Source organism: Salmo salar, chromosome ssa10 (genome assembly GCF_905237065.1).
Source record: "Salmo salar chromosome ssa10, Ssal_v3.1, whole genome shotgun sequence".
NCBI classification, from domain to species: Eukaryota; Metazoa; Chordata; class Actinopteri; order Salmoniformes; family Salmonidae; genus Salmo; species Salmo salar.
In genome coordinates this window covers 79,742,349-79,882,978 of record NC_059451.1, presented here as the reverse complement: position 1 = coordinate 79,882,978, position 140,630 = coordinate 79,742,349, and the positions used below count along the sequence as shown (strand labels likewise).

At 42.7% G+C, this 140,630-nt stretch overlaps 3 protein-coding genes across 6 annotated transcripts; all 3 read left to right on the top strand.

Moving 5' to 3' along the window:
• Positions 1–48,963: 48,963 nt before the first annotated feature.
• On the top strand, positions 48,964–52,383 carry akr1d1 (aldo-keto reductase family 1 member D1). Its single transcript, NM_001146486.2, has 8 exons — positions 48,964–49,192; positions 49,630–49,797; positions 50,024–50,140; positions 50,324–50,401; positions 50,802–50,924; positions 51,035–51,310; positions 51,775–51,857; positions 51,944–52,383. Exons 1-8 carry the CDS (start codon positions 49,100–49,102, stop codon positions 51,984–51,986), a joined length of 981 nt encoding a protein of 326 aa, NP_001139958.1. The 5' UTR covers positions 48,964–49,099; the 3' UTR covers positions 51,987–52,383.
• An 11,610-nt stretch (positions 52,384–63,993) lies between these two features.
• Positions 63,994–84,884, top strand: LOC106560993 (sodium- and chloride-dependent GABA transporter 2). Its single transcript, XM_014124505.2, has 15 exons — positions 63,994–64,228; positions 70,008–70,208; positions 71,782–71,916; positions 73,122–73,262; positions 73,674–73,758; positions 74,100–74,232; positions 74,689–74,823; positions 76,199–76,302; positions 77,640–77,764; positions 77,949–78,061; positions 78,290–78,427; positions 79,223–79,325; positions 81,935–82,035; positions 82,320–82,490; positions 82,714–84,884. The coding sequence occupies exons 1-15, from the start codon at positions 64,222–64,224 to the stop codon at positions 82,876–82,878; spliced, it is 1,857 nt and encodes a 618-aa protein (XP_013979980.1). The 5' UTR covers positions 63,994–64,221; the 3' UTR covers positions 82,879–84,884.
• Positions 84,885–85,916: 1,032 nt separating this feature from the next.
• Positions 85,917–135,523, top strand: LOC106560994 (protein MON2 homolog). Of its 4 annotated transcripts, XM_014124506.2 has the most exons (35): positions 85,917–86,407; positions 101,645–101,708; positions 101,908–102,035; positions 103,532–103,663; positions 104,046–104,175; positions 104,745–104,842; positions 106,347–106,472; positions 109,522–109,716; positions 110,248–110,372; positions 110,530–110,669; positions 110,910–111,063; positions 111,898–112,088; positions 112,375–112,456; positions 114,191–114,372; positions 118,338–118,450; positions 118,583–118,687; positions 118,923–119,003; positions 119,173–119,337; positions 120,681–120,782; positions 121,550–121,552; positions 122,374–122,484; positions 122,805–122,980; positions 123,209–123,371; positions 123,596–123,889; positions 124,148–124,346; positions 124,851–125,506; positions 126,023–126,166; positions 128,528–128,545; positions 128,961–129,089; positions 130,140–130,330; positions 130,954–131,014; positions 131,117–131,240; positions 131,508–131,715; positions 134,275–134,357; positions 134,760–135,523. In XM_014124506.2, exons 1-35 carry the CDS (start codon positions 86,300–86,302, stop codon positions 134,921–134,923), a joined length of 5,145 nt encoding a protein of 1,714 aa, XP_013979981.1. In that variant the 5' UTR covers positions 85,917–86,299; the 3' UTR covers positions 134,924–135,523. The 4 variants fall into 4 exon arrangements, with proteins under 4 accessions (XP_013979981.1, XP_013979982.1, XP_013979983.1 ...); XM_014124507.2 differs by lacking the exon at positions 121,550–121,552; XM_014124508.2 differs by lacking the exon at positions 128,528–128,545.
• The last annotated feature ends 5,107 nt before the right edge of the window (positions 135,524–140,630 follow it).

Below are 140,630 nucleotides of genomic sequence, written 5' to 3'. Positions count from 1 at the left end.
CTGAACTCCAATATGGAGTGGTTCTGTGGTTATATAAAAATCGGTGGCCATAGCCAGACTTCAATACATCAAATCCTTAGAATTTTGTCGGTTAAGGCAATTTAAAAAAAATGTAATACATATTCCATATTTTGGAACATTTACGACCATCCTTCTCCGTAGACAGACTTGTGTAATTATTCGTCACCACGGTATTTGAGGTTGACAAAATTGCCCTTCAGGAAAATTATTGATTTAAATGAAGCATATGTTATTTGGTCTGTCTGTCTGGTTATTTCATCCTCTCAGACTGTGACAGACTTGGGGTTTCTTTTTCACCAAATGGTGAAACAAGGCACATTCCGATGTGGGAGAGATATAGGCCTATAAACCATTTCCTCTCTATTCGAACTGCCTATGCGTAGATACACAACTACACTGAATGCATGCATGTAGGCCTACCTACCCCACCGACAGCGTCTTTGCGTTTTGGTACACCAGAACCATATTATTTGTATTTATTTATTTATTTCACCTTTATTTAACCAGGTAGGCTAGTTGAGAACAAGTTCTCATTTACAACTGCGACCTTTAATGAATGCTGCGCTTGCCTTGCAGCATTGCATTGCGGAGGCAGTTGCAGTGGGTTCAGTGTTCTGTGTGGCGCATAAATTGGATGTATCCAACCTATGCATCAAATTGTATGCATAGATTTCACAGAAATATTATCAAAAGTTGAATGTTTTACTTTTGTTTCACACATAGGGTAAGTAATGGTAAAATGGGAGACTTTCAGAAAATGTGCTTTCCTTACAGAATCATCCAATTGTCTTAACCCCAACATGATACCATTCTAAATAGCTTAACAACTACTCAGTGGCGGTTCTAACCCGGTTCTCAGCGCTGCCCAGCACCATTCTGCACTAAATGTAAATTTTACTCAGACGTTTGGAACGACACAAATAATTAATCATAACATTTAAAACTATATAAATATAAAACATCTACACAAAAAATAAGTCTCATAGATATAAAAAAATAAGTAACAAAGACAAATAGAAACACATTTGTGATGATTTGGCACTCGAGCGTCAATACATTACCCATCCCCCAACACTGTCAACCAAGAGTCAAGACTAAACCAATTCATTTTGGGGGTGTGCAGACTGGTTTTATATTATTCTTAACGATTTCGCACAAACCAGAAAAAATGCAACAATATGTCTGTGAAACTATGTATTCACAATATTTGGAATGAATTGTGGTTCATTTGGTAGCATTTCGTAGTGTGACTGATTTGATTAATTGCATTAGTACTGTACAAAGGTAGAGGTTTGATAGATTCCCCCGCCCTCCATACCAGTGGGGAGACCTTAGGTCAACCTCGCCCCCCTCCCCATCTGTACTTCTGAGTGGGAGACCTTCCCAGTCAGTAGCCTGCCTAGCTCACAAACTAGAATCAGGGCGCCCACTCCGACAAGGTTAATTGACCCACAGTCCCACACGGTGACATGATATCATTGACGTGACGTGCAAATTGAGCGATAGAAAACCGATCGCGAAAAGGTCACCATTCTTATGTGCGGGCGCCCAATGCCGCCCGCGGCAAGATGTCGCCCTGGGTGGCTGCCAATGTCGCCTATACCTAAATCCGCCACTGAATCAACAACACCATACAAATAAAAAATGTATAAATATTAAACACAGAATGGATGACTCTTCAAACACAAATTGTCCTGACACCATTTTTTTCAGTTTATAACACCAAATTGGGACACCTTGATTGGCAAAGTGGGACACTTAATTCTTTATTGTAAAAAATGATAAATTAGAGAGTATATGAGTAATTTCAATATTTTTATGATAAACTTCAATTATTCATACTAATGAAATGTATTAAAATATTCTTTAGGTATTTTAATGGAACATTAAGAATGATCATTTATTATTACCATTATGATTATTATTATCATCATACTTGATTATAATTATATGATGTAGCCTGTATGTACTATGAATAAAATAAAATAAAATATTTTTTCTGCATTACAATGGCCTAGAGGAGTGTCCCAGTTTGACAGTAACAGGGTGTCCCAGTTTGACAGAAGGCGATTGGCATGCCAGGATACTGTCAAAATGTAAATATTCAAAAAAGGTGAGAGTAGTAAGAAAACCATTCACAGTCATTTTGATTTACAGTACATCCCATTACAAAATATGTTGTAATGAAACACAAAATATCCTTTTTTAGTTTTGTATAATCTTAACATCATTTACCTCAGAGTCATTACAGGGGATGCCAAGCCCAGAATGATGACGTCATACTAATTGAACCCATTTTTTATTGTCACATACACTACCAGTCATAAGTTTTAGAAAACAAACTCATTCAAGGGTTTTTCTTTATTTTTACATTGTAGAATCATAGTGAAGACATCAAAACTATGAAATAACACATATGGAATCATGTAGTAACAAAAAAAGTGTGAAACAAATCAAAATATATATTATATTTAAGATTCTTCAAATAGCCACCATTTGCCTTGATAACAGTTTTGCACACTCTTGGCTTTCTCTCAACCAGCTACACCTGGAATACTTTTCCAACAATCTTGAAGGAGTTCCCACATATGCGGAGTACTTGTTGACTGCTTTTCCTTCACATTGCGGTCTGACTCATCCCAAATAATCTCAATTGGGTTGAGGTTGGGGGATTGTGGAGGCCAGGTGTGTTGGTCAAATAGCCCTTACACAGCCTGGAGGTGTGTTTTGGGTCATTGTCCATTTAAAAAACAAATGAAGCCCAAACCAGATGGGATGGCATATCGCTGCAGAATGCTGTGGTAGAGATGCTGGTTAAGTGTGCCTTGAATTCTAAATAAATCACAGACAGTGTCAACAGCAAAGAACCCCCACACCATAACACCTCCTCCTCCATGCTTTACGGTGCGGAGATCATCCGTTCACCCACACCGCGTCACACAAAGACACGGTGGTTGGAATCAAAAATCTCCAATTTGGACTCCAGACCAAAGGACAAATTTCCACCGGTAAAATGTCCATTGCTCGTGTTTCTTGTCCCAAGCAAGTCTCTTCTTATTATTGGTGTCCTTCAGTAGTGTTTTTTTTGCAGCAATTTGACCACGAAGGCCTGATTCACACAGTCTCCTCTGAACAGTTGATGTTGAGATGTGTCTGTTACTTGAACTCTGTGAAGCATTTATTTGGGTTGCATAATCTGAGGCTGGTAACTCTAATAAAGTAACTCTGGCTGGATCTTCCATTCCTGTGGCGGTCCTCATGAGAGCCAGATTCATCATAGCGCTTGATGGTTATTGTGACTGCACAAATTTTCCATATTAACTGACTTCATGTCTTAAAGTAATGATGGACTGTCATTTCTCTTTGCTTATTTGAGCTGTTCTTGCCATAATATGGACTTGGTCTTTTACCAAATAGGGCTATCTTCTGTTAACCTGTTCATTGAAATGCATTCCAGGTGACTACATTATGAAACTGGTTGATAGTGCCAAGAGTGTGCAAAGCTGTCATCAAGGAAAAGGGTGGCTATTTGAAGAATCTCATATTAGAAAATATATTTGGATTTGTTTAACACTTTTTTGGTTACTACCTGATTCCATATGTGTTATTTCATAGTTTTGATGTCTTCACTATTATTCTACAATTAAGAAAATAGTAAAAAGAAAAGAAAAACCCTTGATTGAGTAGGTGTTCTATAACCTTTTGACCGGTAGTGTACTACCTCGCTAACACACAGACATTGATTGTTGGTTATGTTATTTTACACATTTAAAGATATCCATTACAAAACATAGGTGTCCCACTTAACCAATACTCACCCTATCCACTAAAACATGTGGATTATGTAATGCAAAAAGTTTGACTGCAAAATATATTACACGGGCACTGATAAAATGACGCTTTCGGTCTGATATATCATACCATTTAATGCATATGTTGAATATATTCGATGCATACATCACACAGAACGCACAGCAACTGCATCTGCAACACACGGAATGAATGCACTGCAACTACCTCTGCAATGCAATGCTGCAAGGCAAACCCAGTGATCAATTGGAAATTAAGGTACTTCTGGTGTATCAAAACACAATGATGTTGGCGGTCTAATCAAGGTGCTGATCGATAACAGCCAGGTGTTGCGCAAAAGTGGTTACCTCAATAGCATAGGCTGCCAATTGGCTTAAGGTAAATCATGCATTTTAAAGGGTTGGTTGATTTGTTTAAAAGCTAAAGATCATAGAATTTAATTGCGATAGAGGCTTTTTATGAGTCTGTGTTCATCACACATTTATGGATGTCTAATTATTTAATTTATCCCAAAATGCCTGTGGACAGCTTTCCATGGGCACTGTATTTAAAAATGCATAGTGACAACTGTACAAGTTTAGTAGAGGAGGAATAATGGTTCTGGCTAGGCCCCTTAGTTCCAGTGAAGGGAAATCTTAACCTACAGCATACAATGACATTCTAGACGATTCTGTGATTCCAACTTTGTGGCAGTTTGGGGAAGGCCCTTTCCTGTTTCAGCATGACAATACCCCCTTGCTCAAAGCGAGGTCCATACATAATTTATTTGTTGAGATGTATATAATAAATCATTTGATTTTTCCATTGTGTCAATGATGGCGGATTGACTTCCAAGTTTTTAGTATACTTTTTTTCAAGAGGAACGGTCAGAAGAGAATCGTCCAGCCCATTGGGTATCTCACTACACCCCCATATGCCATGTTTTGAAATATGCAGACAGATGGATTTAAAGTAATTCTACATTGTAATCCTTCTGACAAGCAACTTTCTAGCTCTGCCCACAACTTCCAGACTTTATAATGTTCCTAGAAACCATGGATTATGGAGTCATTATTAGTTTTGCAATTGAGCCATGACTCTGCCATTGTGCTACGGAATTAGTGAGTTTTGTTTCTTGTATAATAGATTCTATACATTAGTTTAAACTGGATTAAGCATCCATTTTCGTTAACTGTAATTTTGTTAGTTATGCTCCAACTTTCCGTCCATCTTGTGCCAACATCAGTTCTTTATACTAAGTCTTGGTCCCACTAGTTTAAAAAATGTTTGGTTGAAATTGTTAGTTGAATATGCTCTCTTCAAGGTTTTGTATGTCTTCCCTATCATATAAACATCATTTTCTGACTCAAATAAGATTCCCTCAAGGTTGCTCTGATGTCAAAATCGAAATTGTGTGATATGTGTCACGGCTGTCTAAAGGATCGGACCAAAGTGCAGCATGGTTGTAGTTCCACATATTTATTTATTCCGTGAAACGTTGCAAATACACAAATAACTTGAATAACAAAAACAACAAACCGTGACGCAGAGAGAAATAAACACTACTCAAAAGATAACAACCCACAAACACAAGTGGAAAAACCCCTACTTAAATATGATCTCCAATTAGAGACAATGAGGACCGGCTGCCTCTAATTGGAGATCATCCCAAAAAACCCAACATAGAAATAGAAACCTAGAATGACCACATAGAAATAGATAACATAGAAAAACACCCAAAAACACCACCTGTCACGCCCTGACCTACTCTACTATAGAAAATTACATCTTACAAGGGTCAGGACATGACAATATGTAACTTTTATGTTGCATGTATTTGAAACTATCTACATTGGTAAGTACAACATTACTTTTTAATTCTGTCATGGAAATACATATATTTACCGTTACCAAGTAATTTATGGTTTCTATGACTTTAGTTTTCCATGTGGAACAATTTCTGAAAAGCTATCCAAGGATTGTTCAATAAGGTTGTGTTTTTAGGGAGTGATATTTGTTCTTGTAGAATACATGTAATTTTTTCAATATTGTTATAGTGTTCTTAACAATGAAGTTGTTAATGTTCTTAGCTTTATCCTTTGAAAATAAACCCATGAAAAGATTCTGGGGATGAGCATTCCCATCTTCAGTATGTACACATTGTTCTTCTTGTGACGTGGGTTGGATCCAGGTGCAGAGACTAGACCAGACAAGGAATCAGTGGTTAAGGATAAATATAATACTTTACTGAGAAACGGTAGCCGCTGGATCACAGTACACTTGAAAAACCAACAAACACTAAGTCTCGAAAACTCACTCAGTTTTCGAGCCCGCACACAGTAAACAATTCACACTTCTGCAAAGGACAACAGAAAACACACCTTTTTTGACAGGGAAATCATAATGAGTAAATCGGACACACCTGAGTGTCGTTAATATCTCTAGGATGGTCTGTGCCGCCCCCTGATAACAGGTGGAACCATAACATTTATTTAGTGCGTTGAACTATATGTCGCAAGGAAAAGCTGTCATAACCGAGTATATTTTTTTAAATAATGTCTTTGGTGGGGTAATTGGTATTACCAAAAATAAATACTAAAACTTTGGCAGCCATACCATTTTAAAGAGGTTTATTCTACCTGTAAGATTTATGGGAAGATTATTACATTTAATTACATCTGCTTTGATATTGTTGAGAAATGGAATAAAATCATGATATATTTGATGTTTGTTGTCACTTATTAAGCATCCTAAGTATATAATATGTTGTGTGGTCCACTTAAAAGTTTGATGTAGATCATGAGCTATTATTTTTCTGATTTCCATCATTTTTTCCATGTTCATTGTATAACTTCAGATTTAAGAGTATTCTGAAAATATTTTTTAGCAAAGGGAGCATTGAGTTTTCAATATTGGTCAAGTTTAACAGGATATCATCTGCAAATAAGTTTAGTTTATATTAATGTTTACCCATACTGATTCCTGTTACTTTTGGGTCCTGTCTACTTCTTTCTGAAAGCGGTCCAATTGACAGTGCAAACAGGAAGGGGGAGAGGGGACATTCCTGTCTTGTGCCTATTTCTAAAGCAATTTCATCAGATAATGGTATTATTTGTGTATATTTTAACTTAATGACATTTATACAATATTTTTATTAAATGTATTACTTCAGCTGGAAAGTTGAAAGCTTACAAAGTTTTGAATAGAAAAAGGCCATTCAAGACAGTTGAAAGCCTTTTCGGCATCAACAACCATTATTGATAAAATTAGATCTTGTTTTTATGCATACTGTATTAAACTTAAACATGTTTTTGTATTTGTTTGTGTCTATTTTTAATAAACCATGTTTGATTGATATGTATGAAGTCTGGTAAGACTTTTGCCATTCTATTGCTTATAAGCTTTGTTATTATTTTCTTGTCATATTTTATGATACTTACATGTCTATAAACAGCAGGGGACTCTCCAGATTTTCCTGGTTTTAATATAACTGAAATAACTGTTTGATATATGGAACTAGGAATTACTGAATTGAGTGGCATGTGTGTTGTCATTTGTGTAAATAAAAGGGCTACTTTGTTCCAAATGTTCAATAGAATTATATGGGAAAGCCATCCATCCACTCCTTTTATATACATACAGTGCATTCTGAAAGTATTCAGACCCATTGACTTTTTCCACATTTTGTTATGTTACAGCCTTATTCAACTGAGGTAACTGAAGAACCAAGTAAAACATTTTAGCAGAAATGACATACAGTATGAAGGCGGTGGGCATTCCATAGAATGGGAGGATCATAGTATAAACACTGTACATAGTTGTTGTATACAGTACCAGTCAAAAGTTTGGACACACCTACTCATTCCAGGGTTTTTATTAATTTTTTTACTATTTTCTACATTGTAGCATAATAGTGAAAACATCAAAACTATGAAATAACACCCATGGAATCATGTACAGCAGTAACCAAAAAAAGTGTTAAACAAATCAAAGTCTATTTTCTATTTGAGATTCTTCAAAGTAGCCACCCTTTGCCTTGATAACAGCTTTGCACGCACTTGGCATTCTCTCAACCAGCTTCATGAGGTAGTCACCTGGAATGCATTTCAATTAACAGGTGTGCCTTGTTAAAAGTTCATTTGAGGAATTACTTTCCTTTTTAATACGTTTGAGCCAATCAGTTGTGTTGTGACAAGGTAGGGGTGGTATACAGAAGATAGCCCTATTTGGTAAAAAACCAAGTCCATATTATGGCAAGAACAGCTCAAATAAGCACAGAGAAAAAACAGTCCATCATTACTTTAATGAAGGTCAGTCAATATAAAAAATTTAAAGAACTTTGAAAGTTCATAAAAGTGCCGTCGCAAAAACCATCAAGCGCTATGATGAAACTGGCTTTCATGAGGACCACCACAGGAAAGGAAGACCCAGAGTTACCTCTGCTGCAGAGGATAAGTTCATTAGAGTTATCAGCCTCAGAAATTGCAGCCCAAATAAATGCTTCACAGAGTTCAAGTAACAGACACATCTCAACATCAACTGTTCAGAGGAGACTGCGTGAATCAGGCCTTCATGGTCAAAATTCTGCAAAGAAACCACTACTAAAGGACACCAATAAAAAGAAGAGTCTTTTTTTATTTTTGGGGGGGGTGGGTGGATCAGCTTTAATATTGCGGATAGATTGTTGCCTCCATCAATGTAATTGTCTGCATTAGAAGAAAAGACTTGCTTGGGCCAAGAAACAATGGACATTAGACCGGTGGAAATCTGTCCTTTGGTCTGATGAGCCCGAATTTGAGATTTTTGGTTCCAACTGCCGTGTCTTTGTGAGACGCAGAGTAGGTGAATGGATGATCTCTGCATGTGTGGTTCCCACCGTGAAGCATGGAGGAGGAGGTGGGATGTTGTGTGGGTGCTTGCTGGTGACACTGTTGGTGATTTATTTAGAATTCAAGGCACACTTAACCAGCATGGCTACCACAGCATCCTGCAGCGATACGCCATCCCATCTGGTTTGCGCTTAGTGGGTTATCATTTGTTTTTCAACAGGACAATGACCCAAAACACACCTCCAGGCTGTGTAAGGGCTATTTGACCAAGGATAGTGATGGAGTGCTGCATCCGATGACCTGGCCTCCACAAGCACCCGACCTCAACCCAATTGAGATGGTTTGGGTTTAGTTGGACCGCAGAGTGAAGGAAAAGCAGCCAACAAGTGCTTCAAGACTGTTGGAGAAGCATTCCTAGTGAAGCTGGTTGAAAGAATGCCAAGAATGTGCAAAGCTGTCATCAAGGCAAAGGGTGGCTACTTTGAAGAATATAAAATATATTTTGATTTGTTTAACACTTTTTGGGTTACTACATTATTCGTTATGTGTTATTTCATAGTTTTGATGTCTTCACAATTTTTCTACAATGTGGAAAACAGTCAAAATAAATAAAAACCCTTGAATGAGTAGGTGTGTCCAAACTTTCGACTGGTAATGTACCATATATATATATATACACTGTAGAGCATATGGGCTGAGCAGACGTTTAACAAAAAACACACAAAAAACATTTAAAAAAACATTAAGCAAAGTATGTCTTTATACCTGAGGCTCTATGGCTTTTTAGCTCAGACTCCTCTCCTAATGTACCAAAAAAAACTGTGGATACTTTATACATAAATTGAACATACATTTGAAGAAAGGCTGCCTCTTAAATATTGTGGTTAGTTTGTATTACCTTATCAATTAAAGTATTGTGGCTGGTGGGGTCTACTTGGGGTGAGTGGGTCCTACAAGAGACTAAAATGGGATGAGTGGAGGCCCCAAGCACACCTCAGAAAAGTGTCTGATGCTCTACCAGTCACCCCATCCCAATCCCCCGGATTCAGCCCCTCTCCATTCTCACCAATAACCACCATTAACTCTTAGTTGTAATGACAAACAAGGAATAATAATGATTCAACATCCTTTCCTAATCTGTCCAGAACTCTTATTCATTTTACCACGGGTTTACGCACATACACCCACTTACCCCCTCTCGCACACACACACACACATCCATAGAACAATTATTGACAATTGACTTACATGCTATATTTCCTCTTTTATATTGTCTTTTCAGTGTCCATGCATCTCATTGAAGAACAGTTACTTGGGGACAATAGAGTCCAGATTGTATTGTGGGGAGGGGGATATAATATTATCTCAATTTATGATAAGCTGGTCTTGGGCATCACTGTCTGTAGCACAGTGTGCTTGTCTGTTTTATCTGCTTCTGCCTCTCCTCAGGGCACTGGGCTCTCTTTCAACTGGAAAGGTTTCCTGCAGCCTGTTCAGGGCTTCGTCGGCACTTCGTTCTCTGTGTTCCTTTCCATACCCACACTACTGCCGGGAATCAGAGTGGGCACTTTATTAACCACTCATCAGGTTTCTCAAACTGTTCAGGGCACAATAAGACATCCCTTTGAAAGCTACATACACACACCGTGCACACACACACCGTGCACACACACACACACACACACACACACACACACACACACACACACACACACACACACACACACACACACACACACACACACACACACACACACACACACACACACACACACACACACAGTCTTCTACAGCTAACCTTGTGGGGACACACAATTCAGTCCCATTCAAAATCCTATTTTGCCTAATCCCTAACCCTAAACCTAACCCTAACCCATACTCTTGCCCTAACCCAAAAACCTAACCTTAACCCTAACCCTAAAACTAAACCTAATGCCTAACCCTAACATAATTCTAACCCTAAATCTAACCTTAACCCTAAACTCCCTAGAAATAGAATTTGACCTTGTGGGGACTAACAAAATGTCCCCAGTTGGTAAAATGTTTGTTTGTTTACTATTCTTGTAGGGACTTCTCGTCCCGGAAAGAATAGTTAAACATGACCACACAGTACACACACACACACACACACACACACACACACACACACACACACACACACCACCAAACAAAGGCCCTCTTCAAACTCAATCAGTCCTCTGGCTTTGGGCATGCATGGTGACAGAGCCAAGAGTAAACGATAATCTAATCAGAGCCATGTGTGTCCTCCCCTCACCCGGCCACCACCACCACATCACACAGCCCCTCTAGAAACACCTCCAAGTAGCCATGCATGGCTAATACTAGCAAACCGCTCTACTGTATGGGACTCTACTGTACTGCTACGGTTAGTTACAAAGTATCTCTGTACCCTTGCTGAAAGGAGGAGAGCTGCATTACAAGTTTCAACTAAGTGTCCTAGAAACTTTATTGTGAAAAAGACACCAGTTCTGTATTCACCTTGTAAAACAATTACATCTAAATAATTGTCTTAGGAACATTAGTGGCAAAATATAGAGACATGTTTACTGTTACACAATAAAAGTCGATCACGTTTCCGCAGACCACCTCATCATTCACATCACTTGGCTGTGGCATCAAAGGAAAGGAGAGCACAAACTCACTTCATCTTTAGAGAACAACCAGAAGGCAACACTTTTACTGCTGGTATATATCCTTGTCTTATCTCCTCTCTGGTTTAATGTGGAGGGGGGGGGACACGGGACCAGTGTACAGCTACGACCTTATAAGGGTGCCCTGTGATGAGGACTAGACTCAAACCTAAGCCCCAGGAAGATCTGAGGGCTACCCTTTCTCCAAACTGTCCACACCACTTTCACACACACACACCCTGCAGTCCTTTTGAAGCACAACCCGACTTGTCTTGTCCTCTCTATATCAGCCAGCGGTAGGCCACTAACATGTACTGTAGGCTATCTGGGCCTGACCGTGCCATAATTCATTACTACAGTATAACACTTACAGAGGATGAGATGTTATCCCTTTATTAAACTATTACACTTAAATAGACCCATTCATCACCAATTATTACATTTCTTTCACCCCATTAAACAAAAAACGTGTCTTACAGTAAATGCTGCCTGTATCCCACGTTTAACCAATAAGAATCATGAAGTAAGATGAAGATATTAGACATACTTTAATTTACCCTGTAAACAGCTGCAAGTATTTCTTATGAATAAAACCTTTTGGTTTTCAGAAGTAGCTATGGTATGAAGTCATAAGAAAACAGCAAATGAGAGGTCATTTGGGAATACATGAGAAATAAAACACATTTTGTTAAATCTTGATATGCCTGGCTTAAATTAGGTCAAATTAATGAACAATATCAATGATCCTCGTAAGTATTTATATAAACTGCATAAAAAGCACGACGACAATGTAAATTCTAAATAAATAAATGATACTGAATGGCTCATTGACAAATTACAAAACAACAACTTTCACTTCAGGAGTTTGAGTTCTCTGATAAATGTAAAAAGTGTGAGAATGTTTTGCCTGTATCTATATGGGAATATGTGTGCATTTATCTGGTATTCTCTTAATCATTTCACATAGTGCTGGCATAGTTGATATCTTTGCCATGATCTCTCTCTTTCAAATTAGTATTCTTGTGATTTTATTAAGCTGAGAGTAGGAGAGTAAAAGGGAATAAGTTAACCAGCTGTGTACTGTATGGTACACAGCAAATTGGACAGTTTTACCTAGTGTTGATTTTTCAGTGTAATATTTATAGTGTTGATTCAGGAGTTACATTAACTTAACACTCAGTGGTGTAAACTAACCTCAGTAGTGTTGTGTGTGATTGTGTCATTTTTACTCAGCCTAGAGTAAAACTCTCAAAACCATGCCCATCATTATCATATTTCCCAGCATGCTCTATTGCAAGTTGATTTTCAGAATTGTTTAAAGTTTCAATGTGTTTTTGCATGTACATTGATTGGTTGACAAATGTTATGCTACACAAAGATAAATAACAAACATAGATGGACCTATTGCACTCGTTACTGAGATGGCTGTTCCAGTTTGGATGATTTAGATAGTCTCACTAATCAATCTTCCCTACCATGGCAGTCATTTTGAATGCAGGTTGCGGGTGATTAAAAGTTCAAATTGTTCACCCTCTGAATGGCACACATAGACAATCCATGTCTCAATTGTCTCAAGGCTTAAAAATCCTTAATTAACCTCTCTCCTCCCCTTTATCTACACTGATTGAAGTGACATCACCTGGTCAGTCTACAGTATGTCATGCAATAAGCAGGTGTCCTTAATGTTTTGTACACTCAGTGTATGTTAATGTGTTGTCATAAAGAGATACATTTGAAATGTTAATAAGGCTGGTGGAAGCGTTCATAGAGGGTTCTAGGAAGAACCTTTCAAAGTTAAACGGGTTCTTGGTAGAGCCCTTAATAGAGGGTTCCATGAAGAACCCTACATAAAGGGTTCTACCTATGGGGACAAACTGAAGAACCCTAGATGGTTCTACTTAGCACAGTGTACCGTAGGTCTGAACAAATAGACCTTGCACAGCTGACAAGTTTATAAAACTAACACGTCATGCAGTCTTGCAATAAAAACATAAATATCTTAGATTTTCTCAGGCTGGTTTGATTCCTTTGACCTGTTTTCACTTTACTGGCTTAAACTGGATTAACATTGTCACTGTTCTTATTCCCCAGAAGATACACAAACCCTGTTACAAGAACCAGATCCACACAGGCTGCTGTATTATCTAACACTTTCTGTTTCTCTGTTTTCATTTGATACGCAGGGTCTTTAGTCAAAGCTACAGTGTATTACTACATAATTCATGTAAACCAGTCTAATCCAGTAGCGTCCGGGTATAGTCGGAGGAAATAGTTTTGGTACCCTGCTTCACAGTTCTATTGTGGAAAACTATTCAATCACAGAAAATGGACAGAGTATTTTAGCACATCTAACAAAATCTGACTTTCTCGTAGGATGAGAATAATTACTAGTATAGGCTAGTACTGGGAGTGTTATTGACGGACCCTTTGGTGAGTTTAGCGGAGCAGGAGTAGGAGTATACACGTCCTGGGTCTCAGAGCATCTGCTCTAACACTTTGCATGATGGGAGCATTCCTCATCATGGGCTGTGTGAGGGGGAGGAGAGATGGGAAGGGTCACAGGACTGATGACCTCAGACTTGACCTCTGGAAACATTTATTTAGGGTATAGGCTCTTTAGCTGCTCCTCAAAATAACCTTTCCAGGTTTCTCCCTGCAGTGGCAAACTCAGTGTCAGCCTGACACGGGAGAGACGCGAGGACAGATGGATGTTTTTTTTAACCTAGTTGAATGCATTGACTGTAAGTCACTCTGGATAAGAGCATCTAAAACCGCTAAAACTAAAACTGCTAAAACTAAAATGTAAAAGACAGAAACACTGTAAAACAGTTTGTCCACACACAATAACAGAGCAATTTACATGTTCGTGTAACCTCAGGCAAGAGGACTCTTCTGGGGCAAATTAGTGCTGTATGTCTATCTGAGTGAATGCTGCACAGTTCCTGAAGATGAGTCGGATGTCTGAGACAAACTTAGCGTGGCTCTTGTAGCATGGGCTCTGCCTGGACTCCAGCTTGCTCTTCACAATGGACAGATTTATAGGCGTCTTTATGGTATCCTGATTCTCTGGCATTATCTAAAGCAAAATACGGAGGTTATCACGATTTGAAAAACAAAAAAAAGTGTTTCTCTCAAATGTTTCTCATCATACACTGCAAAACCAAGTGTTTAGGATCTGATCACATAACTAAACACTTCTCTGCAACACGTTTTAAACACGTCAAGGCATTTAGAATTTAAATGAAAACACGTCACAGTGGTTAGATTGTAAACACCAGAACATGTTTATTCACTGTAACACTTTTTAAACACATGAACACGTTTATTCAGCACAAGGTGTTAAGGTTTTAAACACTAAACACTGAGGGTGCTGTTTTAACACTGTAGGGTGTACAGCTGTATTTGCATATTTCACAACATGCCTTTCGAGTGAATGTGAGAGATTCCCACACGACTGTGTTTGTTAACCACAAAGACATGGTTGTTGCAATCAATAACTTACATTCCTGAAGCCTTCACCAAGTGACTGCCTAAGTGAATGTGTTTCAATTAAAAGTAAACCCTTTATGACCACATATTATACATTTCATAAGGCATTTAGTTAGCCTCAACAGCGTGGTCGGACAATCCTGGCTCATGGGCCATATCAAACCTGCAAGTCACAATATGCTGGTTTGTGAAGTGATTTGCATTTATTATGGATACACAGCAGCTACTCTTCCTGGGGTCCTGCAACATTGATTAGTAGTAATTCCTATCAGAATCTAGCCAGAGGGAGGATATCCAAGAATTCACATTTTATCACCAACATCTTACACTACTATGGTGAAGGAGTTAAAGGTAACAAACAGGCAAAATCATGATTATCATGAAATGGGATGATATTTGAAGGAAACCAGATCAAAGTATGATGACCAAAGTATTAAAAATGTTGTTACGTTACAGCTTTATTGTAAAATTAACTAAATTATATTTCTTCCCTCATCAATCTACACACAATACCTCAAAATGACATAGCAAAAACAGGTTTTAGAAATTTTAGCAAATATATTAAAATTAAAACTGAAATAATACATTGACAGGAGTTTTCAGACCCTTTAAATACAGTGCCTTGCAAAATTATTCATCCCCCTTGGCGTTTTTCGTATTTTGTTGCATTACAACCTGTAATTTAAATTGATTTTTATTTGGTTTTTATGTAATGGACATACACAAAATAGTCCAAAATGGTGAACGGAAATGAAAACAATTACTTGTTTAAAACAATTCTAAAAAATGAAAAATGGAAAAGTAGTGCGTGCATATGTATTCACCCCCTTTGCTCTGAAGCCCCTAAATAAGATCTGGTGCAACCAATTACCTTCAGAAGCCACATCATTTGTTAAATAAAGTCCTCTTGTGTGCAATCTAAGTGTCACATGATCTGTCACATGATCCCAGTATATATACACACCTGTTCTGAAAGGCCCCAGAGTCTGCAACACCACTAAGCAAACGGCACCATGAAGACCAAGTAGCTCTCCAAACCGGTCAGGGACAAAGTGGGGAGAAGAACAGATCAGGGTTGTGTTATAAAAAAATCTCAGAAACTTTGAACATCCCACAGAGCACCATTAAATCCATTATTAAAAAATGTAAAGAATATGGCACCACAACAAACCTGACAAAAGAGGGCCGCCCACCAAAACTCACGGACCAGGCAAGGAGGGCATTAATCAGAGAGGCAACAAAGAGACCAAAGGTAACCCTGAAGGAGCTGCGAAGCTCCACAGTGGAGATGGGAGTATCTGTCCATAGGACCACTTTTCGACGTACACTCCACAGACCTGGGCTTTACCTAAGAGTGGCCAAAAAAAAGCCATTGCTTAAAGAAAAAAATAAGCAAACACATTTGGTGTTTGCCAAAAGGCATGTGGGAGACTCCCCAAACATATGGAAGAAGGTACTCTGGTCAGATGACACTAAAATTGAGCTTTTTAGCCATCAAGGAAAATGCTATGTCTGGCACAAACCCAAAACCTCTCATCACCCAAGAACCCTATCCCCACAGTGAAGCATGGTGGTGGCAGCACCATGCTATGGGGATGTTTTTCATCGGCAGGGACTGGGAAACTGATCAGAATTGAAGGAATGATGGATGGCACTAAATGCAGTGAAATTCTTGAGGGAAACCTGTTTCAGTCTTCCAGAGATTTGAGACTGGGACAGAGGTTCACCTTCCAGCAGGACGATGACCCTAAGAATACTGCTAAAGCAACACTCGAGTGGTTTAAGGAATAACATTTAAATGTCCTGGAATGGCCTAGTCCAAGCCCAGACCTCAATCCAATTAAGAATCTGTGGTATGACTTAAAGATTGCTGTATACCAGCGGAACCCATCCAATTTGAAGGAGCTGAAGCAGTTTCGCCTTGAAGAATGGGCAATAATCCCAGTGGCTAGATGTGCCAAGCTTATAGAGAGATACCCCAAGAGACTTGCAGCTATAATTTCTGCAAAAGGGGGCTCTACAAAGCATTGACCTTGGGGGGGTGAATAGTTATGCATGCTCAAGTTCTGTTTTTTTTGTGTTATTTCTTGTTTGTTTCACAATAAAAAATATTTTGCATCTTCAAAGTGGTATGCATGTTGTGTAAATCAAATGATACAAACCCTCCAAAAATATATTTTAATTCCAGGTTGTAAGGCAACAAAATAGGAAAAATGCCAAGGGGGGTGAATACCTTCGCAAGCCACTGTAGTACTTTGTTGAAGCACCTTTGGCAGCGATTACAGTCTTTTGGGGGGAGTTTCTCCCATTATTCTCTGTAGATCCTCTCAAGCTCTGTCAGGTTGGATGAGGAGCGCTGCAGCACAGCTATTTCAGGTCTCTCCAGAGATGTTCAATCGAGTTCAAGTCCAGCCTCTGGCTCGGCCGCTCAAGGACATTCAGAGACTTGTCCCGAATCCACTCTTGCATTGTCTTGGCTGTGTGCTTAGGGTCGTTGTCCTGTTGTAAGGTGTAAGGTGAACTTCGCCCCAGTCTGAGGTTCTGAGCACACTGGAGCAGGTTTTCATCAAGGATTTTCATCAAGGATCTCTCTGTCCTTTGCTCCGTTCATCTTTACATCAATCCTGACTAGTCTCCAAGTCCCTGCCACTGAAAATCATCCCCACAGCATAACACTGCCAAGTTAAAGTCTTGCTCCAATCTAAGTGGCTGTTCCTTGCGCACCTAGAACCTAACGCTTCATTATAGCCTAAATATTTATCCTTTAACTTTTTAAAAAGTTTTACCTTTTATATGTGGCATGCACACATGAATCCAAAATATAATTCCAGCATCCTCAAATGGCTTGACATTAACCAGATTTCCATTTATGCAGTAAAGTAGCCGACATGCACTGTAAACCCGAACAGTACTATTCAATAATTTGATTAAGTTCTGTAAACATAATATATGTCAAGACATTGTAGTACATAACTGTTTTAGGTTCCAATAACATGCACCTCACTTTTGATTAAATGTATCGGAGAGTTTGTGTAAACAAGACTTCTGATGATATATTGACAGGCATACATATCTGTCAAGTTTGACCTTGATTACGTCTGACATCATGTACGTCCATGTTCAAAGGCACACGTGGCATTTCAAAATCATTCCATCATTGCGGACTGTCCCCGCAACAGTGGATACTTTCTTAATGGTAAAAATATAATAATGATTATTAACTGTATCGTGCGTTTATGATTTGTCGAACACATCGGTCAAGCTAGCAATCTGGTTAACTGGCAAATGCCAGCAGGGCTAACGTTAGCTAGTTAACTAGCTGTCAGGTAGGTTAGCTGGCTAGACCTAGATAGCTAGACAGTATGATTTGAAAATGCCAGTGGTGGGGAAGACTGCTGAACAATTAATCAAAATGGCCACCGGACTCTTTACATTGACCCCCCCCCCATTTGTTTTGTACACTGCTGCTACTCACTGTTTATTATCTATGTGCAGTCATTTCACCTCTACCTACATGTACAAATTACCTCAACGAACCTGTACCCCCACAAACTGACTCGGTACTGCAGTTTAAGAAGAGTTTGACCAAATAAACTCAAGTAAAAAAAAAAGAAATGAACACAATACAATAATATTGTGTTCATTTTTTTTTTTTACTTGAGTTTATTTGGTCAAACTCTTCTTAAACTGCACTGTTGGTTATGGGCTTGTAAGTAAGCATTTCACGGTAAGGTCTACACTTGTTGTATTCGGCGCATGTGACAAATAAACTTTGATTTTAGAGTTCCATGAGGGTGACAAGGTGCTAGTTTTAATCCTCACCACAGAAAGTAAGTTCCTGGCAACATGACATGGGCCTACGAGGTGACAGAGAAGCTGGGACCCGTAAATTACCGCGTGCAGCAGCCTGGGAGACGGAAACCCCAACATATTTACCACGTGAACCTATTGAAGAGGTGGCACGTGAGGACAGCATTAGCTGTGTTGTCGTCAAAACCCGGGACATCGACTGGACCAGTGATGGTACCGAGCAATGAGGACCTCGGACCGGCCCAGAAGCAAGCACTCCTGGAGCTCATCCATCGAACATGGCGTGTTTTCCAAGAAGCTGGGCCAAACGACTCTCATTGAACACCACATCCACACCTGGCCCGGAGAAACAGTACAAAAGAGGCCATACCGGATCCCCGAGGTCCGAAGGAAGGCCGTGAAGCAGGAGCTGGAGGCTCTGCTGAGGATGGGAGTCATCAAGGAGTCCCACAGCACATGGTACAGCCCCATCGTGTTGGTGCCCAAACCGGACGGTAGTCTGCGTTTCTCTAATGACTTCCTGGGGGTGAATGACATCAGTTTGTTCGTACCTACCCCATGCCGAGGGTAGACATGCTCATCGACCGGTTGGGAAAGGTCCGGTACATCAGCACCCTGGACCTGACCAAGGGATATAGGCAGGTACCCTTGGCAGCCTCCTCCCGGGAAAGACGGCATTCTCGACACCGGATGGCTTATACCAATACCGGGTCCTCCCGTTCTGTCTCCATGGAACGACGCCCACGATCCAGCTTCTGGTGGACCGAGTCCTCCGACCCCACCAACAGTATGCAGCAGCCTATTTAGATGACATCATCATCCACAGCCAAGGTTGGGAAGAGCCCCTGAAATGCCTCCAGGCGGTACTGGATGTGCTCAGGCAAGCCGGGTTGACAGCGAAACCCAAGAAACGCAAGCTGGGGTTTGAGGAGGTGGAGTACCTGGGGTATTTGATTGGACAGGAGAACATCAAGCCCCAGGAGAGGAAGGTCCAGGCGGTTTGTGACTGGCCCATTCCCTGCACCGAGACACAAGTCAAGTCCTTCCTGGGGCTGGTGGGATAGTATAGCTGGTTTATCCCCAACTTTGCGGCTATAGCCTCCCCCCTTACCGATCTGACCAGGGCCCGTCTCCCAATAACAGTGAAGTGGTCAGATGAGGCCGAAGTGGCGTTCAGGTGCCTGAAGGAAGCCCTGTTCTCCTATCCGACTCTCGTGACTCCCAATTTCCATATACCGATGCTGTTGCAGACGGATGCCTGAGACACATACACGTTCCATGTACACGATGGGGAGGAACACCCCATCATGCACATAAGCCGGAAGTTGATACCCCAAGGAAATAATTACTCGATTGTCGAGAAAAAGTGTCTAGCAGTGAAGTGGGCGCTAGACACTCTTAAATATTACCTGTTGGGTATCCACTTCTCCCTGTCACAGACCAATGATCGAGTCATCAGGTGGTTCTTGTCACTTCAACACTTATCTTTTTCTGTTGTGCACAGTTCAGGGGCAAAGCATGGGAAGGCGGATGCTCTATCGAGAAGGGAGACGTACATCGCACTGACGACTGCCCCCTCCCCGACAGCTAAGGAGGGGGGGTGTACTGCGGACAAGCCACCAGGGGGAGACTCGTCAAGGCCTGGTGACAGAGCATACATCACACGGTGGTGGCTCCCTCTGCTGGACGTGCAAGGTCTCAACAGGTCCTCCGCCAGGACTAATTGGGGCTGATTGAGGCTTGTGAGTAAGCAAGAGGTTGATTGCTCACCAGCCGTACGGGGCCCATAAAGCTGCCAGGAGGGCAGCACATGGGAGGGTTGGTGGTAGTGAGAGGTTGCTAACGGACAGGTGGCCCTCACGACTTGCTAGAACTGAGGGGATCGGTGTTCTACCCCAGAGGAGACACTATTCCCCGAAGCCCAGAAGATGGTAACCTGGAAGAGAATGTTTTTTTCTTTATTGTTATAAACACTCTTGAAACTGAGGTATCACACTGTCCGTGTCTGATCTGTGTAAACGTCTTGATCAAACCCCCCTGGTCTGCCACAGTGCATTCAAGCAACCTTTCTTTGAATCTGTACTCTTCAGTCACCTTAGGGGACATTTAAAGAAGCACGAGATGGTGGCATGCTCATTTAATAGTTGTGATTACCACACAAATGTGTTCTTGTCATCTAATTCACACAAGAGTAGGACACACCAAGTGAGTTTTAGGTCAGATTTTAGTAATGACATTGTCAACAAACTGATAACGCCCCTGCCACTAGCTCAGATGACTTATATGAAGGATATCCCAGCCAGAGCACAGAAACAGATGATGCTTTAGACAATGACGACACTGGTGAATTGAGGAATCAGCTGAAACAAAATGTAGCTTTTTTATTTTGAAAAATGTAGCTTTATATTTATGATTTAGAAACCGCTAACCCACTTGAGACATCCAGAAAAATTCAAACTATCGGCAGTATACTGAGTCCTAGCCAATCTACCCAGTAAATATTGAACAGCCTTACACACTATACGGCTTGCCATACTGTGTAAAGTGACAGACCTCCAAAAGTATAGTTGCGCGGCTGTACTTGTACCATTATTACATGACATTTGTTCTCTTGAACAAGATGGCGTTTTTATTGAATCCATTGGTCAGAATGTCAAGGGAACCATCTTTTGTATTTCAGCTGACAATCTTGCTGCCCATGGACTGGGAGGGTTTCTAGAGTCTTATATACTTTGTTTGTAGATTCTGTATGGCCACCAACAAACAGTTTCAGTCCAATGAAGTCAGAGAAGGAGAGTTTAGCCTGAGAACTAAAGCCAACCATGACATTAATGTACAAAATGTTGTGCAAAGTGTTACTCTGAGCAGTCATTTCGTTGTGAAAGCAGATTGTGTCCTGCATGAGTCACTGCAGTATTTCCAATTTATCACTTTTCCACCAGATGTTATGGAAGTTATTGTGCTTATTGAGCTGTCTCTTTGCCTTAAAGAGATGATTTGCCTTAAGTACTTCACTTTCGATTATTTAAACAGGAAAATAGCATTGTTCTCATATCAGCACACAAACAAAGTTGATAGACCACAGCCCATTCCCAAGACATTCACATCTAAAGGGACAATAGGGAGTAATGGACATGAGAATGCCACTCTCCTCAGAATACTTCCATTGTTAATGGGCAGTGAAGTCCCAGAGGTTGATGGTTCATGGGCAGTTTTGATGGACTTGAAAGAAGTGGTAGACTTGGCATTGTGTCCAGTGTTTATAGATGAGACCATTGAGTATTTGCAGTGTAAAATTAGTGACCACAGACAATGGAGGTAAGCCTTCTAAGGTCATCGAAAGCCAAGTTAAACAGATCACCGACCATTTCGAATCCCACCGTACCTTCTCAGCTACGTAATCTGGCTTCTGAGCTGGTCATGGGTGCACCTCAGCCACGCTCAAGGTCCTAAACGATATCATAACCGCCATTGATAAGAGACAATACTGTGCAGGTGTATTCATCGACCTGGCCAATGCTTTCGAGTCTGTCTATCATCACATTCTTATCGGCAGATTCAACAGCCTTGGTTTTTCAAATGACTGCCTCGCCTGGTTCACCAACTAGTTCAGTGTGTCAAATCGGAGGGCCTGTTGTCCGGACCTCTGGCAGTCTCTATGGGGGTGACAAAGGGTTCAATCCTTGAGCCGACACTTTTCTCTGTATACATCAATGATGTCGCTCTTGCTGCTGGTGATTCTCTGATCCACCTCTACGCAGATGACACCATTCTGTATACTTCTGGCCCTTCTTTGGACACTGTGTTAACTAACCTCCAGACGAGCTTCAATGCCATACAACTCTCCTTCCGTGGCCTCCAACTGCTCTTAAATGCAAGTCAAACTAAATGCATGCTCTTCAACCGATCGCTGCACACACCTGCCCACCCGTCCAGCATCACTACTATGGACGGCTCTGACTTAGAATATGTGGACAACTACAAATACCTAGGTGTCTGGTTAGACTGTAATTTCTCCTTCCAGACTCACGTTAAGCATCTCCAATCCAAAATAAAATCTAGAATCGGCTTCCTATTTCGCAACAAAGCATCCTTCACTCATGCTGCCAAACATACCCTTGTAAAACTGACCATCCTACCGATCCTTGACTTCAGCGATGTCATTTACAAAATAGCCTACAACACTCTACTCAGCAAATTGGATGCTGTCTATCACAGTGCCGTCTGTTTTGTCACCAAAGCCTCTTATACTACCCACCACTGCGACCTGTATGCTCTCGTTGGCTGGCCCTTGCTTCATATTCGTCGCCAGACCCACTGGCTCCAGGTCATCTATAAGTCTTTGCTAGGTAAAGCCCCGCCTTGTCTCAGCTCACTGGTCACCATAGCAGCACCCACCTGTAGCACGCGCTCCAGCAGGTATATTTCACTGGTCACCCCCAAAGCCAATTCCTGCTTCGGCCGCCTTTCCTTCCAGTTCTCTGCTGCCAATGACTGGAACGAACTGCAAAAATCACTGAATCTGGAGACTCATATCTCCCTCACTAGCTTTAAGCACCAGCTGTCAGTGCAGATCACAGATCACTGCACCTGTACATAGCCCATCTGTAAATAACCCATCCAACTACCTCATCTCCATACTGTTATTTATTTTATTTATTTTGCATCCCAGTATCTCTACTTGCACATTCATCACTCCAGTGTTTTACTTGCTATATTGTAATTATTTCGCCACTATGGCCTATTTATTGCCTTACCCTTATCCTATTTCATTTGCACACACTGTATATAGACTTTTTTCTATTGTATTATTGACTGTAAGTTTGTTTATTCCATGTGTAGCTGTGTTGTTGTGTCGCACTGCTTTGCTTTATCTTGGCCAGGTCGCAGTTGTAAATGAGAACATTTTTTATATATTTTTATAAAAATTCTTAAAGCTATCTTCCCTGAGTATAGACTTCTCCCTAAATATCACTATGTCGAGCACTATCCCAACCTTAAGTGTTTTGGGCCCTTGGTGCACCTCTGGACCATGCGGTTTGAGGGCAAACATTGTTTCTTCAAAAGGGATGTACACGATACACAGAACTTTAAGAACATTTTGAAAGACATTGGCAACCAGACACCAGTACATGATGGCTTATCAATTTCCTTAAAGTCATTTTTCACAACACAGACCCAAACATCTAATGTTAACTCTTAGTTTCAACACTACCAGAAGTAGCTCAAGTACACATTGCGGGACAGATGACTAGCAACAGTCTAAACTACATCGAATGTCACTGTTAATGGCAAAGATTATGCCTCTGGCATGTTTGCTTCGGTTGGAGTCAGTGGGGAGCTGCCTTAGTTCTGCAAAATGGCTCAGATATATTTTCTCTGCAGTCACTGAGTCATGGTATGTAGAACATCTTCGTTCCTACGAGCTATCATCTACACAAGTTAGTCTGTCTGTCCAATTGCAATCTGAGCTCAATGACACTGTCACCTTTTTAGCTTAAATCATTGATGGCCAGCTGCTGTTGACCCCAAGAGGTTCGTTCGAGTGAGACAGAGTTGAACATGTTATACTGAGTCATTATTTGTTTAATGAAGCCATTATGTACCTAGTGTTAACATTTGTATTGTTTTGATATTCCAAGTGCAACCTCTCAATGTTGTATTCTTCCTCAGCAATGGCAGCTGAAGCTCCTCAAGCCATGATACTTCGTGTTGTTGATGCTAACCATACAAGGAAGAGAAACCTCAGCCCCCATCCAGCATCTGTTGATGACTTGATAAACATTTTGAAGGCAAAGTTTGAGTTTGACTACGACTTCCGCTTGCAGTATGAAGACCCTGACTTTGATGGACAACTTACCTGCTTGATGGACATTGAGAAGTTGCCACAAAAGGCAACAGTGCACCTTTTGGTGAAAGGAGGAGATACAAGTTCTACAGCTGACACAGAAATGATTTCAGATGTGTCTTCCCCAGGGCTTCTCAGTAGGTGGCCGCCAGACGTTTGTCACGTGCCTACTTCTGCATTAGAGGTAGAGTTGAAGCTTAGAGAAGGAAACGCTGCCTTTGAATGGAAAATATCTTTGGTTGTCTAGAGACCAAAAACATGTCATCCTAGAGAAAGTTGCTACTACTGTGTACAGTTTCAAGGCTTACCCAAATGACAGAGATAGGAAAGGCAGCTGAAGCTCGTGTTACGAAACCCCGCTGTCTGAAAGATGCAGGATCTGACACTGGGTGGAATGGATGGAAGAACAGCTTCAAATTCAAGATAGTCACCAACACTCCACCTGTAAAGGAGTTCCTTGATCTCTGGTCTGGTCTGCGCATGGAGTCACAGGTAAAACTCCAATGCTGTTTTTACACAAATTTGACCTGCTTTAATATATTAGTTATACTGAATTAAATGATACTGTTTTCTAAACTTGTGATAACTTCTAAATACTGTCCTTTGTTGTCTGTCTATTCCAAATGTAGGTGTATGCAGATTTCCTGCAAATTACAAACAAGAACCTGACAAACACCTTCTATGCTGAGATTTACCGTCACACCCCTCGGTTGATGACCTTGTATAGACAGAGGGCATCGAAGACTGGAAGAACTACTGATGCTTTGGTTGACATTCTGAGGTGCCATGATCTACAGGTAAGACAGCGGAGCACTGCACATTGCAATGGAATCAGATCTTGGTCTAATGCAAATATCAACTACTTACTATTAAACCTTGAGGGGAGATTTCCCAGACACAGATTAAGCCTAGTCCTGGACTAAAATCATTTTATATGGAGATTCTCCATTGAGCATGCTTTTTAGTCCAGGACTAGGCTTAATAAGTATTTAAAAAGGCACCTGAGAGGTGCAGTTAACTCTAATGAACTTATCCTCTGCAGTAGAGGTAACTCTGGGTCTTCCTTTCCTGTTGCGGTCCTCATGAGAGCCAGTTTCATCATAGAGCTTGATGTTTTTTGTGACTGCACTTAAAGAATCTTTCAAAGTTCTTGAAATTTTCCAGGTTGACTGACCTTCGTTAAAGGGCTCCCGAGTGGCACAGCAGTTTAAGGCACTGCATCTCAGTGCTAGAGGCATCACTACAGACCCTGGTTCAATCCCAGGCTGAATCACAACCGACTGTGATCAGGAGTCCCATAGGGCAGCGCACAATTGGCCCAGCATCGTCCAGGTTAAGGAAGGGTTTGGCCAGGGTAGGCCATCATTGTGAAATAAGAATTTGTTCTTAACTGACTTGCCTAGTTAAATAAATAAATGTCTTAACTACAGTCCATTATTTATTTATTTGAACTGTTCTTGCCATAATATGGACTTAGCCTTATTTGGTAAAAGACCATCTTCTGTGTACCACCCCTATCTTGTCACAACACAACTGATTGGCTTAAACGCATTGAAAGGAAAGAAATTCCACAAATCAACTTTTAACAAGGCACATCTGTTAATTGAAATGTATTCTAGGTGACTACCTCATGAAACTGGTTGAGAGAATGCCAAGAGTGTGCAAAGCTTTCATCAAGGCAAAGGGCGGCTACTTTAAAGAATCTCAAATATATTTTGATTTGTTTAACAGTTTTTTGGTTACTATATGATTCCATGTGTGTTATTTCATAGTTCTGATGTCTTCACTATAAATTGTACGATGTAAGAACTAGTAAAAAATGAATTCAAACCCTTGAATGAGTAGGTGTGTCTAAACTTTTGACTGATACTGTACATACTCTAGATACAGACACATTACAGAGACGTACTGCCAAATTCTCTAAAAAGACGGAGGCGGCTTACGGTAGAGGAATTAACATTCAATTGTCTGGAAACCCCTCTGGTGTTCATTCCTGCAGTCAGCATGCCAATTGCACGCTCCCTCAACTTGAGACATCTGTGACATTGTGTTTTGTGACACATTTTAGAGTGGCCTTTTATTGTCCCCAGCACAAGGTGCACCTGTGTAATGATCATGCTGTTTAATCAGCTTCTTGATATGGCACACCTGTCAAGTAGATGTATTATCTTGTCAAAGGATAAAATACTCACCAATTTGTGCACAAACTTAAGAGAAATAAGCTTTTGTAGCATGTGGAAAATTTCTGGGATCTTTTATTTCAGCTCATTAAACATGGGACCAGCACTTTACATGTTGCGTTTATATTTCTGTTCAGTGTGTATATCCTACACTTTCTCGTTCTGAACTTCTCAAGTGAGCAGGATGGGTGTGGCTTTGTGACAATGACCACACGAGCAGCTGCTTACCGATTTGACAGCCAACACCTCGAAAACACCAGCTATACGGGTGTCGGCTATCTTGTGTTTACGCTTGATCTGATTGAATCTAGGCCTCTATGTCAAGTGTCCCTGATCACTGCTACTTTTTAGTTGGTGTTATCCAATAATCACAATTATTGACTTTATTCCGTGCAACTTCTAGCAAAGTGCAGAAATGTATTCATGCCAATAAATCTGTGGCCAATCTCAGTCTTGGCCACAGACCTGGTGGTGAAGTAAGAAATTCAGGTTGTTGGCACCTAAGAGGTTGTGAGTTCAAATCCCAGAAGTGCATGTGTCCCATGTGTGCTAGCCAATATTGAGGTCAATTCCATTTAAGTTCCAGTCAATTTAGAAAGTAAACCCAATTCCGGTATTGAAAATAATTGAATTAGTTTTGGAATTTCTTCGTACTTCCTGGAACACTTCACATGTGAAAGCATGTTTTTGAAAGGTTCAATTCCATGTGTTATCATGATGGCGAATTAGAAAGCGTCATTGTACCCTGGGTTCCCCTTACAGGATATTGCAGTTAGTACCTGTGCATGTTGTTGTCCTTGTGTTAAAGGAAGATAAACTGTATTTCTCATATTATAAACAAGAATGATTGTATTGGTTCTTTAATTGTGTTGTGTAGTAGCAGAATAGTAAGCAACACCAATACATACCAGTTCTGTATGGGAGGGAAGCTGGTAGGGTCTGAGGGAAGTTGGGTCTTATTATCTGGATCAGGGTTCTTGTTCCGATTTGCAGACTTCATCTAAAGATTCAAGTCAACTGCTTACAAGCTGATCCGTTAAAACAAAATGTTATAAACTGATACGTGGAAACATTAAATTTAGCTATGGTGGTGCTCAAATATAAGGACCCCCTTGCATGATTCACTACTTCTAAAATAAGTTGAAATTAAAAAAAACATACCTTGTTGTTCATAGATGTATGTTTGATTTATAATGGCACAGGGCCACAAAAAAGAAAAAAAAACATGTTTTACATCAAAGTCAGAAATTGTCCTGGACTAAATTAATTAGGTTGGAGACAGGTGATTTTCATTTACTGTGTAATTTCTCTCACCTGTGGTGAGTTGCAGATTGGTAAAAAAAAAAAAAAAAGACATTCAACCAGTTTTGAAAAAAAAAAGAGAACATTCTGCTCCATTGTAAAGTGCAAGGGTGCTGGTATACTTATGTGCAAATGTATGTACCTGCTGCTGTTGTGAGGATAGCCAAGGCTTCCGTTTCTTGGCAGTGGTGCATTGTGGGAGAAGTGAGGCGTTGGGTTGAATGCGTATCACGACACCAGGCAATGCCCAAATGCAGACACAAGAGGTTGGAGTTTAAGATGTTCAATAAATCCAAAGGGAGTAGGCAAGAGAATGGTTGTGGACAGGCAAAAGGTCATAACCAGATCAGAGTCCAGGAGGAACAGAGTGGCAGGCAGGCTCGAGGTCAGGGCAGGTACAGAACAGGCAAGGGTCAAAACCAGGAGGACTAGAAAAAGGCAAAACAGGAAAACCGCTGGTAGGCTTGGACATACAAGACGAACTGGCATAGAGAGACAGGAAACACAGCGATAAATACACTGGGGAAAACAAGTGACACCTGGAGGGGGTGGAGACAATAACGAGGACAGATGAAACAGATCAGGGTACGACAATGTGTCCACGTGTTTGAGTACATAGATGGAGCTGCTTACGAGGCCCCTCAATGATTGGACAGCCTGTGAGTAAGAGAGACATTTGGAGACAGAGTCAGACAGAGCAATGCCATCAACAATCTTGTCTCTTCCAAAAAAAATGTTTGGGTCACGTACACAGATTAGCAGATGTTAAAGCAGGTGCAGCAAAATGCTTTTGTTTCTAGCTCCAGCAGTGTAGTAAATGTCTAACAGTACAATACTAATACACAAATAATCCCTAGTAAAATAGCAAAGAAAAAATGAGAAACAAGAGATTAAAAATGATCAGAATGAGCAATATCAGAACGAGGAATGTCAGAGTCCGGGATATCAATACGTGATGTGTATAGACAGTATGGACAATATATAAGTAGGAAAAAGGAATGTACAGCAGAAGTTATACATGATGAGCTATGTTGAGAATAAAGTATGTACATATAAGGTGAGCAATCAATTAGTAAAACATTTCAGAGATCAAATTATATTTCTACAGAATAATGTTGCAGGAATGCTAATCTTATCTGTTCCAAACTACAGAAATGATTTACGAACAATTAACATTATGGAAAAGTATTAAAATGACTAGTGTTCAATGACTATGTACATAGGACAGCAGTCTCTAAGGTGCAGGGTAGAGTACCGGGTGGTAGCCGGCTCGTGACAGTGACTATGACTATTTAACAGTCTGATGGCCTGGAGAAAGAAGCTGTATTTCATTCTCTCTGTCCCAGCTTTGATGCACCTGTACTGTCTCCACCTGCTAGATAGTAGCAGTGAGAACAGGCTGTGGCTCGGGTGGCTGAGGTCCTTGATGATCTTCTTGGCCTTCCTGTGACACTGGGAGCTGTAGATGTCCTGGAGGGCAGGCAGTGTACCCCCAGTGATGCGTTGGGCTTACCGCACCACCCTCTGGGAGAGCTCTGCGGGTGTAGGCGGTGCAGTTGCCGTACTAGGCGGAGATACTACCCGACAGAACACTCTCGAGCTGTTGCGCCTTCCTCACCACGTCGACCCCGTCGATGCGGATGGGGGCGTGTTCTCTTTGTTCTTTCCTGTAGTCCACAATCAGCTCCTTCATTTTGTCGATGTTGAGGGAGAGGTTATTTTAGTCTGTGGTGGTCTGTGGTAGTCTGTGGTGGTAACAGACAGATTAAATGGTATGTCGTCAATCTGTGACTGGTTATGTCTGGGATAGTAGCGGCTGGCTTTCACAACACAAAGTAGAACAGAAGACGGAACACAAACAGGCCACTTTTGAATGTTCCAGAACACTTTGCTTAAGCACTTTGTTTTGAAACAGTCTCATTTGTTTGGTCTAGGTCCAAGCCTGCAGGTGCAACAGTCAATGGGGAACAGTTTCACTAAGACATTGATCTAGAGTTCCCTTGTCTTTACTTTGGGGAAGGTGTGAGGAATTTTGAGTTCCACGGACAATATCACAAAAAGGGTTTTAACTGAAGACGAGACACACTGTTCTGTCAGAAATGTACTCATGAAATAATGAAACATTGCTCTGAAGTAAAATAGTTTACCACAACCATTCCCTCCTGACACACACACATATTTATATATATATATATATATATATATATATATATATATATATATATATATATATATATATATAAATACAAACCAGTGATAACACGTTATAAAGACAAACACAAGGCCTAGTGTATTAATGATCTATAAAGTGGCTCTGTTATAAAGAACAGTGCTTCAAGGCTCCACTTCAACAGCTTGTTCACATCAGCCATGTGGCACATCGGCCAGCAACTCCTGTCTGAAATCACCAGGCCAGTGGATTGTCCTCTTGATCTGCCTGTATTTCAGAGCTAGAATAAAACAGCCTCAGCCCCAGACTAAACACTGTAGACCAGACATATCTATCATCATCTCTGGAGGCTTTGGGTCTGTTCTGTATCACATGTGAGAAGCTGCAATTGGAGATTAAGTCCCTTTTTTATGTCCATGTTTTTTGTTAATAATTGTACGTTATGATTCAAACTGATCTTGACAGGTCAAGGTATAAATTGACCTGGATTTGAAGGTTCTCTGCTGCATTTGTGATGACATCATCCACTGTCAACGCATGTTAATTATCCCTGTCATTCAAACTGACACACACACACACACACACACACACACACACACACACACACACACACACACACACACACACACACACACACACACACACACACACACACACACACACACACACACACACACACACACACACACACACACACACATTCTCTTTCACCTGGGACAGATACCCAGGGTGCTGGTGGGACGGTTTGATGGTTTGCAGGGGGGCCATGAACCTCTGGCTCTGCTGGGGCATGGGGGGGACTCTGCGAGGGAGCCGCATTCTCTGGTACCAGGCACAGGGTAGGGGCTGGGACTACCAGTGGGGCTGCTGGGTTAGTTTCTCCACCTGCATCTGGAGCCGAGCCATGGTGTTGTGGTTGTGGGGGGCCAGGCAGGTCTGGGGCTAGGAGAGGCCTGGGGGCAGGCTGTTGGGGGAGCCTGAGGGGCCCTGCCCAGGATGTTGGAGTTGATGAGGGATGCCCTGGAAGCTGAGCAGCTGGTGACCTGAAGGAACAGGAAGCGAGAGAACTCTTTACCATAACAACCATAACAGAAGAGCTAATACACAGACCTAGAAGCTGTCTTTTATTTCAAGAACAGACTGTGTCATACCAAACACATCCACTACTAATTTATCAGTATACTACTACTACCACCAACACAACCACCACCAGTGCACACTGCAACTACTAATTTACTACCACCACAAGAACAACTACTACTACTATTGCTACCTGTCTGCACATCCCCCCCCCAACATAAAACACTCCAAGTGTAATTTCAAAATGAAATAGAATTGTACGATTTCAGTGTAGCCTCTCTCATTGTGCTTTATCACTTATCCAGATCGACATTTGAGGCCCAGAAACCTGAACGACACTGGAAACGCACGGTGCTCTGCGGTACAAACAAGGTATTGCATTCAGCCCGCAGGAGGTTTCTGATCTGAAACAAAATCTGCGATAGAAGGGATGTTATTAATACTTTTTTGAAACTGAGAAAACACAAGGCATGTGTTCTGCATTTCATATAGGCGTTTAGAACATGGGCTCCTGTCAGGCTTTAGGGATAGGGGAAGCCTGTAGGGCTAAAGGCTGAGGGAGAGTCCGGGAAGGGGGCCTGACCAAACATTTGCAGTACAGGAGAGCTGTGCGCCATTCTTTGCTGTTGCCCATTTTGTGAAGTTGATCACGTGACTTAGGTGTCTGGACAGAGCCAATATCCTCCTTCTGCTTCTTCAGACCGCTTTTGTGATCCTTAGTCAGGCTCTTCAGGGGATAGAAAATAAATGGAGAAGTCATAATCTGTGGGATTTCAACAATCCTTTCAGGGTAAAGTCATGACTGCAGTGCACATACCAATCAAAACATTTGCAGGCTGATCTCTGTACTCATAGGGGCCAGTTAATACATAGGAAATCATTGCCATTTTTACACATTTCAATTTTAAAACTTCTCAGTACTTGGTATTCAGACGTACCTTATGTAGGTGCGTGACAAGCTCTGAGGGTGTTGCTCCCTTGCGTACACTGAACAAATGTAATTAAATCCCAGTATACACACCCACTGCGTGGCCGACTAATTTAATCCTAAAGTTTTTGTTCAATTCGTTTTTCTGTTCATTTATGGAAAGCCATCCGTTTAAATACTGTGTACCTTAAATTTGAATTTGATCGGCACAAGACTAGAATGTAGCCTACAGAGAATGTGTTCAGAACACGGAGATTCAGGACAGATAGCCATCAAACCATACGCATATTTGTCTCCGTTTCAGAACCCATGGGTAGATTTAAAAACACTTTGATCTTACACATCATTTGTGTTTAGGGAAGTATTCACGAATCCTACCTAAAATAGGGTTGAAGAGCCTTTAGGCAAGAACAAAAACAACAGTGCTTAGATTCATTCCAAAAGTTGCCACATTCAGTTCGTCAATGGTAATGTTGGAAGTAGTGTACAATAGAATTATAATAGGGAGACTAGTAAAGCCATAAATAGTAGGATATAAATACCCTAATTTCGCTCACTGAATATTGTCGTGTATTGATGCGACGTATTGATTGATATAGGATGTCACCACATCAGTAAAGAATGCGAGGTCGTTACAACGACAGTCATGGAGTAAAGACATGTTGAAGTTTACTGGTTGATTCAATTCAGTATAATATCCTAACATAGGACAAGTTGTAAGTATAGGGTTGAACAATGGCGATGAGGATAATGTTGAAAACGACAGTTAAATCTGAAAAGTGAGTTAGATTGTCGACGGGACGGAAACCACCATGCCAAAGTTTAACTGCTACAGTGAGCCTGCTACACTAGGTCCACGCTGAACCAGGTGGTTGATGACGTTTGAGCTGTTTGCGGATGGTAAAGGATTAATACTATACAGTGACATTGATGCAGTTACAAAACAATGGAGGAGAGCTTTGCTTCTACTTCAAGCTGGGACAGATGTGCGGGACATTTTCTCCACATTCGCAGACACTGGAGAACAAACGGACTACGTCAGGGCTGTGGCTGATACGGTGACTGAGTTTATCAGGAAGTGTATAGGAGTTGTACCCACTGACTATTAACTCTTAGGGATCCCTTAAGCCCCACTCCCGCTCGAATCCCGTTAACGGGATTGATTTGACAACATCCAGTGAAATTGCAGTGCGCCAAATTCAAAACCAGAAATACTCATAATAAAAATTCATAAAACATACAAGTGTTAAACATCAAAATAAAACGTAACTTCTTGCTAATCCAGCCGCTGTGTCAGATTTCAAAAAGGCTTTACGGCGAAAACAGACCATGCGATTATCTGAGGACAGCACCCCACATACAAACACATGAAAATCAGATTTCAACCAGGGGGGTGCGCGACAAAAGACAGAAATAGCGATATAATTAATGCCTTACCTTTGAAGAGCTTCTTCTGTTGGCACACCAAAATGTCCCAGAAACATCACAAATGGTCCTTTTGTTCGATAATGTCCTTTTTTATGTCCCAAAAATGTCCATTTATTTGGCGCGTTTGATTCAGAAATACACCGGTTACAACTCGCCCAACATGCCTACAACGTTCCTAATCCAACCTATAAAATGTAAATAATCGATAACATTTAAGACGGGATATACTGTGTTCAATACCAGATAAAAACAACGTGAAGCGCGTTCTAGGTCATGCGCACCAAAAGACTTGAGTCCATCTGAGTGACACATGGAAAGAATAGGACTACTTCTTAATTTCTCAAAAGAAAAACATCAACCAATTTCTAAAGACTATTGATATCTAGTGGAAGCCATAGGAACTGTAACCAGGTTCCTATTAAAAAGGGCTTCCCATAGAAAACTAATGGAAAACACATTGACCTCAAAAAATGTTTTCCCTGGATGTATTGTGCTCGGGGTTTCGCCTGCCAAATCAGTTCTGTTATACTCACAGACATTATTCAAACAGTTTTAGAAACTTCAGAGTGTTTTCTATCCAAATCTACTAATAATATGCATATCCTAGCTTCTGGACCTGAGTAGCAGGCAGCTTACTTTGGGCACGCTTTTCATCCAGATGTGAAAATACTGCCCCCTAGCCCAGAGAGGGTTTACCTATCCTAACCAGAAACTGTGGATAGATTGCAGCATTCGCGCAAAACTGAATGCGCGAACCACCGTATTTAACCATGGCAAGGTGACTGGGAATATGGCAGAATACAAACAGTGTAGTTACTCCCTCCACAAGGCAATCAAACAGGCAATCGTCAGTATAGAGACAAAGTGGAGTCGCAATTCAACGGCTCAGACACGAGACGTATGCGGCAGCTTCTACAGACAATCATGGACTACAAAAGGAAAACCAGCCACGTCGCGGACTCCGACCTCTTGCTTCCGGACAAGCTAAACACCTTATTCGCCCACTTTGAGGATAATACAGTGCCACCGACGTGGCCCACTACCAAGGACTGTGGGCTCTCCTTCTCCGTGGCTGACGTGAGTAATACATTTAAACGTGTTAACCCTCGCAAGGCTGCCGGCCCAAACGACATCCCTAGACACGTCCTCAGAGCATGCGCAGACCAGTTGGCTGGTGTGTTTACGGACATATTCAATCTCTCCTTACCCCAGTCTGCTGTCTCCACATGCTTCAAGATGGCCCCCATTGTTCTTGTACCCAAGAAAGCAAAGGTAGCTGAACTAAACGACTATCACCCCATAGCACTCACTTCTGTCATCATGAAGTGCTATGAGGGACTAGTCAAGGATCATATCACCTCTACCTTACCTGTCACCCTAGACCCACTTCAATTTGCTTACCGCCCCAAAAGATCCAGACGATGCAATCACCATCACACTGCACTATCCCATCTGGACAAGAGGAATACCTATGTAAAAATGCTGTTCATTGACTATAGCTCAACATTCAGCACATCATTAAGCTTGAGGCCCTGGGTCTGAACCCCGCCCTGTGCCACTGGTTACTGGACTTCCTGAAGGTAGGAAAAAACACCCCCTCTTTGCTGATCCTTAACACTGGGGCCCCAAAAGGGTGCGTGCTCAGCCCCCCTCCTGTACTCCCTGTTCACCCATGACTGCATGGTCACACACGGCTCCAACACAATCATCAAGTTTGCAGACGGCACAACAGTAGTAGACCTGATTATCAACAATGACAAGACAGCCTACAAGGAGGAGGTGAGGGCTCTGGGAGTGTGATGCCAGGAAAATGACCTCTCACTCCAAGTCAACAAAACAAAGTAGCTGATTGTGGACTTCAGGAAACAGCAGAGGGAGCACGCCCCTATCCACATCGACGGGACAGCAGTGGAGAAGGTGGAAAACTTCAAGTTCATCGGCGTACACATCACTGACAAACTGAAATTGCCCACCCACGCAACAGCGCCTCTTCAACCTCAGGAGGCTGAAGAAATTTGGCTTGGCACGTAAAACACACAAACTTTTACAGATGCACAATTGAGAGCATTCTGTCGGGCTGTATCACCGCCTCGTACGGCAACTGCACCACCCACAATCACAGGGCTCTCCAGAGGGTGGTGCGGTCTACACAACGCATCACCAGGGGCAAACTACCTGCCCTCCAGGACACCTACAGCACCTGATGTCACAAGAAGGCCAAAATGATCCTCAAGGACAACAACCATCTGAGCCACTGCCTGTTCACCCCGCTATCATCCAGAAGGCTAGGTCAGTACAGGTGCATCAAAGCTGGGACCGAGAGACTGAAAAACAGCTTCTATCTCAAGGCCATCAGACTGTTAAATTATCATCACTAGCATATTAGAGGCTGCTGCCCTATATATATATATATATATATATATATATATACACTGCTCAAAAAAATAAAGGGAACACTTAAACAACACAATGTAACTCCAAGTCAATCACACTTCTGTGAAATCAAACTGTTCACTTAGGAAGCAACACTGATTGACAATACATTTCACATGCTGTTGTGCAAATGGAATAGACAACAGGTGGAAATTATAGGCAATTAGCAAGACACCCCCAATAAAGGAGTGGTTCTGCAGGTGGGGAGCACAGACCACTTCTCAGTTCCTATGCTTCCTGGCTGATGTTTTGGTCACTTTTGAATGCTGGCGGTGCTTTCACTCTAGTGGTAGCATGAGACGGAGTCTACAACCCACACAAGTGGCTCAGGTAGTGCAGCTCATCCAGGATGGCACATCAATGCGAGCTGTGGCAAGAAGGTTTGCTGTGTCTGTCAGCGTAGTGTCCAGAGCATGGAGGCGCTACCAGGAGACAGGCCAGTACATCAGGAGACGTGGAGGAGGCCGTAGGAGGGCAACAACCCAGCAGCAGGACCGCTACCTCCGCCTTTGTGCAAGGAGGAGCAGGAGGAGCCCTGCCAGAGCCCTGCAAAATGACCTCCAGCAGGCCACAAATGTGCATGTGTCTGCTCAAACGGTCAGAAACAGACTCCATGAGGGTGGTATGAGGGCCCGACGTCCACAGGTGGGGGTTGTGCTTACAGCCCAACACCGTGCAGGACGTTTGGCATTTGCCAGAGAACACCAAGATTGGCAAATTCGCCACTGGCACCCTGAGCTCTTCACAGATGAAAGCAGGTTCACACTGAGCACGTGACAGACGTGACAGAGTCTGGAGACGCCGTGGAGAACGTTCTGCTACCTGTAACATCCTCCAGCATGACTGGTTTGGCGGTGGGTCAGTCATGGTGTGGGGTGGCATTTCTTTGGGGGGCCGCACAGCCCTCCATGTGCTTGCCAGAGGTAGCCTGACTGCCATTAGGTACCGAGATGAGATCCTCAGACCCCTTATGAGACCATATGCTGGTGCGGTTGGCCCTGGGTTCCTCCTAATGCAAGACAATGCTAGACCTCATGTGGCTGGAGTGTGTCAGCAGTTCCTGCAAGAGGAAGGCATTGATGCTATGGACTGGCCCAGACCTGAATCCAATTGAGCACATCTGGGACATCATGTCTCGCTCCATCCACCAACGCCACGTTGCACCACAGACTGTCCAGGAGTTGGCGGATGCTTTAGTCCAGGTCTGGGAGGAGATCCCTCAGGAGACCATCCGCCACCTCATCAGGAGCATGCCCAGGCATTGTAGGGAGGTCATACAGGCACATGGAGGCCACACACTACTGAGCCTCATTTTGACTTGTTTTAAGGACATTACATCAAAGTTGGATCAGCCTGTAGTGTGGTTTTCCACTTTAATTTTGAGTGGGACTCCAAATCCAGACCTCCATGGGTTGATAAATTGGATTTCCATTGATTATTTTTGTGTGATTTTGTTGGCAGCACATTCAACTATGTAAAGAAAAAAGTATTTAATTAGATTATTTATTTTATTCAGATCTAGGATGTGTTGTTTAAGTGTTCCTTTTATTTTTTTAGCATTATATATATATATAGACTTGAAATCACTGGCCACTTTAATAAATGGAACACTAGTCACTTTACATATTTTGAATTACTCATCTAATATGTTTATACTGTATTCTATTCTACTGCATCTTAGTATATGCCGCTCTGACACTGCTCGTCTACATACAGTATTTATATATTCTTAATTCCATTCCTTTACTTAGATTTGTGTGTATTGGGTACATGTTGTGAAATTGTTAGATATTACTTGTTGGATATTACTTGTTAGATATTACTGCACTGTCGGAGCTAGAAACAAACATTTCGCTACACCCGCAATAACATCTGCTAAATACGTGTATGTGTGTCACAGAAGTTGTCATGGAGAGAAGACCAAGGCGCAGCGGGTATGTGGATACTCATGGTTTTAATTTCAAAAAGAGTAAAGTATTCACTGACAAAACAATAAAGATGACAACAGCAACAGTTTTACAGGCTATACAAACGCAGTGCAAAAAACAACTACCCACAATCCCAAAGAAAAACACACACACGTATATAGGACTTCCAATCAAAGGCAACTCAACACACCTGCCTTCATTTTGATGTCCCAATCACCAACACAAACATTCACACACACAAAACTGCCACGTCCTGACGCCAAAACGAATACAATAGCTCCATCTGCTGGTCAGGACGTGACAATGTGACCATTAACATCTGTTAAACATGTATAAGTGACCAATAACATCTGCTAAACACGTGTATGTGACCAATAACATCTGTTAAACACGTGTATGTGACCAATAAAATTTGATTTGATTGGGCTGCGTTAAATGCATACTTCGTGCCACAGGTGAACACAGCGTTCGCACAGCAACTGACACTGAAAACTGGTGAGACAGTTCAGCAATTTGTTACGCATCTCAGATTAGAGATGCCATACTGAGCACGTGTAATACAGAACATTTGCGCAGAAAACTATTAGAGGGGCTAACATTAGCGGGGTCACTTGAGATAGTAATGTGAAAGATTTGAAGTGCAAATGTCCAACATGCATGTGAGTACAGATGCTAAGGATAATGAGACTGTGCATTGTGTTTTCAAAAAGGAGGGGAAATATCACAAAAGGGGGCGGAGACAGAATGCAGACGGAAAAGACAAATCAGAGAAAGTGTCATTGTGGACATGCAGATAATCTTGCAAAAGACCCTCTTTGTCCAGCATGCGGGCAGACCTGCAAGAAATGTAAGGACCATTTTGCAAAAATGTGCAAGACCAAAAGTAACTCGAAACAGATTCAGATGTTGATTCAGAAGAGCAAAACCGAGACAATGCATTTGTGGTAAATGAGAACTGTAACTCAGACAGGGTCACGTTCTCAGTGGGAGGGGTCGATTTATTAATGTTAATTGATTCTGGGGCCACGTGTAACATAGCAGATGAGAGCACGTGGGAAATGCTGAAAGCCAAGGGAATCAGGTGCCGTTCATCACTGACGGATAAAAATGTATATGCATACTCATCAAGCCATTACCAGTGAAAGGGGTTTTCACATGCCAATAAAGATAGGCAAGTGCTGCACACAGCCTGAGTTCAATGTGATATGTGGATGCGTCCATGCCATAGGCTTTTTCATTTAGCAGACAAGATATGTAAGTTCCGTGCCATTATTTTATATTATATGTTTTTATAGTAAAAATAATATATTTGATCTGAATAAAATAGAAAGGATATTTTTTCCCATTCTGGAGTGAGTGCGCATATGAAGTGACTACGTTGAGCGTAAAACTGATCATTTGAAACAGGTTCTATCTGCTAGATTTACAGTTATTTGGGACTTTAGTTGTGAAAGATACAAACCTTACAATGTTATAAATCAAAACCTACAGTATATGGGCTGCATGATGCGACTAGGCTATTGATGAGAAAGTCACACAGAAAAAGCTTGTACTCTGTTCCTTGCCTCAGGCTGCACATGCTGTTCCCTCATCAAGTGATCATATTTTCACCCATCAAACTATTCTCAATTTAATATTTTCTTTACTAATATGTAAAATTGGTTTCCATTATCAAATGGGCAGAAACAGGAGCAGGGGGGAAAAGAAATGTCATCCTTATGCACTCGAATAGTGAATGGAGGTCCTTTCCCGCCAGCTCGTTCTTCAATCCTGCTACTTCGGTTCAAGCACTGTTTGAACCATGTTCCTGCAGCTATCAAGTGCTTCATTTGGGAAACCAAATGAAATCTGTTCGGGAACATCGATAATAACTTGTTTTCACAACAAAACATATTTAAACTGTTGGCAACCCCTATCTCTGCATGCTCCGGAAAGGAATGAAGGAAAGAGAGAGGATGGAAACGCATGGTGGTGAGATATTCCGTAGCTACGGGTAATGTGTCAGCCTATTCATTATGAAAATATAAAAAAATGCCCTACTATTACTAGGCTATTCAGTCAAATACAAATTGACTAAAATTGTAAGCCGCCCTGCACAATCAATGAACCATCACCTAGGCCTGTACGTTCTCTCCCAGACTCATGGATAGAAAGTTTAGAGCGTAGCATGAGGTAACCAGTCCATCCAGTATGCATAATAATACAGTCCACACTCAAAGGCGATGACTAGAATTTGTTTCGTTTTTGAGTATTGACCACGTGTCAAACTCATTCCACTGAGGGCCGAGAGTCTGCGGGTTTTCGATCCTCCCTTGTACATGATTGATGAATTAAGGTCACTAATTAGTAAAGAACTCCCCTCACCTGGTTGTCTAGGTCTAAATTGATAGGAAAAACAAAAAACCCTGCAGACTCTAGGCCCTCCATGGAACAAGTTTGACACCCCTTGGCTAGACCAATTATGTGCCAAAGACATCGTAAATCGGTGTTTTGTACAGTGCATTCAGAAAGTATTCAGACCCCTTGACTTTTTCCACATTTTGTTACGTTACAGCCTTATTTTAAATGTATTAAATAGTTATTTTTTCTCATCAATCTACACACAATTTTTTTTATTTTTTAAATGTATAAAAAAAACTGAAAAATCATATTTTACATAGGTATTCACACTCAGTACTTTGTTGAAGCACCTTTGGTAGTGATTACAGCCTTGCGTCTTCTTGGGTACGATGCTACAACCTTGGCACACCTGTATTTGCGTAGTTTCTCCCATTCTTCTCTGCAGATCCTCTCAAGCTCTCAGGTTAAATGGGGAGCATCGATGCACAGCTATTTTTAGGTCTCTCCAGAGATGTTCGATCGGGTTCAAGTCTAGGCTCTGGTTGGGCCACTGAAGGACATTCAGAGACTTGTCCAAAAGAGCCACTCCTGCATTGTCTTGGCTGTGTGCTTAGGGTCGTTGTCCTGTTGAAAGGTGAACCTTCGCTCCAGTCTGAGGTCCTGAGTGCTCTGGAGCAGGTTTTCATCAAGGATCTCTCTGTACTTTGCTCCGTTCATCTTTCCCTCGATCCTGACTAGTCTTTCAGTCCATGCTGCTGAAAAATATCCCCACAGCATGATGCTGCCACCACCATGATTTACCATAGGGATGGTGCCAGGTTTCTTCCAGGCGGGATGCTTGGCATTCATGCCAAAGAGTTCAATCTTGGTTTCATCAGACCAGAGAATCTTGTTTCTCATGGTCAGAGTACTTTAGGTGCCTTTTGGCAAACTTCAAGCAGGCTGTCACGTGTTTTTTTCTGACGAGTGGCTTCCGTCTGGCCACTCTACCATAAAGGCCTGATTGGTGGAGTGCTACAGAGATGTGCTACAGAGATGGCTGTCCTTCTGGAAGGTTCTCCCATCTCCACAGAGGAACTCTGGAGCTCTGTCAGAGTGACCATCGAGTTCTTTGCACTTCCCTGACCAAGGCCCTTCTCCCCCGATTGCTCAGTTTGGCCGGGCGTCCAGCTCTAGGAAGAAACTTGCTGGTTCCAAACTTCTTCCATTTAAGAATGATGGAGGCCACTGTGTTCTTTTTTTGGTACCCTTCCCCAGATCTCTGCCTCAATACAATCCTGTGTTGGAGCTCTGTGACAACTCCTTCGACCTCGTGGCTAGGTTTTTGCTGTGACATGCACTGTCAACTGTGGGACCTTCTATAGATAGGTTTGTGCCTTTCCAAATCATGTCTAATCAATTGAATTTACTACAGGTGGACACCAAGTTGTAGAAATATCTCAAGGATGATCAATGGGAACAGGATGCACCTGAGCTAAATTTCGAGTCTCATAGCAAAGGGTCTGAATACTTATGTAAATAAGGTATTTCTGTTTTCTAAAAACCTGTTTTTCCTTTGTCATTATGGGGTATTGTGTGTAGATTGATGAAGGGAAAAAAACAATTTAATCAATTTTAGAATAAGGGCTGTAAAGTAACAAAATTTGGAAAAAGTCAAGGCGCCTGAATACTTTCCGAATGCACTGTATATGTTTGTCTGCCATGTGTAATATGCAGTAGGCTATGTATTGTATAATGGCACAATCATTATTTAATTCAGGTTTTTTGGAGGCCTCCCAAGTGGCGCAGTGGTCTAAGGCACTGCATTGCATTGCTAGCTGTGCCACTAAAGATTCTGGGTTCAAGTCCAGGCTCTGTCACAGCCAGCTGTGACCGGGAGACCCATGGGGCGGGTTGGGTTGTGTTTCGGAGGACGCATGGCTCTTCATATTTGCCTCTCCTGAGGAGTTGCAGCGATGAGACAAGACTGTAACTACCAATTGGGGAGAAAAAGGAGTAAAAAAAATAATTACATAAAAAAAAAGGTTTTTGGGGGTGGCTTGGGTGGCTTGGGCCTAGCGAACTGATGATAGTTAACGAGTTGGGTACTACTATAAAAGGAGATTACCATTTCTCGAAGGTCACGTTTAACTGCCGGTCATGACTCATGTATTAAAAGTTATGAAATCTGGTTAATACTGATGGTCACTACCAATAGTGGCTAATAATATTTAACATAATACAAATTGTAAGACACAGGAAAGTTGGGCATATAATTAAAACATTCTGTCTTATGACTGGTTTTACATTCGTTTTCAGCAATCATAAGATAAAATATATTTACAATCCCCTTCTCCAAATGGATTTCTCATATACCTAGCTCTTATTGATAGCTGTTATCAATTTATAAATTACAGTGCATGGAGAATGGTGTTATTCCAATTGAGGAAAAAATTGAAAGTAGATGTTTTTCTACTTGGAACCGACAGGTTGCTATCTCAACTTTATTCTCTGGGGTAAAGGTGGTGGAATTATGAGAGAATTAAGTCAAGGTCAGAATACGCTTATCTGTAGATGCCTCTGCCATATCTCCATTTATTTTAGCTCCACCCCAAACACGTACCTGGCTGGCATAGGCGCTTCCCCATGCTTAAGTTCAAGGACAAAATGTGTGCAGAGAGAAAAGAGTGTAAAAAAGAAATGAGGTTCCATTTACATGCATGTATCTCAGGTCTGAATTCCCCCCAAATGAATACAAAGAAACCTGACATATCCTAACATTGACCTATATGGAAATATACAGAATCATCATCACGTTAGAGATGTGAATGTGTACCTCAAGATGTTTTATAAGAATCTCTCCTTTCCTGTTGAGCTCTAGAATCAAACTGCAGATGGACTTCTGCAAAACATGAAAGGCAATAGACATGATCAAGTTCCCCTTAGTGAACAGAATACGGAAGGAACTACCCAGACTGCCTAGAGCTGGTCGTCCGACCAAACTGAGCAATCGGGCAAGAAGGACCTTGGTCAGGGAGTTGAGACAAAAGTGGCCTGAATGCAAAGAGGTATGTCTGGAGGAAAACAGGCACAGCTCATCACCCATCTAACACCATCCCTAAGGTGAAGCATGGTGGTGGCAGCATCATCCTGTCGAGATGTTTTTCAGCGGCAGAGACTGGGAGACTAGACAGGATCGAGGGAAACATGAACAGAGCAAAGTACAGAGAGATCCTTGATGAAATGCTTGCTCCAGAGCACTCAGGACCTCAGACTGGGGTGAAGGTTCACCTTCCAACAGGACAACGACCCTAAGCACACAGCCAAGATAACGCAGGAGTGGCTTCGGGACAAGTCTCTGAATGTCCTTAAGTAACCCAGCCAGAGCCTGGACTTGAACCCGATCGAACATCTCTGGAGAGACCTGAAAACAGCTGTGCAGCGATGCTCCCCATCCAACCTGACAGAGCTTGAGGGGATCTGCAGAGAAGAATGGGAGAAACTCCCCAAATACAGGTGTGCCAAGCTTGTAGTATCATACCCAAAGAGACCTGAGGCTGTAATCGCTGCCAAAATAAATAATAAGGAATAAGTGTCCTAAGTGTCACCTAGGTGATTTAAGAAAGCTCAGGAAATATATATTTATATATATATTGTACACCTTTTTTGGGTTAGGCATAAAGCTATCTCCATACCAACATTCATTTTTTAAACTGGTATACCTTCATACAAGTCCCATGACACTGGTGTGGGTTGTAGAGCTAAACAGAGAACACCATCATGTTCATCGTGAGAATCTTCCCTTGCCAGTGGGGTCACATTAGTTTGTAGCCCAAACAGTTCAGACTCTACAAGCAGAAGTTGGCCCATCAAAGGTATCAATTTCATATGGGTAGGGCTTTGTAGAGAATTTTTATTTTACTAAGAACAAATTCTTATTTTCAATGACAGCCTAGCAACAGGGGATTAATTGCCTGTTCAGGGGCAGAATAACAGATTTGTACCTTGTCAGCTCAGGGATTTGAACTTGTAACCTTTCGGTTACTAGTCCGACACTCTAACCACTAGGCTACGCTGCCGCCCCAGAATAGCCGACACTACAGCCGTTTTCGTGAGAAGACTGATTTTCAGGATGTCTCATGGTCTGACAAACATCACAGCCTAAGATATCTCTAGCTTAAACTGTAGAATTTTGATGGAGATTTTTTCAATTATGTTACATAGATTGACGCACCGGTGCGTCAATAGACTCTAGTGGGTTTTAAAGTGCAGATTCGTTGTTTATAATACATCACAGATAAGGTCAGGGATGCCACAGTGGATTTTGCACTTCTACAGAACATGCAATTTTACACAACCAGATGCACTGTCTCACCTATCTATTGTTTGTAAACAAGAGCAGCTCATGTGATTTCGTTGTGCTGTCACCCAGGGAGTTTGTGTCTGCCATGGCCAAATTCGTAGAAGGCGATGGAATGGAGTCTTCTGAACGTCTAAATGACACACGGGACAGGTGTCCAGAAAATGTATGGTTCCTGGCCGCTCGTCGGTGTTCGTGTTCTCCTCCTGAACTGGCATACTCACTGCTTCATTCTGCACAATAATGATAGCGTCCTCAGACTCGTGTATCTCTGCATCTTCATCCATCGCTACTTCCCTTTTATTAAAACAACCCATAGAAAGAAGAACCCCTGTCTATTTATGTCACCTGGCAGCCAGCTATCCAAACATTCAGGTATTCCCCAAAATGTCCATTCAAAAGAATATTACTAGACGTCCTTAATTTCATTCACTTTTGCCCCCGGAACGCTCCAAATGTCTTCTTCGTTCAACATCGGTGTGCAGGTGAGATCCTTGTTGTCACATGCAATCAGCATCAGCACCAGCTCAGCACTGCCCATTTTAACTTCATAAAATGTCTATGTTTGCAGACACACAACAAATATATGAGCTATTTCTATGACTGTTTGCAGGTTATACACCCGAGCTGCACAACAGCATGTTTGAATGAAATTAATTCAATCCAGATGCCTATTCCCAGTGGTGTAAAGTACTTAAGTAAAAATACTTTAAAGTACTTCGTAAGTAGGTTTTTGGGGTATCTGTACTTTACTTTACTATTTACATTTTTGACAACTTTTACTTTTACTTCACTACATTCCTAAAAAGAATATTGTACTTTTTAGTTCATACATTTTCCCTGACAACCAAAAGTTTTAGTTACATTTTGAATGCTTAGCAGGACAGGAAAATGGTCAAATTCAAGCACTTATCAAGAGAACACGTGGTCATCCCTACCGCCTCTGTCCTGGTGGACTCACTAAACACAAATGCATCTTTTGTAAATAATGTCTGTGTGGGAGTGTGCCCCTGGCTGTCCATACATTTTAAAAACAAGAAAATGGTGCCTTTGCTTTGCTTAATAAGGAATTTTGAATGATTTATACTTTTACTTTTGATACTTAAATATATTTTAGCAATTACATTTACTTTTGATGCTTAAGTATATGTAAAACCAAATACTTTTATACTTTACTTTTTTTACTCAAGTAGTATTTTACCAGCTGACTTTCACTTTTACTTGAGTAACTTTCTATTAAGGTATCTATACTTTTACTCAGGTATGACAATTGGGTACTTTTTCCACCTCTGCCTATTCCACATACCACGCTGGGGGCAATAAAACAACGGAGCCCCATTCACTTTCAATGAAGGGAAGTGAAGTGTACAGGGGGACCAGTGTTGCCAACTATTTTTTAGTGAGATCCGCTATATTAGCTTCTTTATTTGTCGCTAGAAGTCGCTAGAGGATGTTTTGCCGTTGCTGCAACGACATCACAGCACCAATTTGCCTTGCTGCAGCACAGCTGCGGTCACCTACTGGATTGGCTGACAATGGCTGTTGATAGCTACTGTAGCACTACCTAGCTTGCTTGCTAGCTTGTTAGCACCCACATGAGGGCAAGGCTAGCGTGTCTAGGCTAGTGCCGCTTGTATATTTTTCCCAGCCTGCTCCTCGACATGCAAGCTGCGGTATCTCAGATGAGTGAGGTGAGGTGCAGTAAAGCACTGTGATGGGAGGGAAATGTGCGCTGTTTTAAATGTAATTCATTTAGGGGCTGTTCATTATGGGGAGGGTCTTTTGTTTTTATTTTGGTCATAGGGATGGTCCTGTGACAGCAATCCTATTAAAATACACATTCAGTTGTTGACCTCAATAATTCAAACAAAAATTATATTCATAATAATAATATTGACTGAATCTAAACCCTAAAGTGTAAAATGTTATTTTTAGTTCAACTAAATAATCAAAAGTGAACTACAAGCTTGGAACACGGTGACACGTAGCCTAGTGGTTAAGAGCATTAGGCCAGTAATCAAAAGGTTGCTGGTTCAAATCCCTGAGCAGACTAGGTGAAAGATCTGTTATTGTGCCCTTGAGCAAGGCACTTAACCCTAATTTCTCTTGTAAATCACTCTGGATAAGAGTGTCTGCTAAATTACTTAAATGTAGAAACATGTAACATCACCCCTACATTGACTCTATGGACAATGATGTCACATCCTTCATTCCTATGTAAAGACTCAATTTGAAGCTCTGGATATTAGCACAAATGATCCATTAGATTCACCGGATTCTCAAGTGGCAGCTTTAACAATGAAAATAAATGTCTTCAAAACGGAAGGCAGGGGAGGCATGGATTCTGGGTATGTAAGAAAAAAAAAAGTTTTACTATGGGAAATTTAGAAAATTGAGTATACCTTAAATGCTAAGGTGTCATATTCATTTTGTCTTTTTATCAAGTAGAATCCGCTGCACACTAATGAGGAAGGGAATCGTCTTTTGAGGTTGAGAACAGCTGATAATCAGAATACAAAAATGCGCATTAGATGATGCCTTCTTGGTATGGATGAGTAGAAGGCCTATCTTGATATTTGTTGCTTTCTGCAAAGGTTTTTAATAAACAGTACATTCTAAATAGTATGTAATCCTATTAGTGCACATTAGTATTTTTAGTACTAGGCAAGACAGATTTCAGACACGGCCTCGAGGTACTGCAGGCTGCCGTAGCAACTAAATTATCTTAACTTCTTCAGTATGCACATTTTTTATAACTAGTTTAAGGACATACATCTGGTGCAATACACACACGCACACACACGCACACACAGTACCAGTCAAAAGTTTGGGCACACCTACTTATTCAAGGGTTTTTCTTTATTTTTTACTATTTTCTAGAATAATAGTGAAGACATCAAATCAATGAAATAACACATATGGAAAAATGTAGTAACAAAAAAAGTGTCAAACAAATCAACATATATTTTATATTTGAGAATCTTCAAAGTAGCCACCCTTTGCCTTGATGACAGCTTTGCACATTCTTGCCATTCTTTCAACCAGCTTCACCTGGAATGCTTCTCCAACAGCCTTGAAGGAGTTCCCACATATGCTGAGCACTTATTGGCTGCTTTTCCTTCACTCTGTGTTCCAACTCATCCCAAATCATCTCAATTGGGTTGAGGTCGGGTGATTGTGGAGGCCAGGTCATCTGATGCAGCACACCATCACTCTCCTTCTTGGTAAAATAGCCCTTACACAGCCTGGAGGTGTGAGTGGTCATTGTCCTGTTGAAAAACAAATGATAGTCCCACTAAACGCAAACCAGATGGGATGGCGTATCACTGCAGAATGCTGTGGTAGCCATGCTGGTTAAGTGTGCCTTGAATTCTAAATACCACCGATAGTGTCACCAGCAAGCACCCCTGCACACTTAACACCTCCCCCATGCTTCACGGTGGGAACCACACATGTGGAGAACATCTGTTCATCTACTCTGCATCTCACAAAGACACGGCGGTTGGAACCAAAATCTCAAATTTGGACTCATCAAACCAAAGGACAGATTTCCACTGCTCTAATGTCCATTGCTCGTGTTTCTTGTCCCAGGCAAGTCTCTTCTTATTATTGTTGCCCTTTTATTTGCAGCAATTTGACCATAAAGGCCTGATTCACGCAGTCTCCTCTGAGCAGTTGATGTTGAGATGTGTGTTACTTGAACTCTGTGAAGCATTTATTTGTGCTGCAATTTCTGAGTCTGGTAACTCTGATGAACTTATCCTCTGCAGCAGAGGTAACTCTGGGTGTTCCTTTCCTGTGGTGGTCCTCATGAGGGCCAGTTTCATCACGGATTGACTGACCTTCACGTCTTAAAGTAATGATGGGCTGTCGATACTCTTTGCTTATTTGAACTGTTCTTGCCGTAATATGGACTTAGCCCTACTGGGTAAAAGACCATCTTCTGTACAACCCTCCTACCTTTTCACAACTGATTGGCTCAAACGCATTAAGAAGGAAAGAAATTCCATGAATTAACTTTTAACAAGGCATACCTGTTAATTGAAAAGCATTCCAGGTGACTACCTCATGAAGCTGGTTGAGAGAATGCCAAGAGCGTGCAAAGCTGTTATCAAGGCAAAGGTTGGTTACTTTGAATAATCTTTTTTTAACACTTTTTTGATTACTACATGATTCCAAATGTGTTATTTCATAGTTTTGATGTCTTCACTATTATTCTCCAATGTAGAAAATAGTACAAATAAAGAAAAAACTTTGAATATATCACTATAATGGGGGATCCTGCTTTCTGAAAACATTATCCTGTACTACCCTAGTCGGCCTTGAACTTTATGGCTTCAATGAGAGGGGGCAGTCCTTCTCCCCTGGGTTTTCTGGTCCATTTTGTACTGTGACACAGAGAGCAGAGCACTGTGCGCTGGATGGGTAATTTTGCACTCTGGATCAAAGGTAGCTCAGTAATACATTAGCCATTAAGTTTCCTACATAAAGAAGCCCTAGCCTCACTTCTCCCATAGTCCAGACAGACTCAGAGATGAACTTTACTGCTGAGAAACACAGTGTTCCCCTCAGTGATGGGAACCGGATTCCCCTAATTGGACTGGGGACTTATGGAGACCCACGAACGGTAAGGGAAACCTTTTTTTTTAAAAGAGCAGTTTGAACACCAGGTGCATGCGGGAAAAAAGATTTGCCAAAATGTACTCCAGCACAAAAACTTCACATTACATTGTTTGTGGAGTATTCAAGAATAGCAATGTTTGAATTTCACATTTTTCAAGAGTATACCTGACAGTCTGATTTGGATAACATAATTAGGATTCACGTTTAGCCTGGGGACGAGGTCCACCACCTGTAAACTAGAATGCGTTTTGAGAATCAAAGATCAAATGAGTCCATGTTCATATGAGCACAAGGTCCATGTTCACTGCTGTGATTGACTGGTTAAACATTAACTAGTAATGAACAAAGTAGGCCTACCTAATGTCTCTAAGTTTAAAATATAAATCAACTTGACTTATTTCTTTCATGTAAGTTCACTCTCTTAACTCTGTTTTTTGACAGACACCCAGAGGCACAGCGTTAAACTGTGTGAAGCATGCAATAGATGTGGGGTACAGACACTTTGATGGGGCTTTGGTGTATTTCAATGAGCACGAAGTAGGTCAAGCCATAAGAGATAAAATTGCGGATGGAACCGTCAAAAGAGAAGACATCTTTTACTGTGGAAAGGTGAAGTTGTTTTATTGCTGGTTGATTTACACAATTCAACATCCCTTAAAACTTTCTTTCACAGAACCATAGTAGGCCTATATTTTAAGGGTTGGTTACACTGGCACCGATGCCTAGTCCTTGATTTAGAACTAGAAGCATGCTCAATGGAGATTCCCATTTTAAAGTGCATTTTTGTCCAGGAATAGGTGATAATCTTTGTCCGGTAAACTTCTACCTGTCTCAGCTATGGAACACCTTCCACCCTCCAGAGCTCGTCAGGCCTGCCTTAGAGAGGACACTGAAGGCCCTGGAACTGGACTATGTGGATCTATACATCATCGAGATGCCCACTGCATTCAAGGTTAACCGATTATAACTACTGTAGTCTACAGTCGTCAGTTTGAAATTGCACCCACCACTTAAAAGCCAATGTAAAAGACCAATTCAAAAAAGTTTTAAAAGACCAATTCAAAAAACTAATTTTAAGTCAACTCAAAATGTTTCAGATGTGTCAGTCATTCTTATCACGGTATCTCAATTTCAGCCTGGTGCAGAGTTTTATCCTAAATATGAGGATGGGCGGTATATTTACCATGATACAGACCTATGTGCAACATGGGAGGTGAGTTCTGTCTTCCAGGCCCATAGCCAACTGCATCATCGTCTCATTATCAGAATCAATTGTGTTTAGAATAGCTAAAGGAATCTCAACTATCAGCATACTTATGGGGTGGTTATAATGAACAGTATAAGAAAGATAATCTATTACAGAGTATTAGAACAGCGTAGGCACTAGCCTATATACAAAACCCAGAGTAAATATTCTGGGCACAAATATCAATTCAATGGCCTTGGCTCTAATCTCTGTGTCAAGGACAATGGCATAAATAGGCGGTCAACCACTTTCCAAGGTTCTCCACAGTCTCTAGAATTTGTGTTGTGCTTTTCTCTGGGTTATGTCTCTCTCATTCTGGTAAATCAGTATGAATGGACATATTTTAAAGTCTCCTCTCTTCCAACAGGCTTTAGAGGCCTGCAAAGATGCAGGGCTGGTCAAATCTCTGGGAGTCTCCAACTTCAACAGGAGACAGCTGGAGCTCCTACTGAGAAAGCCTGGCCTCAAACACAGACCTGTGTCCAACCAGGTGGGGCATACTCTCCCTCAATGCTGAGATGCTAATGCAATTACATTTGGAAAACCTCATTTGAGAATTGTGCACATAACTAATAAGTGCTGTATATATTTTCAATACAGGTCGAGTGCCATCCATACTTCACTCAGCCCAAGCTGCTTGAGTACTGCCGTCAGAATAACATTGTGATCGTCGGCTACAGCCCCTTAGGCACTTCAAGGGATGCCTCCTGGGTGAACTTGAAATCCCCTCCTCTGTTGGAGGATGAGGTCCTGGTGTCCATAGCAAAGAAGTACAGAAAGAACAGTGCTCAGGTGGCCCTGCGATTCAATGTCCAGAGAGGAGTGGTGGTCATCCCCAAAAGCTTCAGCGCTCACAGGATCAAGGACAACTTTCAGGTTCAGCTGAATTTAACATAGTCAACAACCACTAATATACACTGAGTGTACAAAACATTAGGAACGCCTGCTCTTTCCATGACATGGACTGACCAGGTGAATCGATGCGAAAGCTATGGTCCTTAATCCTTTTTTAAATCCACTTTGGAGTCCCTTTGAACGGGGTATGGTAGTAGGTGCCACGCTCAAAAGTTTCCCTTGTGTATTAAGAATGGTCCACCACCCAATGGACATCCAGCCAACTTGACACAACTGTGGGAAGCATTGGAGTCAACATTGACCAGCATCCCTGTGGAACGCTTTCGACACCTTGTAGAGTCCATCCCCTGACGAATTGAGGCTGTTCTGATAGCAAAAGGGGGTGCAACTCAATATGAGGAAGCTGTTCCTAATGTTTTGTCCACTCAGTGTATACTGCATCGTGACCTATTTCAGTTATAACCCCTTTTTGTACTCTGTTATAGATATTTGACTTTTCACTCACTGAGGATGAAATGAAAGCAATTGAAGGACTGAACAAAGACATCCGTTTTGTGGAGCTTTTAATGTAAGTATTGCACTTTAGTAGCTGCAATATTGAGTCAGTTTTTATGTTTAGGTGTTGATACAGTGTGTTGTTTCTTTTTCCAACAGGTGGAGTGACCATCCTGAATACCCATTTCTGGATGAATATTAAGCCTGGCAATATAACTCCATGTATTCCTGTACCCTTGACAAATTCACTGAACATGTTTAATTTTTTTTGTGTGGAACCATACTGTAGTAGCCTACATTTCTTTGAGTTAATTCTGCCATTTTGTGAGGCAGTACCCCTCATCAAAAGACCACTAGAGGGCTCTACTTGACAATGTATGAAAACCAATGACCAGTTGACACGAAAAACTGTTTGAGAATCAATCCCTATTGCGCCTTAGTTGTATTTAACTCATTTAAAAAAAGTATAATAACCGGAGACTGCTGAAGTATCCCAAATATGCTGAAGTATTCTGATATGTAACACTAGTCTCATAACACTGTTAATACATCACTGCCACTAGTGTTTGTTATTCGACCAATAAATGCACTTCAAGCTGACTTCTAAGTGGGAACACTGGTCGAGTGTGACAAGTAGTTGGCAAGCGAGTAGAAACAGACTGCTACTCAGGCCAAGCTACCACCCTAACCAATCAATGTTTATCTGACACACTAACCTATAGGGGGTAATAGGGTAGAAACAACAATTCAATAGAAAATAATGTCCTGTTATGCTGAGTGTACAAAACATTAGGGACACCTGCTCTTTATATGACATAGACTGACCAGGTGAAGGCTATGATCCCTTACTGATGTCACTTGTTAAATCCACTTCAATCAGTGTAGATGAAGGGGAGGAGACAGGTTAAAGAAGGATTTTGAAGCCTTGAGACAATTGAGACATGGATTGCGTATGTGTGCCATTCATAAGGTGAATGGGCAAAACAAAATATGTTAGTGTCTTCGGTAGTAGGTGCCAGGTGCACTGGTTTGAGTGTGTCAAGAACTGCAACGCTGCTGGGTTTTTCACGCTCAACAGTTTCCCGTGTGTATGAAGAATCGTCCACCACCCAAAGGACATCCAGCCAATTTGACACAACTGTGGGAAGCATTGGAGTCAACACGAGCCAGCATCCCTGTGGGACGCTTTCGACACCTTGTAGAGTCCATACCCCCAACAAATTGAGGCTGTTCTGAGGGGCAAAAGAGGGTTCAACTCAATATTAGGAGGTTCTTCCTAATGTCTTGTACACTCAGTGTATATCTCTGTAATACATGTCCCCATACTTGACATAGTTTGACATATTCCTCAATGCCCAGCTGAGCCACTGGATTTCCAATTGTTTTAAATGTGTGGAGTACTCATGGTAATACTACATGCTTTTCAACCACTGACTTTACATCCATCAACCATTTAGATGTGTCATCATGGCCTCTTAGTGCAACGCATTGGTCCAATTAAGATAAAGCAGGGCACTATGGGAATATTTATGGACAAACCTTCCCACTGTGTCTCAGTCAGACCACAGTTCAGGCCCAAACGACCTGCCTTCACAACAGGAGACCTCGATCTGCATGCTTAAACCTCCTAATGAACAGCATGGTTGTTATGAACAAGACAGGCTGATTGTAACACGGAAAGACAGGGCAGAGTCTTCAGCCTGACAGACAGAGTGAGTCCTAATTAGCAGCCTATTCACTACTTTTGACCAGAGCCCTATTGGAGTCCTATGGGCCCTTGTCAAAATTAGTGCACTACATAGGGAATAGGTTGTCATTTGGGATGCATTCACACTCTGATCAGCAACCTGTGGCAGTACAGTGAAGAACAGCAGGAAACTGAAAGGAAATGTTGTTGACACCTTTTTCTCTTTGTGCTTTTTTAGACCGGTGGAAATCACCAAGTGTGACAATTATTCTGGACAAGGTCTTGACACATATTTTAAAGAATGGAATGTGCGGGCAAATTTAATTAAGCTTTACAGGCAAACAGCACTGAACGACTGAACTATGGTGACCTGAAGCAATTGTTTTGCTTTCATTTTGTACATCTAACATTGTCCTGACTCCCTTTATCATGTCTAAGTCGACCTTTAAAACAAAATTGTACTGATCATATACACTTGAGGTAGTGGATGGAGTATTTGATATTATCCCATTAAGCACAAAGTGGTTGAATCAACGTTTTTTCCACGTCAGTTCAAGCAAAATATTTAATGTGATACCGTTGAAAGGAATTTCAATATCTTTTTTTTAACCTAATTCCAATGACATGGTTCAAATATTTGTTGATTCCATGTTGAATTCACATTCGTTTACAACTCAATTAAAAGTAAATAAGTTATTAAACTGTTGAACTGACGTATGTGCCCAGTGGGATGGTCATTCTATTTGATCAATCTTGGCATACCCATGGTCAAACCAACAATCCTCTCAACTGTACTTATAGATGTATCCTGTTGGGATTATTAGTTCAAATCTGTACAGGAAATAGTGTCATATAATGGGAACCGACGGGAGGAAGTGACGCTGTATAGGATGGGGTTAGGGCATACAGGATTGAATGGTACAGGAATGTGTAATGGCGGTATGGTACAGGAAAAGGTTGAACATGTATTATTATTTTGTGGAATGTATGATGTAGTAAAGGAGAGGTTGTTCAGTTGTTCAGGTTGTTATTTTGGGTGGGGGTGATGGGAGTCGTGAGACTTGTAGGGAATTATTTTTGATTTGAATAGAAATTCAGGGTTAGCTAGGAGAATATACTGGTAGGTCGTGACTGGCTTCACACTCCAGTACAGTAGGTGGCGGTGTATGCATCTGTCAGTGGGTTGCAATCCGCCAATACAAACGTGAAGAAGCTCACTAGGTCCTTGTATAAGGACTGAGTCATGGTGACCCAGCACACAGTGAAATGAGAAGATGAAGGATCCAATGTCAAGCTACTACAAGAAGCAAGCATTAAGAGAACTCTGCCAAAGGTTACAACTACTGATGAAACATCATCCCACCCTTTTGGCAGGTTAAATGGGTTGTTGTATCAGGTAAACACAATTTCATAGACAATAGTATTGGTTATGTAAGTTGCTGTCCTTGCTGTCTTCTGTACAGAGCTATAGACTGTCTACTATTCAGTTCTGTCTGTTAGTCAGTTCTGTTGTAAATGATATACAGGTCAAGAATCTCTATGCACATATTATGAACTAGAAGCAGTTTGGTGGTAGAATGCAGTGTAAAGCACTGTGAGTGAACACTAGAATAGACGTAGTAAAGAAGTACAGTAAAATCTATTATGCAGATAGATCATTTGTTGATTCCACATAGATAGATAGCTATCTGACAAAGCCAATCTGTATCTCTAATTTACGGTCACTGCAAGACCCTGAATACAACAAGTACAACAAAGTCAAACAACTACAGGTTGTGGGAAAGCAAACTTCTATGTCTTTGACTAGAATAATAATACAATTTGAAAAAGAAAACAAAAATGGGGGTAGAAAGAAAGGAAAAAACACGCTGACCCCAAAAGAACCTGCAAAGCACAAAAGACCAAAACACATCAGCCTCAGAAAAGGCTTCTAGATTGTTAAGACCCACGACTTTCAAACAAATGCCCTGAACTGGGCCACTCTAGCCCCCTGCGGTGGGAAAATGTTGTGAATGGTGTGCTGGGCCTGTGAGGAAGGGATCCGGTCGGGGAATAAAGACTGTTTTCTGGGAGCTGAATCAGGGATGTGTTTGGGAGCAGGGGCTTCACTAAGCAGGAGTGATGTTTTAATTACAATCAGTCAGTGCAGACAGCTTAGAAATCTCACTTGACTGAAGGAATATGGGATGGGGTGGGATGGGGCTCTTTGGTGTGTGTGTGTGTGCGTGCGTGCGTGCGTGCGTGCGTGTGTGTGTGTGTGTGTGCCTGCGTGTGTGAGCGCACCCGCAGGCTACACATGTAGGATTTTATTTTGAGCCAGTTTTCTACAGCAGCAAAATAACCTGTAGCAACAGGGAATGTTAATTATTATGTGGATTATAATTAATGGACATTTTTGTCGGGGTTGATACATTTTTTGTAAGGGAAAATTAAGTCTGAAATTTAAAAGTGGAAATTACAAACTTCAGAATACTTTTTACACATGTTAACTACCTGCAACAGGGTGGTCAAATTAAGATCCAACATATGTACAGGCATGTCGGTGTGTGTCAGTCTGTACTGTATCTATACTGAACAAAAATATAAAAGCAACATGTAAAGTGTTGCTCCCATGTTTCATGAGCTGAAATTGAAGATCCCAGAAATGTTCCATACGCACAAAAAGCTTATTTCTCTAAAATGTTGTGCGCAAATTTGTTTACATCCCTGTTAGTAAGCATTTCTCTTTTGCCAAGATAATCCATCCACCTGACAGGTGTGGCATATCAATAAGCAAATTAAACAGCATGATCATTACACAGGTGCACCTTGTGCTGGGGACAATAAAAGACCACTCTAAAATGTGCAGTTTTGTCACACAACACAGATGCCACAGATGTCTCAAGTTTTGAGGGAGCGTGCAACTGGCACGCTGACTGTAGGAATGTCCAACAGAGCTGTTGCCGGATAAATTAATGTTCAGTGTAAGAACAAATTTACTGATCTACTTCACATATCCCCCAAAATATATTTTACTAACAAATTCCAAGAATCCTTAAATAATTTGATGGCAACTGGGAAAATCCTCAATCAACTGTTGAATAAGAAAAAGGCATCTACAACTATCCCATCTCAATGTATTGTTGTAAGTCGCTCTGGATAAGAGCGTCTGCTAAATGACGTAAATGTAAATGTAAATTGTTGAAAATAAGACCTATAGTGAACCTGATGTTATTCAATGTGAATTTAATAAATTTTTTGTGAATGTGTGTTACACTCTGTCAAAGAAAATTTAGAAAACTGATAGAAATCCCTTGGATTACATTAAGGGACATTTCCCTTCTCTGCTTCAGTTTGATCTTCCAGATGTAACGGGGGTGATGGAGGAAACTGGTAACTTAATGATATCAGCAGCAGGTCATGATGAGATTGATGCCTCTTTGGTGAAATCAGTGTCTTCCTCGCTTACTGAGCCTCTAACGTACAGTATATCTTCACCAAATCTATGCAAACTGGTATTGTTCCTAAAGATTCAAACATTTTCCAAAATGGTCCCCCTCTATAAATCTGGGGATCCAAGATCTTTTACAAATTATCGCCCAATATCTGTACTACCATGTTTTTCTAAAATCCCCCCAAAATTGGTGAATAAGAGAATGTTGAAACATTTAAATCACACTGTATTCTATATGAGCACCAATATGGTTTTCGTAAAAACTACTCCACAGATATGGCTCTTTTGCAACTTTACAGCCCTTACCAACTGTCATGTTTTCTCCCTCTCCGGCCTCAGGCTGCTGATTATCCCGCACACCTGTCGCCATCATCTCGCGCACCTGCGCCTCATGACACTCACCTGGACTCCATCACCTCCTTGATTATCTTCCCTATATCTGTCACTCACTTTGGCTCTTTCCTCAGGTGTTATTGACTCTGTTTCATGTAGGTGTGTTTGTGTTTCGTGTTCATTGTTGCTTTTATTTATTAAACCACTCACTCCCTGAACTTGCTTCCCGACTCTCAGCGCACATCGTTACACCAACAATGAACACACTCTTGGCATCTTTTTAGATTCATCCAAAGCATTTGACACCGTTGATCATGATATTACTTTCTAAATTGCATTATTATGTCGATTTAAGGCAGCCCTCCTCTGATTCAGACGGGTTGGGTTAAATGCGGAGGACACATTTCAGCATCACAATCAGTTGTACAACTGACCAGATATCTCCCTTTCCTTGATTACCATTTTCATGATTATTCATACAGTATAATTGGTTGTTTATGATAGAGAACAATTTGTTCATGCAAACGGCTGTGCATCTACCAGGGCCAAGATGTCCTGTGGTGTATCACAGGGTTGATAACGGGACCTTTGTTATTCCTAATCTATATCAATGACCTTGCTGCGATGTCTTCTACCGTACTTCCCGTTCTCTTTGCTAATGATACCAATTTGATTTGATCACATCATTTTGATTCACTAATTAATGAAGCCAACTCAGGTATGGCCAAATTGTCTGAATGCTTCCAGATAAACAAATGATCTTTAAATGTAAAAAGAAAATCCATCTTTATTGTATTCACTAGTAATAATGAGAAATATTGTAAATATATAAAAAGAGCCAGAATCTCGTTGTTGGGAATGTCTGTTGCAAAGTGATGAAATCTGTTGGTATCATCAGAAAGATTAGAGGTTTGGTTCATCAGGCTTGATTCCTATCTCTATACTGTAGCTTAGTTTACCCATATCTCATTTACTGTAATATTGTCTGGGCCAGTACATACGCCTCATACCCACACAATTACTCATCATAGGAAAGACATTTGCTAGACTAGCCACCTCTTCTAATTAACTGGCTCCATCTGCACCTTTGTTTAACTCAATATCTTGTCTATTTATGACATTAATGAACTCCAATTATGCACTTTCATCTACAAATACTCATGCCTCCCAGACAGTTTACCTTAACCCCTACAATGGATTGTTCCAGGTTCATTCTGAAATCCATCCATCTGTATATAACACGAGACACTGCAATAACCTTCACCTTCCTCACTGCCGCACTTCACGTAGTACATTTCCTAACAGACACCATACTCCGGAATTCTTATCTTCACATTGCCAAAACTACATCATCCCTCAATAAGAGGACTGGGTGTCAGCCTGATGAACCAAACTAGCCAATAATTCCCTCCATGTAGCCTAACTCTCTCACGCACACACACACACACATAATCAAACATGTTTTTTCTTATCTGGCTTTTTTACCTGCGGGATCATCTGAGACCAGCCAACTAGACAGCTGATGAAACTGAGTATTTCTGTCTGTAAAAAAAAAGCAGTTTTGTGGGGGAAAAACTCATTCTGATTGGCCGGGTCTGGCTCCCCAATGGGTGGGCCTGACAACCGAGTGGCTAGGCCTATTCCCTCCCAGGCCCACCCACAACTGCGCCCCTGCTCAGTCATGTGAAATCCATAGATTAGGGCCTAATTCATTTATTTCAATTGACTGATTTCTTTCTATGAACTGTAACTCAATAAATCTTTTAAATTGTTACATGTTGCGTTTCTATTTTTATTCAGTATATATAGTTAGACCTATTAGACGGAACACAATATTGAACGCAGTCCCATCTCTCTCACTACAGTCTCAGAAAAAAAAGGTTTACATTTGTTACTAAACGGGTACAACTGCTTGTCACTGAGGTGGTACCCTGTAAGGGCCTCCTTTGTACTTTTACTAATAGGTACATAATTGTACCCCAGATAGTAGCTTTCTCCACAGGTACATTTACATTCACATTTTAGTCATTTAGCAGATGCTCTTGTCCAGAGCGATTTACAGTTAGTGCATTCATCTTAAGATAGCTAGGTGGGACAACCACAAACAGTGCCTTCGGAAAGTATTCAGACTCACATTTTCTTACATTACAGCCTTATTCTAAAATGTATTAAATAAAATGTTTTCCTCATCAATCTACACAGAATACCCTATAATGACAAAGCAAAAAAGGTTTTTCAAAATGATTGCAAATGTATTAAAAAACAAAAACAGAAAAACCGTATTTACATAAGTATTCAGACCTTTTGCTATGAGACTCGAAATTGAGCTCAGGTGCATCCTGTTTCCATTGATCATCCTTGAGATGTTTCTACAACTTGATTGGAGTCCACCATTGGACATGATTTGGAAAAGCACACACCTGTCTATATAAGGTCCCACAGTTGACAATGCATGTCAGAGCAAAAACCAAGCCATGAGGTCGAAAGAATTGTCCATAGATCTCCGTGACAGGATTGTGTCGAGGCACAGATCTGGGAAAGGGTACCAAAATATTTCTGCAGCATTGAAGGTCCACAAGAACACAGTGGCCTCCATCATTCTTAAATGGAAGAAGTTTGGAACCACCAAGACTCTTCCTAGAGATGGCTGCCCGGCCAACCTGAGCAATCGGGGAAGAAGGGCCTTGGTCAGGGAGGTGACCAAGAACTCGATGGTCACTCTGACAAAGCTCCAGAGTTCCTCTGTGGAGATGGGAGAAACTTCCAGAAGGACAACCATTTCTGCAGCACCCCAACAATCAGGCATTTATGGTAGAGTGGCCAGACGGAAGCCACTCCTCAGTAAAAAGCACATGACAGCCCTCTTGGAGTTTGCCAAAAGACACCTAAAGACTCTCAGACCATGAGAAAGAAGGTTCTCTGGTCTGATGAAACCAAGATTGAACTCTTTGGCCTGAATGCCAAGCGTCACATCTGGAGGAAACCTGACACCATTCCTAAGGTGAAGCATGGGGGTGGCAGCATCATGCTGTGGGGATGTTTTTCAGCAGCAGGGACTGGGAGACTAGTCAGGATTGAGGGAAAGATGAAGGGAGCAAAGTACAGTGAGATCCTTGATGAAAACCTGATGAAACACTCCCATAGGCAGCGTGCCTTTTTGCCTTTATACAGTACAACCACAGTGACAAAAATGTACCTCTACCATAGACCAGTTAAACTGGTACAACACTTCCAATAAACAGTGGCCAAAATAACAATCTGAAAGCCACTCTCCCACTAAGCCACGCCTCCAATATCATTTCCCAGTGTGCCTTGCCTTTCGAGTGCATCGTAGAGTTACCACCCATGACTGTATTTGTCAGTGACGGAGACATTTTCTTTAATTTGTTCATGTTCAGTTCTGGGCATGTAGCATTTTATCATTAAAATGAAACTCTTTATGCCAATACATAAAATATTTCTTAAGGCCTAAATTTGAGGTCTAGATTTACGCTAATACAACAGCCTGAAATTCATGGGTTAAAGGGTACATCAGGACTGCAAGTAGGCTTGCTAAATTCACAGATTTTCAAAAAATCCTGCTTAAAGGCATTCCTGCTTATTCCCTCCTGTTTCCAAGACTTTTCCAAATCGGGATTTCTGGAAAACCTGGGATGTTTGTGTATGTTACAAGAAATGTGCAACCCTACCTGCAAGTCACATTATGCTGGTTTGCAAAGTGATTTGTAATTATTCCTGTTGTATTCCAGCCAGAGTTAGGATATTTCTAACAGTTGGAATGTTTATTCAGCCACAACCTGCCTTCACAAAGACTGTAAAGGTTTCAACTGGAACAACCATTTCAGTAAAGGGTGTAAAAAATCTAACTAACTGATTGGATTAGTTGAGAAATGTATATTTATCTTTGTGTAGCATAAGATTAATCAATCAATAACTCAATCAATGTATATGCAAAAACACATTCATTAATCAACCTGCAGTAGAGCATATTAGAGGTCGACCGATTATGATTTTGACCGCCGATACCGATACCGATTATTAGAGGGCCAAAAAATCCGATACCGAATAATCGGCCGATTTTTATTTATTTATTTGTAATAATGACAATTACAACAATACTGAATGAACACTTATTTTAACTTAATATAATACATCAATAAAATCAATTTAGCCTCAAATAAATAATGAAACATGTTCAATTTGGTTTAAATAATGCAAAAACAAAGTGTTGGAGAAGAAAGTAAAAGTGCAATATGTGCCATGTAAAAAAGCTAACATTTAAGTTCCTTGCTCAGAACATGAGAACATATGAAAGCTGGTGGTTCCTTTTAACATGAGTCTTCAATATTTCCAGGTAAGAACTTTTAGGTTGTAGTTATTATAGGAATTATAGGACTATTTCTCTCTATACGATTTGTATTTTATATACCTTTGACTATTGGATGTTCTTATAGGCACTTTAGTATTACCAGTGTAACAGTATAGCTTCCGTCCCTCTCCTTGCTCCTTCCTGGGCTCGAACCAGGAACACATCGACAACAGCCACCCTCGAAGCAGCGTTACCCATGCAGAGCAAGGGGAACAACTACTCCAAGTCTCAGAACGAGTGACGTTTGAAATGCTGTTAGCGCACACCCCGCTAACTAGCTAGCCATTTCACATCGGTTACACCAGCCTAATCTCAGGAATTGATAGGCTTGAAGTCATAAACAGCACAATGCTTGAAGCATTGTGAAGAGCTGCTGGCAATCGCACAAAAGTGCTGTTTGAATGAATGCTTACGAGCCCGCTGGTGCCTACAATCGCTCAGTCAGAGTGCTCTATCAAATCATAGACTTAATTATAACATAATAACACACAGAAATACGAGCCTTTGGTCATTGAAATAGTCGAATCCGGAAACTATCATTTCGAAAACAAAACATTTATTCTTTCAGTGAAATACGGAACCGTTCTCTATTTTATCTAACGGATGGCATCCCTAAGTCTAAATATTGCTGTTACATTGTACAACCTTCAATGTTATGTCATAATTAATTACGGCCTTTGTTAGGAATAAATGGATCACACAGTTCGCAATGAGCCAGGTGGCCCAAACTACTGCATATACCCTGACTGCTTGCACGGAACGCAAGAGAAGTGACACAATTTCCCTAGTTATAAGAAATTCATGTTAGCAGGCAATATTAACTAAATATGCATGTTTAAAAATATATACTTGTATATTAATTTTAAAGAAAGGCATTGATGTATATGGTTAGCTACATTGGTGCAACGACAGTGTTTTTTTTGCAAATGCACTTGTTAAATCATCACCCGTTTGTCGAAGTAGGCTGTGATTCAATGAAAAATTAACAGGCACCCCATCGATTATATGCAACGCAGGACACGCGTTGCATAATATCATCAACCGTGTGTAGTTAACTAGTGATTATGTTAAGATTGATTGTTTTTTATAAGATAAGTTTAATGCTAGCTAGCAACTTACCTTGGCTTCTTGCTGCCCTCACGTAACAGGTAGTCAGCCTGCCACGCAGACTCCTCGTGGAGTGCAATGTAAGGCAGGTGGTTGGAGCGTTGGACTAGTAACCGGAAGGTTGCAAAAACGAATCCCCGAGCTGACAAGGTAAAAATCTGTCGTTCTGCCCCAGTTAACCCACCGTTCCTAGGCCATCATTGAAAATAAGAATGTGTTCTTAACTGACTTGCCTAGTTAAATAAAGGTGTATAAAATCATTAAAAATAATAATAATAATAATAATAATAATAAAACATTTTTATTTATTTTTTTAAATCGGAAAATCGGTGTCCAAAAATACCGATTACCGATTGTTACGAAAACGTGAAATAGGCCCTAATTAATCAGCCATTCCGATTAATCGGTCGACCTCTAGAGCATATATGATATTATGATGATAATAATAATTATAGTAAAATGTTGCCTTTTTTCGGGTACCACCACAGTGACTGTCACGATCGCCGAAATGAGTAGACCAAGGCGCAGCGTGCATAGAGTTCCACATGTTTATTAGATGAAACTCACAGAAAACAATAAAGGGCAAAACAAAACGTGACGCTAATGTAGTGCTCGCAGGCAACTAGACATAGACAAGATCCCACAACAAACAGGTGGGAAAAGGCTGTCTAAATATGGTCCCCAATCAGAGACAACGATAGACAACTGTCTCTGATTGGGAACCATACCAGGCCAACATAGAAATACAAAAACTAGAGTACCTACCCTAGTCACACCCTGACCTAACCAAAATAGAGAATAAAAAGTCTCTCTAAGGTCAGGGCGTGACAGTGACAAAGCCATTAGTTCCCTTGAGGTGGCAAGAAAAATCATAATTGTACTTTATGTTGGGTATTCTTAAGTATATTGAGGATACACTAAATTTGTTTGTACCCTTGGAAACAGAAATGTACCTTCCCATTGTACCCATTTTTTGTAAGTGAGTGTGATTGTACCTTTATATTCAAAATATGGGGTACAAACATTTACCATTATACTCTGTATGTACTCTAAAAGGTATCGAACAGTACCATGTGAGATCATTATGTGTATCTCTTAAGGTACATTATGTGTATTTTGATATTTTTGTACCCCAGGGAACGATACTGTACCCTCAATTCTAAGAGTGTATAGGCCCGAAAGAGAGACCCTGTGAGAATGTGTGTCGAAGGTTATGCAATCGGCCCACCACACTGAGACGGCACAGACCTCTAGTGTGCTGCATGGAGCGTGTGTGTGTGTGTGTGTGTGTGTGTGTGTGTGTGTGAAAGAGTGAGGGGGTTTCTGAATGGGACTAGAGGGGGGTAGAAGAGGGTGCAGAGCAAAGTAAACGAGAAGCTCATTGAAGGCTGAACTAAAGTTTGGAGTTACCGAGATCCCCCGCCCCTCTATGCACGTTATATAGTAAAACCTAGACACCAACAGGCCAATATCTGGCTAACCATTCGAACCATCAGACTGTCTTTACTATGAAAGGTGAGTACCACTGGGTGAAGAAAATGCTTTCTTTCCCATGCATCTGTGCTGATGAAAGCATTAGGCACAATTACAGTGACATACTTCCTGCTTTATTTTAGGTTGGCATGAGTTTGGCTCTTCTAAAAATATGTTTTTTGAATGGTTAAGTTTAATGAATATTCTGTGAGTATTGTGGAATCCTAGATGTTGGCTCTGCTTCATGCTTGGTTTGTCTTTATGAAGATATCTCACTGGTTTGGTGATGCTTCCTTATCAGGGCATTTGGTGACAAATTATTTGGCATTTTTCTGATTGTATAATGTTGAAAACTGCAGCTGACGTTGGGAATAGTCTAGATTTTGCTCTATCGAGTGGATCTATTGTCCATGGAACGTGTCCAGTCTTTAAGATATTCAAGTCATGGACATAATCTAAGAAGTGAAGGTTGACAGCTCTTCTCTTGGTGACCACATTCAAATGCATTAAACATCTAAACTATTTCAAATGCAATGTGTTACTGTATAGGGATGGTTATTTAAAAAAACCTACTGACCTGGTTAACCTTGGCTAATTAATAACGTTGGAAGCATGCATGATTTACCTTGCTCTTTCGTCTTTAGAGTTACATTTAAATTGGGTTGTGTCTTATTTGGCAATGCACCCTACCCAAGGAGAAGTAATGTCACCCTTTAAACACCCTTATCACAGTATGGCATACGCTTACAGATAGTTTGGGTTTATGCCATGCTTATAAAGACTATTTGTGCTATATAAAGCATTTATAAGGTGTAGTTATTTTAAAGTGGGACCATCCCCCAACTCCATCATGTAATTACAAGATAATTATTAAGCTACTGTTTTGTAGCTTAGTAAATGTAGCTTAGCAACCATATTGTTGATATATTGTGGCTAGAGTAACTGCATAATTACTCAACAGGAATACAGATCATCCATATGTAATGTGTTACCACAATAGATGCAATCAGAGCCACAGGGGAAGTTATTCTCTGTAAGCTGCTGCACTTTTCTGGAAAATGCGGCCGATCTACAATATTATTGTTTTGTTCTGTCAGACGGACAGAGTGATGGGCATACAAAAAGATTCAGTACAGTAATAGTTTTAGTAATAGTTTTGAATTTGGTTCTTGATTTTCTGGTTCTTAAAACATTCTGCTTTATGAAACGGGGCCCTTCTAGCAGACCTAATCCTGTGGTGGAAATCAATTTAATTGTTTACATTTTCACTGGTGGTTTTCACTTAGTTGTGTCCTCGACTGATCCAGGAACTTGTGCCTTGACAGTACATTTTGATCACATTCAATATGGTGGGTTTTCACATAGATCTACAGTACCAGTCAAAAGTTTGGACACACCTACTCATTCCAGGGTTTTTCTTTATTTGTACTATTTTCTACATTGTAGAATAACAGTGAAGACATCAAAACTATGAAATAACACATTTGGAATTATGTAGTAACCCAAAAAGTGTTAACACAAATCAATATATACTTTATATTTGAGATTCTTCAAAGTAGCCACCCTTTGCCTTGATGACAGCTTTGCAGACTCTTGGCATTCTCTCAACCAGCTTCACCGGGAAAGCTTTCCAACAGTCTTGAAAGAGTTGCTTTTCCTTCACTCTGCGGTCCAACTCATCCCAAACCATCTCAATTTGGTTGAGGTCGGGTGATTGTGGAAGCCAGGTAATCTGATGCAGCACATCAAGGCAAAGGGTGGCTACTTTGAAGAATCTAAAATATATTTTGATTTGTTTAACACTTTTTTGGTTACTACATGATTCCAAATGTGTTATTTCATAGTTTTGATGTCTTCACTATTATTCTACAATGTAGAAAATAAAAAATTCAAAGGCACTTAAATATTTTGTCTTTCCAATTAAACCTCTGAGTGGCACACATACACAATCCATGTCTCAGTTGTCTCAATGCTTAAAAATCCTTCTTTAACCTGTCTTCTACACTGATTGATGTGGATTTAACAAGTGACATCAATTAGTTAAAGATTAGTGGAATCTGTGTGGGTAGCTGGACAGGTAGGATGACTGACAGTTAGGGTGAACAAGTGGTCACGGGTCAGGTGACAGAGGAATGGATGAGACTGAGGCAGGAATTGCGGACAGTCTGAGCCCTGATGGAGGGATTGTGAGTTCCTGGTGTCACTCAGGCAGTTGTTGTTGCCATCCTGTACCTGTCCCGCAGGTGTGATGTTCGGATGTACCGATCCTGTGCAGGTGTTGCTACACGTGGTCCGCCACTGCGAGGACGATCAGCTGTCCGTCCTGTCTCCCTGTAGCAGTGTCTTAGACGTCTCACAGTACAGACATTGCAATATATTGCCCTGGCCACATCTGCAGTCCTTATGCCTCCTTGCAGCATGCTTAAGGCATGTTCACGCAGATGAGCAGGGACCCTGGGCATCTTTCTTTTGGTGTTTTTCAAAGTCAGTAGAAAGGCCTCTTTAGTGTCCTACGTTTTCATAACTGTGACCTTAATTGCTTATCGTCTGTAAACTGTTAGTGTCTTAACAGCCGTTCCACAGGTGCATGTTCATTAATTGTTTATGGTTCATTGAACAAGCATGGGAAACAGTGTTTAAACCCTTTACAATGAAGATCTGTGAAGTTGTTTGGATTTTTACGAATTATCTTTGAAGGACAGGGTTCTGAAAAAGGGACGTTTCTTTTTTTGCTGAGTTTATAACGGAAATAACAGCTGCAGCGGACTCTCAGCACTGGTGGATGTGACGACATGCTGTAACGTCCTTAAACGAGTGTACTTCTAGATCCAAAATTCTAATACTTATCTGTTTTGTGTGCCTATAACACCTAAGGAAAAACTGTCAGGAGAATAGGGCTGTTAATATAGGTATTCTGTTGGAACTTCCAGTCCAACTCCTCTGACTATCAATGTTATGATGGCAAGAATCGTAATCACCTATACTCACAACATCCATTGATTATTTCACATTTGATGAATTCCACAGCGGCATAGGTGCCAATGGCATAAGAGAAGCAGATCTTGGGCCAGCAGCAATCCACACCTAGGAACACCACATGATTGAACACGCATGAACACTCACACGCATCCAAACCCACACACAGAATGACACAACATTAGAAACACAACATGAACACAAACATGCACACACAGTCACATAATAACCCCTGGGTTTTACGGGAAAAACACTGCAGCTGAGCAGTCATTCCTTCATGGCTCTGTGCTACTTCACAGCCGTATTCTCTTTTCGGAAGCACATGCAGATTTGGAACCAGGCTAGGTCTGTGAGAGGTTTTGCTGAGAAAGCGACATGCCGTTGTCCTGTGGTAACCTAGTGTTTTAGTCTCCTAACCATAATAATAAAGCAGAAAAAATATATTTGTCAGATATCGTGGAATTATTGTCCCGTATCGATATATTGGTGAAACAATATATCGATCAGACTCTACTTAAGGGTTTTGATTGTTAGTGACATAACACTTTAAAGTTGTAGTTTTTTTTCTGAAATATGAAGTCCTTCCTCCATCTATGGTCTATCTATGATTGAAATGACTAACTGTAGCCTAAACATAAACCATGACGAAACCCTAACATCGTGGTTAGCTATATTGTGTTGTGTTTTGATCATCAAAGTGATAACTAATGAGTGGAAAGCAGCTCTGTGCCTTTCCATCAGTACGGTGACAGAAAGAGTGTTATCCAGTAGACTACCCGCTGTAGTCAGTCAGTGAGTCTGTTATAGTGCAGGCCTTTATGAGAGACGTGAACGCTGGCCCAGTGGCTTGGCTGGAGGCTTGGCATGCTCAGTCCTCCTCAGTCTTGGTCTTCATTTGTCACAGACCACACTTCCTCCTAGCTTCTCTGTAAACATCTATCTGAAAATTGGCTATTTCTGTCCCGTCCTGTTACAAATAATGTGGCAAATCTTTATTCTCACTTAGTTAAAAATAAGTGTGGACTGCTCCCCTGGACTGGAGTCTGGAGAGATCTCAGTGTGAAGGAATTTCGCTTGTGGCTCACACTGCCCCCTTGGCCCACACTGAGCCTGTGAAAACCAAGGTAAAGTGTGATCAGGCTTCCTGGCAGACTGGAGCTCTCCTCTCCTTAACAGCAGCACAAAGAAGCCCTGGCCAATAAGGGTCTCCAGTCCTTTATGATGCCATGCCTTCATTCCCACCAAACACCTTCTGAAAACAAGGGACTCTATTTTTACCGCTGGCCACAATTTGGCCCAGGCTCCGAAAATGTTTGCTCTCTCCCCTCCATCCCATCCACCCCACCCTGCTCTGCCAGCGAGAGGCTGAGCTCAGAGCACATTTCCAAGGCTTCTGGCACAGCGGGGTAGCCATCTCTCCTGTTGTTGCGGACCTAAACTCAACATGAATTTGTTTGGTTTGATCTGTGACTGGACTAGCCAAAGTGGAGAGAGGCAGAGAGAAGGGTGCAGAGAGAGAGAGAAAGAGTGGCATAGCGAGATAGAAAGAAAGAGGAAAAGAGCGAGGGGGGAGAGAGAAAGAGTGAGAGAGAGGGAAGAAGAGACAGAGAGGGAGAGAGAGAGAGAGTGAAAGAGAAACCGAGAGAGCGAAAGCAAGAGAGAGGGCAGCAAGAGGCCTTGCTAATGAGACATGACAGCAGTGAGCACGGTCAGTGAGCTGTCTGTTTCCTGTACAGAGAGAAACTCTTTCAGCATCACTGGCCCTGAACATTGGCCGGCTACGAGTTGTCCAGCTCGTACAGCCGTGGACCCATTCTAGCCAGGGAGAGACAGAGTGGCATATATGACATGTCAATGTGACTATGCATGCTTTGCACTGGTGTAAAGTACTTAAGTAAAAATACTTGAAAGTACTACTTACGTAGTTTTTTGGGTATCTATACTTTACTTTGCTATTTATATAACTTTTACTCCACTACAAGAAGATAATGTACTTTTTACTCCATACATTTTCGCTGACACTCAAAAGAATTTTGAACGCTTAACAGGACAGGAAAATGGTTGAATTCACACACTTATCAAGAGAACATTCCTGGTCATCTCTACTGCCTCTGATCTGGTGGACTGTCTGAGTGTTGGAGTGTGTCCCTGGCTATGCTTAATATAAGGAATTCGAAATGATTTGTACTTTTACTTTAACTTTTGATACTTAAGTATATTTAAAACCAAATACTTTTACTCAGTTAGTATTTTATTGGGTGAGTTTCACTTGAGTCATTTTCTATTAAGGTATCTTTACTTTTACTCAAGTATGACAAATGGGTACTTTTCCCACCACTTCATGTTTAACACTTTCGTGCCTGCCGTAAATCCTCCATGAGAACTACAGAAAGTCTTGAAATTCGTCCCTGTCTCACACCTCTCGCTGCTTGACCTTTGTTCCAAACATTCAACGGGGATGCATGCACAGCCTTTGTTTTTAGTATTCCATGCTGTTGTCTTAGGAGTCTGCATAACTTATAGTTTGAGTCCATATAATGCCCCCTATAACCCCCATGTTCTTGAGCCATGTTCAAAGACCTTTTTATCACCCTATTCCTCATTTCCAGGAGATGGTCCCAAGGGAGGCTTAGGGACTGTGAAGTTGTGTTTACTTTATGATAAGCCTGTTGATCTTCGAGGGGTGTGATAAAGATACACAGAAACCCCTCCCCTGCTCACAATAACTACACAGTCAAATACAAGACTTTAGGCTGTGGGGTTAGCCTATATAATGATGTACAATACTGTTACTCTCCCGGTGTCTATCCTCTCCTCCACTCACTTTAACGTGTTGCTTCCTCAGGCGACATGGAGAGCCTGCCTAAGATGGACCCCTCCAATGACCACAGTCGGCCGCTGGACATTGTGCCGCAGAGCGATGAGAAGATGAAGGAGAGGGGCCAGTGGGGAAACAAGGTGGAGTTTGTCCTTTCTGTTGCCGGGGAGATCATAGGACTGGGCAATGTGTGGCGCTTCCCTTACCTGTGCTACAAGAACGGAGGAGGTGGGTGTTAACGTCACAGTGCTCAGTGACAACATGTCACGTCATTTTGTTCATATTATTGGTACATAATTGAGTACTACTTCAGTACTATTGATCAGGACAACAGTGACAGTACATATTGTAGATGTATTATAATTTTAGCTACTATATTGGTGTTAACTGACCCAAAGCCTGTTGTTATAAACCTAAATGGCACTGGAGCCTTTGAGTACATTGTGCTTTAACGCTATAAAATAATTATGAAGGGCATGGAATCTGTTTAAGGATGAGTAGTGACGTAAAACCTCAAAAGTGCTCATTTGGAGGTATGTCAATTGTTGTTCAGCAATAAATCCTCCTAATAGATTGTGGATAACAATTGCTATTTTTAGATTGATATGTATTTATGTTTATGTGTTGCCTGCCAAGACTACACTCATAAAACATATTAAACATGAAGTTCAATAGCAGCAAACAACACACTCCTGTTTGGATTGGCAAGATGAGAGAAGTCAAAATATCAACACTAATTTCATTGAATTTGTTATATCCAACAACATTATGGAGACACGTTTTTCAACAGGCTGAATACTTTGGAATTGCTCTTTTACGTTAAGAAAAATGTTATATGCCAATATGTTGTGGAATTAGGGATAAATACATACTGGCTGTCCTACTGTATTGTTGGGTGGGCTATGGTATGTGATACTCTGATGTCAAGCTGGTCGGGGGCTTGCCCAGGTCAAAGTTCACTGCTGTTGACGAAGGTTGTCTTTGTTCCTTCTCTGGAGCAACTGTTCTCAAGTGCACAAAGTAGTTCTGAGTTTCTTAATAGTTTGTATAGTACTTGATAGTTTGTATAGTACTTGATAGTTTGTATGTCTCTTGGCCTTTAAGGTGAAGATACTTTATCATTTCATCAGAAAAAATGATTGATGCATACTCACTCCGCACAGATGTCAGTTCAACGTTTAGTTTTGATTTACATTTGGTTGAGATGTCAACTAACGATAATTCACCTCGAAATCATACAAAAATGTCACCTTGTCATTGGATTTAGGTAAAAAGTTGGGTAAAAAAAAACGACATTCCCTTACATTGATGACTTTTTAAAAATCCAATCAGTTTTCCGCGTTGATTCAACGTCATCACATAGAATTTTTGGGTTGAATTGACGTGGAAACAATGTTGATTCAACCAGTTTTTGCCAGTGAGTAGACCTATATGTCTAGCTCCCATTTCTAATATATTTGTACAATTTCATCATTAGCTAGCTAGCTTGGTTAGCGGGCTTATAACTGCAAACTTGACATTTTCTGAAAAATGTGATAAACATTTTAACATTATTTGGTGAATAAACGTTATTTGGATATTCCCCCCAGCGATGGATATGTCGGATGCTGCCTTAAATTTTTTTTGCACAAATCAAGGTAGCATTTTTAGGTACCTTTGGAACACTACAATTTTAGTGTCCATCCTTGAAATACTGCATCCTTGTTGATTGGTTATGTCATCTGACCTCATATCACAGTGGAGTTCTAATGCGTGCGACAACACCTTGTTAACTTCTCTCCTTCCCCCCTCTATCAAACAGGTGCTTTCTTCATCCCCTACCTCATCTTCCTGTTCACCTGTGGGATACCGGTGTTCTTCCTGGAGACAGCCCTGGGACAGTTCACCAGCGAGGGAGGCATTACCTGCTGGAGGAAGATCACTCCACTGTTTGAAGGTGATCCTCCTCTCACATCTACTGTTTAGAACTCCATTTTGTTTAGTGTGCACTGTAGAGGCATGCCTTTCAAGGTAACTGCACCCGGGCATGTCTGCTTACTGAATAGAATAAGAGAAGGAATTCTGAGAATGATCTACAGTAAGTGCGTGTTTTTGTGCATGCGGGTCTGCCAGTATGTACTGTAGGATAATAGCAGGAGGTTGATGTTATGGTTGGTATGCCACCAACACTGGCAGACTTCCAAGTATCCAACGCTTCAGTCATTCAATTGGCCCCCAATAAGGACAATATGACTGTAGACATTCACACATGAACCAGATAGGCTACCGGGTGAGAAATGGTGGAGTCGGAGATGCAAAAGCAATGCGAATAGAGTCATGGTTTTCATGTGTCATTGTATTCAACGTTGAAAGGCATTATCATAGCTAACCACAATGTGTGATGTGGTAAGGTTCCCGAGTGGCGCAGCAGTCTAAGGCAATGCATCTCAGTGCAAGAGGCATCACCACAGTCCCTGGTTCAAATCCAGGCTGTATTACATCCAGCCGTGACTGGGAGTCCCATAGGGCGGCGCACAATTGGCCCAGCATCGTCTGGGTTTGGCCGGGGTATGCTGTTATTGTAAATAAAAACATGTTCTTAACTGACTTGCCTATTTAAAAAAATTGGACCCAGGTGCAGAGAAGAGACCAGACGAGGAATCAGTGATTACAGATAAACATAATACTTTACTGAGAAACGGTAGCCGCAGGATCACAGTACACTTGGGGGAAACCAACACAACCACACTCAGGAAACAACCACACTCAGGAAACAACCACACTCAGGAAACAACCACACTCAGGAAACAACCACACTCAGGAAACAACCACACTCAGGAAACAATTCACAGTTCTGCAAAGGACAACAGAAAACACCTCTTTTAACAGGGAAATCATAATGAGTAAATTGAACACACCTGAGTGTCGTTAATGTCTCTAGGACGGTCTCTGGTGACAGGTTTTTTCTAGGGATTTTTTCCTAGGGAGTTTTTCCTAGCCACCGTGCTTCTTTCACCTGCATTGCTTGCTGTTTGGGGTTTTAGGCTGGGTTTCTGTACAGCACTTTGAGATATCAGCTGATGTACGAAGGGCTATATAAATAAATTTGATTTGATTTGAGGTGGAGCCATGACACAATGCTCCTCTTTCTCCTTGCTGTAGGAGTGGGCTATGCCACACAAGTCATTGTGGCTCTGTTGAACTTCTATTACATCATCGTCCTGGCCTGGGCCATCTTCTACCTGTCCTACTCCTTCACCTGGGACCTGCCCTGGGCCTCCTGCAACAACACATGGAACACAGGTCAGAGATCCACCATACACTCAGTGGACTTTTCCTTATTCAATCTCATTGAAGCTCTGCCTAAAGGCAGAACTAATGTGATTGGTATGATGAAAGCTCACAGGCAAAGTTGCTGGTTCGAATGTTACTCAATCCCTAAACCAACCCTAATCAATTCGGATTACTTCAACTTAAGTGATCGCATTTGCCTAAACATTCACATTGTTTCTGCCCTCGAGACAGAGTTGCCCTCGGAACAAGATTGAATAAGGAAAACTCCAAAATGCCACCATACACAGAAATATCCCTGACTACTTGATGTCTCATGTAGCCTTACGTAACGTTACAATAGAGTTGGGTCACCTAGAAAAACCATAGCCGGTGTTCTCAATAAACGTGTTTGTGAACTTGTTATGCATCTCTGTTCTCAAGATTCCTGCATGGAGTTCCAGAGGAGGAATGGCTCTTTCAATCAGCCACGTCTGAACGCCACGTCTCCTGTCATTGAGTTCTGGGAGTAAGTACTAAGTGCTGCTTAGAGTCTATTGTTTCTCCATCTCCTTAAGGAGCTTGTCTTGCCGTTGTCTTGCCAACTAGTGTAGCACTGCTGAATACGAAAACAGGCTGGCTTGAGGCTGAATTGGAGGGCTGTGTGACGTCCTGAGAAATACTATACATGATATGCCCCCCTAATGTAAATAGTTAACAAGCATCAACATTACTATTGCTGTAATATCAGAGCTTAGTGTTCATGTTAGATATTCATGTCTAAATAATGATCACACTGACAGTCATCTCATATTTGTGTGTGTGTGTGTTGGTGTGTGTGTGCACCGGCGTGCGTGCATGTGTGTGTAGACGGAGGGTTCTGCGTATCTCCTCTGGCATAGATCATATAGGATCTCTCAACTGGGACCTGGTGCTGTGTCTAGCCATAGCCTGGGTACTAGTCTACTTCTGTATCTGGAAGGGAGTCAAGTCCACTGGAAAGGTAAAGGGCTCTATTCTACATTCTCTCTCTGTGAGCCTCCCTAATGCAGTTTTTGACCAGGAAGAACCTCTGGGCACTTCATTGATTGATTTTACAAAAATGCATATACACACAGTACATACATTTGGAAAACTTGACAGGGATTACACAATCAAGTCAATGACTTATTTCCATTGTGGTCCCTTAAAGTGCATGGTGCAATACATTATATAGATGCAGACGTAGATACATTACATACTGTAGATACAGACATGAAAATGGGTCTATGGTTCGGTCATCAGCCAGCTTTTGACATACTTTTAAAAAATAAGTTCTGGTCGGCATAGATTTAAGTTGTTATGGTAGTTTGATTCAGAGGGGTTGGGTTAAATGCGGAAGACACATTTCAGTTGAATACATTCAGTTGTACAACTGACTAGGTATCCCCCTTTCCCTTTCCCATTCAATCCCCCTCAGGTGGTATATTTCACAGCTACCTTCCCCTACATCATGCTGTCTATCCTGCTCATCAGAGGGGTCACCCTGCCTGGAGCCTTCATAGGAATCAAGTTCTACCTCTACCCAGACCTGGGCCGCCTGTCAGATCCACAGGTACATGTACTGTACACACACACACACACACACACACACGTGGATTTTAGGTCCCCACAAGGATAGAAGAACCAACCCCCCCCCCCCCCCAACCACACACACACACACATTATACATACAAACACACCCATACCATCACTGTGGGAAGTGGAAAACCCAACAGCTTGACACAATAACCCTATAGACTGACTTACCCAGTGTTCCTCTGACCTCTGCCTGTCAGCACTAAAAACCCCTCTCACAGTCACACCTCTTGTCCCTAGTTTATGATGACAATATCTGTGGCCACATACAGTAGAACTTGGACACTTAATTATTCATTTCATTAGTTGAGCTGTTGAAGTGATTGTTATGCTGTGCTTAGCATTTTCAGGGATCTAACTCAATATCACCAAGATTGTTGTCGAGATTATCAAGATCGATCATTAACAAATGAAAACACATCTGATCATGAGAAGAACATGACATTGGAAAAACCAGGGGGACGTTGTCTCTCAAACTAATGCTGTGCAGAGAATGACTGAACCTGTAAAGTTGGCAGTCCCTAGGAATATTTGACGAGTGGACGGGTGATAAATGCCTCATGAATACCGACATGAGGCATGTGGTCAGCAAGCACAGCTCCTAGGTCTAGTTCTCGTCTGGTTATGAAAGAGATAGAGACATTTCACAACCACTTCTCCATTTTGGCCCCCATTAACCAAATGAGTGACCTCTTCAATCCACAGGGGTCTTCTACGGATGAATATAACCCTGTGTTGAAGGAAGAGACAAGCTGTCTGTATGATGGGAACATCTGCCTTAGGGACCGGGGCCTACGCTTGTGTCTTTGCACGGGACTAGCTTAGTCAAAGGCTGTGTCCCAATGGCAACCCACACTCTATAAAGGCCCTGGTCAAAAGTTGTGCATTACATGGGCAATAGAGTGCCATTTGGGACACAGACAGAAGTTATCCTGGCTGCTAGGCAGCTGACTGAAACGTGCCCTCGGTGCTTCAGCACGACTTTGGTGAATAGGGAGAACAAAGGGCACCCTAATTCAAATTGGAACTGTGTTGTGCTGGTTGTTCACAGAGTCTGTGGTGGAAAAGTACCACACTTGGCGCTGGGGAGCCATAGCGATGGAGAGCCAGCATACTGGTGGACATGGTGGGTGGTCACATAAGTGACGAGAAATGGGTTGACAGGTTTTACCATAGAATGAGAAAGGTGTAGGTCATAGGTACACACCAAATGTTTCACCGGAAGGGGTTTATAGCTGTCTTTGACAAAAGTGACGTGCTTCAGAGAAATAAAGGTATTAGCCAGGAGCAATGCCATGGTTTCTGCCAGCAAATGAAAATGCATTGTTATGGTTTCTCCCTCTTCTTTCTAGGTATGGATGGATGCAGGGACTCAGATCTTCTTCTCCTATGCCATCTGTCTGGGGTGTCTGACTGCTCTGGGAAGCTACAACAAGTACAATAACAACTGCTACAGGTCAGGGCTCACCTCAGAACATATGCTTACACCTACACCTCCTACTTACCCTAGTCAGAAATGACTGACACCCAGCAATAAGCAGATGTATCTCTGTCTTAAACCCCCTAGAGTTGATTGACGCACCCATGCGTCAATCTAATTAATATTAAAAAAAATTAAACCATTAAAAACCTGTTTAGTTAAGCTAGCGATATCAGCTGCATCTCAATCCACCTATGTCGGCCTTCCGAATCTTTTGTGGAAATTGACAGAGCTACAATGCTGTTTGTCAGACTAGGAGACATCCCAAAAATTGGTCTTCTCACAAAAAAACGTCTGTAGCGTCCAAACGGACACAATGGTGTTCTCCGTTTTGCTCTATGACCCCCACAAGCCCCACGGGACTCATCTGAAGTTGGTACAGTACCACCTATGTGCCAACTTCTGTCTGTAGCATCCAAACCGTTTGGGCTACAAACTAATATGACCCCACTAGACTCTCAGGAAAACAAACTTGTTTTGTTGTTCTTGTTGTTCTACTAACCCCACAAGTGTCATGTGACTCGCCTGAAGGTAACCTGGTACCGGTTTTAAAAAATTCTGGAAGTACACTACCGGTCAAAAGTTTTAGAACACCTACTCATTCAAGGGTTTTTCTTTATTTGTACTATTTACTACATTGTAGAATAATAGTAAGACATCAAAACTATGAAATAACACATATGGAATCATGTAGTAACCAAAAAAGTGTTAAACAAATCAAAATATATTTTATATTTGAGATTCTTCAAATAGCCACGCTTTGCCTTGATGACAGCTTTGACCACTCTTGGCATTCTCTCAACCAGCCTCACCTGGAATGCTTTTCCAACAGTCTTGAAGGAGTTCCTAAAATAGTAAAAATAAAGAAAAACCCTTGAAAGCGTCCCGCCCCCACTTCGAAACCTTATTCCTTGTGATTTATTTTTTTACTGTACATTTTGCCATTTATAAATGTGCTATTCAATGCATTTCAATTAAATAAAACATTTTATCAAATAATTTACAATTATTTTTGGGGCATACCTACAGGGATCCTAAAATTCTAAATCAAATAGCTAAATGGTCTATGGTATAACCATCTAAGACTGATAAGTGATTTGTTCTGTTTTACACCCTAATAATAACCTAGTAAGCTAATAACAGGTTGTCAGAAGCATTTGTTCTTTATCTGTATTTTGTAAAGTATCTGTTTCACAATATGGTATTGATTTATCTTTGAAGTTGTTCATATTTACTGTGACATACATACAGTATATATATCTGTTATGGCTGGTATCTATGCCTGGCTGATGACTGCCTCTCTGGGGTTACAGAGATTGCTTGGCGCTATGCTTCCTGAACAGTGGGACCAGCTTTGTGGCAGGCTTTGCCATCTTCTCCATCCTGGGCTTCATGTCTTACGAGCAGAACGTGCCCATCTCAGAGGTGGCAGAATCTGGTTGGTAGTAATTTTTAACAGACACACACAAACCTTTCTTGACAGTTCATCATTGGGGAAACGGTCATCATTTTTCATAATTCAACATGTATTTTACTTTACGTACTTATGTACATTTCAGCAATATATTTTCGTATGTGAATTAGTAGAAACGCTGCACACCAATTAACCCTTTGTGTACCAGGTCCTGGTCTGGCCTTCATAGCCTACCCCCGTGCAGTGTCTATGATGCCCTTCTCTCCTCTCTGGGCCTGTTTCTTCTTCATCATGATCGTCTTTTTGGGTCTGGACAGCCAGGTGAGGCTAGAATAGCGCTCTCTCTTGCGCACTCTCATTTTCTCTTTCTCTCTCTCACTCACTCTCTCTTACTCTCTCACTCTCTCTCTCTCTCTCTCTCTCTACTCACTAACTCTCTTTCTGACACACACACACAATATGCTTGTAAATACTGCTCTAACAATGTCCACGGTGGTGTTTTTTAAAATCAGTGACACAGCATCCCCTCTGTTTTCTCCACTGCTGCAGTTTGTGTGTGTGGAGAGTCTGGTGACGGCCATGGTGGACATGTACCCTAAAACCTTTCGTCGTAAGAACCGCAGAGAGCTCTTCATCTTGGCGGTGGCCATTGTCTCATTCCTCATGGGTCTCATCATGCTGACAGAGGTAGGCCACAGCCCACAATGCCACCCAGGACCCCGACTGGTTCATGGACGCTGGTAAAATGGCTGACCCTGTCTCTGACCCCAACTCTCCACGGGTGTCTCAGGAGGAGTTGGAATATGCAGCAAGAATGAAATCCCAAAGGTTTTCATTTAGGGCTTTGTTTCTTGTAACATACGCCATTTAGCAGAATATTTTATCCAAAGCGACAGTCATTTGTGCATAGATTTTACGGCTGGGTGGACCATGGAAATTGAACCCACTACCTTGGCATTCCAAGTGCCATGCACTACCAACTGAGCTACAGATGGAGAATGTCACATTGTTACGTGAATTGAAAGGTTCTAAGAAAAAGAGCCACATACTGTAGGTTACTGAAATCATTAACCTTTATTCTGTGCATGATGTTTAGCCTCTCTAACGCCTCAATCACACCAACAGTGTTGTTGCGCAAAATGGTACGCAGCAATCATCTGGATATGTGTGCAGCAAAAGTTCAACATTCACCATCTGCTACCATTTCTGTCAAGCCGTCTACGCACACAGTATGACGCGTACGTTTGATAAATCACACCGCAACTGCCTCTGCAATGCGAGGCTGCAAGGCAAACGCAGCGTTCCATTGGAAATGAATGTACTTCTGGTGTACCAAAATGCAATGCCGCTGTCGACGTGATCGAGGCGTAGCACATACTCTACGTGTTGTTCTACATGTGGTCTTGGAGGTTGCATGGGACGATGAAATAGAAAAAGTGTCGCTAGCTGCCATGCCGTAACGCTACACATTTCTCTCTCCAGGGAGGCATGTACGTCTTCCAACTCTTTGACTACTATGCTGCCAGTGGGACATGCCTGCTCTTTGTGGCTGTCTTTGAGACTGTTTGCATTGCTTGGATTTATGGTGAGTGTTTAGCCAAGTTATGTGGGAATGCATTGAGAAGAACATTAACATAACAAAGGGGGTATTTTCATTGAGCCATCCTCTGCCCTCCAGCTGTAGTCTTCTATTAATAGAAGTGAAAGGGCCTCTGGGAGAGGAACAACTGGCTGAATGTGATGTTGTTAGATCGTTTTGAATTATAAATATTTTTAATGAGATTGATACTACTTTTAGCGAACAGTTAGCTGTTACAAATTAGTATTGTGTACCGGAACGGTGCCTGAGGAAGGCCCGCAGCATCAAAGGACCCCACACACCCCAACCACAAGCTGTTCATTCCTTTATCGTCAGGCAGACGATATTGGAGCATAAGGTCTGATACCAACAGGCTCAGAGACAGTTTCTATCTACTGTCCATCAGACTGCTGAACCCTTGAACTGGACTGACCACCTGCTCTGATTCTCTGCACCTTAGCTCACACACTGTAAACCTTAATGTGCTCTCGTTACTCAAAACTTTGGAGGAAACCTGTTGCGTTAAATATATCTCAGTACAGTTACTTAAAGTGATTTTGTAGCCGTTACTCAAACCAATAGAGTCACTGTGACCTTGTAGGGGGTCCAGATTTGAGTTGTGCCATTTTGAAAATGTTGAGCATCGCCCCACCTAAGCCATGCCTCCAATATCATTTCCCAGGGTGCCTTGCCTTTGAGTGAATTGTACAGTTATCACCCATAACTGTATTTGTTAGTGACAGAGATATGGTTGCTGAATTCGTTTATTTTCAGACCCGTGGCCTCCACCAAGTGAGTTCCTAGGTAAATATTATCATTATAATTAAACTCTTTATCACAATACACCCAAACATACTAAACATTAAGAACACCTGCTCTTTGCAACTCAATACATTAGGTGTTCCTAATGTTTGGTATACTCAGTGTACATTACATACAGTGTCTCATAAGGCCTTATATTGAGGTCTAGCTTTACCCTAATACAGTGGCCTGAAACTCATGGTTTACAGGCCACATCAGACCTGCAAGAGGGGTTGCAAAATTTCAGTAACTTTCCCAAAATTCCCAGATTTTCAAAAAAATCCTGGTTGAAGGATTTCCAGGAATCTTCCAACCGTAATTTCTGAATAATGTACCAGAATTTTGCAACCCACATTATGCTGACTTGCAAAATGATGTATAATTCCTATTGGAATCCAGACGTTAGGATATCCAACAGTTTTTATTTTTTGTCACCCCAATCTGCATTCATAATGACTGCCAGTGTTAGAAACAGTGGACGGAGACTACCTAGGCCTAAACTGGAACAACTATTTCAGTAAATGGTCCAAGAAATTCTAGCTAAATGATTGGATTAGTTTAGAATTTTTATTTTATCTATCTTTGTGTAGCATAAGATTAATCAGTCAATCATTCAATGCACATGCAAAAACACAGATATAAAAAATATATACGTTTTAATTACCTGCAGTAGAGCATGCTGGGAAAAAAGTACATTTGTTATCATAACTTTAAATTGAGTTGATGTGACTTCTCATTTAGTTTTGAGTCAGTACCACATAAACATTTTAAGTAATAACGACTTTTCATTTACTTGTGGTTCAACTTACTACAAATATTTGAGTAAAAAATGCCTTGGGGTTTACAGTGCATGCACTCACTCACTCACTCACTCACTCACTCACGCACACACCCACACAGACATACACCCATCCACAAACACACACACACACATATAAATTCATTCTACACACATCACATCTGTTGCTACCAGAATCTTATTATGATTACTGCACAATTTAAACACTTGCACCCCAATTCCCCCTCCGTAAAACACGTGTAAATATTGGACTAGAAATTGTGCCTTCCTGTATTATACCATTTTTTTAAAATTCTATTCTACTGAACCATTTACTTTGTTCGTATTCTTATCTTATTTCGTATTGCATTGTTGAAGGAACATGCAGGTAAGCATTTCGTTGGATGATATACACTGAGTATACTAAACATTAGGAACACGTGCTCTTTCCATGACAGACTGACCAGGTGAATCCAGGTGAAAGCTATGATCCCTTATTTATGTCACTTGATAAATCCACTTCAATCAGTGTAGATTAAAGAAGGATTTTTAAGCCTTGAGACAATTGAGATACGGATTGTGTTTGTGGGCCACTCAGAGGGTGAATGGGCGCAGACAAACTATTTAATAAGTGCCTTTGAACGGGGTATGGTAGTATGTGCCAGGCGTATCGGTTTGTGTTAAGAACTGGAACGCTGCTGTGTTTTTCATGCTCAGCAGTTTCCTGTGTGCATCAAGAATGGTCCACCACCCAAAGAAAATCCAGCCAACATGACACAACTGAGTTAACATGGACCAGCATCCCTGTGGAACGCTTTCAACACCTTGTAGAGTCCATGCCCTGATGAATTGAGTCTGTTCTGAGGGCAAAAGTGCGGGGTTGCAACTCAATATTAGGAAGGTGTAATGTTTGGTATACTCAGTGTATACCATGTGTATCCCGTACATACGACTAATAAACTTGAAACTTTAATGAGTATCTGTCCGTTGCTGACTCCTGCCTCATTCTTCTTCTCTTTCCTCGCTGTTCCTGTAGGTGCTGACCGTTTCTATGACAACATTGAGGACATGATTGGCTACCGTCCCGGACCTATTATCAAATACTGCTGGATGTTCTTCACTCCTGCTACCTGCTTAGTGAGTCTTTTTCTTCTGAACAAAACCCTGTTATGTCTCTTGACTGAGGGGTGCCCACTGGTGGTTACTATTGAAAAAGCATCTGACATTGCACAGCTAGCCTAATCAAATTCACAGAGATTTTGTAGAAAGTGGGAAAGGTTCAAAAAGAGGATAAGACCCCAATGAAAGCATGTCAGTATTGTTGTTTTTAAATCAACGCAAAAAAAAAAGACTCAAACTAGGAAGTAGCAACCACTGACTGTCAAGGAGACACAACTGATTGCATTTATTTGCCTCTGCAGGGTACCTTCGCCTTCTCCCTGATCAAGTACACCCCTCTGAAGTACAACAATGAGTATGTGTACCCTTGGTGGGGCTACTGCCTAGGCTGGCTCCTGGCCCTGTCCTCCATGCTCTGTGTTCCCCTCTGGGTGCTCATCAAAATGTGTTCAGTGGAAGGCACCCTGAAAGAGGTAAGTCACACACACCACCCACTGTTTCACCCCTTAACCCCACTGACTTTTCCCTCTGTTTGCTATTGTCTCATGTCTACAAGTCTGTCATGGCTTAAGCTACTGTAACTTAGAAATCATTAAAAACCAATATAACAAACCAATCATGTCCTGCACCTATCCGGTGTATGTGACAATAAAGCATCTATAATACTTGTTGTCTATTTCCTCTGTTGTTATGTAGCGCTTTACAATCCTGACTACGGCATCCACTGACTTACCTAAAACCAAGAAGGAGCAGGAGAAGCTGCTGGCCATCTTTCCTGGCGATGGGGACAGCCTCCGTCAGAGACGCACTCCCACCAAGGAAGGCTACTTCCCCGTCAACGAGAAGGAGTCCAACTGCTAGAGCTAGGAACGTGGACCCAGACCTTCTGAGGTCCCATGTCCATTCCCTTGACATGGCCTCTGCCTCGGCCCCGTCCCAGACCTCTCTTCAACGATACCTCATAACTGCACAACTGCGGCCAAATGAGCACGGATGCAGTGACACTGGTGCTGCTGTGCCTTAGCTCTTTCTCTCCTGCAAGGTCTCTCCGAGACAGTACAGACTACTGCTTCAGGTGCTGTCCTACTGTTAAATCGTGTACACTCTTATGTTTACACACTCAATGCTACTGGCTCTGCGCCATCTACACTTCCATCCACGGGAGAGTTGGTCTCTCCACTTCTCTCTCCCACTGTTGCCTTATCAACCAGGAACTTTAGCTGTGTTTTGCTGATTTCTTTCACCAATGGCTAAAGTTGAGCAGACATTGAAATGGTGTGATTCAGTGATTTGTTATATGTCCATTGTGGTTGAGACTTGAGAATGTTTGTCTGATGATTACACCTGCTTTCTAAGGAAGCACCTTTTATTTTCTCATGGACATCTCTCGGCATATGTGTACACAATTTGCTATGATTAGGTGTTCTTTTAATGCATTATGTCGAACTCGCTGCAGTCATATGAGTTGAATGTAATACATCATTCTAATCAATATGTTTGTTAATTTACCTGAATGTGCTAAACCTTAACTGACAACATTTTTCCAGGACAAATGGAGGAATCATGCCAACTAAAAGCATCATGTCATTGTGGTTACAATAAGTAATACATAATTTAAAGGCCCAGTGCAGTCAAAAACTAGATTGTCCTGTGTTTTATATACATTTCCACACTATGAGGTTGTAATAATACTGTGAAAATGCTTTTAATGCCTTTTTAGTGTAAGCGCTGTTTGAAAAAAACCACCTGGAATTTCAGCCTGTTCTGTTGACATCGCCAGTCTAGTTAATAGACCAATAAGAAAGAGAGTTCCAAACCGCTCTGCCAATAACAGCTAGTTTTCCTCTCCCCGCTCAGACCACTCCCAGACAGTCCAAGAAAAAGTATTGCTTGAAAAATTGCTCTTTGCTAAGAAGCTATTTTTGTTTCTTTTTGACCATCTTATTTGAAAACAATCATTGTATGGTACTTCATTGTTACCTCGAAATGACTTGATATTGTTATAAAAATGACTGCATTGGACCTTTAACAATTCCTCATACGAACACTGTGACTTCAGATTCAAATACGTTATGTGCATGTGCTAAAATGTGCACAACCTGTACAGTTTAATATCCAGATTTATGTCACAAAACTTGTCAAAAAGAAATCTGAAGCCCACCTGAAGTGTAGGTGTCTCTGTTTCTATTGTAGTGACCTGTAGGAGACTGAATAGTAGGCTATGCTAGCCTGAGGTTGTTGTTTGTGATTCGGATGGAGTCAGACTTAGTGTAAAATGTATTGCATTTGATTCAAAATCTTACTTGGACATATAATCATTGTGTATTAGCATTTTAGTCATAGTCTTATGTCAGTTTTTATTCTGAAATGTAATAAATGATATTTGCATTGCTCTCATCCTTGGCTTGATTTAAAAAAACAAATTGTATACAATCGCATGTATATTTTTAAGCTGTATACCATGTCCAAAATGTGATAAAGCACACGATAAACATGGTTTAAAAACTAGTGAAGTATGGATTGTGTTCCAAAAAAATATGTTGTACAACATTTTGCATTGGAAATCATTGTACTGTACAACAGTATACCATCATAGTGAGCAGTTTAGAGGTGACAGACCAGAACTTGAGTTTCATACCTTTTATGTTTACACACACAATGCTAGATAGTCTTTGTTATTTGCTTGTATTGTCTATTCATTATTTTCCTTAGCGAACAATAACTTTGATCAGTATAAGCTCTTACACTTCCAGTATGTGTTTGTCAGTGTTGCTAAGGCCATGTCTAGTCAAGTGCAAAGCTGAACACTATTCACATGCATCATTACAACTGACATTGTAAAATACAAATATTTGTATTAAAAGTTTTAAAAAAATATATGTGTCATATCACTTCATTTTTTCCCCCCAACAAGAGATATTTGACAACTGTTCCATCTAAAACCCAGCAAGAGAGAGGGAGAGAGAGAATGCATTCATGCATTCTAATGGCCAGAAAATGGTAACGGTATAGGGCATTGAGCCACCACGAGCTAGAACAGCTTCAATTCACCTTGGCATACATTCTACAAGTGTCTGGAAGTCTACTGGAGGGATGCAAAACCATTTTTCCACAAGAAATCCCATTATTTGGTGTTTTGTTGATGGAAAATACCATCTCAGGCACCCCTCCAGAATATCCCATAAGTGTTCAGTTGGGTTGAGATCCAATGACTGAGACAGACATTTTTTTAAAACATTTTAGTCATTTAGCACTTATCCAGAGCAACTTACAGTAGTGAATGCATACATTTCATACCTTTTTTCTTTCGTACTGGTCCCCCGTGGGAATTGAAACCACAACCCTGGCATTGCAAACACCATGCTCTACCAACTGAGCCACACGGCCATGGCATGTGGTTTACCTAATTTTCATGTTCATCAAACCTTTCAGTGACCACTCAGGCCATGAGGCGTTGTCATCGTATTGTGGCATAGCCATGGTAGCCAAAATAATGGCCAGACCAGCGTTTTTACCCTAAGCGTGATGGACGTGAATTGCTTAATTAACTAATGAACCACGCCTGTGTGGAAGCACCTGCTTTCAACATAATTTGTATCCCTCATTTACTCAAGAGTTTCCATTATTTTGGCCGTTACCTGTACATTGCTCTACAGAAATGTTAGTGCTCTCCGGGATCCTTGGGACGTCCATATACCTAAACCCTAACCTTAACCATAACCATAAAATGTACCTTAACGTTAAACCTAATCTTACCATTTACATTTAACTTCAATGTGGTGACTTCGGAGTTGGACGTCCCATCAATTTGTTTACAATGCTCCACTAGGGGACACTGTAATCATTCTGCTGGAAGCCGGTCATGTTTACGGAAGTACAAGTGACGTGTCAATGTCTACCAAAGCATTGTGGGATCGAAACGGTGCTTGCAATGGTGACTGCTGGAGCCGTGAAACCTACGGCTGAAACGGAGACATATTTTAACCATGCAAATGGCACTAGTAGTTAGAATTGTGCTAATGATGATAATCTATCACACTAACGTCTAGGCTTTTTGTTGAAGAGAAACTTATGCCGTGTCATCGCTTCGATTATGCATACAGACGGATAGGACAAAGCAGAACACTGGAATATTGTGTCAATGGACGCTTGTGCGGAGATCCACAGCGTTTTTCTTTTTTGGAAGGAGGTGAATAAGTAGGCCGGGGACCAGTATCATAGGACTGCATTTGCATTCCTTATTATTTATTATTTGATATTTAGATCGAATACATCATCCAAAATGTCGACCAGTACCCCCGAAGCGGTGAAGAAATTACTCGAGAACATGCAGACGGATCTGCGGTCCCTGTCCATGGAATGCAAGAAGAAATTCCCCCCAGTTAAAGAGGTAGATATACATGCCTGTCTAGCTAACTTTAGCTAGCAATCTCTATAGCTTTCACGCAGTTTCACTCTGTGAGTTATGTGGTGTTGTTATAATTTGCCACCTCACCACTGATGATACATTCTGATGCAATTGCTGATGTTGTCATCGAGTGATGCGACGCGACATGTATCAGATGCATAATATTCAGATGTGACGGCCGCATTAATGTTGTGCCACGGTGTGACGTTAGGCTTGATCGGTAGCATGGCTATGTTGTCAAATAATGACTTTACATTCAATAATGGGACGTGCGTTGTTTTGTGTCTGTCAAGATCACATTTTTTAACATATATTTAATGATTCCCAAAATGAGTGTTTTGTTGCCACTACATCCAAAACGTTGTGATTGATTGAAGAGTACTTCTCTTCCGGGTTTAACTACTGACATGAACGCTATTATGGTCCTCTACTTCGTGTGTCAAAATATACTGAACAAAAATATAAACGCAACATGTAAAGTGTTGATCCCATGTTTCATGAGCTGAAATAAAATATCAAAGTCACATACACACACACAAAAACTTATTTTTCTTATTTTCTGTGCAAATTTGTTTACATCCCTGTTAGTAAACACTTCTCCTTTGCCAAGATAATCCGTCCACCTGACAGGTGTTGCCTATCAAGAAGTTGATTAAACAGCATTATCATTACACAGGTGCACCTTGTGCTGGAGATAATAAAAGGCCACTCAAAAATGTGCAGTTGTGTCACAACATAATGCCACAGATCTCAAGTTTTGAGGGAGCGTGCAGTAGGCATGCTGACTGCAGGAATGTCCACCAGAGTTGTTACCAGAGAATTGAAGGTTCATTTCTCTACCATAAGCCGTCGCCTCGTTTTAGAGAATTTGGCAGTGCACCTAACCGGCCTCACAACCAAAAACCATGTGTAACCACGCCAGCTCAGGACCTCCACATCAGGCTTCTTCACCTGCGGGATCATCTGAGACCAGCTACCCGGACAGCTGATGAAACTGTGGGCTTGCCCAACTGAAGAATTTCTGCACAAACTGTCAGAAACCGTCTCAGGGAAGCTCATCTACGTGCTCGTCATCTTCAACAGGGTCTTGAACCTGACTGCAGTTCGCCGTCGTAACTGACTTCAGTGGACAAATGCTCGCCTTCGATGGCCACTGGCATGCTGGAGAAGAGTGCTCTACACAGATGAAACCCGGTTTCAACTGTACCAGGCAGATGGTGCCGTGTGGGAGAGTGGTTTGCTGATGTCAACGTTGTGAAAAGAGTGCCCATGGTGGCGGTGGGGTTATGGTATAGGTAATATCCATTGAGCTGAGAGAGAATTTTGCAGTTAAGTTAATTTCCAGCAATTCTACACAGTTTGTTATGGAGCTGAGAGACAATTTTACAAATTGAAAACTAATTTCCTGCACTTCTACGCATTTTGCCATGGCTAATGTTGTGTTCCACTGCTCAAATATTATTCCAAAATCAATGTGCATGTGCCCTGAATTCCCGGTTAAAATATATATATATATATATATATATTATCCCTGACTATCTAGCTCTTATTTGATTGTTAGTTCTCAGATGGTATTATAAAAATAAATGGCAATTTTTGCATGTTTTCTACCTGGTTTTGTTTATTTAAGTGGACACTGAAACTGTTTTTCCATTCTGAAAATTACCCCTTAGAAGGTCAGTCTAATAATTTTCTATACAGAAATACCCTGCAATTAGCTCCAATGACTATAATTTTAGTTTGAGATTTTGACAATGAAGCCAATTATCTACTTCCCAGAGTTGGATGAACAGGAACAGCTAGCATGCTAACTGTTCCTGTAGACTTCTAGTCATTGAGCTGACGCTAGTTAGCATTGGCTTATGAAACTACCTCTAACTTCCTTCATACTGGACACATACTGGAGGCAGAGACATAAAAATGGTATCCACAATCGTATTCTGTTTCAGCTAGCGATTTTCATAAAAACAATATTTTTCACATAAAAAAAAATCCCAACAAAAACCTGCTGCAGACCCCAGTTTGAAAACCCCTGGCCTATATGACAGGAATTGACCGCATTCTCCTTTGAACTCAAATGTTTAGGTAAAAGGAGTGAGCCTAAGATAATATAATTCACTTGTTAATGGCCAGTCTTCACTTGCTTTGGAGATTCTGATGGAGGGTCTGTAATATAATCTCTTTAGGACAACATGTTTTCATCTAGATAAAAACAAGGCCTTAATTGCCATGTTTGTATTAGTCATCCCACTAGGAGTCCACACCACATTTATGATGTCATGCCAGTCTAGGCCTAGCTGTCAGAGAAGTAATGCTGTCTCCACATTTTTGAAATGACTGCTCCTTTATGTTGAGCCTGTGGGCCTCCACTCTAGACTGAGGTGAGTCAGTCAGTGCTAGGCATCAGGCTGCCAGGTGTAACTCTCCCTGGATTTGTTTGTTTTTCTATAGACCTTACCATGTGTAAGGGAGTGAAAGACTACTGCTCTTGGGAAATACCTCTACAGTAACAGTAGCCTACTATTTCTGTCTTTTTGTTTCCTGGCTAGAATCTGGTTATACTAAGTCTAACTTTTGCTGGGCTTTCTAAGTAGGGTTTCTTTTTAATTCAGATATGTCGATCAAATTGTATCTTACCTTTCTATGGGAACTGAGAATGTCAGTTGTGGCCTTGACTCTAATCTTTTCACTCAGATAGCCAGGAACGAGACACCTCCTTGACTAGTCTCACACACCCCCTATCCCATTCATTTACCTCTGGAAAACTGCAAGCAGCTGTTTTTCTCTACAGTTTTTCTGTGTTAAAAAGGGCTGAGAAGAATCACATTGATTTTTCTATATCACAGCTTCACGCTCAATTCCTCTCCTTCTAATCTCCATGGGAGATTCTCTGTTTGTTCTGCTCTGATCACTTTAGTCTGACGACACACATAGCAGCTCTCTGATGCATTATGAGCGATTCCAGGGTTTTGGGTGTTACATTTGCACGCAAAATATTAACTTTAATGTCTCACAGAATGGATAAACAAAATATGCATTATGGATGTTACATGGAATGGAAATGCTTTTTGGGGAGACTGAACATATTAGTGAAAGTCTGAGTTTGTAAGTCTTAGGTCAATACATGGAGAGCCATTTTCATGCATGTTAACATTAGAAGCCTCCTCCCTAAGTTTGTTTTATTCACTGCTTTAGCATACTTCGCCAACCTGGATGTCCTAGCCGTGTCTGAATCCTGGTTTAGGAAGGCCGCCAAAAATCCAGAAATTTCAATCCCTAACTATAATATTTTCTGACAAGATAGAACTGCCAAAGGGAGCGGAGTTAGCCTGCAGAGTTCTGTCATACTATCCAGGTCCGTGCCCAAACAATTCAAGCTTCTACTTTTAAAAATCCACCTTTCCAGAAACAAGTCTCTCACCGTTGCCGCTTGTTATGGACCCCCTTAATCCCCCAGCTGTGCCCTGGACACCATATGTGAATTGATCGCCCCCCATCTATCTTCAGAGTTCGTACTGTTAGGTGACCTAAACTGGGACGTGCTTAACACCCCGGCCATCCTACAATCTAAAATAGAGGCCCTCAATCTCACACAAATTATCAAGGAACCTACCAGGTACAACCCTAAATCCGTAACCATGGGCACCCTCTTAGATATCATCCAGCTGTCAAACAACCACCCCTCATCACTGTCAAACGCTCCCTAAAACACTTCAGTGAGCAGGCCTTTCTAACCGACCTGGCCTGGGTATCCTGGAAGGATATTGACCTCATCTCGTCAGTAGAGGATGCCTGGTTGCTCTTCAAAAGTGCTTCCCTCTCCATCTTAAATAAACATGCCCCACTCAAAAAATGTAGAACTAAGAACAGATATAGCCCTTGGTTCACCCCAGACTTGACTGCCCTTGACCAGCACAAAAACATCCTGTGGCATTTTGCATTAGCATCGAATAGCCCCAGCGATATGTAACTCTTCAGGGAATTCAGGAACCAATGTACTCAGTCAGTTAGGAAAGCTAAGGCTAGCTATATTGCTTCCTGTAGCACTAATTCCAAAAGGTTTGGGTAACTATAAAGTCCATGGAGAATAAGAGCACCTCCTCCCAGCTGCCCACTGCACTGAGGATAGAAAACCACTGATAAATATACGATAATCGATCATTTCAATAAGCATTTTTCCACTGCTGGCCATGCTTTCCACCTGGCTACCCCACCCTGGCCAACATCTCAGCACCCCCTGCAGCAACTTGCCCAAATCCAAACAGCTGATGTTCTGAAAGAGCTGCAAAATCTGGATCCCTACAAATCAGCTGGGCTAGACAATCTGGACCCTCTCTTTCTAAAATTATCTGCTGAAATTGTTGCAACCCCTATTACTAGCCTATTTAACCTCTTTCGTGTCGTCTGAGAACTTAAAAGATTGGAAAGCTGCTGCGGTCATCCCCCTCTTCAAAGGGGGAGACACCTTAGACCCAAACTGTTATAGACCTATATCCACCCTGCCCTGCCTTTCTAAAATCTTCGAAAGCTAAGTTAATAAACAGATCACCCAACATTTCGAATCCCACCGTACCTTCTCCACTATGCAATCTGGTTTCCAAGCTGGTCATGGGTGCACCTCAGCCACGCTCAAGGTCCTAAACGATATCATAACCGCCATTGATAAAAGACAGTACTGTACAGCCATCTTCATCGACCTGGCCAAGGCTTTCGACGCTGTCAATCACCACATTTTTATCGGCAGACTCAATAGCCTTGGCTTCTCAAATGACTGCCTTGCCTGGTTCACCACTACTTCTCAGAGTTCAGTATGTCAAATCGGAGGGCCTGTTGTCCGGACCTCTGGCAGTGTCTATGGGGGTGCCACAGGGTTCAAATCTCAGGCCATATATAATACAGGAAGGCACAATATACACTGCTCAAAAAAATAAAGGGAACACTTAAACAACACAATGTAACTCCAAGTCAATCACACTTCTGTGAAATCAAACTGTCCACTTAGGAAGCTTACACTGATTGACAATACATTTCACATACTGTTGTGCAAATGGAATAGACAACAGGTGGAAATTATAGGCAGTTAGCAAGACACCCTCAATAAAGGAGTGGTTCTGCAGGTGGGGACCACAGACCACTTCTCAGTTCCTATGCTTCCTGGCTGATGTTTTGGTCACTTTTGAATGCTGGCGGTGCTTTCACTCTAGTGGTAGCATGAGACGGAGTCTACAACCCACACAAGTGGCTCAGGTAGTGCAGCTCATTCAGGATGGCACATCAATGCGAGCTGTGGCAAGAAGGTTTGCTGCGTCTGTCAGCGTAGTGTCCAGAGCATGGAGGCGCTACCAGGAGACAGGCCAGTACATCAGGAGACGTGGAGGAGGTCATACGAGGGCAACAACCCAGCAGCAGGACCGCTACCTCCGCCTTTGTGCAAGGAGAAGCACTGCCAGAGCCCTGCAAAATGACCTCCAGCAGGCCACAAATGTGCATGTGTCTGCTCAAACGGTCAGAAACAGACTCCATGAGGGAGGTATGAGGGCCCGACGTCCACAGGTGGGGGTTGTGCTTACAGCCCAACACCGTGCAGGACGTTTGGCATTTGCCAGAGAACACCAAGATTGGCAAATTCACCACTGGCGCCCTGAGCTCTTCACAGATGAAAGCAGGTTCACACTGAGCACGTGACAGACGTGACAGAGTCTGGAGACGCCGTGGAGAACGTTCTGCTGCCTACAACATCCTCCAGCATGACCGGTTTGGCGGTGGGTCAGTCATGGTGTGAGGTGGCATTTCTTTGGGGGGGCCGCACAGCCCTCCATGTACTCGCCAGAGGTAGCCTGACTGCCATTAGGTACCGAGATGAGATCCTCAGACCCCTTGTGAGACCATATGCTGGTGCGGTTGGCCCTGGGTTCCTCCTAATGCAAGACAATGCTAGACCTCATGTGGCTGGAGTGTGTCAGCAGTTCCTGCAAGAGGAAGGCATTGATGCTATGGACTGGGCCGCCCGTTCCCCAGACCTGAATCCAATTGAGCACATCTGGGACATCATGTCTCGCTCCATCCACCAACGCCACGTTGCGCCACAGACTGTCCAGGAGTTGGCGGATGCTTTAGTCCAGGTCTGGGAGGAGATCCCTCAGGAGACCATCCGCCACCTCATCAGGAGCATGCCCAGGCGTTGTAGGGAGGTCATACAGGCACGTGGAGGCCACACACACTACTGAGCCTCATTTTGACTTGTTTCGAGGACATTACATCAAAGTTGGATCAGCCTGTAGTGTGGTTTTCCACTTTAATTTTGAGTGTGACTCCAAATCCAGACCTCCATGGGTTTATAAATTGGATTTCCATTGATTTATTTTTGTGATTTTGTTTTCAGCACATTCAACTATGTAAAGAAAAAAGTATTTAATAAGATTATTTCTTTCATTCAGATCTAGGATGTGTTGTTTAAGTGTGCCCTTTATTTTTTTGAGCAGTATGTGTGTATATATATATATATATATATATATATAATCTCACACACACACACACACACACACACAGAGAGAGAGAAACAAATATATATATATATATCCATGATGTCGCTCTTGCTGCTGGTGATTCTCTGATCCACCTCTACGCAGATGACACCATTCTGTATACATCTGGTCCTTCTTTGGACACTGTGCTAACAAACCTCCAAACGAGCTTCAACGCCATACAACACTCCTTCCGTGACCTCCAACTGCTTTTAAATGCTAATAAAACTAAGCGCATGCTCTTCAACCTATTGCTACCCGCACCCTCCCGCCCGACTAGCATCACTACTCTCGACGGTTCTGACCTAGAATATGTGAACAACTACAAATACCTAGGTGTCTGGTTAGACTATAAACTCTCCTTCCAGACTCACATTAAGCATCTCCAATCCAAAATTAAATCTAGAATCGGCTTCCTATTTCGCAACAAAGCCTCCTTCACTCATGCTGCCAAACATACCCTCGTAAAACTGACTATCCTACCGATCCTTGACTTCGGCGATGTCATTTACAAAATAGCCCCAACACTCTACTCAGCAAACTGGATGTAGTCTATCACAGTGCCATCCGTTTTATCACCAAAGCCCCATATACTACCCACCACTGCGACCTCTATGCTCTCGTTGGCTGGCCCTTACTACATATCTGTCGCCAAACCCACTGGCTCCAGGTCATCTGTAAGTCTTTGCTAGGTAAAGCCCCACCTTATCTCAGCTCACTGGTCACCATAGCAACACCCACCCATAGCACGCGCTCCAGCAGGTATATTGCACTGGTCCTCCCCAATGCCAACACTTAATTTGGCCATCTTTCCTTCCAGTTCTCTGCTGCCAATGACTGGAACGAATTGCAAAAATCTCTGAAGCTGGAGTCTTATATCTCCCGCTCTAACTTTAAGCATCAGCTGTCAGAGCAGCTTACTGTACCTGTACACAGCCAATCTGTAAATAGCACACCCGACTACCTCATCCTCATATTATTACGTACCCTCTTTCTCTTTTGCACCCCAGTATCTCTACTTGCACATCATCATCTGCACATACATCACTCCAGTATTAATGATAAAAATGGTAATTATTTTCGCCTTTATGGCCTATTTTTTTGCCTACCTCCCTACTCTTCTACATTTGCACACACTGTACATGGATCTTTCTATTTTTCATTTATTTTGTGTTATTGATTGTACGTTTTGTTTATGTGTAACTGTTTTTGTCGCAGTCCTGTGCTTCATCTTGGCCAGGTTGCAGTTGTCAATGAGAACTTGTTCTCAACTGGCCTACCTGGTTAAATAAAGGTGAAATATTTATTATTTTTTTTAAAAGGAAAGGGTTGGCTGAACACAAAAACAATCATTTTGAAAAGATAGTCATTTCCATTATTACTTTAAAGCGCAAAAACGGCCGTTATGGATGTTAGACATTCAAATCTTAAAGATGTCTTGATCAAAATCTATCATAACACATTTGTTGTCATTTGGAATTTGTTGTCATTTGGGATGCTACATTGCCTGTCCCGGTCACCATCTACCTTTACAAGACTGTGGAACACGCAAACAAAAGTCAAGACACTTGACTCATTTTTTAAAAGTTTCATGTATCAAATGTTATTAGTCTTATGTTCGGGATACACATGGTATACACTGTCCAGTGAAATGCTTGCTTGCAGGTTCCTTCTCGATAATGCAACAACAATATGAAAATATAAGAATACGAACATAAAGTAAATGGCTCGATTGGAATATAATAATAATTTTAGCATAAGTATAATACGTATAATACGTATAATATAATAAGGCACAATTTATAGTCCAATATTTACGTGTTTTGTGGAAGGGGGGATTAGGGGCAAGTGTTTAAATTGTGCAGTATTTAGCAATCATAATAGGAGTCTGGTAGCTGTGTGTGTGGATAGGTTTATCTGTGTGCTAAGGTTTGGAGTCAGTGCAGGTGGTCAGTCCAGTTTAAGTGTTCAGCAGTTTAATGGCTTGTAGGTAGATCTGTGTCTATCGATTGGTAAGGGAGTGAACAGATTGTGGCTGGGGTGTGTGGCGTCCTTGATGTTACTGCGGGTCTTCCTCTGGCACAGTTTTGAGTAGAGTCCTTAGTGTTCATAACTAACACTGGGGAACAGCTGTGAGTGGAAAACCAATCTCTGTGGGCCCTTTCTAAAAGCCATAAAATTGTCCGAAAAGCATTTTTTGAGTTTTGGCATCCTGCTCTGTAACTCCCAACATATAGCCTAGACAAGAGATAAGGAACTCCAGTCATTGGGGGATGGAGTGGTGTCACTATTTCCCCATCCTTAGCAAACACAGCTGATTTTAAACAAATTGCATTCTAAATTGAAGATGATGATGATTATTGGAGTCAGGTGTGTTAGTTGGGGCTGAGGCAAAAGTGTGACAACAATCAGGCCCCCGAAGACTGGAGTTGCCCATCCCTGATATAGACCTTAAGGAGAATTATAACAGGGTTCCATTCGTAAATGGCAGACCTTTATTGGTGGATGCTCAGGATGACTTTCCCACGGAATTGCCCTTACACTGCAGTGTCTGTCGACTGTCTGTGAAACGTGGCATCTCCAAGAATACCGCAGTATTAATGAAAAGGATCGTGCAGCCTCCTCCTTTACACCCCGCCTGTATGACTGAATTTGCCACAACGATTTCATACAGTCTGACAAAGTAACAAGCAGAGGAGTAGAAACTTAAAGATCCATTGCAGCCGTTTTCATCTCAGTATCAAATGATTTCTGGGTAACATTTTAAGTACCTTACTGTGATCGTAATCAATTAAAATAGTCAAAAAGAAACAAATAGCTTCTTAGCAAAGAGCAATTTCTCAAGCAACAATTTTGCTAGGACTGTCTGGGAGTGGTCTGAGGGGAAAACTGAACTTGATGTTGTTGGCAGAGAAGTTTGTAATTTACTGTCTGTGGATGTCACCAGGCAGGCCAAAACTCCATCACACCGGTCTCTTCAAACAGCTCTTACACTAAAAGGGCATTATAATTTCACAGTATTATTCTAACCTTGTGGTGTAGAAATGTATATAAAACACACAATCTAGTTTTTGACTGCACTGGGACTTTAAGAAGTTATTTTTATGGATATTAAACCGAACTGACAAAATGTGAGACTAAGGTTTGGATTAATTGAATTAGCCCCTTCAATGTAGGCTATACTGCAGTAGAACCAATGCTAAAATCTGCAGTGTGTTTCTCTCTCAGCATGTTCTGAGACAGTCTATGAGTGGCTGAGCTAATGATGCTGGTCTTGGAGGGAAGTAGGGATGGGCATTTGAAATAATTTCACTATTCAAATAATATCAGGACATTTTTGCAGATAGTTCCTAAGTTTAAACTTAAGAACTGGCTAGCGGCGCAGCCTGCGTGACTTGGGAGAGAGGTGCATCTCTGCTTGCTTGCAGCATTGCGGGGATGGGCATGGGCCGGTGTGTTTGACATGGTAGAGAGAGAGGGTAGCCATACAGACTTGCGCTAGTTTGACAAACTTGTAGATGCCATATGTTATCTATCATCCCATCTAGTTGTGCCAGTCTTGACTGCATCAAATCGATGTAAAGAAGCTAAGATAGCCAGCTAGCTATCTTACCTAGGCTAATTGAGGCTGTTTTGCTGCGCTTCTCGTCCTTGTCTACAACTCCATTCAGAATAACAATAGGGTTGTTCCATGTCATTTCAGCAAGCCATGACAGTTAACAACATAAGTTAAGCATTATTTTGTTGAAAATAATTTAGTCTCTGAGAAATTAAGCTAATTGATTGCACCCTAATTGGCTATTTTAATTTATTCATATTATATTCAATAATTATAGCACTTAACATCCAATTTGAGTAATACATTAGTAATCCCAAAAAATGGTCAAATGCCACCCAGGGACCCCCCCACACGCCACGCCAATCTGTGGATGGCTTTTGACCATTTCTTCGGAATCCTCATGTATTACTCAATGTTAGAAAAAAGTTTGGTCCAAATCGGATGTTGGCTACTATATTTACTCCATATTATTTGAATGCTATAAATGAAAATGGCCAATTTGCGTGCAATCAATTAGCTTCATTTCTCAGAGAGAAAATTATATTTCAACCAAATAATGTTGCAGGAATGCTAATCTTATCTGTTTCTAACAACAGAAACAATTTCAGAACAATCTTATGCTTTTTGAGGTGGCTCAATCCAGCAGCCTACTTTATGTTTTTTTTTTTTTGCAGCCTACTCCTTCTCATTTATCTAACCTCATTGATTAGCAGGGACGTAGTAGAGGGTAAATGCTGTTTACTCACCTTTTTATTTAGTTAATTAGCGTTTACCCACTTATTGTGTTCCCAGCGTTGACCAAAGCTCAGAACGCTTATATTCTTGATCTGAGTTCTAATCGCACCTGCCTCTTTGTGAACGAGTGGAATCATGAACAGTTGTTTGTTCATTATGTTCCCCTGCGCCCTCCGTATTTGCAGGACATTCACCGCTCTCTCAAACGGCTAACTAGCTAGCTTCCTGGCTAGAAGGATGAAGTAAGAAGGTAACGTTAAACTGAGCAAAAGAGAGGCTACTAAGTTCTCATCATAAATGTGCTTACAGAGAGACAGACAGTGGTGTGGCAGACTGGTGATGCTGAGGCAGACTGAAATACACTGCATAGAAAAGTATGTGGACAGCCCTTCAAATGAGTGGATTCGGCTATTTCAGCCACACCTGTTGCTGACAGGTGTATAAAATCAAGCACACAGCCACTCAATCCCCGTAGACAAACATTGGCAGTAGAATGGCCTTACTGAAGAGCTCAGTGACTTTCAACGTGGCACCATCATACGATGCCACCTTTCCAACAAGTCAGTTCATCAGATTTCTGCCCTGCTAGAGATGCCCCGGTCAACTGTAAGTGCTGTTATTGTGAAGTGGAAACGTCTAGAAGCAACAATGGCTCAGCCGCGAAGTGGTAGGCCACACAAGCTCACAGAACAGGACGGCCGTGTGCTGAAGCGTGTAAAAATTGTCTGTCCTCGGTTGCAACACTCACTACTGAGTTCCAAACTGTCTCTGGAAGCAACATCTGCACAATAACTGTTTGTCGGGAGCTTCATGAAATTGGTTTCCATGGCCGAGCAGCCGCACACAAGCCTAAGATCACCATGCGCAACGTCAAGCGTCGGCTGGAGTGGTGTAAAGCTCTCCGCCATTGGAATCTGGAGCAGTGGAAACGCGTTCTCTGGAGTGATGAATCACGCTTCACCATCTGGCAGTCTGACAGATGAATATGGGTTTGTCAGATGCCAGGAGAAGTCCCCGCAGCAGTGTTCCAATTTCTAGTGGAAAGCCTTCCCAGGAGAGTGGAGGCTGTTATAGCAGCAAAGGAGGGACCAAGTCCGTGTTAATCCCCATGATTTTGGAATGAGATGTTCGACGAGCAGGTGTTCACATATTTTTGGTCCTATAGTGTACTATAGTGTACATGAAGGAGGAAGCAAGCATGCTGCAATACACAGAGAGAGAGAGGGGAAGCAAGCAGAGAGAGGTTAGTACAATGGTTTCCATGTGGGGTCCCCTGAGAGAATCTGTACTAAACTTACCAAACAAACTAAGATACGTTTCAATATGAGCATCTCCACATGGCCTATCTTACCTATAGACCTACATTAAAATGCAAACAATACAGTATTAAAAATGTCATACATTTTTTTGGTTTATATCGATGGTTGTTCGTCTTATCTTGATCGCCCGCTGGAGTTTATAGTTTACCAATTTTTTTTTTTTTTACCACATCACTGCTGATTAGAGATCTCCCACGTTGCTTGCTACCCTTGGTGCCATTTTGATTGGCCGACAATATCAACAATCACATGTAACCTGTGTAGGCTACGGTGGCTTTTTTTATGGGGCGCACGTCATAAAAAATACATTCACAAGTTTGTTGTTTTATTGAATTAAGAATTTCAAATGTCGTGTTGTAGCAATGTCACATAGACAATTTAATTTCAACAAAGCCTTTTCATTGTTAAAATAGGCAACATCAAAAAAATGATCAAATGGCATAATGAATACTCTCGTAAGTATTCAAATACTAACGTCTGTTCGGATATTCAAATAACCGTGCCCATTCCTAGAGGAATGTAATGAGTTTGTATTCAGGCAGGTGCCAAACTTAATGAATAACTCCCCTTGGATAAAACGTTTAGTGAAGTTAGGCCTACCAGTGTGACCTGGTCCTCCCACCATTTGCCCTCAAGCTGCTTAAACTGTGGATGGACCTTCGCAGTGGCTTCATACGCCCTTCTTCACTGTGATTTTCAGAAATTAGTTTGGAACTGTCAGCTTGTAGATTTTTGGGCTCAGTTGGGGGCAATTCCACGTAAACAGAATAGGGCTGAGACTAAGATTTTATGTCAAACAAAAATCTAAACCAACCATACCAACTCTATGCACAAGAACTGAAGAATTTCCACAGAAAATCTTACAATTGAATATCTGTGCAGATGCTAAGTTACCAAACGGTAATTGCTTTTTCGAAAGATTGCCATAGAATTTCTGTTAATGACCAAAATTACCGTAATTTTGGTCAATTATGGGTAGCTTTGCAACCCTACTCTCTCCTTTGAAATCCCAGCAATCTGCTTCTGATTCAAGGCTCTCTGACTTGCTTAGTTATGTGACTGGTTGAAGTCTCTTTGTAGGAAGATCAAGAGCATTGAACCACAAGGTTTCAGCGGGAGGCAGTTCATTGTTTGCCTGGATTTTAGAACCCATAGCAAGTTTATTTTTAAACCAGGCATGTTAGGCTACAACCTCATTGTTCTAACTTTTTATAATTGAGCATTGTCCCCTGCCAACTGCTGTAACTTCATTAGCCAAGATAACAAGACTAACGTCATGACGAGGAAGTGTCAGCTCCGCAACTGCTGTTTATCCACCCCCCCCATCAACAACAGCTAGAATAAGAACCCGTTGGCCCTCCGCCGCCCCCCCATCAACAACACAGACTTTATTGTCCTTTTGTGGAGGCCTAACCATTTTTGTGGCACAGTTAATGTTCTCAACAACAACAAAAACGGTCACCTGCCTGCCTGCTTCCCGTTTTGAATATGAGCCACAGCCAATTGAATTTTATTCTCATTCACATCGTAGCGTCGATATCTCTATTCAGTTTTGGCAAGCTTTAAAAGTGGCTACACCAGAAGGATCGGAATGAATGTTGGAGAAAGTTCTGTGTGTTATTTTTATTGCCCTGTAAAAGCCCTCAGCCTCGCTCCACACTGAGAACAAAGGAGATGAGGGAGACTTCAATTTCTCCAGATTAACTTTAATTTGTGGCGTGGTGATCGGGCCTGTAGTTCTACACAGTTTGGCTCAGTCCACCCTCTGAAGTGTTAAGGCCCTGTTGCCTGGTAACCAACAGTTTCAAAAGGTTGCGTCCTGTCCTGTTGACTCCCGACTTCTTCTGTGCGTCCTTGTGGCAGTTCAAATGAAATATGAAGTGATATTACTGTATAAAAGGTAGGAGAGGTCAAACACCGCAGCGTAGCACAGTACAGCAGCCACGGTCAGATAGTTTCTCACGCTCTGTCTCCCTAAGTGGTTTAACATCATATGAATATGGGTTGACGGGTTAGTGTCGTTGTTTATGTCAAATGAATGACATGCTGAGGTGTTGCACACTGTTCGCAAGCTAGGCCTTTTGTGGTCACGTTACCTGGAAGAAACCCCTGCTTAAGCTATGCATGTTTGAGTATGGAAGAGCGGCAATGACTATAACGGGATGTTTTGTCTTCACTTGGAACACCAATCCAATCTTTTTTTTTTTTTCATTTTAACTTGGGACTAGAATTGTGAGCAGTTGCCAAGAAACAATGTCGAAACACTTCTTTCTGGTAAATGTGGCGCTTGACGTCATTTCAATTCTTATTATTAAATGTAGGGAGTCTGTGAATAGTCCTTTGTTTATCGGTGTGACATTTTCGTGGTCGGGGTCAGCCTATGAAATATTGTACACTGACAGTATGTTTATGTAGGCTATAAGCCCTGTCCGTATCACAGTGCATAGGCAATTGTTAATGATCTGCTTGCTGTTGTGGTTGGTTTAGGGGTGGGAAGAAAAGGAAAAAGGCAAGAGAAGCACGGAAAACGAGCGATGTAGAACGAGGGGGCGACGTTGGAGAGAGGGAGAATATCTTGACAGCTGCAGTTGCTGTAGAGAGAGAAAGAGGCCTCTGTTGACTGCTGAAAGCGCGGCATACATTCTCCCCTCTCTCTCCTTCCCTCTCTCTCGTTCACTCCTTTCCTCACTCTCTCCTTCCTTCACTCCCTTGCTTTCTCTTTCTCTCTCCCTTTCCCCACAGTCGCTCTTCTCCTCCCCGTTACTTTCCTCCTCCCTCCATCTCTCCCCTATCTCACACCTTAGCATCTCACTTTCGGGGCTTCTGAGTGACGCAGCATCTCAGTGCTAGAGGCGTCGCTACAGATCTGGTTCGATTTCAGGCTGTATCACAACCGGCCGAGATTGGGAGTCCCATAGACCCGCTTGTGTTCTCTGCCCTCTCCTCTGAGGATCATTAATAAGGACAAGGAGATGTCTACCTCAGGTATAACAGTGGAGGTGGTAACGCATCGTCAGCGGTCTCATCATAAGGACCGTATAAGTAGATGTAATCTTAATCTCTTGTCTGTGCTTTCCTATAGGCTGCCGAGTCCGGGATCGTCAAGATCAAGACCATCGCCGCGAGGAACACCGACATCTTGGCGTGTAAGTGAAGGAGGGAGGGACACCCATAAATACCTTGTGTACGTTTGTGCGAGAGAGATGTTTTTGCTGAACCAGTTATCCACGTACAGATCGGCGACTACACCTAATTGAAACAAGCGAAGGATGCGTTCTAAAAGAGTTGCCCTAGGTGTGGTTGATTTGATGTGTGAACTGTGCCCGTGTATCGTCTCCCCCATAGCCCTGAAGGAGAACAGCTCGGAGGTGGTCCAGCCGTTCCTGATGGGCTGTGGCACCAAGGAGCCCAAGATCACCCAGCTGTGTCTGGCTGCTGTCCAGAGACTCATGACCCACGAGGTGGTGTCTGAGGTGAGGAACACAGGACCACTATGGGATTAATCCTAACTTCCGATGTTTCACTTTAGTCATGTATTGATGTCAGTGGGAGACTAAGGGGATGTTTTAGGCTCGCCCATAACTCTTTCATAATCACTTTGATTAATAATCCATTAGAATTGCATTATCAATGCGTATAATGCCTGTACCGTGGTGATTGAGAAGGATGAAATGAATTATTTAGGAGGGAAATGGTCCTAGCTGATGTCAAACCTGCTGTGACTCATATATTTTTTTTAAGGCCAGCGCTATGCACACTGTGCTAAACGCCGGGACAGTTGAAAGTGGTGGTGTACTCTCTTGTTCCTGCATGGTCGCTGCTACACAAAAGACATTCTACGCTGTCATTCTAAGCCTGTTGAACAGTGCTTTGGTCTGGATGAAGGCCTACATTTATACCACCGACTCTAACTGAGAGGGTGGGTTTTCTACTTTTTGCTTCACACTGCCTCGTCTCTGTAAAAACACTACCTACACCTCAACATGGAACCCAGGCTATTGTGACTGGCCCTCCTCGGTTGAGGCCAGTTTCCTTGACTTGCCTGGTGTTATCAGGGACACCTTGACCGACCGGCTAGCCAGCCAGGCGTACTGTGTGAATAAGAACACCGTGCCTGCCTGACTGACTGTGACTGACTGTGTTCACCATGCCTGTCTGGCCGTGTTTACGTGCTATCAGCAGACTCCCTGCCTGGAGCCTTTCAAAAGAGGCTTTCTGCTACGCTCCAGCACCTCCCCTCTATATATCACTGTCTGTGTGTCTGGAAGCCCAGGGCTTAACTACTAGGACGCACTTTTAAAATGGATAGTTGTTGGATCCCAAGTCTCTATGGGGACAGCTAGCATGTCATTGTGCTAACGCTAGTAGCACTGCACCCCTCTCCGCCTGTTAGTAGCAATGCATCCAAACCCCTGCCACCACTGCAGAAAATAATCTAGGGGGAAACATTGGACATGAGGAAGAGGAACGAAGCTCCTGCAATATTGATTAAATGTCTTGGTTTTAATGCGGGAACGGGTGTCAGTTTTGCCTTCGGAAGAAAATGACCTGTCACGGTTCCCGTTTGCTGGCACTTTTGAAGGACAGGTTATTTATTTTCTTCAACTGACTACTTCCCTCAGTTCCACTGGTTTTGTACGAGTTCTATTGGTTTGTTCTGACCCCAGGATGTGACACACAAGGAAAATGTGTGAGTCACTGCTCTGTAGTGCTACAGTTGCTGGGTTCGGTGTAATGAATGCACGTGCCTCACTGACCCTGATGTATTCAGAGCTGGTCCGGTCGGCTGCTCCCCTGTGTGCCTGTGTCTAATTCTTTGTTGATCTGTGTGTACATGTCTGTGAGCTCTAGTGCTGCTGTCACTTGCTCTGTTCTGTCACATTCCAGTTGATTGTGACCGTGACTGCCTCCTTGATGTACAAGTAGGCTACAAGTCTGTGTGTGTGTGTGTACCGTGTGTGTTCATCAGGCTGCAGCAGGGAACGTCATTAACATGCTGTGGCAGTTGATGGAGAACGGGCTGGAGGAACTGAAGCTGCTGCAGACTGTCCTAGTGCTGCTCACCACCAACACTGTAGTGCATGACGAAATACTCTCCAAGGTACCCCGAACTGCACACTGTATACAAACACCAAATGTTGTCATGCGTGCACACCATACAAACACGGGTATCTTGCCTCGTGTTACAGAAGGTTAATATTTGCCCCCACATTGCAGACATTTCATATATTCACAGTCCAGTCAGATAGCCCATGCTTAGTCCCCCACACACGTCTCATATTTGCCCTTGGAGTCATGTACTATTCCAAGTTGGTTTCAACGTGCATGTGAATCCAGATGTGTGCCTTAGTCAATCTGTCTACGTTCAATTGTCCATACTAGCATACCACTTAGAATGTATTCCCCAGTACGTGGCTTGATAGCCTCTGTTAGGCTGGATATTGTAACAGAGCCTGTGTCTCCTCTCCCCTCGTCCCTCCCAGGCCATCGTGCTGTGTTTCCGCCTGCACTTCACCAAGGACAACATCACCAACAACACGGCCGCCGCCACCGTGAGACAGGTCGTCACCGTGGTCTTTGAGAGGATGGTCGCCGAGGACGAGCGCTTCAAAGGTTCGGGTCGGGAGGGCTCACTGGAAATGGAGTTATTCTAGGACTGAACCGTTTCTGTCCTTCAGTATTCTGCATCACACTTTCTCTCTCTTACCCTCCTCCTCCTCTAACTTTGAACCTGTCACAGAGTAAGGGAAGGGAGTTAGTTTCTCCCTAGATTGCCTAAAGCAGCTTATCCGGTGATTTAAGCCTGAGTTCAATGTATACATAATGAGTTTTTGTTGAGGTTTTTGTTTGGCCCCGTCAGATTTCACACTGCTGTCTTCCCTCTCTGCATCTTGGTTTAGTGTGTGAGCTAGGATTGAGAATCACTATTTAATTAAGTGACTTTTCCCTCTTGTAGTAGGTGTTGGATCGCTCTTTTCTGAGAGTGTGTTATTTGATGGTATGTGGATTGTGTGTCTGTTTGTTTGCTTGTGAGCGATTGATCCCTCCATGCTTGTATCCACAGCTGTGTCCAATGACTGTCTCTCCCATGTGTTCTTTTTCCCCCTCTCTCCTCCTCTCACTCTCTTCTCCCCTCTCCCTCTCCTCCTTACCCCCCCTCCTCACCTCCCTCCCTCCTCCAGGCATCGTGGAGCAGCCTACTCCAGTCCAGGGTAACACGAACCGGAGGTCTGTCAGCACCCTGCGGCCCAGCGCTAAAGACGCCTACATGCTGTTCCAGGTATGTCCTCCGGGAGACAGTCCTCTCACTGTACCCCACCTGCACCCTCTCGCCCATCAGAAGAGGGGGTATAGATGGGGTTTACCGTATGAATGAGGGCAGGAGAAGGGAGGGAATGAGGAAGGAGAAGGGAGGGAATGAGGAAGGAGAAGGGAGGGAATGAGGGAGGAGAAGGGAGGGAACAACTTTGTGGAATGAAATACAGCCAGATTGTCTTTATATGCAAAAGTATGTGGGGACCCCATCAAATTACTGGCTTTGGCTATTTCAACCACGTCCGTTGCTGAGAGGTTTCTAAAATCAAGCACACAGCCATGCAATCTCCGTAGACAAATATTGGAAGTAGAATGGCCTTACTGAAAAGCTCAGTGACTTTCAACGTGGCACCATCATAGGATGCCACCTTTCCAACAAGTCAGTTCGTCAAATTTCTGCCCTGCTAGAGTTTCCCCGGTCAACTGTAAATGCTGTTATTGTGAAGTGGAAACGTCTAGGAACAACAAGGCTCAGCCGCAAAGTAGTAGGCCACACAAGCTCACACATTGGGACCTGCGACTGCTGAAGCGTGTTGCACGTAAAAATCATCTGTCCTCGGTTGCAACACTCACTATTGAGTTCCAAACTGCCTCTGGAAGCAACATCAGCACAATAACTTTGTAGGGAACGTCATGAAATGGGTTTCCATGGCTGAGCATCTGTACACCATGCGCAATGTCAAGCGTTTCGGCTAGACTGGTGTTAAGGTCACCGCCATTTGGACTCTGGAGCAGTGGAAACGCATTCTCTGGAGTGATGAATCACGCTTCACCATCTTGTAGTCTGAAGGACGAATCTGGGTTTGGCGGATGCCAGGAGAGCGCTACCTGCCCGAATGCATAGTGCCAACTGTGAAGTTTGTGGAGGAGGAATAATGACCTGGGGCTGTTTTTCATGGTTTTGGCTAGGACAAATCTTAACGCTACAGCATACAATGACATTCTAGACGATTCTGTGCTGCAACTTTGTGGCAACAGTTTGGGGAAGGCCCTTTCCTGTTTCAGCATAACAATGCCCCCATGCACAAAGCGAGGTCCATTCAGAAATGGTTTGTTGAGATTGGTGTGGAAGAACTTGATTAGCCTGCAGAGGTCTAACCTCAACCCCATCAAACACCTTTGGGATGAATTGGAATACCCACCGCGAGCCAGGCCTAATCGCCCAACATCAGTGCCCGACCTCACTAATGCTCTTGTGGCTGAATGAAAGCAAGTCAGCAATGTTCCAATATCTAATGGAAAGCGTTCCCAGAAGAGTGGAGTCTGCTATTGCAGCAAAGCGTGGACCAACTCCATATTAATGCCCATGATTTTGGAATGAGATGTTTGACGAGCAGGTGTCCACATACTTTTGGTCATGTAGTGTTTGTACAGCCTAGATTTACAGTCTGTATCACAGAGGCAATGCTAGTAGCTGTCTCCAACTGTCCTATGTCTATATTCCTATATTCGTGTGTGTCTCTATCCAGGACCTATGTCAGCTAGTGAATGCTGACGCCCCCTACTGGCTGGTGGGGATGACAGAAATGACACGGACGTTTGGTCTGGAGCTCCTGGAGTCAGTCCTCAATGACTTCCCTGGGGTCTTCCTGCAGGTAAACACACAACATAATACACAGGATTTTTGCAATCGCAATTTTGTTTTTGCTAAATCTACAATTCCCCAAGCGAGGGCTTGCAATTCTGACCGATCATTAGAAAAATAGGTTTCCGCATGGTCGCGATACCAGAATTTTGACTTCAATTCAAGGTTTAGCATCACGATACTCTATCCCGAAACAATACCGCAGCAAAAAAAAGAACATGTATTAGCTAAAGTCTAAATAACCACTGGGCTTGCTTTTCTTTGAACAATATGTTGATAACTGGTAAAACAACAAGTAGAGTATCTTCTATTCAATATAACATGTACTTCAAAAATCAATCACCATATTAAGGGCGAAAAGGTAGCCTAGCGTTTATAGTGTTGGGACAGTAACTGAGAGGTCGCTGGTTTGAATACCCGTGCCGACAAGTTGAAACATCTTTCAATGTGCCCTTGAGCAAGGCACTTATCCCTAATTTTCTCCATTTGGGCTGTACTACTATGGCTGACCCTGTAAAACAACACATTTCACTGAAAATATCCGGTGTATGTGACAATAACATATAATTTGAATTTTTTAAATAATAATAATGACAGAAGAATATCTTACATTTTGCTTATGCAAAACCCTATCTGAGACTCGGAGCGTAACATTTAATTTGATACAGACGGATGCCAGCCAGACGGATGCCATCTCCTCAGTAAAAGGCACATGACAGCCCGCTTGTAGTTTGCCAAAAGGCACCTAAAGGACTCTCAAACCATGAGAAATAAGATTCTCTGGTCTGCTGAAACCAAGATTGAAATCTTTGGTCTGAATTCCAAGCGTCACGTCCGGAGGAAACCTGGCACCATCCCTACGGTGAAGCATGGTGGTGGCAGCATCATCCTGTGTGGATGTTTTTCAGCGGCAGCAACTGGAAGACTAGTCAGGATCGAAGGAAAGATGAACGGAGCCAAGTACAGAGATTCTCAATAAAAACCTGCTCCAGAGCGCTCAGGACCTCAGACTGGGGCGAAGGTTCACCTTCCAACAGGACAACGACCCTCAGCACACAGCCAGTGCCCGGAATTGAACCCGATCTAACATCTCTGGAGAGACCTGAAAATAGCTGTGCAGCGACGCTCCCCATCCCACCTGACATAACTTTAGAGGATCTGCAGAGACGAATTGGAGAAAATCCTCAAATACAGGTGTGCTAAGCTTGTAGCGTCATACCCAAGAAGACTTGAGGCTGTTATCACTGCCAAAGGTGCTTCAACAAAGTACTGAGTAAAGGGTCTGAATACTTATGTAAATGTCAAATTTCATTTAAAAAAAAATAATAATAATTGTAAAAAACATTAACCTGTGTTTCCTTCGTCATTATGGGTTATTGTGTGTAGATTTATGAAGGGGGGGGAGACTATTTCATGCATTTTAGAATAAGGCTGTAATGTAACAAAATGTGGAAAAAGTGAAGGTCTGAATACTGAATCCACTGTAATTACTTATTTAGTAATTCAAGTTGGAAGTTCAAACATTGCATATTTGTAAAATACATTTCCGATGCAACAGCATACTAATCAGCTACCAATGTGATAGCCTATACAGGACAGCTGTACTAATCAGCTATCTGAACCTGCATAACATGAGCCATCCACGCGCTCTCCCTGCTTGGATAGAAAGTTGTGAGTAAAACTATTAATGCCAAATCAATGGTCAGCTCACGCTCAAAACACTAGCTTACTAGAAATGGTTTAATTATGCGGTGTACTATCTATAGCAATATAGCGTAGTTATCTGCTATTTATAAACCTTTAAAAAAAAAATACATTATCAAATAGCCTAACAGTGAGGGGAAAAAAGTAGTCGGTTTGAGGATAAATTCAGACACTTTATTGTTGAACTCAGCAGGTTTTGCTGGCTAAAAGCCTACACTAATGGTCTGCAATATTCAAGGTAAATTAAATCCAACTTGAGCGACTACCCTGTTCTCCTGGATTCCTCTTTCTTTTGTGCAAATGTTTTCACCACGGCCTGTAGGTCCAGGCTGCGGGGCCCGACTGTTCTATACTGAGTGTTGCCAACCCATACAGTCTTTCCTGAGACATATTGTGCATTATATGTCCATTGCGCTGCACACGATTTAAACGTAGTCTTGAGTGATGCGTGCCAGGATATAAAAGAGATAAGGGACTGTTGATATTTGCAACACCACAACTCAAATGCCGGTTCACCAGTATGAAAGAAATCGCAAACAGCTTTTTTTGTTCAAGGCCTCAAGAACTGATTATCTGTTTGCATCTGGCAATTTATTGGCTGTCCTGTATCCAGACCATCTGTCCTCAGAGCTTCCTATACAGTTAATCTCCTTCTGTAACATTTTGAGGCCGGCAATTAAGGAGAATGAGAGGCTCAATTAAAGATGTTGCAGAACTGCTGTATTTGAAGCACCCCTCCCTTCTGCCCAGTGTCCCTGATGTTGCTACGGCAATCAAGCTGTTTTTACCATCTCTGTAACTGTCGCTTCTACGGAAAAATTGTTTTCTGATCTTAAATGCTACTAAGAACTACTTAAGAAGCTTTTCGGTCTGATATGCGTTTTTGAACACTTGAAGAAGCTCCAGTCATTGCACTGGCGCCGTTGTAGCCTTGACCACGGCATTTGTTCACCGATATCCCCTTATACTTTCAATCTGTTACATTTTTTTTTTTGTTCAAGGCCTGAGGCACTTTTTCAGTCACATTCCTAAAGAAAAACACTTTGCTTCCTAGTACATATGGGAATTAAAAAGGTTTATGAATGACTTTTTGGAGGGTTACTGTCAATGATTTATTAAATACATTTTAAAGACATTGATGACATGCACATGGGGCCCCCAGAGGTACGACAGTGAGAACGTAATACAATATGATACAGTAAAGTATAGTGCGATATAATGCAATACAACTGAGTATTATATACATTGAAATAGAATACTATGTCATCTCACTGTAGGTGTGTGTCTTGTGTTTGTACTGTGACCCCACCCGTTGCCCTCTGGCCTTTAACCCCTGCCCTCTGACCCCTATATAGCACCAGGAGTTCAGCTTCCTGCTGAAGGAGCGTGTTTGTCCGCTGGTCATCAAGCTGTTCTCCCCCAACATCAAGTTCCGCCAGGGCAGCAGCGGCGCTGCCTCCCCTGCCCCTGTAGAAAAACCCTACTTCCCCATCTGCATGAGGCTGCTCAGAGTGGTGTCTGTGCTCATCAAACACTTCTACAGCCTACTGGTGAGTCCCGGGGATTATCAAACACTTATCCAACCTACTGGTGAGTCCCTGGGGTTATCAAACACTTATCCAGCCTACTGGTGAGTCCCTGGGGTTATCAAACACTTATCCAGCCTACTGGTGAGTCCCTGGGGTTATCAAACACTTCGCCAGCCTACTGGTGAGTCCCTGGGGTTATCAAACACTTCTCCAGCCTACTGGTGAGTCCCTGGGGTTATCAAACACTTCTCCAGCCTACTGGTGAGTCCCTGGGGTTATCAAACACTTCTCCAGCCTACTGGTGAAAGTCAGTTACATTAGTTACTACCTAATACTGTGTTCTCTGTACCTAAATCCTCAAACACAACTACAGTCTAGTGGTGTGAGCCAAGGCAGGAACTATAGTTTGGGTCAATTCCATTTGATTTCAGTCAATTCAGGAGGTTAACTGAAATTCAAATTTTCCACAAATCCTGTTGTCGTCTTATTGTAGAGACCCTCCATATGTGGATATTTATCTTGGGGATTGAGGTGTGTTTGTCTGTGTTGTAGGTGACGGAGTGTGAGATCTTTCTGTCCCTGCTGGTGAAGTTCCTGGATGGAGAGAAGCCTCAGTGGCTCAGAGCCGTGGCCGTGGAGTCCGTCCACAGGCTGTGTGTACAGCCACACCTGCTACGGTGAAGAGGAGGAGCGCGCACACACACATCACTGACCTCACCATACGCCTCTGACATTAACCTTACTGCACACACAAACACACACAACCTCAACAATCTCCATATTCTATATCTTTTTTTTAAGCAACGTTCGTTACACCCTCTCTCTCCCCTCCAGGTCTTTCTGCCAGTCCTATGACATGAAGCAGCACTCTACCAAGGTGTTCCGGGACATTGTTAACGCCCTGGGCTCCTTCATCCAGTCCCTCTTCATCGTCCCCAACACAGGCAACCCTGCTGCCACCAATGCCCCTGCTGGTGAGGACCACACTGAGCACACTGAGAAGGAGCTAATGTTGTCTTTACTGGTGTTACAGCTTGAGACTGTAGTTGGGAAGAAAGTAAAGAAGAGGAATCCCTAGGATAGGATTAGGCAACTCACGAGGGTATGGAAGGTTCTGGTCTGCAGGGTGCGAAGGCTTTGGTGCCAGCTCAATACTAACAGCTTCCTTCCTTCCCTCCCCCCTTCCATTCCTCAATCTCTCTCTCCCTCCCTAGGTGGGTCTGGGTCGGGGGCCCAGGCGGCTGCCCAGGGTGGTCCAGGAGCAGGAGGTCAGGGTGGGAGTCTGACCACACAGGCTGCCTTCGAGTACCGCGGTACCTGGATCCCCCTCATGACCGTCAGTGTACAGGGCAGCGCCAAGGCTACCTAGTGAGTAGTACTATATATATATACACACACACTAGACATCTAGCTATGTCTGTCTAGGTTTGAATCATCCATCCAATTATCACACACAGGGACACAGTCTATTGGAGACAGATGGTTGAACCAGAGAGAAACGGTTTGATTTTAAACCACAGGGGACGGAATTACGGCCGTTACCATGAACCTAGACACCCTGGAGGAGAGTTGGCCTGTAAATGTAACTAGCTGCTGTCTTTGAGTGAGGGAACGGAGACGAAGGCAGGAACAGAGAGAACACAAACACAGCAAATACCCCACGACACACACTATGCCTATTAGAGGGAAGGAAGGAGTTGATTTAGCTGTGGATTAGTTGACGTAACTCTGCTCTCTCTGATTCGGAGGGTTTGGTTTAAATGCGGAAGACGCATTTCAGTTGAATGCGTTCAGTTGTACAACGACTAGGTATCCCCCTTTCCCTTTTTATGCATGGGTCGGGTGGAAGGGAATGAGATCTGTTGTCTGTAATTATGAGGAGATTGAGCAATGCTGGTGCTTTGATAGACTAGAGAATTAAACTGGCTGGTTTGTTTGTTAATGCAGGACAGAGAGTTGTCAGTCAACATTGTCTTAACACAGCTCGTCGTGTGTCTGTAATGAACACATGGCCAGGGAAAGCTGATCCTGCAGCAGTCCAGTGAGTGTGTTTGTTAGTGGGAGCTGAATGACTGTTTCTGTTTACATGTAGCTCCTTGGGACATACACAACATTTCTTACAACTGAGTAGTGTAAACACACACACACACACATACACAATGCGTCATATCATACGTTTCCCTTTCTTCTTCCCTGCCCCAGTCTGGAGATGTTGGACAAGGTGGAGCCCCCGTCCATCCCAGAGGGTTATGCCATGTCTGTGGCCTTCAGCGCCCTGCTGGACCTGGTCCGAGGCATCACCTCCATGATAGAGAGAGAACTGGCCAAGGAGGAGGAGGAGGTGGCTGTACGCAGGGAGGCCAACCCAGACCAGAACGCCCAAGCTGAGCCTGGTGAAGAGGGGGGGAGGAGGATGAGGGAGGGTCGGGGGCCAGGACCGGGGCGCTTCTCTGGGCCCACACAAGGAGCCGAACCCTAGCTTGCAATTTTATTGACCTCTAGTGGGCAATCCAATACCTACAGTTCCTAAGGGCGTTAATATATGTAGGCTTACTACAGTGATGAATGTGTTATCATCCCTATTCAAAACCAGCATTCTGATGTGGCGTTTAAATATAGATATCTGTATAAATGTATATTTCTTGTCCACTCTGTTGCTAACTGCTGTTTCTCTGTTAGGAGCCCATCTGGTCTGGGAGGAGATGGTCAGTGCGTGTTGGTGTGGTCTACTGGCTGCCCTCTCACTCCTATTGGACGCCAGGTAACAGCCCTTCTTATAGATCACCTCAAAGTCAATTTATTTACACTGAATAAAAATATAAACTTAACATTCAACAATTTCAAAGATTAGAGTTCATATAAGGAAATGAGTCAATTGAAATAATAAATTCATAAGGCCCTAATCTATGGATTTCACATGACTTGGAATACAGATATGCATCTGTTGGTCACAGATACTTTAAGAAAAAAAGTAGGGGTGTGGATCAGAACACCAGTCAGTATCTGGTGTGACCACCATTTGCCTCATGCAGCGCAACACATCTCCTTTGCAAAGAGTTGATCAGGCTGTTGATTGTGGGCTCTGGAGTGTTGTTCCACTCCTCTTCAATGTCTGTTAAGTTGCTGGATTTTGGCGGGAACTGGAACACGCTGTCGTACACGTCGATCCAGAGCATCCCAAACATGCTCAATGGTTGACATGTCTGGTGATTATGCAGGACGTGGAAGAACTGGGACATTTTCAGCTTCCTAGAATTGTGTACAGATCCTTGTGACATGGAGCCGTGCATTATCATGCTGAAACATGAGGTGATGGCTGCGGATGAATGGCACGACAATGGGCCTCAGGATCTCGTCACGGTATGTCTTTGCCTTCAATTTGCCGTCAATAAAATGCAATTGTGTTCAGTGTCCGTAGCTTATGCCTGCCCATACCATAACCCCATCGCCACCATAGGGCACTGTGTTCACAACATTGACATCAGCAAACCGCACACCCACAGAATGCCATAACTGCTGTCTGCCATCTGCCTGGTACAGTTGAAACCAGGATTCATCCGTGAAGGGCACACTTCTCCAGCGTGTCAGTGGCCATCGAAAGTGAGAATTTGCCCACTGAAGTCGGTTAAGATGCCGAACTGCAGTCGGGTCAAGACCCTGATGAGTACGACAAGCACGCAGATGAGCTTCCCTGATGTGGTTTTTGACAGTTTGTGCAGACCTTCTTCGGTTTTGCAAATCCACAGTTTCAACAGCTCCTGCAGGTGAAGAAGCCAGATGTGGAGGTCCTGGGCTTCCGTGGTTACACGTGGTCTGCAATTGTGAGACCGGTTGACCGTACTGCCAAATTCTCTAAAACGATGTTTGAGGCAGCTTATGGTAGAGAAATTAACATTACATTATCTGGCAACAGCTTTGGTGGACATTCCTGCAGTCAGCATGCCAATTGCACGCTCCCACAGACATCTGTGGCATTGTCTTGTGTGACAAAACTGCACATTTTAGTGGCCTTTTATTGACCCCAGCACAAGGTGCACCTGTGTAATGATCATGCTGTTTAATCAGCTTCTTGATATGTCACACCTGTCAGATGAATGGATTATCTTGGGAAAAGAGAAATACTCACTAACAGGGATGTAAACAAATTTGTGCACAACATTTTAGAGAAATACTTTTTTTGTGCTTATGGAACGTTTCTGGGATCTTTTATTTCAGCTCATGAAACATGAACCCTTTACATGTTGGGTTCATATTTATGTTCAGTAAAGTATCCCCTCAAAATAACTTAAGGTCAGTGTTAAGTTCAGGAGCAACCAAAGTTTTTCTTGAAGCTACAAGACCATAAGTTGTTGTGTAATGTGTCCTGTGATGAAACGGTATTCTGAGATATATATTTTTTTCCTCCAAGGCAAAAAGTCCAAACGTTGCGGCAGTTAAGCATTCCTCCGTGTTTGTTCCAAACCCATAACCCTCTGTGTGTCTCGTCCCCCTCCAGTACTGATGAGACGGCGACAGAGAGCATCCTGAAGGCGGAGCTGACCATGGCGTCTCTGTGTGGTCGTCTGGGCCTGGTCACACCCCGCGACGCCTTCATCACAGCCATCTGCAAGGCCTCATTGCCCCCACACTATGCCCTGACTGTTCTTAGCAGTAACGCAACCAACCTCAACAACAAGGGTCAGTACCCCGAGGGTGTTTGGTGTGCGTTCATAGCTGTCTTATCTCATGGCATTGCTACAGATAGTAGGGTATCAGCTCTGTGATAATTAAACACATGTGCCTCTGAGGAACTTGATAAAACAGTAGGTAGTTGTTTATGTGTACACTTAATTAGCAAGTCTCTCTGTGTGTACAGTGGCTTGCGAAAGTGTTCACTCCCCTTGGCATTTTTCCTATTTTGTTGCCTTACAACCTGAATTAAAATAGGTTTTTGGGGGGTTTGCATCATTTGATTTACACAACATGCCTACCACTTTGAAGATGCAAAATATTTTTTGTTGTGAAACAGAGAAATAAGACAAAAACACTGAACTTAAGTGTGCATAACTATTCACCCCCCCCAAGTCAATACTTTGTAGAGCCACCTTTTGCAGCAATTACAGCTGCAAGTCTCTTGGGGTATGTCTCTATAAGCTTGGCACATCATAGCCACTGGGATTTTTGCCCATTCTTCTTGGCAAAACTGCTCCAGCTCCTTCAAGTTGGATGGGTTCCGCTGGTGTACAGCAATCTTTAAGTCATACCACAGATTCTCCATTGGATTGAGGTCTGGGCTTTGACTAGGCCATTCCAAGACATTTAAATGTTTCCCCTTAAACCACTCAAGTGTTGTTTTAGCAGTATGCTTAGGGTCTTGGCCTGCTGGAAGGTGAACCTCCGTCCCAGTCTCAAATCTCAGGAAGACTGAAAAAAAATTCCCTCAAGAATTTCCCTGTATTAGGCGCCATCCATCATTCCTTTTATGCTGACCAGTTTCCCTGTCCCTGCCGATGAAAAGCATCCCCACAGCATGATGCTGCCACCACCGTGCTTCACTGTGGGGATGGTGTTCTCGGGGTGATGAGAGGTGTTGGGTTTGCGCCAGACATAGTGTTTTCCTTGATGGACAAAAAGCTCAATTTTAGTCTCATCTGACCAGAGTACCACCTTCCATATGTTTGGGGAGTCTCCCACATGCCTTTTGGCGAACACCAAACATGTTTGCTTATTTTTTTCTGGCCACTCTTCCATAAAGCCTAGCTCTGGAGTGTACGGCTTAAAGTGGTCCTATGGACAGATATCCCAATTTCCACTGTGGAGCTTTGCAGCTCCACAGGGTTATCTTTGGTCTCTTTGTTGCCTCTGATTAATTCCCTCCTTGCCTGGTTTATGAGTTTTGGTGGGCAGCCCTCTTGGCAGGTTTGTTGTGGTGCCATTTCTTTCCATTTTTTAATAATGGATTTAATGGTGCCTGTGGGATGTTCAAAGTTTCTGATATGTTTTTTTTTAACCCAACCCTGATCTGTACTTCTCCACAACTTTGTCCTTGACATGTTTGGAGAGCTCCTTGGTCTTTATAGTGCTGCTTGCTTGGTGGTGCCCCTTGCTTAGTGGTTGCAGACTCTGGGGCCTTTCAGAACAGGTGTGTGTGTGTGTGTGTGTGTGTGTGTGTGTGTGTGTGTGTGTGTGTGTGTGTGTGTGTGTGTGTGTGTGTGTGTAAATATATACTCAGATCATGTGACACTTAAATTGCATACAGGTGGACTTTATTTAACTAATTATGTGACTTCTGAAGGTAATTGCTTGCACCAGATCTTATTTAGGGGCTTCATAGCAAAGGGGGTGAATACATTTGCACGCACCACTTTTCTGTTTTAAATTTTTTGAAACAATTTTTTTCACTTCACCAATTTGGACTATTTTGTGTATGTCCATTACATGAAATCCAAATAAAAATCCATTTAAATTACAGGTTGTAATGCAACAAAATAGGAAAAACACCAAGGGGGTGAATACTTATGCAAGGCACTGTATGTGTGAGAGTGTTAAGCTCTAAAGCAGGGATCATCAACTAGTTTCAGCCACGGCCCGGCGGCCGCCAGTTGGGGAACCCTGCTCTAGAGTCCTGACTGTGTGTGATCTCCATACTAACCACTGTGATACTCCACATACAGTGCCTTCGGAAAGTATTCAGACCCCTTGACTTTTTCCACATTTTGTTACGTTACAGCCTTATTCTAAAATTGATGAAATAAAAACAAATCTTCAGCAATCTACACACAATAACCTATAATGACAAAGTGAAAACAGGTTTTTAGAAATGTTTGCAAATGTATTACAAATGAAAAAAATAGATGCTTTATTTACATAAGTATTCAGACCCTTTGCTATGAGTTTCGAATTGGGGCTCCAGTGCATCTTGTTTCCATTGATCATCCTTGAGATGTTTCTACAACTTGGAGTCTATCTATGGTAAAATCCATTGATTGGACATGATTTGGAAAGGCACATACCTGTCTATTTAAGGTCCCACAGTTGACCGTGCATGTCAGAGCAAAAACCAACCCATGAGGTTGAAGGAATTGTCTGTGGAGCTCCGAGACAGGATTGTGTCGAGGCACAGATCTGGGGAAGGGTACCAAAACATTTCTGCAGCATTGAAGGTCCCCAAGAACACAGTGGCCTCCATCAAATGGAAGAAGTTTGGAACCACCAAGACTCTTCCTGGAGGAGACCGCCCGGCCAAACTGCAATCAGGGGAGAAGGGCCTTGGTCAGGGAGGTGACCAAGAACCCGATGGTCACTCTGACAGAGCTCCAGAGTTCCTCTGTGGAGATGGGAGAACCTTCCAGGACAACCATCTCTGCAGCACTCCACCAATCAGGCATTTATGGTAGAGTGACCTGGCGGAAAGCCACTCCTCATTAAAAGGCACATGACAGCCCGCTTGGCGTTTGCCAAAAGGCAACAAGATTCTCTGGTCTGAAGAAAACAAGATTGAACTCTTTGGCCTGAATGCCAAGCGTCACGTCTGGAGGAAACCTGGCAGCCTCATGCTGTGGGGATGTTTTTCAGCGGCAGGGACTAGAAGACTAGTTAGGATCGAGGCAAAGATGAAAGGAGCAAAGTACAGAGAGATCCTTGATGAATACCTGCTCAAGAGCACTCAGGACCTCAGACTGGGGTGAAGGTTCACCTTCCAACAGGACAATGACCCTAAGCACACAGCCTGGACAACGCAGGAGTGGCTTCTGGACAACTCTCTGAATGTCCTTGAGTGGCCCAGCCAGAGCCCGGACTTGAACTCATTTGAACATCTCTGGAGAGACCTGAAAATAGCTGTGCAGCAACACTCCCCATCCAACCTGACAACGCTTGAGAGGATCTGCAGAGAATAATGGAGAAACTCCCCAAATACAGGTGTGCCAAGCTTGTAGCGTCATACCCAAAGAAAACTCGAGGCTGTAATCGCTGCCAAAGGTGCTTCAACAAAGTACTGAGTAAAGGGTCTGAATACTGTTTTTGCTTTGTCATGATGGGGTATTGATGAGGGGGAAAAAACGATTGAATCAATTTTAGAATAGGACTGCAATGTAACAAAATGTGGAAAAAGTCAATGGGTCTGAATACTTTCCGAAGGCACTGTATATCATTAATCCTGGCTGTGCCTGAACTGTTTCCCTGTTCCATCTGTTTAGTTGCACCAAGATGAATGTGTTGGGGGGGGGGGGGGATACACAGACAGTTACAAACACTCTCTCACACGCAGTCACAAACATGCCCTTTCTCTCTCACACTTACACACACATACTTTCTCTCACTCACACACACACACACACACACACACACACACACACTTCGCATATTTGCTGTGAGAGAGAACTCGCAAATTGGCTTCAGCAGGATGGGTGTTTGCCTTAGGAGTTAATTAATCAAGTCTAGCATGTAGCTGGCTTGTCTGTCACTCAGTCTGGTGTATGAATGGAAATGACTCATGTTATTGTCATCAGAGTGTCTGTCTGAGTTACATTGTGAGGAGAAAAAAACCAAGACTCATTTCAACTAAGGAGTAAATATATTGATTGACCTCCAAATGATTTAGTCCTTGTGGTCGTTGCTTTCGTTGAAGACTCTAAATAAATGTGTGTGTGTGTGCTCCACAGCCTACTCTATTCAGGGCCAGAGTGTGCAGATCATCAGTCCCTCTAGTGAGTCTCATCAGCAGGTGGTGGCTGTGGGACAGCCTCTCACTGTACAGCCCCAAGGCACTGTGGTGGTAAGGGACCTCTACACAACATTACTACAACAACACAACTAGTGGGCACATGTTAGACGTTCACATAATACAGTACAGACAGTAGTGTGATATAACAGTGTGTCTCTTTCTCCCTCTCTCTTTCTCACTCAGCTGACTGCTAAGAATATCCAGTGTATGCGGACCCTGTTGAACCTGGCCCACTGCCACGGGGCAGTGCTGGGTACCTCCTGGCAGCTGGTGCTGGCCACACTGCAGGTACACTACCACCATACTGTACCCACCACACAAACACACTGGCACAGCTCTACAGTGTATTAAAGCCATGCCTGGATTTCCTGTCCTTTTTCGGCTATTGACAAGCCTAAATATTTCAATTTATTTTATGGTATATCGGAAGTGGTCTGAGTGAATCACTCTCTTTGACTTTTCTCACCACCTTTTATGCCCTTCCTGTTCTCCATCTATCTCTCCCTTTCCTCTCCTCTCCCAGCACCTGGTGTGGATCCTAGGCCTGAAGCCTGGGGTTGGAGGTGCTCTGAAGCCTGGTCGTGCAGTAGAGGGGCCCAGCACGGTAAGACTCTATCGCCCTGCCTTACGCAGTCACGCTGTAACGAGTCAAATTCTCTGCATCAATTAGCAACAACTCCCATAGGGTTTCATTGGCTATTCGCTACTGCTCTTCAGCCCACCAGCTTCACCGTTCAGCTCTCTGACTCCCCCGTGTTGTCTGTGTGTTACAGGTGCTGACCACGGCTGTGATGACAGATCTGCCTTTCATCTCCAACATCCTGTCGAGACTCTTTGAGAGCTCCCAGTACCTAGATGACGTGTCACTGCATCACCTGATCAACGCACTGTGCTCCCTCTCTCTGGAGGCTATGGAGATGGCCTATGGGACTAACAAGGTAATTACTTCACAGGTACTTCATTATTGTAGATGTAGCCAGAGCGACAACGTATGACCTCTCTGTCTTCTGCATGAGCCTTGAGTTACTTAATGTGTATTAGAAACCGGGTAGTTTGGGTCCTGGATTTTGATTGGCTGGAAGCTGTGGTATATTTAAGCAAGAAGGCCCGAGGGGGTGTGGTATATGGCCAATATAGCACGGCTAAGGGCTGTTCTTAAGCACGACGCAACAGGGAGTGCCTGGTTACAGCGCTTAGTCGTGGTGTATTGGCCGTATACCACATTATAAACTGGGTGGTTCGAACCCTGAGGGCTGATTTGGCTGACAGCCGTGGTATAACAGACACTATACCACGGGTATGACAAAACATTTATTTTTACTGCTCTAATTACCTTGGTAACCAGTTTATAATAGCAATAAGGCACCTCAGGGGTTTGTGGTATATTACCAATATACCACGGCTAAGGGCTGTATCCATGCTCCATGCTGTATCCATCCTCTACAACATCCGTAGAGTACGACCCTACCTCACACAGGAAGCGGCGCAGGTCCTTATCCAGGCACTTGGCATGTCACGTCTGGACTATTGCAACTCGCTGTTGGCTGGGCTCCCTGCTTGTGCCTTCAAACCCCTGCAATTTATCCAGAACGCAACACCTGGTGTTCAAGCTTCCTAAGTTCTCCCATGTCACCCTGCTCCTCCACACACTCCACTGGCTTCCAGTCGAAGCTCGCATCCACTACAAGACCAATGTACTTGCCTACGGAGGCTATGTCCAAACCCTACACCCCAACCTGAGCACTCCGTTCTGACACCTCTGGTCTCTTGGCCGTCCCACCCCTACAATAGGGCAGCTCCCGCTCAGCCCAGTCCAAGCTCTTCTCTGTCCTGGCACCCCAATGGTGGAACCATCTTCCACCTGAAGCTAGGACAGCAGAGTCCCTGGCCATCTTCCGAAAACATCTTAAACTCTACCTCTTCAAAGAGTATTTTAAATCATTCCAGAAACCCCCCCTCGCACCCCATCCTCACCCTGACCCCCACCACCACCTCTCCTCCCCTTTTCAAAAAAGCCTTTTGTGAACTAACACTCACACTTGACCCCCCCCCATGCCTACTATTTACATTTACGTCATTTAGCAGACGCTCTTATCCAGAGCGACTTACAATGCCTGTGAAGTGCGGTTGTCCCACCTAGCCATCTTAAGATGATGACTAAAATGCCAAATGTATCCAGGCGGGTGGTATATATGGCCATATACCATACCTCCTTTATTGTTTTAATACCTATATCCACCAAACCAATCACCCCTGTGTTCTGTCGTCGTCCTGTGTCAAGGAGCCGTCTCTATTTGCGGTAGCCAAGCTGCTGGAGACGGGCCTGGTCAACATGGACCGTATAGAGATCCTGTGGAGGCCCCTCACTGGACATCTGCTGGAGGTACGTCTTCCACTAACCATCTATAGACCACATTAGACCTTTTTAAAGAGGAGGGTAGTGAAGTGGTAGACTGTGTGCAAGTCCGTTTCTGTTCTCTTGCCAACTCCTTCTGCAATTGTTATGCCTTGACAAAGAGCACAGATGGATCTAGGGCCAGGTTAGTGAAGTGTTTTTTTGGGGGGAGGGCTATGCTGTAGCCTGTAGGTGTATGTCCTTCGGTACGTACATTTCAAGCCCTCTCGTATCATGGTAGGGACTCTTCCATTTCTAATGCTGTGAGTGGCATCTGTCCCCTATTTAGTGATAGTGTTATAGCTTTACAGATGCGGTCCAATATATTGCCACCCTTACACGATTCACTGTTTCTTCTAAAATAAATAAAAATAGTGTATTTGTTTGATATACAACTGCACAAGACCAAGAAGAACTATATATATTTTATATATATATAAAATGTTAAAGGCCTGGACTAAATGATTCAAAATTTGAATTAATTTGGTTGGAGATGAGTGATTCTTGTTTATGTGTAATTGCAGGATGTATACAGGGTGAAAATATCCATTCAACCAGTTTTGAAAAGAGAAAACGGAGCACTCTGCTTCATTGCACTCCATTGTGAAGTGCCAGGGTGCCAATATATTTGACTGCATCTGTATCTGTGGCAGTTCTGTGTGTATGGGTGTGTGTTTGTCTGAAACGAACGGTTCCTCTTTAAGTTGTCTTTTCTCTATCTCCCTCTCTTTTGCAACCCATGTCTGTTTTTGCAGAAGGTAAGCTCGGAAACTTCTCCTCCCAATCATTTGCTTTCTCTCTCTTTCTCTCTTTCATTCCGTCTGTCTCTCTGCCTGCAATCAAGGTGTTGGAGCTGAGAGTTTGCGAAGTGCAGCTTGCGACAGATTTCTGTTTGCTTCGCTGTTAATGTTTGATCAAAATTGCCTCGCACACATGAGTTGCATTTCTGGAACTCTGTTTTTGTTTGTGTGCATACTATGCAGATACCTGCACATTTAATGCATCTTACCTTATCATCGCTAATGATATGCCAGCCTTTCTAGGCCAGTCACACACTTGTTTGACGTTGGCCAACAGGTAGACAACACAGACACTTGTGGGCTGTGAAGGGGGAGTGCTGATGTGGCATCTCATTCACTGGATCTAACAGCCCAGGGGAATAGTGAAATGTGCAGCAATGCAAAGCAACGAAATCTGGCTGATTTTTACCAGAGCTTTCATGATTACGTGTCTGTCAAATGGAATGACCTGATTTTCACTGTTGTGCGAGTAGAAAATCACAGGCATACAGTCTGTTTTAACCACCTGCTGTGAGAAACGGGTGGGCATACTGTTTGAACTGCCCCTGACTCAGATCCCTTGCTCTCTCTATCGATATCGCTCTCTTTCTTTCTCTCTCTTTTCTCTCTCTCTCCCCAGCTTTCTCCCAACTCTCTTTCCCCCTCCTTCTGCAATGCTTGTGTGTGTACTGTGTGATGTGTCTGATCTCTCTCTCTCTCTCTCTCTCTCTCTCTTTCTCTCTCTCTCTCTCTCTCTTTTCCTGTGTGTGTGCCCTACCCAATGATGTTACCTGCTGCAGGTCTGCCAGCACCCCAACGCCAGGATGAGAGAGTGGGGGGCTGAGGCTGTTACCGCCCTCATCAAAGCTGGCCTGGCCTACAAGCACAACCCCCCTCTAGCACAGAACCAGGTACTGCTACTACTCCATCTCTCTCATCTTCACCCAGTCACATAGAACGCAAATACAGGAAACTACTGTACACTATGCTATCTAGAATTCGGGTGGCTGTTACAATGGAAGGTGATTAGATGACTTGCTTTTAGTCGGATTACCATACCAACCCACCCACACATAGTTGACATTGTATGTCTTAAGGCAGTGATTTGTGTGCTTGTCGTTGTTTATGTATTATAACCACTTCCTACTCTCACCCTCTGTCCCTTTTCTTTCTCTCTCTCTCTCTCTCTCTCTCTCTCTCTCGTCTCTCTCTGTCTCTGTGTGTGTGTCAGAGGCTGCAGCTCCTGCTGTTGAACCCTCTGAAGGAGCTGTCCAACGTGCTCCATGCAGACATCCGTCAGAAGCAGCTGGAAAGCGTGCTGCAGATCCTCCAGAGCCAGGGAGACAGTCTGGGTCCAGGCTGGCCCTTAGTGCTGGGGGTCATAGGGGCCATCCGCAACGACCAGGGGTGAGAGGGAGAGGGGGGGTTAGCATTGAAAAAGGAGAGGGCGAGAGACTGGGGATGGACGATGCAGAGTGAAAAGCTCCGTGATCCATATTTAAAAGCTGAGATGTAGCCCTGTTTAACACCTATTTCATCTTAACCTGCTGTATTTTCTCTCTTGTCCAGTAGTAGGCTATTCACTCTGTTTTATGTCGGAGTCTGACAAGTGTCTGTCTGTCCCCTGTCGCCTAGAGAGTCGTTGATCCGAACAGCCTTCCAGTGCCTGCAGTTGGTGGTGACGGACTTCCTCCCCACCATGCCTTGCATGTGCCTCCAGATCGTAGTGGACGTAGCCGGCAGCTTCGGTCTACAGAACCAGGAACTCAACATCAGCCTCACCTCCATAGGACTCCTGGTACAACCGCAGCATATTGCATATATTGTTTTATATTCTGTATTGTATTGAGTTTTTACTTCATTCTAGTTCATATTGCTGCTGCGGTTATACAAAGCTTATACTTGCTGCTGCGTCCCCTCAAATCGTTACCTTTTTCTAGTATTTCAACATGATCTTTTGAAAGTGACTAGTGATTTAATCAACCTCTCTCTCTCTCTCTCTCTCCCCGTTTTCCCCAACAGTGGAACATCTCCGACTACTTCTTCCAGAGGGGTGAGGCCATCACCCAGGATCTAGAGAGGGAGGAGGCCGCGCTGCAGAAGCAGGCTCAGGAGAAGGGCGAGCCCCTGAACAGGCCCTTCCACCCGGCCCCTCCCTTCGACTGCCTTTGGCTGTGTCTATACGCCAAGCTGGGCCAGCTGTGTGTGGACCCCCGGCCCGCCGTCAGGAAGAGCGCCGGTCAGACCATGTTCTCCACCATCGCTGCCCACGGCACCCTGCTGCAGCAGTCCACCTGGCACATCGTCGTCTGGAAGGTACTCAGTTCAGCCAGTCACAATGATCATAGACAAAGTCCGTCTTGAAGGGTGCATGGCTGTAGACTCCTGTGGCGTACTGAAAGGTAGTCAAATGCTCAGTCACTGGCCCTCGTCTGTCATGGAATTGTACTTTTGGGATCTATCAGTTTAATGATCATGCGTGATCAAGTGCTGCAGCTAGGACTTTATACCCACCTTAATGACCATCTGGCCGTCCACGTCGACTCCATTTTTTTTATGTCTGTGTATAACCAGGTGCTGTTCCACCTGCTGGACTGTGTGAGGAAGTCTTCCACCACGGCTGACAAGGAGAAGATTGAGTCAGGGGGCGGGAACATCCTCATCCACCACTCACGGGACACGGCTGAGAAACAGTGGGCGGAGACCTGGGTGCTGACGCTGGCAGGGGTGGCTCGTATCTTCAACACCAGGAGATACCTGCTGCAGCAGCTAGGTGTGACCGTGTTTAACTGTTCTTCTGGGGACGTTTCGTTAGTCCCCACAAGGTCAACTGGTATTTCTATGGGGGTTTAGGGTTAAGGTTAGAATTAGTGTTAGGGTTAGAATTACGTTATGGGTTACGGTTAGGTGCTAGGTTTAGGGTTAGGTTTTTGAGTTAGGATTAGGGGTTAGGGAAAATAGGATTTTGAATGGGACTGAGTTGTGTGTCCCCACAAGGTTAACTGTACAAGACTGTGTGTGTGCCTGCATCAGTTGCCTTCCACTGTAGATAGATATGATCTCATAAAGTCATCAGTCAGTCTAGTCAGTTGACAATGGTAAATAGTAAAGATCTTGTGCTCTACGGACGGTACTCCTCCTCCTGTCAATACATTTATCTCCACGCATCTTCAATACAATGCCTTTTTATACTATACAGTCAATACGGTACCTTTTTTTAATACATTTAGCCCAACAATGACCTCTTATCTGATTGTGTGTCCACTCCACTCCACAGGTGACTTCTTCAAGGCGTGGGAGGTGCTGCTGGACCACATCCAGTCTGCTGCCCTCAGTAAGAACAACGAGGTCTCCCTGGCCGCACTCAAGTCCTTCCAAGAGATCCTCCAGATCGGCACGCCCGTCAAGGACTCCGCCATGCCCACCGAGGCCCTCGCCCTGGCCGTGATGGGCGTCCCCCCTGTCCTCATCGACCCCCTCAGCGTCTCGGGACCCGGCAGACACCTGCTGCGCTCCGACTCCATGCTCGAGAGGCTGACGCGCTACAATGGAGCGGAACTCCAGGCCCCTCCCCAGGGGGAAGAGTCAGCGCTGGAGGACGCAGCTCTGTGGTGGTCGGCGTGGAACACCTGGTACCGGACGGGCACGGAAAGCACGAGGCCCCCTAGTGGAGGGTCGGGGACAGACAGACCCTCCTTCGTCCCCAGCCAGCCCTTCCTGACAGCGTTAGTCCAGATCGTCCCTGCCCTCTACCAGCACATCGAGACTGGCTTCAGCATGGAGGACCTGAGGAAGCTGGGTGTGATCCTCCACGGGGCCGTGTCCATACCCATCAGCAGCGACGCCTCGCCCTTCATCCTGCCCTCCTACACCGAGGCTGTCCTCACCAGCCTGCAGGAGGCCGTGCTCACAGCACTCGACGTGCTGCAGAAGGTGGGTGGGCTGCCACACCAGATACGTTACAACTTAGTTTTTTATGAAGGGTTGTTATATGGGCGGCAGGTAGCCTAGTGGTTAGTGTTGGGCCAGTAACTGAAAGGTTGCTGGATCGAATCCCCGAGCTGACAAGGTAAAAATCTGTTGTTGAACAAGGCAGTTAACCCACTGTTCCCCGGTAGGCCGTCATTGTAAATACAAATAAAAAATATGAACAGCCAAAGGCATTTTCCAGGTGCTGATTTAGCTAGTAGTTTGATCCACATACTTTTCAAAGCTCAAAGGCTCCCTTTTTGAGTAGACGTTTCTTCTTTGTCCTCTGTGTTATAGAAACAAGCATGGCAATTTTGTCATTTTAATTTTTCTCCTACACTTAATATGTGCTATTGAGGCTGATATCCAATTGTGGGGATCATGTTTAACATGATCCCCTGATGGGAGTCAGTGGTGACTGAGGTGGCCTGGTTCTAGTGAGGTTAGTAGTAGGTAAGGTTCCTGTCTCTTCCTCTGCAGGCCATCTGTGTGGGCCCAGAGAGCCTGCAGGTCATGTACCCGGCCATATTCGAACAGCTGCTCCTCTTTGTCGAGTTCTCCTGCAAGCCCCCCCAGTACGGCAAGCTGGAAACCAAACATGTGGCCAACGCTAAATACAACCAGGTAACGAATCACAATCTCTCTCTCTCTCTCTACCGTTGTCTTTCTCTATCGCTTTGTGTGCAAGTTTGTCTTCCGCTCTCTTTCAAGCGTTCTCTCTTTCTCTCTCGTTGTCGAGATGTCTCGGATATTTTCATTTAATGGAATGTTGTTGAATTTTTTTCGATGCCAGTCGTCTGTTTCTCTCCAGATTTTCTGAGCATGGTCATTCCCCCTCTCTGACGTTCACGAAGCTCCTCCCGTTGCTTTTGTCTGGTCCTCATTGTGCCCTGCCCTTCCCTATTGTCCTAATCACATGACACATAGCTGGGTCTTTCAAACCGCATCTGCAGCCCTAAACCATCCCTCTTCTTTCTCTCTCATTCAGCACGCTAGCTCTTCAGGCTGGTAGCACGCTAGCCGTTAGGTTACTTTTTTCCAGTTTTCGGCAGGTCACAGACCAAATTCACGATTCTTCCCTTTTCTCAAAATGAAGGACAAATGAGACCCAATGAAGTCTACGTTTTATTGATTCACTTATGTCGTACAACCCCTGTTTTTTTTGTAGGTTAGTTGAGAATGCTTTCTTTGTTCACACTACGTTCAAAACAGAAGGGAATCTTTAAAACAGGGTTAGGCAACTAGATTCATACTTGGGAACAGATTTTCCTGTTTTTGATTTAACACATTTTAAGCTGAATTCCTGGTGATTTTACAGTATTTTTTTGGGACCAAAAACTAAAATCCTGAATACACAGTGCAGGGAAAATGTATTTGCCCCATTTCTGATATTCCCCCCAAAAAATTGGGCATGTTTTTGATAGTGAATGTTATCAGATCTTCAACCAAAACCAAATATTAGATTAAGGGAACCTGACATTACAAATAGCAAAACATGGCCTGACATTCTCCTGTAGAAATTCTCTGATGCTGAGCAGAATTCATGGTTCCTTCTATTAAGGCAATTTGTCAAGGTCCTGAGGCAGAAAAGCTTTTCCAAACCATCACACTACCACCACTATGCTTGACAGTTGGTATGAGGTTGTTACTGTGGAATGCAGTGTTTGGTTTTTGCCAGGCATTTTCGTCCAAAAAGTTTACTCAAATTTGCCTGGATGATCATCAAGACTCTTGGAAGAATGTTTCCTAAGTATAACTTTTTGGATGACATGGGTCCCATTTATGCATTGCAAAAACCAAACACTGCATTCCACAGTAACAACCTCATACCAACTGTCAAGCATAGTGGTGGCAGTGTGATGGTTTGGAAAAGATTTGCTGCCTCAGGACCTGGACAAATTGCCTTAATAGAAGGAACCATGAATTCTGCTCTGTATCAGATAATTCTACAGGAGAATGTCAGGCCAGCCCTCTGAGCATAGCTGTGTCATTCGGCAAGACAATGATCCAAAACACACAATCATGTCTACATGAAAATGGCTAAAAAGCAACACATTATACATTTTGGAATGGCCTAGTTAAAGTCCAGACCTAATCCCAATTTGAGATGTTGTGGTAGGACTTGAAACGAGCAGTTCATGCTTGAAAACCCAAAGATGTTGCTTAGTTACAGCAGGTCTGCATGGAAGAGTGGGACAAAATTCCTCCACAGCAACGTGAGAGACTGATCAACAACTATAGGAAGTGTTTGGTTGGAGTCATTGCATTTAAAGGTGGCACAGCCAGTTATTGCATGTAAGGGGGCAATTACTTTTTCACACAGGGGCCTTGGGTTTGCATAACTTTGTTTATGAAATAAAGTATGTAATTGATGTGTTATTTGTCTACTCGGGTTTCCTTTATCTAATATTAGGTTTTGGTTGAAGATCTGATAACATTCGCTTAGAAAGGGGGCAAATACTTTTTCAAGGCACTGTGTGTCTTGAAAAAGTAATAAATAATAATATTTATTATTATTATTTTGATTTTTTTTGTTATAAAAACTTTGGGGGGGACAAAAAAATACTCGCAGGCCGCCTGTTGCTGACCCATGCTTTAATAAAAAGCTAGGATCTTACTCAGTGTTTTTCTAACTCACACTTACAAAGAAGTACTGACTACAAAGAAATACTGTCAACTGGTGTACCAGTTCCTTTTTTATATTGATGAGCTGGTTTGTTTTCATGGTGGTGGCAGAATCAGCTATGCTAATTAACGCTACGCACTCACTCGGAAGTAAAAGCTCAGAGTCTGTCAGTTGACCTGTCAGTCATTTATACTGTCACTTCGTCAGTCTGTTGTTCAATCAAACCATTAACAAACATGATTGTCACGGTCAGTGGCGACAAGTTGGTATAAGAACGCCAGGCGCCAGCAAACAAGTTAATTCTCATCTTCTGATTGTTCTGTTTTTGTGTCGTACTATCCATCTGGATCAACCTTTAGATCCAACTGTTTGCACCGGTGAGTTACCACCTCCCTTCTTCAGCCCCCTTTAGTACTCTTACTCAACTGTATTCAGCTGTGTTCTACTGCTCAATGGTCCCATCGCTACTACAGTAGATGAGGTCTTACCATGCAGTGGGTGAAAAGCCTCATCTACATCACACACTCCATATTACCTACCCCTCTTTGTTCTGTCTGCCACTAACAAGTGGTTATGCCTCTATCTGTCCCTACTACCTACCTGTCCATCTCATCCTTATATCACTTATCTTCCTGACTGTGTTTGGGTGTTGTCCATATTTGTAGATGTTTTTCTATTGCAAGTTTTATGGTGCTTTGGTCCTCTTAGTATTTATGTAGAGGGAGGTTTTCAACTTTAGTTAATCCCACTCTCTCTTTCTCGCTCTCTCGTTCCTTCTGTCTTTCTCTACAGGCGGAATGGGTTGCCTTAAACTACGTGCCCTTTGCCGAAAGGTCCTTGGAGGTGGTGGTGGACCAGTACCACAAAACAGCCTGTCACAAAGCTGTCATCAACGAGAAAGTCCTTCAGAACATCATCAAGGTACTGTCTCCAACATTACCATCAAGACATATAACTTTGTTTATAAGTGTTTGTGTAAACGGAGTAGCTCGGAAACTGGAACTCCTAGTTGTGGAGCTACTCCCTAATGTGAAATGTCTACACCATTCTGAATATATTCTATATCTCCTATTGGAGTCCATCATCATACTCCAGTCGCTAGTGTTTCTGTCATAAACGAGCTGCTCTTTGTCGTGGGGAAACAACATCCCTTCACAAAGCTGTCAGGTGTTCCTCTGTTTCCTGTGGTTCAATGGCATCCCAAGTTCTTTCTCATTGAGGCCTGATGTATGTGTGTGGGACCATCTGACCACTCTCTTCCAGTATCATCTTATTAAAGCAATTCCCAAAACTAGAAGAGTACTCTGCCAAGAACTCATTAAGAGTTTCCCTATGGATATGTTCAAACCAACCCCCATCCTCCCCTCTCTCTTTCCTCTCTCTCTCTCTCTCTCTCTCTCTCTCCTGAGAAAGGTCATAGCCATAAAACCTTGGGGGAGCCCACTGTGTATGGAAAAAGGGAGCCGTTTGTCACAAAGACGGTCTGTTTCTGTTCCGTTACTTATTTTTCCATGAAAAAAAGAAGGAAAACATCAATGCCTCAACAGCTCCAGTTGTTTAGTTGCGTCCGTGATTGATGTTACATCTCTAGGTCTCTGTGTCATTACTGAGTTCCCCCCCCCCAGTGTTCCTCTGAGTCTGTCAGTGTAATTGTTCAACTGCACTAGCAGATCTGGCACCAGTCATGTCCATATGTTGGAGACTCCCATTGTGTTACCATCGCCCCTCCCCCTCTTGTCACAGAGACTCTGAGATAATGTGTAGCATATTCAATCACACTGCATCTAAATATTAACCTTAGTGATCTTAATTCCCCCCCCCACCTGCTCTCTCCTTGGATCCTGAGGAAATAGCCTGGAAATCGAGGCTAGGTGTTGGCTAATGCACCAACAGACCTGGCAACCAGTCTTGTCCCTACATTGAAGACTCCCATTGTGTTCTAACCCCGTCGTTTCTCTCCATCCTCCATAGACCCTGCGGATGCCCCTGGGCCTGAAGTATGCGTGTCCGTCAGAGAGCACGTGGAAGCTGGCCGTGTCATCCCTGCTCAAGGTGTTGTCCATCGGGCTGCCCGTGGCCCGCCAGCATGCCTCCTCTGGGATGTTTGAAACCATGTGGCCAGAGCTGGCCAACGCCTTCGAAGATTTCCTCTTCACCAAAAGGTAGGTACCCCCTTTTCTCAGGCAGTTCATCTAAAATATCTGAGGCACTCCCTTTTACCTTTTAAAAAGCTTGTGTTGTGTATTGGTATTTCCTTATTCAAAGATTTTTTTTTTTTTTAAAGGTCCAGTATGTAGCTTTCTGGGCAACCTGATCAAATTCACATAGAAATGAAAGTTGTAGATCTGTTATTCTCATTGAAAGCAAGTCTGGTTCGTTCTGTGTGCGCTATTTCTATGCTTCCCATTCTTAAGTTTTCGCTTCTGAGTCTTTTTAGTATTGGTGTTGTACACCAGCTTCAAACAGCTGAAGATACGATATTTTGGGATATTGAAAATATATTTCACAGCGGTTTAGATTGTACAATGATAATCTACACTTGCTTGTTTTGTCACATAAACTGAAATTAGGCAAACGTTACATAATTTTAGCAACCAGGGAATGGTGGCGTGATTTCTCCATATTGTGCCTTTAAAGCAAGTCTGACAGACTGACATTTTGATGCACCTGCATCTTCCTCAGTCTGGGAAACGGTCATTGATTCAGTATAGACCATGCATGGAGGAATGGGGCTTGATTAGCAGTAAAGCAGTAGCTGATTCACTGCATTTCTGTTGTTTTACAGCACACCTCCAGACAATGTGTCCATCCAGGAGTTCCAGAAGAATGAAGCCATTGATGTTGAGGTGAAACCTGACTTCACGTCAAGCAACCTTTCAATTAGATTACCGCATTTATTACCTGCCCGTCACGGAGGTCTGTTTGTGTCCTCTCCGTGTGTTCTGTAGGTGGTGCAGCTGATCAGCACAGAGATTTTACCGTTTGCCAACTTCATCCCCAAAGACTTTGTTGGTCAGATTATGACCATGCTAAATAAAGGATCCATTCACTCACAGTCCTCCTCATTTACAGGTAAGAAAACACTGGGTCAGAATTACCCACTCTTATTCCCAATACCTCATGCTTTTTCCACCGAAGATTACCAAATGTGGGCCATACCTTATTTTTTTTCTCTCTCTCCAAATACCTTTTTATTCTGTTTTATTTACTGATACTATAATTAATAACAATAGCAAATATCTAGCATCACCTAAAGAAAATAACAAGATGCGCTTTACTGTGTAGCACTGATCTGTTCTACTACATCCCCTCTCAGCATGTCTTTCCTACCATCCACAGAGGCAGAGATAGATGTGCGGATGCGGGAGGAGTTCTCCAAGGTGTGTTTTGAGACGCTGCTCCAGTTCTCCTTCAGTAACAAGGTGTCCACGCCCCAGGAGGGCTACATCTCCCGCATGGCCCTCTCCGTGCTCCTCAAGAGGTCCCAGGACGTGTTGAGGCGCTACGTGGATGATGAGAGGCTGAGTGGACGCTGCCCGCTGCCCAGGTGAGTCCACGAACACCACTAAAACAATAGCCCTAGAAGACCATAGTCACCTCTCTACGACCCCCCCCCAGGACAGGGATGTAATAGAGGGTAAACGCACCAAAACCCAGCCCATTTTGATTTTGTGAAGCGTGTTTATGCACCTATTACACAGAATTAGCATTCAACTTCAGGGCTTACACTGGAACTTTAGCTGAGAACTGGCAGCAGTTTCTCCGTCCATGTTCCTCTGGGTTCTCTCTCATTCTTTCTCTTTCATTCTCTTGGTATTCTTACGGGGTAGATTCAGGCAATTCCAAGGTAACAGTGACTCTGAGACACAGATTTGTCACTTTAAAATGTATGTCAAACAAAAACCAATGATTGCAAAGTTAAACAAACTATACAACTATGCACAATGACTACTTTTAACAATTTCCACTGAATATTGTACAAAAACACATTTACTTGAAGAACAGTGCAGAAGCAGAGTTTGGTAACGGAATGACAGCACAAACAGCACAAGGCGTCATTCCGTTACCAAACTTTGCTTCTGCACTGTTCAAGTACATGTGTTTTTGTAAAATTTTCTGTGGAAATTGTTCAAAGTAGTTCTTATGCATAAAGTTGTGTGGTTTGTTGTCCCCCACGATGACGTCTCCGCTCGTCCGTCCGTTCGTTAGTCACGCACGATATCTCAGACAGCACTGGCCCAATTTCGAAGAAACTTGGGTGAATGATGCATCTTGCCATACAGATTCGGCTTTGCAAAGTTACACTGATTGGCCTAAGGCGGGAACTATAGTAATTAACTGAAATTTGTGTGTCAAACCAGAGAGGAAGTGAGAGGGGTACAGTAACTGGGAGCAAAATCTGTCTTCTCCAGCAGGTGGTGTTTTTTTTATAGATTATTATTTTTATTTTTTTTGCTCACTAAGCGAGGAGTTTTTTGTATGGAGGTCAATGAGTGTCGAATTTGGTTAACAAAAATTGTAATGCCTTATTTCCTACGTGTGGCTTATTTGATGGAATAGAAGTTTCATAGTGCTTAGGTTGTTACGAGTGTACTGATAAATAGGACACGTCACAACCCGGCAACTTTATATTGGAGTTGTGCCGGTTGTTCAGTGGTGTAAAGTACTTAAATACAAATACTTTAAAGTACTACTTAAGTTGTTTTTTGGGGGTATCTGTACTTCACTATTTATATTTGACATTTTTTACTTCTACTTCACTATGTTCCTAAAGACAATAATGTACTTTTTACTCCATACATTTTCCCTGACACCAAAAGTACTCGTTACATATTGAATGCTTAGCAGGACAGAAAATAGTCCAGTTTGCACACTTATCAAGAGAACATCCATGATCATCCCTACTGCCTCTGATCTGGCAGACTCACTAAACAAATGCTTTGTTTTTAAATGATGTCTGAGTGTTGGAGTGTGACCCTGGCTATCCGTAAATAAAATAAAAAAACAAGAGAATTGTACCGTCTGGTTTGCTTAATATAAGGAATTTTAAATTATTTGTACTTTTACTTTTGATACTTAGGTATATTTTAGCAACTACATTTTACTTTTGATACTTAAGTATATTTAAAACCAAATGCTTTTAGACTTAGTAGTATTTTACTGAGTGACTTTCACTTTTACTTGAGTCATTTTCTATTAAGGTATCTTTTACTTTTACTCAAGTATAAGAATTTAGTACTTTTTCTACCACTGCTGTTTTCACATGTGTATCTGCCCTCTCTCTCATTGGCTAGAATGTTCCCACCTGATCTTGCCTCCTCCTGACTTCCTTCTAGTCTGAGTACCAGTCTCTTTAGCTAACATTCCACTCCTTGCTGCTCCGTGTCATTGCCAAAAAGTATTTGGCACACGACATGGGGTACAGGGTAACTGCCTTCCATTTTTTTAGACATTTATTTTCATTATTAGAGCGGCCACTTGAGTATCTGGTCAATATAATGGATCATCTGTGGTCACACACAATAACTGGAAATATGTTAGTCACACGTGATATCTCAATTGGCCCAAAGGCTGCATCATTCGTGAGGGACGACATGTTTTACTGTTGCTTTGTGCAACTTTGGAATCATTGGTTTTTGTTTGATATACATTTTTAAAGTGAAAAATCTGAGTCTGTGTCACTCTGTTACTGTGGAATTGCCCGTTCCCCGGTTGATGCACTGTCATCCAAAAATGTATACTGTGTTGGTTTACCATTGCAGCGTAGCGTAACCGTCTTTTCACAGTCTTCTGTAGTGGACAGAGGATGCCGCTTGATTGTCAACTTCTCAGGCTAATAGCTTAATCAAATAGGCATCCTTCAGATACACATTTCTGTTTTCAAACTGCCCCCTGTCCCTTTTCTCTGTGGTCTTTCTCTATTACTTAAGCAAATGCCACACTGACTGTAACAAATGACATATATTCAGGCCTGCTGCAAATAGGGCTTTAATTGATGGGTGCTCATTGTATGTCCCCCTGTTTGGTTCTGAATGCAAGTTATTTTTAAATGCACAACATTAATATGTAAGTATAATTATTCCATTCTGTTTATTTTTATTTCTAGGCAACAGGTGACCGAAATCATCTTTGTCTTAAAAGCTATCAGCACTTTGATGGACTCGCTTAAAAAGACCCAGCCAGAAAACGGTGAGTAGAAATAAAGAACTTAGAAAACAGACACAGATATCATTATTTTACTAGAGGCATGCAAAAGTGCCCTTGAGGTTGTTTATATTGTAATTTATCCAGACAAAAAAAAGCATTTACTTCTTCATTTCTAATGAAAACAATGATTTATTTAATTGCTTTCTCTTTCACATCTCTCTCTCTTCCTCTCCTTTCCACTCTTCTGTCTCTTCTTCTCTGCTTTCATCTCATCTGTCCTCCACTCCCCTGCCTTCCTCTCATCTCTTCTCCTCTCTCCTCTGCCCTCCTCCCTCACATCTGTCCTCCTCCCTCTCCTCTTCCCTCTGCCTCTCCTTTCCTATCCCCACATCTCCTATTCATTGCACATATATTCCCCATCCCATGGTGTGTGCCCCCCTACAGTGGATGGGACCACATGGGCCCAGGTGATTGCTCTGTACCCTACCCTGGTGGAGTGCATCACCTGCTCCTCTTCTGAGGTCAGCTCAGCGCTGAAGGAGGCCTTGGGGCCCTTCAAAGACTTTATGCAGCCCCCCGTCGCCAGAGTTCAGAACGGAGAATCCTGACCAGACCAATCCCTTTTTATAATGAAGGAATTCCTAATGAATGTGTCCTCCTGAGACCGAAACATCCACTTCTTCATACAAGTGGACAGAGGGAGACGGACGGGCTCTTTTACTCCATGTGAGCCCATCTAACCGACAGTAACCCGTGGTAACTGAGCTCCCCCCACGACAGCTCAGTCCACAATGACGACTCTGACCTGCAACACATGACATCAACAATGTATGCTTCTAAAACACTTTTGTTGATGCCACCTCCCATTCTTATTCTGACTGGCTGGACTTGTGTATTAACTGCTACAGTAAAAAAAAAAAAAAATGTTTTCTTTGGGTTTCGTTTGTTTTATTTGGATTTCCTGAAAGGAGAATCGATGTACAGTGTGTGGTGACAGTGTTGATGATGTAATTAAGAAAAAAAGTACTTGGGCTATATGGATCTTTAAGGAGAGGGAGGGGGGGGGGTGTATGGATTACCTTTTGTGACATTTTCAACAGCCAGGATTTTATTAAAAATCTTACTGTAACATTCCATGTAATCTATTAGCCGGCGTGAGAAGGGATGTATTTGTCTGTGTAAAATAAATGGGACAGTTCTACAATCAATTATTTGATTTCTCTGTGTGCCTCTGTGATGTCCTGTCCTTGACCCTGTATATGATTTGAATGTATTCTCCGTGTCATTTTCTTAATCATGTGAGATTGTATTTCAGAGTTTGCTTAGTCTCAGAAATCCCAAACCTAGTTTACGCTGGAACGTGGTTTACATTCTGGGAGTCTTGCTAGTCTTGTGTGACTAAAATATAGAAAATACATTTCCCACAATCCTGAACGAGTTCTGACTGACTGATTTTCCTTATGAACTGTAACTCAGTAAAATCTTAATTGCATGTTGCGTTGATATTTTGGTTCAGTATACAACCAGTTAGCAAGTCAAATGTCCTAGTTCCCGACTAGCACGTCAACGCGGCATTCTATCCAATCTATATTGGGCAAGCGCAAGAATGTTTTATTTGGTTGCGATTATGTATCTTCTTCAAGGTGACAGTTCGCAAAAACGAGTGTTAAGTGTTTCATTGTTGCGACAAACTGGAGTTTGTGTTGAGTCAAATGAGGGAGAGGACGGAGTGTTATCTGTGCACAGAGGAAAGGAGGAGGAGGAGTAGACTAGGGGTTGTCTTGGGCGGGGTTTCCCTCAAATTTCAACTCTGCTCATGAGACGACTGTCTGCTCAGGAGGTCGGATGAACATAACCCAGTCCCAGTCGTCTGGAACCGTATGTATCAGATCGGAATTTATGGATGCCAAATGTGTTTGTTCTAATTTGCACATTTTGTCTTGTGAGTGCTGCTATTTCAGTGTGTTTCTATCGGCATTTGACCATGTACTGGCTGAGGTAGTAGTTTGTGCTGTTGGTTGGGTTATGACATTGCCTGCTATGGAGATGACTGCGCAAACTACTGCCTTGCTAGTGCTGGTATTCCACTTCAAGCCGAGGAGTTTCCTGTTTATTCGTTTTGAAAAAGGTAAAGCTAAATCTATGTTAGTTGTAACAGCTACGTTGTTACATTGTAACTGTGGAAGTACTGTATTGTTGCAACAATCTTTCCGTTTTGCCTTACAGCTCCAGAGGTGGCAGTAAGTGGTAGCGATTGGAATTTTTAACTCAAATAAAATCATTTTCTTTCAAGGTGTAAAAAGCTGCTTGTGTCTAATTTTTTTGCATGTCACATATCATTGATGAACTACAGCTTTTTGGAAATAATTTTTTATATCCTTAATTTCTTTGATCTGGTTGCCTTTTTAATTTCATATTATCTAGGCTATCATGTATGGTTTTACAGGGAAATGCATGCAAGTGCCTTTTTTTTTCTCGATTGGTTTGAGATACTAATTTTCAAAAAAAGTTGATTGTACACCAGGGATAAAAATGTGGACCAAAAAGTCATATTTTGTATAGATATTGAGTTTCACCCTGAGGCAAAGTGGCTGCTGTCTCTCCAATCTGGAAAGCATGTAGGTCACGCTTTTGCTATATGATCGGCGAGAGCTGTGACGTGGCGCCCCTACTGCCCACTGGTAAAACTGGAACTGGCCTGATACAGCCTGCAGGCAGGCTACATTTATGGCTAACCATAACGTCCTTTGTTGATGTTTAGCATACCATCGGTCACTGGAGGGAGAGAGAGCAATATTGCAACACGTGACATCTTATTGTAAGCAAACCATCTAGAGTAGAGGTTCTTAAACTCGGTCCTCAGGACCCCAAGGAGTGCACTAATCATTAAGCTTTGATCATTTGAATCAGCTGTGTAGTGTTAGGTCAAAAAACTAAAACGTGCACCCCTTGGGGACCCGGGGCCAAGTTTGGGAAACGCTGGTCTAGAGGCAGGTGGCCAAGTTTATCCAAGGCACGTTGATAGAAAATGTGCAGTGTTGTTCCTTTGGCACCACTGACTGACCTCGCAATCTGACTCACTTAAGTCATCATCAGACTGCCTGACGTGCCACAGACACAGTTGCAGTATTTTGGCTACAGTATGTACTACAGAGAGCCTACACACATGAACCACGTGGCCAATGCAGCTCAGCACAGGGCTTTACCATTGTCTCTCTAAAAACAGAGTTGTGACTGGTTGGTTGCTGATATGGGTCATGCATTGTGAGTTACCCTCTTAAACCCTAGCTAGCTGCTGTCCAACTGCACCCAGTAGCATCTGCCTGTGCTGTGCTGAGCCCTGAATCAGTATGGCAGCCAAGTCTTGTGATGGAGGGGGGTGGGGACTGGAATGGGTAATGCGTTTTTGATAGGCTGCAGTAGCAGGCTGCAAGCCCCAGTCTGAAACTGTGCAGGCTGAAGTCCTCTAGCAGGAGTTCAGATTCAGAGCTGCCAGCCTCAGCCAAGACAGAGCCTGTGTCTAAAATGGCACCCTATATAGTGCACTACTTTTTGACCAGAGCCCTATCGGCCATGGACAAAAGTAGTGCACTTTATAGGAAATAGGATGCCAGCGTCAGCCCACACAGAGATACTGTGTTTTGCTCTCCTTTGTGAAGCTGCTGTTCTGACTGAAGATTGGGTCCTACTACACTTGACCTTCCTACATTGACACGCTGCAATATTTATGGGCTCACCATTTATCATACATTACGGTGCTGGCAGATATATGTTCATTTTTAGGGCACCATTTTCGCCAGAACCTTTTAGTAATAGAGCTTTGGAAGGATCGATAGTGTGTGGAGAATTCTGCAGGGCCAGGACTGCCTGCCTCCTTTTATTGCCAAGATGGTTATGTCATCCAGTCCTCTTCAGAGAGAGCTTACACATGGGTATCAACAATATTGAACACTGGTGTGCTGATCTTTCCTTTACTGATTCAGTTGGCTGCGCCATGCCAGGAAACATAATCAGCAATAAAATCAGCACTAATATAACGTGGCAGAAGTTAGAAATAACCAACCAAAAGACATTGTGAAAGCAATCAAATACTTTCTGCCTCAGCTTTCCCAGTGATGGCAAACTAAAGTGTGTGAAGTAAAGATCAGTCAGAATGAGGCAGTGCGGGTAGCTATAGGGTACTGTAGGAGTTATGGACAGCCTCTCCAGCTCAGCCTATCCAGCCCCAGTCATCCATCTTGTGTGGACGTTCACATTTGAGTCGGGCTGCAGATAAGTCAGCTTCGTTCCGTTCAGACCCCAAGGCAATAAATTAGAGCCCATTCCCTGTGGAAAATCAGCCTGCTCCCTCCTATGATTATGATCACATCTGCACCCTGGAACAGAACCATCTACCGCTGCCTCCCCTGCTACACCTTCTGATGGACCGGACTGGAGGATCTGCCTCTTGGTGTGTAAACTAAACATTCTCTACATTCCCCACATGCCTTTGCATTGCTAACAACACTGTAACATTATAGTCAAAAGGAAAGTTGTCCTGAAAGCACAGACAAAAGGAAAGACAGGACAGGCGGCACTTCAAAACTCCAACAAAGACATGACGTCCACAAATGTTTCACTTTTTAGAGCTTTTCGCTTTCTCTGGCCCTGTACCCCAAAATATCGAAACCCTTATAGGTTTCAACATTGGTTTCAAGCATTAACTATAATATAGCGCAACTTCAACAGTGGGACTGTAACACTTGCTGTAAAGGCCCGATTCAAATGTAGGAAATGTACACCTTTCCTGCACTCACCTTTCCTACGCACTTCTCAGTAGTTGGTGTTCAGATTTATAGAACTACTGCTCAACCCTTATCGTATTCAGCGCACACAAGGGAACCTCGCCTTCAAAATCCCTTTACCCACCTGCATAAGGTAAGTCTGAATACCAACTACTGAGAAGTGCGTAGGAAAGGCGTGAATAGGAAAGACATACATTTACTTAGTCTGAATCGGGCCCATAGCGCACATGCCTCACATGTGACTGTGCCCCCCTCCCTCACTCTGCTCCCATTTCCTCTAGCTGGGGGACTCAAAATATCTATCCAGTTTCCCTATACAGTCATTGATTCAGTTATTGATTGTGAGGTGCCTACTGCCTGCCTGGGTGTACCTGTACCCTCATTGCATTCACAGCGGCAGGCAGGGATGATGAGAATCGACCCTTGCCTTGCTTAGTCAGCTAGCTACTCCCTTGGTTCTGTTCTCTGCTGTGGAGCTATGTGACGACCTTGGAAAAACAATTCACCCAGACGAGAGTGACTGACTATGTCATCGCTGTTAAACAATCTGGACCACACACGCATGGGGGGAGTAGGAGTGGATTGCCAGATCAATGCTGGTCTGACTGTATGGGAATGGGTGGGGTAAGGGTTATGGACCAGATGGCTCTCAGACTCCTGCAGAGGACTTGGGAGTGTCAGACTCCCACTACAGCACTTTGATATCCAATATAGATTGTCTGTGTGCGTATGTACATGGGTGGATGGGTGTGTGTGCATATTTTAATCACTACTCAAGGATAGGATAATGTGGTCTGATAATAACAATACAGTATAATGGCCACTGCTGCTCCATAACTCAAGGTTACTTACGTAACCCCAGTTCTACGAGAATATGAGTGAGATGTCACACTATGGGATTTGCCTGGGCGTGTCCAGAGGTTTGAAGTATCCAATCACACAGCGTCTGTTGTGACAGACAACTCGAGTGGCGAATGAGGTAAGCCCCTCTCCTCCATAAACGTAGCCACTCGCCCGCCAACTGGTCATTGTCAAGCATGCCTCTCTTCCTTGTGCTCTTGCAAGCAGGGAAAAGTGGTAAGACATCTCACTCATATTCTCATAGTAACCTTGTGTTCTATTTCAAATTCTCGTTTTGATATCTAACTATGGGATATGGCCAACTCCTGTAACACAGACATGCTCTCCGAGGGTAGTACCAACAGCATTGCTCCAAAGAAGGTGCAGTGACATCAAGTCGGTAAAGACCTCAAAAGTATGAGGGGTGGCCACACATAAAAAAAAATGCAAATCTCCCATAAGGAGATGCCTTAAAAACAGTGCCCAAGAGGTAGCCTTCTGAGCTGTAACTATTGCTATTAAATTGTCCAATACAATATCCTCCACTATCCAAAGATAGTCATTAATAAGGTAGGGGGCCTCCCGTTACAGAAAAATGCAGAGGTCGTTGCCGCTGTAGCGCAATACTCTTGCTTTTATCCAAGAAAATGCGCTGGGCGCCTGCTGGACACAAATGGTGGAGACAATCTAC

Coding starts and splice junctions, on each gene's coding strand:
- LOC106560994 (XM_014124506.2), top strand. CDS start 86,300: ATGTCGACCAGTACCCCCGAAGCGGTGAAGAAATTACTCGAGAACATG. Junction 119,004..119,172: donor CAGTAGAGGGGCCCAGCACG/GTAAGACTCTAT, acceptor TGTGTGTTACAG/GTGCTGACCACGGCTGTGAT. Junction 124,347..124,850: donor ATACCTGCTGCAGCAGCTAG/GTGTGACCGTGT, acceptor TCCACTCCACAG/GTGACTTCTTCAAGGCGTGG.
- LOC106560993 (XM_014124505.2), top strand. Junction 71,917..73,121: donor GATCACTCCACTGTTTGAAG/GTGATCCTCCTC, acceptor TCCTTGCTGTAG/GAGTGGGCTATGCCACACAA. Junction 78,062..78,289: donor TTTTGGGTCTGGACAGCCAG/GTGAGGCTAGAA, acceptor CCACTGCTGCAG/TTTGTGTGTGTGGAGAGTCT.
- akr1d1 (NM_001146486.2), top strand. CDS start 49,100: ATGAACTTTACTGCTGAGAAACACAGTGTTCCCCTCAGTGATGGGAAC. Junction 50,925..51,034: donor ACAGACCTGTGTCCAACCAG/GTGGGGCATACT, acceptor TTTTCAATACAG/GTCGAGTGCCATCCATACTT. Junction 51,311..51,774: donor GGATCAAGGACAACTTTCAG/GTTCAGCTGAAT, acceptor ACTCTGTTATAG/ATATTTGACTTTTCACTCAC.